The sequence below is a fragment of the Perna viridis genome, chromosome 10 (assembly GCF_037379345.1).
Source record: "Perna viridis isolate PV_CMFRI_1.1 ecotype Kerala chromosome 10, ASM3737934v1, whole genome shotgun sequence".
NCBI lineage: Eukaryota > Metazoa > Mollusca > Bivalvia > Mytilida > Mytilidae > Perna > Perna viridis.
Window position 1 is genome coordinate 25643086 of NC_142454.1, and position 137752 is coordinate 25780837.

Here is a 137752-nt window from a genome sequence, read left to right on the forward strand (position 1 = left end):
CGTTGTACAACTATGCATCTTTCTTTTGTGGAGTTATACAAAGATTATTCGGATCATTACCTATATATTTTCGACGTCAGGTCAAGGCATTACTTTTTGTCCGTTTGTGGAATACAAAATGATGAGGGGGTTGTTACCAGGAGAAAGGACTGGGTGTTAGACCTTTTGAGAAACATTAATCATTGGAGCATGTATAATAATTTAATAACTACTTGCGATGAACGAACGTTCGCTTTGTAATCATTCTAACATGCATCAAATAATCTAGTCTCCATTTTTATTACATTAAATGCGTTTTGTTTTCTTTTCTGAACGAGTCAATCTTTAATTAAAAATTGAGGAGATTCGGCCGGAAAGTCATATAGACTTATAAAATTCCACCCATTCAATGAATAATTGAGAAAAAAAGTCAGACAGGGTTATTTTCTCCATCGGTGTGATTTTCAGGGTTCTTCTTTCTGAACTTTTTATTTGTTATAGCAATTGCATCATTCAAATACTTCATACCTAGACCATTACACTTACAGAAATGATACAGGATGCTTGAAATCGAAACATTATGACATGTGATGATTTTGTGTTTCGTATTGAAAACTTCCCCTTTCGCGGAGGTAATATTAAGACCTCTTTTGCACACGGAGTATACATTTCATAACTGATTCGTTATTGCCGTGTATGTGATTTACTCATTGATTGCATTAGTAGAACGAGTAAACTATAACAGTGTAAGCCTCTGAGACATGAGTTTGTCTAGCTAGTGTTTAATTCATATAGATGGAACAAGGTACCGTCAGTTAGATTTACTTTTTTACCGGACAGGCAACCCATCAAAATTGACACCTACCTGAAACTACTCTTTCAAAGCACATGATGTCGCTCATGGTTTTTTATGCATAAGTGCATATCTTCAATATGCATAAAGCACTGATTTAAGTTTATTGTTCCAAACATTTTTTGAGTTACTGATTACAAAAACAAGAAAGTAAAAAGGTACTTTCCTTAAGTTGTCAGTGAAAAATGTTTCCATGCGTTCATTGTAGAACAATTCTATCGAAACAGAGAATCTATAAACATTTCTTACATTAGATACCAACGATTAAAATGTCTACAACTCTGTCACTTGCATCAATTTACCTTACTTAGGTACAGTATAAACTTTAAATTTATTATACGATTAGAATATTCTATTCAATTGAGCATGTTCAGAACTACTTTATGGTAACTGATAAAAAACAGTAAAAACAAACAAACCAAATGCACAAACACAAAAAAAAACGCAAATTTATTACTTCCTTGTTCTTAAAAACATACATGTATATACAATCACTTAAAATAAGATTCAATAAATAACTTAAATATAAAACAAATTTTATAACTATCAGATCTAACACAATTAAGTTACGGTTTCCCTGTAGTTGATAAAGAGTTGTGGCGCTATTATATTTATTGCGGCATCGCGAACCCTTTGTTCATCAGTGCACCCTTTTCATGTAGAAATACTGCTGGCCATACTGCAAGCTTTATCGTGGAGCCTTTACGACAATATTCCTTATAAATGTCTGGATCAAATCTATCGCCATATGTAGGCCATTTCAAGAACATGGGAGGATCCTGAATTCTCATCAGCCAAATCACCTCTATACATTTATCTACATAGGCATCAACGGCTGGTGTTTTCTTTGTTTTTAGCATGTTTTCTCTGAAGGCCTGTAAAACATACATTTCATTTTTTTTAAGTGAAGAGTTTTAATTTTTACTTTTGACCGGGAAATACTGTCGTACTCCTTCGATTCTCAATGTTTCAGATATTCTCGGGGTTTATTTATAAAATCAAATAAAGCAAGATCAGGAAAAAATCAACAATTTGCTTCTTTAATGAAGAGGTCATCACGGTTCAGTATAAAAAAAAATGTCGACTGTCCATTCGGGGTAAAGCGAATTTATTACCTCTCGATACCAACTATTACTCAGTAATTGTAGGTAACTCGGTCGGGTCGGAGTAATGCATTAGCTGTTCCCCTCGTGACCATTCAAGAAATGTATAATGTTTAATTTCAATGCAAAGCATTTGAATATCTGTTCCAATTCAAACCAAGTTAAACATGCTAACTAAATCAGTTATACACAAAAACTCTTTCAGCAGATTATTCAATCATCCACTGTTTATATTGTACATTATTTTACTTGAGTAACTGTCTTTGTAAGAATATGCAAAATCTGAAAAATGTGATACACCCCAAAAAAAGGCTATATATTTTTATTTTTGTAATTAAGTTGTTTTATGGGTCTATACTATGAAATGTGTAATTATTCATTCAAATCTACCTGCTCTTAGCAGATAATCAACATTGAAAATCCAATAGATTCTATTGTATTTGAGTGTCATTTACAGAGTTATCTCCCTTAATTTTGAAATCTACAGTGCATCCCGTATATTTTTTATCTCCTAAGAACACAGGTTATATGAAAAACTGAATGTTAATTTCTGTTTACTATGGCAATTCACACAAAATATAAAAAGACAAATATATGTAGGTTTTTTATCCATGAATTACATTTTGCATGATTCTTAGCTGGAGTGCTACTTTCATAGTCACCCAAATCTGGAATCAATGCAAAATTTGCCATGCAAATATATATTAATTCGAATATTCTTTTAAATAACTGTTCGATTTCTTGTATTTGTACCATGTTACATGTAATATTTGATACAACAATAAGAATACCCACTTTAACAACAGACTTAAGACATTCATTAGGTCGTGCTCTTCTCATTTCCTTGAAACTATCCACAACTGTTTGTGGAACTGAAGAAGGTTCAGACTGAGAGATTCCAACACTGTACGCCTGAGAGAAAAAAACATGAAAACTTCAAGTTAGTAAGAACACATGTAAAAATTATTTTCGACCGATTATTGCTCTATAAGCACTTATTATGTAGAAAATTTAATTTTCTATCGAATGATTCCAAATTTGATACGTTATGAATGAGCAATGACTTGTCAGTCGAATTAATGCAACTTTTTATGGGAAAATCGAAAATACCATTTTATTTTTGCATCTTTTGATAAATTCTGACCTCGAAAATCGCAACTAGTCACTAGTCATCAAATGAACCCCAGTAGTATCAATTGTGATAATACTAAACAGAAAATACCAAATAAGCCATTTCATACATTGACAAAAAAATGTCAATTTAAGCGATTTTCGGTTGAGTAGGGGTACATGTTTGTTTATTTTATTCTAAAACCCTGAGTGTTACTTTATGGTATGATTTGAAAACTGCGATATTGGGCTATATGATAATACCTATTTATATTCAGTTTCTTCAAATGTGATGTCCTAGGAAGACTTGGACGCTCGAACAATTAAGTCACAAATTAACTTTTTGTGTCATTGGGGTACAAATAGGCCTAATATACTGAAAAAGACTTTGCCTACGTATAGAGTTTATAACGTAGATACATCGATTTAGATAAATTACACAGATACACAATTCTACAGTCAAATGAATACTCACCGACCTAAAGGGGTCATCTACACATGAATGCCAAAGTTCTAACATATTTTTCCTCTGTTTATCAGCATAGTTTGAACAAAATGCGTATCCACTCTAAAATGTAATAACACAATGGTAGACATCTTTTGATGTATTTTTTTATCAAGGATCCTTGTTCAAATTAAGAAATTTGTAACCACAAGTTTTTGATTTTGTGAGGTTGGAAATTTGCCCGGGTTCTCCACCAGAATTTGTTAGGACTTTTTGTGCTCACGTTACTTTTGGACACGAGTGGACCAAACAAATCTTGCTTTCCAAAGCTTTGAGTGGGAAGGCTCTGTAAGAATTAGAAACAAAGGTTTCTAATATTTAATTTGCCGATACCAAGAATGTTTATATATTTAGTCATTATTTCATTATTGTAAATAAACATTCTTGGTATCGGCAAATTAAATATTAGAAACCTTCGTTTTAATGTTACGAGTTTCCTTTCATAACCGTCACGTAAACATCACAATACATGAATGCAGGCCTGATGGGCGAGTTGAAATACCTCAAAATGGACACATACTACATAGTGATGATAATATCATATTTCAGTTTACTAATAGATAATTAATTGGAAGAAGTGAATTACCAAAATATGATTACGACTACCGAACAACGCCTAGATTAAACGAGTGTGCGGAACTTGTGATCATAGTTTGGTTATTCATTCTTTCAAATCAACTTTTCCATAAGTAAACTCATTTTTTTGCAGATATGAAGAAAATAAAAAACATAAAGTTAACGTGGTTTTCACGTGAAAATCACTTAACACGAATTTCACGTGAACAGTTCAAATGGATTTCACATGAATGCTCGATACACCCGAATTTCACGTGAATTCTGTCACAAAGTTTATTTGCTCAATTCAGGTGAAAATCATGTGAAAATGATGTAAAATGATTTTGACTATGTACCTTAATAATTTCCATCAGAAACTGTATAGCATTTTCCTCTGTTTGTGAAGATGATCCTTTCTTTACATGCGTTAGTGCTTCTAGTGCCGTCGTCCATTCATCATCGTAAATAGTGTGGAAGAACTCGGCTATTTTCATAGGTCTGTTTTTGTCACTCAGATCGGTAAAATCAGGATTACCTTGAGTCAATTGTTTACTAGCTAAACCACTTAACCTGTCAGCAGCAACAATACAGAAAGATTATATATAGTAAAATCAGAAATTAAGATTTCATCTAGACAAAATTTATGTCCTACGTGTTATCTCAGTTCTTAAAATTGCCAGATTGTACGGTGCAGGACTCAGGAGTGACGATAATGCAAAATTATCTTACTTTCAAAACATGCTCAATCTAAAATCTTATTTCTATAAATACATGACTGTACATGTATGATGTCCATAAAAATACCCACCGATTTCGCAATTCATCTAGGTCTTTTGTTTTCTCTCTAATTTCCGTTTGCATCCTTTTAATGTCCTCCTCTTGTTGTTTTGTATGGTTTTCAAGCTGTTTGTACATTTGTTCCGGGTAATACATATGTCCATCAAGGTTGATTGGAGCTAACTGTTTGTCGTTTCGATGATGTCCAAGATGTCCAGGAGGCCCATGGATTGTATTGCTGTGTGGTTCTTTGGTGACACAAGTTTCTAGCGTTGTTTCATAAGTTGGATGGTATGTTTTATGTCCACCGGATTTTGTCGCCTTTATAAAAGGAGAGTTGTTAATTTAAACCCTTATCCCCTCAATACTTCTTTAAAGTCAAAAATGCTTAGCAGATATTGAAGGGGTACGATCATTACACAAGTTAAAAGGAACAACTTAATATTATCTTGTAAAGTAATTATTGTGTATGTATCATCATGCGTGTCAGACAGTTTCCAACTCGGCATGATTCTTGTACTTTTTCAACAAAGGATTTATCGCTTCCTTACATGTATACTTGTACAAGTAATCGTATTTCCATCGTTTTCAAAGGGCGATAATTCTGTTTATTCAATAAGCATTTAGTCATTCAATCGTTTAAAACTCCATGACAATGGTATATATTAAAGTTAGTCTAGATAATTATTTGCAAAAACATTTTCCACAAGTAAAGAACATATTATGTAACACATATTTCTTGATTATCCCTCTATGATTCAGATACACAAACGTACAAACCGAGAGGTATACATAATTAGGTTAAGGATTTTTTTAAAACTCGAATTGTTCTTTTTTAGCTCATCTCCAGCAAAAGCAGTTAAGATTTATTTTTAGAAATAAACTCTCGTTGTAAAAAGATTTTCTATACATACGTGAATTTGAATAGCCCAAATAAAACTTTACAAGGAACTGATATCGCACTAAGCACTTGAGCTTAATTTAAAAGCCTCGTCTTAATCGGAAAAAAATTGTTCAGTGTGCAAATATCTGTTCTCGATACATACATGTATGTATTTTAGCGCCACATGGAGATGGAAACGATCGCTATACATTTCCGAAAATTCTTCATCTGCACCCGAGGTTATTTTATATACAAGTGTAAATTGTTTGTAAGTCACATTTTGCGAAAAATAATGTTTTTTTAAATATTTAAATCGTTTAGATTATGTTGGCAGAATTCTAAACCAAATAATTCTGCCCGGCTCTCTCCGTGTCCAGTTCAGTACTCTCAAGGGAATAAACAACATAACACCAGCCCCATAGTTTGACAAGTGTTGGTGGAAATGTATTCGAACAGGCGTTAAGGAATGACTGGATGCAACGGGTAAACGCACAAGTCGCCATCCTTATTTCTTGAGCACAAACCCATTTTTATCAGTTAAATCGAACTAAATACACTATTGAATACAGAGTTTCGTGGAGTGCAGCATGCTACGACCACAGCATGACGAACTCTCGTTCGCTTTAGGTATGTGTGGACACAGTATTGGTTTTTGACACAATTAAGTATACATGTACAAACGTACAATTCATTAGGGACATAATCAATTTAATAGCACACAATTTGAAATTTAATTATAAAATTTTCAAAATAGGACGAAAATAAAAAAGTCGATTTTCTTTTTAGTGAGGCCCTACGACCCCTTGTAACAAGAAAACCGTAAGAGATATCAGAAATCTGATTGAAAATCGCAAGCTTGAATTTTGATAAGAAATCAAATAAAAATAAAATTTCCAAAATAGGACCAACAATAAATAAAAATTTGATTTTTTGAGGTGACCAAATTTTGTATCAATTTAACTTCAAAACGTTAAAAGATATACCCTGTAATTTTTTTTAAACAGAATTTCTATAAGAGCTTCACCAAGCGCAGCATTTGTCCCCTCTGCCACAAGAAAGTTATAGTGCAAAAGCCCCATAACACCGATAAAATAAAAAAAATTGTCGAAACAAAATTGCGGGCAATAAGACCAACTACAAATCGTGACTATCAATCGTACAAAATTTAAACGAAAAACCGTTGAGCCGATTTCTGAAGAGTTGTATCCACAAAGTACAAGTATTCCTATTGTGTACAATGTATGAATTCAACAGGCCTTTATGACTCATGTAAAATTTGATGAATCAATATGGCAGCGCAATATGATCAACTATATATGGTGACTAACAATCCTACAAAATTTGAACAAAATCTGCGAAGCGGCAGGGGACAAAAACCACAAGCAGGAAATTTCATGAGGAATCTAATAAAAAATTCAAAATCAGACCAGAAACAAAAAAGTTTATTTCTAAGGTGTGGTCTCACTTTGCCCCCCATAGAATTACAATGCTAAATGCTATTGAAACCCCGTTTTTACAATAGAATTTTATAAGAAACAAATTGAAAAAGAACTGTCAAAATTGAATGAGAAGTTATCCTTATACATCAATTTTAAGGAAACACCTCATTTATTTATTTTGGTCCTTTTTTGCTGAACAATACGGGCCAGTGAGCCACTTTAAAAAGCAAACTTCCTAAAACAACAAGTAACAATCTAATATCATAATGACATTTGATCCACTACAACTAAAGTTACAGCACGGAAACCAAAAACGCCGTCGCCGCCGACGACAACATTTTTGCGGTCGTGAAAAATGAATTCAACTGGAAATAAAGCAAATAATCCGGCATCCTTGTAAGACAATTTCTAAAATCTTACCATTTGATTAAAAGCTTTAAGCACATCCATAAGGTAGTCAAACTCAACCATCGCTGTCTGTTTATCCCTTGTTGGTTTAACTTTGTACTCGGCAAGAATAGCCTTCAATAAATAACTCTTTGGAAAAATTCTCAGCAAGTTTTTTCCATATTCAGAATAACTACCTTGAAGATGAAAATTTTTGAACTTCCTTTGAATTTCTAAAAGCTGAAAAAAACATTCTATTATTGTTAGATGAAAAATTATGGCTGACAATGGAACATGTCTAAATACTCTACTTAAAGTTTACAATGTCGATAACTTCACATTATAAGTTGTAAATGATATCATGCATTATTCAAGAATGTGTGCTTAAAAGTAAAAGTTCCCAAATCCAATTTCCCAAATGTTGAAAAGTGACCTAAATTTAGCAAGCTTAGACAACATTAACAAATTTCGTCGATCTGAAAGCGCTACCAGATTATACATGTACTTATGTCCCTTATTTTTGTACACTGTATACTGTTTTTGTTCATATACAGTACATGCGATACGTAGTTTATTTTATATGGCTATGCTTTGCGAATTTTACATGTAATTTTTCTCGTAACGATACATTGTACGCCGTAATATGTACAAAATGTAGTTTCCTGTCTACTATCTGCAGAATTCTGTGACAGACAAGTATCATACATGTACGTTAGCGCCCATCTAAAACCAAATCTACGAGCACAGCAAGTCGCTAATAAATTAAAAAAAAACTTAAAAACTAAAGCGGAAAACCTTATTAAAAAACAAAAGATAACAGCTTTTTAACTCAGAAATAATGTGTATACATTAGTATACCGGAATGTATGTCCAAGTTTCAGTAAATTTTTCACTGACATGAATGTTTACAAATTGATGTGTTGGACAGAAATAATCAATTTTACAAAAAAGCTTAATCTTCTTCATTCGAAATGAAAAAAGATTGTGTTTTACACATGCTTGACGATTCAGAAAGATATACTTTTTTATGAGCTACTCGGCGGATGTTTCAAGAAAAGCAGAGGACGCTTACCCTAACGGTGCACCTGATCCATGCTCCAGTTTTTTTTTTCTGGAGTTCGAGTTCCTCATTTATTTTTGTTACTTTGTATGTACTATTTCAGTTACTTTATGTTCTTTGTTGTGTATGCCTGTTTTCTATGTCTGGTCTTTGTCCCTGGATTACATTCTTTTGATTACCGCTAGAACCATGGTTCCCTTGATTACTCTATTAAATACATCTACAGCACAAACTGAAAGCCTTACTTAACTATACGACATTTTATACACATGTGAAAAGTATAAACTAAAAATAAAACAAAAAGCACCTTTTCTGGTTGTAATTTTTTAAATAAAAGTTCTGTTTGTAGTAAGTCGCCATACTCAAACATTGACGCATCAATCAATTTGCGGTCAGAACAATAAAGAAAACATTGCTCTATACAATCTCGTCTAACACATTCGTCTGGGAGATCTGCTACCCTTTTAATAACAATGAACGCCATCTCTCTAAAAAGAATAACAATCATGGAATAAAATGTTTCACAGGGCACAGCTTGATACAACCACAGAGGACGAACCCTGAACAGTCGGGACAAGTTTTGACAGACCATTGTAGCTTTAAACAGCTCTGAATTTTGATTGCAGTTAAATATTTGATACAGGAAAATAATTTAAACAAAATCGATGTAGCCTCTTTTTGGTCCTTTATTCCTCAAGTAGCACAACTCTAAAAAATTTTCAATTCCAGCCTTCTTGTTTGGAAGGTAAAGCACCTTGATGTGCAATTTCTAACAGATCCAATCATGTTTACTCATTTTATTATCTGTACATCAGCAAAATGCTTCTAATTAGTCCCCTTTTTTACCCCTCATCCTTTATAAGTTAGACACAACCCTTAAAATCAATACCAGTGATCATTTTTTGGTATCATAACGGCACTTTATAGTACAATTTCAAAGAGGTCACTTCACTTGTACTCAACTTATTGTCCTGACACCATGAAAATGCTTGTTGTACAACATTAAAGAGATTTAACTTTATCATAGTCAAGCAGTTTTTGTCCGGATATCAGGGAAATCCTTGTTTTGAGTCCTGCTTGACCACTTAAACCTACTATGTAAACGGTTCCAGTCACATTCCATTGAATTCAAGCTTTCCGTTCGAGGTATGACACTGAGGGACATTTCAAAGAGATTCATTCATATTTAATCAAGTCATTGTCCGGACATCATGAAAATGTTTATTTTTGGCCCTTTCTAGTCCCTAATACTTCAACAGTTCAAGTCCAAACTATCTACATTGTACATGTATATCAATCCCGGGCTTCCTTTTGTAGCATGACATTTTGTAGTGTTTATAAATGAATGTTTACGGACAACGACGACGACGATGACAACACAACACCTTCAGACCGACTGAGTTCACATGCTTCGTCTACAATTCCGTTCGATGACTGAAAATATCATGCACATTTATAAAATACATGTACAATTATATTTTTAAAAAATATATGCAAATAAGAAAGCAAAAAACGTAAGTTCTACATGCGACTGTTGGTATATTTCAAGAAGCCAGTGACTCAATGTTTTGCTAATGAAATCGATTACTTTTAAAATTAGAATTTTTTACTGTCTCATCCCAGGCATGCGAATAACAGGTGACTGCCTATGCCTAAATTCGGCCGAACAGGAATTACAGAACTACGTATGAAGTATTAGATTCCATAGCCATTATTTTTCTTTTAAAAAAGGATTTTTGCATAAGATTAAAGATATTAGACCTTGTGTGTGTTTTAGCTAGGAGTTGTTAGTTAGTCATGAATGACGAAGAGTGCGTAAGAATGTAAACGCAGAAATATCTTTTTACATTTATGAATTCTTTCCTTTCAAAGGCAATTCAAAGAAGAAGCCGTCCTTCATCTTCGACCCAACGAAGAGATTGTCGAAGTCTTCATACAGCAGGAGGAAGTTTGCCTTTACTTTACTTCTCGCTCACAGAATTTGAGATGTAACTTGAAATTAGTGGTTTAATCCCTGCTTTCTATAAATGACATAGCGGCGACGTTTGTTGTCTGATCAGTATAATCGACACAACAGTTAAAGCAAACACATTGAGGATAGTGCAGGCCATTCTGCTTATAATTAATGTTTCTGGGAGATAACTGAAAAAAAGTTTCCCAGGACGGACGACGAGATGATTGACGCCGGATACTGGACTTCAAGTGACGACAAAAGCTCACAAAGACCTTTGGTCCAGGTAAGCTAAAATACAAGTAAGAGGAATTGATCACCATGTAGTCAAGAAACAATGTGGTACATTTGCAGTACAGTAGTAAAGAAGACTTCTCTCAGAAATCCTTTAGAATATTTGGGAAACGGAGACGGCAATTTTTCTATGGGAAAATGGTATTGCACTGAAGCTACAGTCTGCACCAAAAAAACAAACAAACAAACAAACAAACAAAACAAATACATGTAGGTGATCTTACTTGTGAGTAAAAATCACAAGTAAGGTTTTATGTAGAATCACCATCTTAAATAGAATGTCATTATTTTAGATCAACACCTACCACATAAACATGAACGGCAAATCAATGACATGTGCAGACAAAAACTTTACTCTTTAGGTAAATTATAGAGCAAAGTAATACATAATGAATGCTTCATTGACTTTACATGCATTTTAGCCTTCACACAAATCGTTTAGCTTAGTCTAATGGAAAATTAGGCAATTTATGGTATATATGGACATTAGATCTTTTAAACCATTAAGGTGATTTACAATGACTTTTAAGCTCGTTTGGTATGAGACAAAACCCTCACAGGTAACTTTCATCTAAAGGACAGGAGTAAGTCAACTCATCTTTGTAACCAATTACATCTTTGATTAAGCTACCATAAAACTGCACTTGTCTGGTCGTGTATTTTAATCAGATTGCTTTATACTCTCCCATTGTTGTTGAAGTGGTGGTTTTTCTAAGCCATAACAAGTACTTTAGAAAAAAAGACCCAAGAGGATTGTTTTGTTCAAGTCATTAGAAAATCTTGGACATGCAGGGGATTAATAATTGATCTCCTTGTCCACACGAATTGAAAGATTGCAAGGGAAAATAAAGGACTAGGTAAAATCTAGAGTTAAGATTTGTCTCACATGTGAACATTGCACAAGATATTTAAGGAAAATAGTAAAGAAAAGGCTGAGTCAACAATGAAACCGACATTTTTTTTTATAGTTTGTTAAGTACCACATGGACCACTTAAATTGCGAGTTTAAAATAAGGAGAACTATTTTTTTTCTGCTCATTTTCCATGACAAAAACAATATTAAATAGATGTGTCAAAACATTGGATTAACAAGCATATGTAGTATGGTTATGAGGTGGACACGTTTACGCATCAATCCACAAGCTGTTAAAAAAATAGTGTTAATTAAAAAAGAGAATTACATGTAAAACCTTTATTAGTTTCCATAACAGAAAAAAAGAAAAAAAGATTTCGTGAAAAATAACAAATGCACCATCGTTTAATCTTTATAAATATAGTAAATACTGAAAATCCGTACTTCTATGGCAAGCCAAAGTGGACAAAATGCCTATTTATGAACATTTATAAATATGCATTTTTGTCCACTTTGGCTTGCCATATACTTCTTGACATATCAAATCAGTAGTTTTGTTAGGTGGTGGACATTTGCTACCATCTTTTTCCATGTTCGGGTGTTAAAAGTTTTAAAATTAGACGGCCATTAAGATATTTTTCAGTTTTTTTTTATATTAATATGTTTATAATATTATTGCTCTTTTCATTAAAATCTCCCTACTACCTAACATTTTGATTTTTTGTAAATCCGTACTTTGAATCAAATTTTGCCATTACATTAGGCATCTAATATATCAAATTTATGTACCCCATGTAATTACAAGTTAAAATTGGATACACATAAATTTGCGTCATATCAATTTAAACCGATTCAAACAAAACAAACAACGAAAGAAAACATCCTTTTGAACAGCGAATGTTTACCCTATGGATACCTCGTCTCAAAGGGCAGATAACTCTAACTTGAAAACGAAAGTAAATGATACATTTCGTATATTATATAAATAGTGAGCAAGTCTTTCGATCTCAAGTAAATCAATACCTCACTGTGCAAGCCTACATTAACATGTCAAATATATTAGAAATCAAGAGAAATCAAGCTTTATTATAGTATCTTTGTAATTAGGTCTGGTTGTGAACAGGTGAGTAATATGATGCGATTGAACATTTGTCATATTTGCGTTTACATTTTGACATGTTCTTGCAAAACATTCAGTTTTGAGGACTAAAATTATATAAATAAAAAGCAAATTACTCATACCTTCATTAAGTTATTTAAATTCCTACCAAGGCATGTAAAGTCTCTACCGTCGGCCCTATTGTAACTATCTGTTTACGTATAGATGGGAGGCTCTTTAAAGGAAGTCAAACTATTGATTTGATTATTTTAATACAGTTACGGAATCCATGGGTTGGAACCCCCATTTCGTTAATGTGTGTCAAATCTGGCCAAAAATTAACATAAATACCTCGAATCCCCACCTTAAATGCATTACAAATATACTAGATGCTCCCTTTTTGTAATAAATAATATATTTACACCCGCCCTTATAAAATACTAAGAGTGAGTCACTTGGAAATGTACATGCTCACTTAAACACTGGAAATGTTAACATATATGAGTAAGGCACAGCTCTCAACCGAGCATTACACTTTACATTTGGTACATTTTTCTTAAAATTGCAAATTTTTGGAAAAAGGGACGATAGCTGAAAAGGGGGCGAGATAGGATATGCAAACGGTTATTCATTTTTACTTTCACTTTGAATTCACTTCCCTGGCCCATTTCTGCGGGCCTGTCTGATACACGGAATAATTTAAAAGCTGCTGAAATACATGTATGTAGCAGCTAGTCAACATAGAAAGTTGCATATAAATACGTTGTACGTAAGGCCAACTGCTACGTCAGGGCATTTGATATCAGACAGACTTCATGACACAAGGAATAAAAGTATATATTAACCGATACTTTGTGAGAAAAAAAGTTTTTTTCAAATTCTATAAATGACTATACATGTACATGTATATACATAGTAGGTGTGGTATTTTTTATAGGATTAAACCGCTATTTTCGGTCGTTCATGCATGAAGTAACATTTATTAGTCACACTTCCATCAATGTTTCGGCGTTATTACAAAAAATAGTTCTTAGTATTGTCCAATGCTTTATGGGGATTTTTATATTTATTATTTTATTTCCCACCATTTCCGCATAATTTGTTTTATTTATACCATGATATTTTGATGAATTGCATGTCTTTGATACATCGCCCAAAGTGTGAATTGTTGGTGGGACCCCTCGTTACTTGTGTCGGGAAGGTGTATTATTGTTGCTAGACTATTACCGGAATTTGTAACACTCACTTTTAATATGACGGGTGCCGCTTACGGGACAGGAGATGCTTACACTTCCGGAGCACCTTATGTCCCTCCCGGTCTTTTATTGGAGTTCATATTGCTAATGGTTTATTTTTTGTGTCTGTTATTCAGGCTTTATATGTAATCTTTTTACTCTGTTCGCTACATTGTGTATACAGAACGTCTTTGACATTGGACAACAACAAATATAAATTACATGTATATAATACTTGCATAAATTTTATTGTATTTTCACCTTATTTTATATTAGCAGCACACAGGTTTTATTTGATACACATATAAGGAATTATGCATGAATCGAGTGAATATATAAAGCACTGCTTGTTTTTTTACGAAACTTGTAAAGATAGCCAAGGACGTTAATAAATTATGATTAACATCACCCAACGACTCCTGTATTACATGTAGTAATTTCGGATTTCGGTCGCTAGGAAGGTTGCTGATTAAATTTAAAATATTTATCTATGGAAGGATTTGTAGAGCCACACATACATGTAAATAGACGTTTGTCATTCGCCTTTTTTCGGAGGTCCATACCAGCAATCCATCATATTTTATAAAGACTGTGGTCAAAATCTTAGAGAATTACAGTCATTCATCCAAATCAAAAACTGTGGTATAAAATTGTTACTCAGTCAAAAGAAATCTTTGCAGAAAATAAATGGAAATCGTCAGTATATGGAGTAGCACGTGAGTACAAATAATGTTGGCATTTTTTCGTATAATATATAATGAGGTCATTGCCAGTGTTTTGAAAAACTAGCAAGTGTTAGATAATAATTCTCTTTTTTTTTCTTGGGAAGTCAATTTATACAGTGAATCCCTCTAAACTTTCACATAAACTTGTAAAGAATTATGTTTTGGTTAACTGATAAGATTTGTTTGTTCACATCACGTATTTCTCTTTTTTTATGAAATTGTTCAACTTTTTGTTTTGTATGCTTTGCAGGCTAGTTTATATTGAAGATAAACATAGTATACATGTAACTTATCCTGAAGATGCAATCCTTTAATACAATAAGTCCGTCTAACATGAATATACAGCACGAGCAATCAATGTTTTATTAACAAATCTATTAATTCACTGTATATAGTGGTACGTACATTATACATTATCGCCTTAAAACATGCATGGCTAATACCCTTTTGCAAAACCCTTAGATATAAGTGGTCCCTTTTCATGTAAGTAAACAGCCGGCCATACGGGTACTTTGATTTTCCTTCCTTTATCTTTCTGTTTGTAGAATATGTATTTACTGGTATCAAATTCTTCATTATACTCTGGCCAAGCTATATACATTGGTGGTTCATTAATTACCATGTACCACAACAACTCGGCGGCTTTGTGGATAAATTTAATCACCGCCGGTGCTAACCGGTGCATGTCCATTCCAAGTTCCTCTTTGATTACTTCTTCCTTGAACCGCTGAAAGAAAAAGATCCAAAATGGCGACGATTAGCACATACTGGTCACTTATAAGATTCCAGGTGCACCTGGTCCATGCTTCCAGTTTTTAGTGGAGTCCGAGTTGCTCATTTGCTTTTGTTACTTTGTTTGTATGGTTTAAGTTTATGTTCTTTGTTGTTTATATCTGTTTTCTATGTCAGGTCTTTGTCCCTGGATTACATTCTTTTGATAACCGCTAGAAGCTTGGTTCCCATGATTACTCTTAAATTTTAAGGCATATATGCAAAACTAATTTAGGAGATACATGTGCATTGTACATGTAGGATATAGCTATGAAAAAAAGCTCAAACGAGCTTGTTAAAAAATTATATTAATCTTATTATACATGTATAATATTATTTGCAATGTTTTATTGATTACCTGCTTAATGAACTATTATATTTAAACTATTTCAGGTATCGCATGGTGTATGGTGGGTGAAACCCGAAAAATAATCGTAGGAAAGTCGCTGTAAAACCCTAAACCACTGTTATGGTACATGCATAATTATGTACATGTAGGCGCGCTGGAAACTTGACAATTGAATGCCGGTTGCATTCGAACCAAATTTCCATTTGATAGACTAAAGCATCTCAATCAACCATAGCATTTTATTTCTAGTCAATATTAACATGAAACCAATGACAGAAGTGAGAGATAAACATAGATACGTAAGATAATTTTTTTTCTTTGTTTTTGCTTCAAGTTTTATGAACTACACGAATAACATAATACATTAGATTGATTATTTCAGCAAAATTACACTGTACTATGCCTTTTGTGAAGTTGCTTTGACTTAGCTAATATTAAAATAATTCCTTAAAAACTTGAAGTTTAACAAATATGACTTCGTGATTTGACTTCGTCCCTTATACTCAAAAATGTTCTGCAATATTGTTGGATATTTAATTACATGCACATGTACAAAAACATGTATGTATAAGGTGATCCAGATTGGTTTGTTTGTAAGCACTGGGCAACCACTGTCCACTTTCATTAATGCAAATTTGATACATTTACCTCTAATACAGCATCGAGTGATGTTGCAGCCATTTGTCTCCTGTAATCCCTGGCTTGTCGTGAAACAACATCTTGGGGAAGTCTAGTACTTCTTGGTGTTTGGAACATATTGCTCTAAATGAAAAGAAAAGAGAAAAAACATAAACCTTTGAAATACTGGGGCGTTCAGATTCCATATATTAAAGGTAAAACAGTGAATGTTTCATTATTGAAACATCTGCTAATCAGCATTCTAGGATTTATCGTGCAGTACTACATGTATAATTACACAAAATGTACGATAATCTTAAAGATTTCGAATATGAATGATAAATAAGGTCCATAAACAAGAATTAAATCCCAAATGACAAAATCAAAATGGGAATGGATCGCTCGACAGTTGAAAATATTATAATGATAGAATGTCATTTTTATGGCCTTGCATGTGTAAACATTACCAGTCTTGACGATGGTTTGGCACCAGGATCTGCCACCGGTTGTCCCATGGCCTGTACAAGTTCATTCAGCTGCTCGGCTGCTAACTTTTTGCACCATTGATACCCATACTATACAAACGGGAGAAAGAAATATTTCATACACTTTTTTATACCATATATTCGAATTAGAAGCCATGATTCTTCTTTATAATCGACAGCTCCTTTCTCTCGGCGTTATGCTCTCCCAACACAATGCCTTTCGTGTAATTGAACTATTGATTTACTAACCATTAGTTACCCATTGCTTGCTACATAGAACATTGTCAAGACTAGTCTGTGAGGTGGACAGTATGAGTTAAATATATCTTGTACCAATCGAAAACTATAGAATATTACATCATTACGATCAAAAATCAAAAAGCGCAGACTACATTGTATGTGCGCTGAAAGGGTAAGTATCATTAGTTATTTAGAAAACCATAGAATGTTACATTATTATGATTGAACCCTCAAGATCAAATAGCGTGCAGACTATGTGCGCTGGAAGGGTATCATTAGTTATTTAGAATCACTTAAATGATTGTAACTTTCAACCGTTGTCGACATTAAAACAGAAAATAAGGCATTGTGTTCAGTGTATTTAAACCTTTTTTTCGACTTACTCGGATAATTTTCAGCAGTTTGTATATTGCATAATCCTCCTCTTCCGTCGTCTGGTTTCTATTGGTTCCCTTCTTTGTTGCTACTACTCCAACAGCACCGTACCATTCAACCTCATACAGACTCTTAAACTTATCTGCTATCTTTGTAGCGCTCATATGTTCTGGGAGAGAATCTCTGGCTGTAAGACTACCTATCCTGCAATTTATATATTTATCACAAATTATCCTTCGCTAATCAAAGAAACTATGGTATGACTCATATGAAAATGGACCTTCTACTGAAATTTTCGATTTTACTTGATTTTTTTGTTGTAGTAATTACATTGTACCATCATTTACTGCTACGACAGTGTTCATAATTTTAAAGTACCTTCAGACAGGGAAACTGTTCAGTCCATAAGATATACCAAAGACCACAAAGCTGGTGTTGTAAATTAAATTGAAAACAAATAGCGAATTGAACGCACTATTTTAAAGATGTTACCAAGGAAAATGTAATTCTATCCTCGTGCATGAAGTATCTGTGCCGTTTTTGACAGTCTTTCAACTGAGATTTTTTTATAATATTTATACTTGTTTTTTAGTCAAATTTGTTTACATTTTGTACATTTGTGTACGGAAGATCCTACAATTCCTGGTCCACATTGCAGAGTTATGGGACTTCTGACACAAACAAATCACGAAGTACTGAACATACAATAAACAGAAGCCCGAAAACTTTTGTAATTACTTTTCATACCTGCTTCTCAGTTCGCTAATCTCCGCTCCTTTTCTGGCAATTTCTTCTTGCTGTTTACCCAGCTTCCTCTCCAGTTTCTCATAGGCTTCGACGGGAACGTATGATATGGACAGTGCCTTAGAGTCAGACCTAGGAGATTCGTAGCTCTGGCTCCTGGGACTGTACATATCTTTAGGCTGCTGGTCAGGCATTGAGGTATGGTAATTAGGTATTGGCTTATAGGTCCCACCATCTTTACCCTGGAATGGTACATGCATGTAGACTAAGTACATAATTACACGTGTTTTGTACTTGTACACATGTATATGTTTGACACATAAACAATGATAATTGTGGATTGGCATCAAGATATACATGTATTCATACATTTTAAATAAGAGTATATACTGAACTACTAGGGTAGGGTATCAGGCATTTTTATTAATATCAAAACAGCCAACATGTACATGTATATGTCACCAACACACACACATGTGTACAAGTATAGGTCAGAGAAAAGTAAATAGACGTATATTACTGTGCTTTACATTCTGTAAGTTTTTAATAAATTTTGAAGAACTTTATATTAAGCGAAACGCAGTAGTTTTGCTTACTGATTCTAACTGGTTTGTCTTCAAAAGCTGTATGTACATGTACGATTCATTTCCACATGTGGTATAACATGTAATTATTACAGGGTAAACATATATGTACATGTACATTTATTGACAATGTATATAGTCTTACGTATTGTTTCTCTAGATCGCTGTACATCTTTGTGTAGTTTTGAAGCTCTCTGAACTCTTCCATGGCTGCTTTGCCTTTTGGTCTCCAATTTTCACATGCCTTTTTAAGGACTACATAGAGATTACTAGCAGTTAGAAATTCTGGATCCGCTGCGATTTGTTTGTCTATTCGCTGAATATGCTGGACATAAGCATTATACTGCAAAGGGGAAATATACTATTCAATGTACTACATGTACAGATGTGTACCTTATGGGTAGAGACAGTAATGTATTTTTTTCGAAAGTAATGACTCACGAAATTTTGCCCTTTTAATGTGCACGTATTGTGTACTGATTTGACCCCTGATTGTAAACATTCTTCTCATATTAAATATATTTTTTTCATACATGCAGTAGCCAAGCTCTGTCATACGCAACAATGATTGGACTGTTTTAATGTCCCATATTTCTTAACCCTCATTTTTCACATGAAAACAGTGTATTGATAGCATACGAAACATACAAATATTCCTACCTTAAAAGTTACAGTAAAGTGTTCAAGTTTATGTTATTGTTTTCCGAGCCATTAACGCGAAATTAAGATTTAATTGAAGATAAGAATTGAATTAATTACAAATTTAAATTAAAACATCGATACCCATCTGACCTTATCACGATATTTTTTAATCAGGTGATATTCGTTATCCATAAGTGTGACGTATTCTCTGTCCGCCATATCTAATGTTCTTTTGTTGATATAAGACTCCATGTCTTGGAGGATAACCTCTATGTTTGCCCGTCGTCTGTATTCCCTGGGTATGAAGTAGTCACCCCGACCCACGGGCTGAATTACGGACATCATCCTGTCTGTACGGTATGAACGGGGTACTTGTACAATGTACCAAGATTTCTAAGGCTAGGGTTACTAAGTTTAACCTGAAATTTTAGCCAAACAATGATATAACTTAAAGGCTAAAAAAGACCATGGTGTGAAAAATGCAGATATGCATGTGTAGCCTATTTCCTGCTTGACCGTGCAATTTGTGTCTTTTTCACATTTTTCAATCTTGCTATTTCCCTTAAACGTTCATAATTCTGTCTTATGACATCAAATTACAATTACTTTATTCTGTGAAGCAGTATTTCATTGTTTTTCAACGTTTCGATGATTTTAAAAGTATTTTTTGGAGCACTATATTTCACTATTTGTTTTAGCAGAAACTTATTAGTCTTTCGACCCAGCAGATCAACAAAGTACAAGCAAACCTTTCTCCAAATTATCAATAATACTGACCGTTTCAGAAAATTGTTCAGTTACCTACTGGGAGTACTATCAATGTGTAAGTATATGTAAGAATCAGGCAAAATGGAGAAAAAAATCAGCAACGTGATTCAAAAACCGACCGATAAAGACCACTATTTGACCTCTGCATCACTAGATTTATTCAGAAATTTTTTAATAGAATGTTAGAGGTTGTTAAAAGAGTATTTCAACGAAATAATAACTCAATCTACCAAAACAGATATGGAAAATCTTGTCTTTTTCCCTTAATTCAAATTATGCAATTAGTCAAATTACACTTTTTACACAAAATGGTGGTTTTTTTTCATGCAAAATTTCTTCCAAATAAACATGCTAAAAAACTGCTTCTACGAGCATACATGTGCATGTAATATGCACCTTTTTGCTTTGCTTAAACTTCCAAAACTCTGCATGTACATAACTTGAAATCTACACAAAACAAAACAGAGCGTCTTCCATGAAGACAAACAATAAAACCACATTATAAAACACGTTCTTTGATATGTATTTTGTATTATTTTACATGAGCGATACGTAGACTGGCGAACGGATAGCGATATACAATAATATGCTTTCTAAAAGAGTTAAACGGGCTTATAACAAGGTTGAAAAGTCAAGTAGACTTCGTACCAATTGGTAGCAGTTGCTTCTACATGCAAAATATTCAATATTTTGTTTTGGACTTCAATAAATTATTATTACGAAGAAAATACATCATATCTGTTTTGAACATAAAGTTCTTTTAATTACATGTAGTTATACTGGTAAACTTCACCCTTGATTAATCTTTATCAAAATGTAAAATATCTTACCTCACGAAAATTGGCAATTCTTCATAGTGAAATTTTCGTTCGTTACAAGTCAATTTAACTTACAATCCCCTTAGCTGATACCAACTTTCTTTAAATGGAACTAATGTAACAAAATATCAAAAATATTGACTAATTTTGAACTTTAGCACATATAAAATAGTTTTTCAGTATATAATATAAGTCTGTATGAAGAAATCAATGAATACTTTCATTGTTAAAATTAATTGATCCATTGCGCAAACAACTATAAGCAATAAAACAGATAAAGGGCAAGTCAACAATGAAATGTTACATTGTTGTTATTCAAACTAATGGTGTTAAACAGTCGTGATATGAATTGAATGAATTTAAAATCAAAACATATGTTCATTAATCTTACCGATAAGAAATTGGAATAAATTATTATATTAGGATCTATTCGATTACGACCAAAGAGAGGTAACTCTAACCATACCTCGTCTAGACCAATGTGATTAAGGACAACTACGCAAATCGCGTGGGTCGAGGTTAATTGCTATTTGTTTTGTCGTTACATCTATACTTTTTGTTGTTAATTACATAGAGCTTGCTTCTTCCGCTTTCAGTTCATTAGTTCATTTTTCCAGAGGATTTTATTGACATCAACAAATGACCATGAATGCATTTTTATAATGTTGACAGTGACAATGTTTCGGGTGGTAACAATGACCGGTAAAATTGATTTGATTTAACACGATAAAAAAACAAAAAACAAAAAACAAAAAAACAAAAGAACAACATTGATTTGATTTAACACGATAAAAAAAAAAAAAAAACAAAAAAAACAACAAAAAAACAAAAAACAAAAACAAAAATTGAAACCATGGACAGGATAACACTGAACAGTATTTAATCTAAATAAACTATTTAAACATGTTGAAATACGACATACATTTTCTTCAAATCAAAGACGTAATTCGTACATGTAATAGACGTAGCGTGACGGAAAAAATAGAAATTAAGACAATGAATAAACTGTCACATTTATGTCAGTATTTGGAGTACTATAAATTTACATTGTTGGATTAAGGGGAGCAAATGTCCAACCCTTTTCGTCTATAAAACAATAAATTCAACGAAAAATAATAAAAAAAAAATATACATTGTATATAAGACCACGCTTCATCAGTCTTTATCCGTACTCTTTTCTTCCTCACACCCATGAATTTGTTTTTGAAATCCGAAGTACTAGACGCAATAAGATATAACTGACCATGAAGTTTGACATTCATGTGTAATAACTGGGACATCAGCATTTTAGTTTCTGAAACATGCAAAATATCTGTACACAGTAACCTTAAATGTCATTTATAAATCGAACAAGAAAGCCCTGAAGTTTCTATTAACATAATATTGCACTAAAGAAACATTTTGCCGTTATTTGATATGGCGTTTAGGGATAACATGTCCGTGTCTGATAACTGGTCCTCCGTTGAATAGAATCAGTGCAGGCCATATAGTATAGTCCGTTACTTTCCCCTTCACTTTGAAGTACATAAATTTACTCATGTCTATTGCTTCGTCTCTTCTTGCAAGAACGAATCTCATTGGTGGATCATGTACGCTCATTAACCACGTGATTTCTACACATTTATCCAAATAAATTCCCAACCGATCGACGTATTGGAATTCTGACCAATTCAAGTTTTCCTGGAGATATAACTTCTTGAATAGCTGAAAAAGACAAAAAACATAAAAAAGACTCAAATAAAACAAACGTGCATTCCAGTTTATGTGCATACATGTACATGTATTGAATACTTTCATGAAAACAAGAGCATAGTAAGACAAAAAATTATTAAGATTGGAAAGAATAAAATCTCACCAGATAACTTAAAAATCATTTCTACTGGAAAATTTTGTTCTTAAAGAACTGAATGCATCATTCTTAGTAAAGAATATTGATACCCACTGAATATAAAGCTGGGAGTGATTTAGATGCGGTTGCTTTTCTGATTTCCTTTGCATACATTTCATTTTGTTCAGCCACTTCAGGATCATCTTTGCTTCGTTTCCGATATTCCTGAATATATAAAATCATATTTGAAATTTTTTTAACCAGTCCAGCGAAAATTCTTAACCTTACAAGGAATGTAAAAACTGCACAAGCAGTAATAGAGATGGGTTACATGTATACATGTACTTATAGTTGATATATCACACTACTACTGTAACACTCATTCCTCCGTTTAAATACATTAAAAGTACTACAAAAAACCTTTTTTTTTGCTTTGAATTAAGTTTTCGAAATTAATAGATACAACATTCCTGCTCAAAGTGATAAATTATACGTTCTTGTTCTGCAGACACGTCTGCATGTACCTACCTGGCCTTCCATATAAAGAGTAGGTTCCAAAACTGTCTTGTTTAATTGTCCCACCAGTTTCTCTTGTTCATCTCTGGCAATTTCTGAACTGAAATCGTATGCTTTCTGAAAGAGAAACCCAGAATACAAGTAAATTCTTTAATAAGCAGTCTATCTATATTGTTTTATGAAGTTTTAAAAAGATATTTAGAATGAAATACGTTGTTGGATACATGTACGACATATGCAATTCAGGTAGCCTGAGACGCAAACCTTACAGTTTCATCTACAAATATCCCGTCTTCCCTGTTGATAGTCAAAGTCTAACCCTTATACATTGTAACTTATCCAACTTTCAATTTTATTCTTTCGTTTGGTTGCTTCGTTAGTGTACATTAATTTGCAAACTAGTTTGTATGCTTATTTTTCATCTTTATCTTGATTTTCAAGGCTTTGTGTGTTTTCTACGCATGTGCATTATAGACCCTTTTGGGCTAACTGTGGGGTAGTTGATAAGCATGCACAGAGCATGCTCAATATACATTTCCGCGAGGAAAATTCTTTTGTTCTACCCAAACCTTACCTCGCGGAAGTGTATAATGAGCAGGCACATCAACTTACCACAAAAGGGTCTGTTGTAACTGAACTTGCAATAAATATAACTCTTCACACGGCTCAAGCTTACCAATAATAGATCCCGTAAGAACAGGAAGGCTTCTGTTTCATCGTCATACAACTCTTTAGCTATAGGTAAAACATCGTGCCATTGTATGTCGAAGAGACCATCGTACATATCTCCTATCTTAGTAGGCCTGATGGGATCTCCGGAACCAAGGACAACGTAATGACCTTGGTGTTGTCTTCTACTGGATCTGAAGGGAAGAAATTATTATAATTGTTCGTTCGAAATCGTAGTTCGAGTTAAATAAACAAGTATCTTTTTAAATAGTATAAAGTCCTTTAAGGACAGAAGTGTGACGGATTAACAATTAATCGTATCTCGAATGGAAATTAATGATCGTTCCCAAACCATGTTTCAGAACTTACTCTGTTCCATCTGTTGTTTGTTACGGCATACATGTACTAGCACTCATAAACTGTGCCCATAAAAAATACAGTACTAATTAAATAACATTTAAAATAAATCAGGTCTTATACACTGTACATGTACCATTCACATGGTCCCAAAATAGACCGTTTTGTCAAACGATGGGAAATACCGAGTAAATGCCATTTAATTATACGGGGCTTACCAAAGACCCAACAAAATTCAAAGAAAAAAAAACAGAATAAAAAGAAGAGGGAACGTATATGAAAAATGTACATGTACCATATGTATGTTTGTAAAAAAAATAAATCCGAAGACATTAAACTCAATGCAAGGTAATGCACAATTTACAATTTGATCAATACATACATGTATAACTTCAATTTTGGACGAAACTTGAAAAGTTCTTTTGAACTGTCCTGAAGAGTGGAACTTTACGCTGAACCCGTATAAGGTATATGTAATAATTTGTTAAATGAATATCTTGATTTTCATTAAGAAGTATCAGTCATTATACTTGACAGTCAATTCATCAATCTCTTGTTTTTGCAGCCTCATTTTTCTTCTCATTTCTTCATAATCTTCTAGTGGAATTGTGACAGTGTCTGGAAGTTCACACAAACGAGACTTCTTTTTCTCGTCAAGCTAAAAAAAGGGAATCATAATTTAATACTGTATCAACTTTCAAATTATCAAAAAATGATACAGCAAACAAATACCTAGATGTCACAAAATTTGCTTAAAACCTGCAAAGATCGCTTTATATTTTTTGTGCTGCCTTGTTTTCCTTGTCTTCGCTTTTTTATAAATGCACTTTTATTTTATTATGTTGTCTACACAACATTTTGTATATAAATACTAATAGTAGTGTCCTTTTTGCACGTTTTGGATTTTGAGGTCTCTGGATTTTCCTTGTGATGCTTCGACAGATTCGTGCTGGTATCTGATATGTTCAAAGACCAGACATATTGACAGCCGTTAGGTAAAAGAGCGGCAACTCAAGTAAGTAGAGAAAAAAAACGCCTTAAATGCACCAGCATATCACCTAAATAAAACATAGTAAATACTTTCAGAAGTCCCCAAACGTCCTCAGTAACATTTGAAAGGCCTCACAATTAAACAGTAACATAACGATGACACTACTTCAAAATAAACTAAAACGTAGAATAACAACACAAGGACACATTTCTGATTGTGGACATGCATGTCTGCGATGGGATTAAGCTAGTTCTAGAAGGCTTTAACCATTTCCCTTTAATGTGAAGTAAAAAGATGAACTGAAACAACAAACACACAACAAAACCCACTCGATAGTACATAAAATCCTCTCCATGGAATACTTCTACACACACCAGAACCATATAGACAAAATGAGATATCCACTTAATTAAAGAATGCTCGCAGTTACTGAAAGCTGAACTAAGTAACATTACAATACCAAAGAATGATAATCACATCAAAACTGCCATCACTTGAACAAATTGGTCACCATAATTCTAGTGGATTGGATTTGGAGTAGTAGGTAGTGCAATACTAACAATGACTTAGTTTTAACGTAGAGATGTAATTATAGGTCGAATATCTCTATTTGTGAAAGCAAGATTCAGAGAATGAAAATCATATCCTTTACGGATAAGTCTGTTAAGGAAGTATGAAGCACAGCATCATACATGTACCTGTTTAGCCGTAAGCATATCGTATGCCTCTTTTGCAACAAGTAATCGAGAGAGCTCTTCCTGGGCTTCTTTTTGCATTGGGACGCCATTTCTATCAGTGGTAAGCATCTCATACAGCACACCCGCGTGTTTCTTTAACGGAGACAATGCTTCTATTCTTTCTACATCTTGCTTATCTACTGGTAAAATACCCTAGATATATATAGATAGATATATATATAAACATATAGAAGGATCTGAAAAATTCCCAACGATGATAGAACTGTCAAATGCGAAGCAAATTTTTGGTCGTTCCCTCCGCGGGACTCGAACTCGTACCGCTGTGACATTTATAGCAACACCGCCTGCACTAAGTCCAGCGCCCTAACTGGCCGAGTGGTCTAGGGCGCTGGACTTAGTGCAGGTGGTGTTGCCATAGATGTCACAGCGGTACGAGTTCGAGTCCTGCGGAGGGACAAATGAAATTGATATCAAATTGATACAGGGAAGATAACGTAAACTTATAGAAGGGTTTGAAAAATTCCCAACGATGTTAGAACTGTCAAAGTTGCGAAGCAAATTTTTGGTCGTTCCCTCCGCGGGACTCGAACTCGCACCGCTGTGACATCAAAAGCAACACCGCCTGCACTAAGTCCAGCGCCCTAGACCACTAAGCTAGGCTATAGCCTAGCTGGCCGAGTGGTCTAGGGCGCTGGACTTAGTACAGGCGGTGTTGCCATAGATGTAAGATGGTAGAGTTGCCTCAACCCATTAGACTTCTTATATGTATTATATACTTGGTGTGGCTGTATTTGTATGCTGTTACAGATCCTGTATTTTCTTACTCGATACCATCAGAGGTTGTCCTGCTCAGTTACATCATGTGCTAATGTTCGCGCTCTAGATTTACTTACGAGGAAGTAATCACTCGGTTAACGAAAGCTATATTTTATATAGCCAAGTTGGCCGAATGGTCTAGAGCCTTGGACTTGCAGGCGATGTTGCCATAGATGTCAGAGAAGAGAAGGGGTTCGAATCCCACTGAGGGCGCGACCAAATTTGCATCGCAAATTTGCAACCTCGCGGCATCGATTCTAGAGTTTGGGTGTAGTTTGTAAATGTTAAGAGTATGGTCATGTAGTTGAATAATAGGATATCGTTTTGAAGTGTGCTTAATGTACGAACGTAATACCCATTATTGTGGTATATTGCTCTGACCGATATTTTAACCATTCCAAGAATATGAAACATGCATAAATTTATATGAAAAATGACAAAACGATTCTCTTATTCGTTTTAATGCACGATAAACGCACGATAGAAGAGTTTGTTTAAACGCACACTGGGAGCGTTCGTTTAAGCGCACGATAAAAGCAGTTGTTTAATTTGATTGTTATTTTTTATATTTTTTGCTATTATAAATTTATTAAATATCATGAATTTAATTTTCTATTTTTTTTCTGTCTTCATTATATGTCAATAGTATTATTTTTAGTCGTTCGTCTTTCGTGCGTTTAAACGCTCGATAGGAGCGTTCCTTTAAACGCACGATGGAAGCATTCGTTTATCGTGCGTTTGGTAAGCATTTAGCGTGCGTTTGGGTATCGTGCTTGCGGGAAACCGTAACGTCTCAAGGAGTGTACACATGTGTCAAGAATCTACCATCATACATACAGCGTCAAATTAAACTCTTGACTGTACATACAGTATCCGTGTATACTATTAAGACATACCCTTCCAGGATAGGTTTGAAATCCTTGGTCAGCTGAGACTAATCTGTCATACTCCTCTTTAGCTTGTTTTATCTTGTCTATAGTGTAAGCATCCTTTATCTGCCTCAATAGTCTTATGATAGGACTTCTTTTAGATTTAACAGAGGCGCTACTACTAGCGCTTTTCTGAAAGAAGAATATTGAATTTTCGTATAAAGTAGAAATCTTTATTAAAGTCAGACAGAAGGTGGTTCATCAATGTCAAATACCCACCGAATTCACTTTTAGTTCTTATTCATATATTCAGCTACAGACCACATAACAAGTCATAGTTTTTCATTTTGGTGTTGCGCTTTTGAGATAAAATTTATGTAGATTGTACATGAAATTAGCACTTTGCAAAATTTATCGTTCCTGATTTTGTTCGATTTGGTTGATTTTAGTGGGAGATAAATGTATGATTTTCTCAAAAGTATAGATCTGAATATGAAAAGGACAACTAATACGTAAAATCATAGGATAAAGTATGTAGATTGAAAAAAAACATTGTTTTTTCGTTGGTTTTTGTTCACCCTGAATCACGTTAATATGGACGGTGTCTGTATTTTATATGGACTAGTACTTAATGATTCCATTTCCTTGTCTGCATTCTTAAATGCATATTTGGAGTTATCTGGACCAGTGTTCAATTTGTCGGTTATGTTCCCGTACTGCTTATGTACCAAAAAGTCATCATTTTCATTTTAAAAAATCGTAAATATTTCAGATTAAAATTAATTCATCATAAAGCTGAAAACAATTTGATCCCTTCCACTGCATTTCAAAGTTTCATCAAAGACAAAAAACTACCTAATCTGCATTTGTATAGAAAAAAATGTAAGATGAATAACATGAACATTAAAAACAACGACAGCCACTGGACTACAGGTTCCTGACAGGCACAAACAGTATGTGGCGGGGTTAAACATGTATTGTAAAGGAAAACTTTGCAATTAAGACTTGTTTACATTGTAAAAATTACTGAAATGATTGAAATAAAACAGACCTGATGCCGATGTGCCATACCTAAAATAAAGTCACCCGAATTTGGCAAAGATAACGACTATCAAATTGGAAATCAAGAACGATAACTCATGCGGAGCAAAGGCATCTCATTTAAATCAAGATAAAACGTCAATATTGAAATGTTATTTAAATGTTTTTGTGATTATCACTGTGTTGTTAATAAAATGCTACATTTAAACAAAGGGCAACAGACAATACTAACGTCTGATATTATACAACTTAAAGATGGTTATCTGCACCGTGGAATGCCGCAGTTGGTATTTCACACGTTAATAATTTACTTCGGTCACTGTCGAAAAAGCATAGCGTAAGTGAAGAGCTATACGCATAGAATTCTAGTGGTGCGATTGCACCACTAAAAACTGTCCACTTCCATATTTAATAAAAAGAATAATAACTAATTTTCAAAATAAAGAATACATATTCATTTTTTTTCCGGAACGCTCTTGTTTTAGTTAGGCACATTAAGTAAAACATTGCATAATGGGGGGTGTTTTAGAAAAGTAGACGATGCCTATAATATTTGTTGCTTTTGTTTTTGTTTCCTTTTCTTCATCTTATACGATTTTTGTCTGACCAAGAAACTGTGAAGGGAAAGGGGGATACAGTGATCCAATCATTTTCCACATAATCAACAAAAGTTACAAACAGATGGGAGCCCAGGTCATATATGTTTATCAATTATGGACTTTTAACGAAGTTAATACGTTATATATGGACTTGTTCATATTATATTGAGCGAGGACGGATGGACATAGACATGCAACTTTTGGGAGGGTATAAATGTATCACATTTTTGTGGCGAATTATAAAAAGTGCGGTATCTCTATTTCATTTTATTTTGATCAAAATTCAGATTATCTCAACCAACGTCTCATCTCTAGCTTTACTGAAAACCAGACAAATACCCTTTTTTCAAAATTTAAAGACGTTTTCCCTTAAACGGTTACGGTGTAACGAAGTGTAATATTAGACGGACTGGAAAATCCGTACTTTATTACATTTTTGAGACTATTTAACTTTACCGAGGGGATCTCATGAGAGACTTTTTGATAAATTACTTTTGCTTGGATGCGAAAGAGTAATCAAAGGAACCAAGGTTATAGCGGTAATCAAAAGAATGTAATCCAGGGACAAAGACCAGACATGGAAAACAGACATACACAACATAAAGTAACTAAAATTATACATAAAAAGTAACAAAAGTAAATGAGCAACTCGGACTCCACTAAAAACTGGGAGCAAGGACCAGATGCACCGGTAGGGTAAGCGTCCTTATGCAATGAACTGACCAACCTGACTGTCATGAAAAATGTTCTGCGCTTTGATATACATAACTTAGAATAGTCTGCACTCTAAAATGTTTCCTCTTTATGCTCAATATTTTGAATTGATTTACATAAAAAAATCGATTTCAACGTACATACGTACGTATTTGTGAACTGACCGTAGAACTTTATTATCATTATGGAAATACAAGTATAAGTATACTTTGTTAATTAAGAAATGAATCTCGGAAACTCCATTTCATTATTGTTCTACCACGGGCTGACCATTTATGCCGGTAGTTTACCCCTCGCTGTCGATCGGGGTAACATAATGCGGCATAAGTGGTCAGCCCGTGCTAAAACAATGGTAAAATGTAGTTTCCGTGATTTATTTCGATTTTATAAGGACATTTACGGTACTTTTTTTGACAAATTCGTGACCTATAACGGTAATCTAAGACCCGCCATATTTGTCCATATTAGGCTGTACACTTTACACCGTGTCAGTCGAAATGGTCGGTAGTAAAACAATTACTATTATTATTTATAATGAAAGAAAGAGCGAATTAAATAGAATTGTGTTAGATATGGCACAGTCGATTATTATAAGGTCACACATGGACAGGTACAACGCCTGGACTGAAACTTTTCATTCAATAAGTCGCTGCCCATTTAGCAATCCAGAATCAACCACAGTTGCGGTCTCAAAGCCTCTAAAGGACGTCATATTAGAATTAAAATAGTCAATAATTGTATTTACTGCAAAAGTTTAGGATGAAGAGTAAGTATATCACTTAAGTGTGTACTAATGCAGTGAAAAATAAGGTAGTGTTATCCTTCACTAGTATGTTAAAACAAAAATTTAAATGTTGTTGAGGGTGCTTTAAAATATTAACTGAATATAAATCCGATATGACTAACTATAAAAATAATGAATCACACACTGTGTAAACAATTTTTTATGTATATCTGGAGATAATATTTAGTTTATTTTATTATGTATTATTAGGGTAAACTGTATAATCATTATTTTACCGTTTTAACTACTTCTCCGTCTAAGATTCGGGCAAAATGTGCAAAAGGTTTGGCACGTGAAGGAAAAAAACGCAGAGATTTTATTGCATTAACCAAGTATTTACCCGATAACCTTCAGACATTGCCTTCAAAGTGTTCGTAAAATTTACCTTTTAAATATATTGATAGGTCAAATTTAGTTGAAATGCACTGTGGAAAAATGGCGTGAAACTTGTTAATACTTTGAAACAAATTGAGAACCCATTGCCTGATTCTTTCAATGAATGTTACATGTACTCAACTACAGATTGTCATTATATGACAAATATTATTTAGCCAGAAAAATTTATCTATATTCATATGTTTGTCTCGATAATGCCTTTTGTTAAATGAACTTTTCCTCTTGCGGATTTCGGATTGCCTAGAGTTTATCAAATCGGTAATTTTGTTATTACCCTTAATTATGAAAAAAAAACTGTCTTTCATTAAAGGTTGTTCATTAGTTAATTTCTAATTAAAGTCATTTAGTTCCAACCACTGAGTTCCCGGTTCTCCTTCGATAAAATTATTTTAAGATTTCTATAAGCTAGTATACTGATTAAAACTGTCTGGAGGGTCGCGTCTCTGAAATTAAAATCGTGTTCTGGAATACTGATTGAGTTCGAGAATGGCCTTTAACATGGGACTCCTGATTAAACCTTTTTAGAATGGCAAAACATAATTAACATCTATATTTAGTAACATAAACAAATGAAATTGATATTAAGATTTGGAATATATAAGTACAGCTTTGGCTTAAAAGAGTAATCAAGGGAACCAAGGTTCTAGTGGTAATCAAAAGAATGCAATCCAGGGACAAAGACCAGACATAGAAAACAGACATACACAACAAAGGACATAAAGTAACTAAAATTATACATACAAAGTAACAAAAGTAAATGAGCAACTCGGACTATTTTGGCAAGCTCTTACTAAAGTATGAGCTGTGATAGGAGTCCGCATACGCAGGTGCAGAAGGGATAATGCCACATATTTTAGGAAAGTTGACGATGCGAAACGAAAAGTCATTTAATGTACATCTACGTTAGGACATGACTTAGGATACATTTTAGGATAGCCTCGAGAACCCCACCCCAGTTTTGCTAGGTTATTATATGTACATGTATATGTGTATGTTGTAATAACACTTACTTAGGTGTTTCATTCGATCAGCAGTCATTGAATATTATATGTATGATTGAAGTAAATAATTGGATAAAAGTACATTTGATCCAAATACCTACGCTGAAAAAAGGCATAAGAAAAGAAATGTTTAGATAGTTTATTGAAAGAATTAGCATTTGTCACATGTATATGTCAAAGTTCAGGCATATGCAATACGCATTTGTGTAAAATAATATATTTGAATTATTAACCAAATTGCTTTTTAATAATTCGATATTTCAAATAAGGAAATAATCAGTTTGAAATGATTATCATACTAGACATTATTAATGTACGTGTGTACATGTTTTAATTTTACTTATACAGGATTTCAGCAGTAAAAATATATTGACAATACACTTGAATAACGTTTTAGATATAATATATCTTCTCTAAATTCATACAGATTTGTATAATATATAATAATTATTATTTGTCAATAACGCACTACCTACAAGGCAAAAAAAAAAAAAAAAAAAAAAAAAAAATGACGTTACTAGACAGCTGAAGTTCACACAGACTCAATTATCAATGATACTAATTAAGAAGATTATTCAATGACACTTCCAATTTTACAGGACTTGCCACATCCGTTTGAACAGCATTTTTCTGAACCAGGACATTGTTTATCGTCATTACAATAGTTAACACAGACACCGGGCGTAGCAGGTGGTATAACTTGACAAAATCCTACTTTTGGTCCAAGAGGTTCAAGACAAACACGCCCACATCCGTTGTCGCAACATTTTTTAGTTCCGTCGCAGTCTTTGTCAGCTTTGCATTTTTTGTCACAAGGCTTGTTCGGTCCTGGATTTGGGCAAACTCCAGGTTTACTGCTAGGTACAGCTAATGAGAAAATCAATGTAATTTTATCAGTAGGAAATGATATGGAATCGTTCAACGACATGATATACAAAATATGACTATTATACTGTGCCTTTGGTTTGTATTAACAATATATAAATTCAACTGAAAAAAATATTACGTTTTCTTATTTTTATATTAGTTCAACAACTCATGATTAATTGAGAAAAATATTTTCTATATTCGAAAACGAGAACTTTTTAAAGAAGAACTTAAATGAGTTCACCATTCGGGCAACATGCTGTGACTTTTGCATCGGGATGATTTTCACAGTAATGCTCTGGTGGGCAATCGCTTACCGCCGATCGATTGCATGTTTTTATTCGGTGTGGAATTCCATATTCACAGTCTGAAAAATATACACTTGATTAACCAATTTAATATTTACCAATTATGGACATTTAAGCAAGTCAATACGTTATATATGGACTTGTTCAGATTATATTGACCGAAGACGTCGATGTCGTCCGTTAACTTTCCTTTATCTACGACAACATGAGAAAACTTATCCGATGTTTTAGAAATTTCAACATACAGTTTCTACGACAAAGAAGAGTACCCTTTAGTTTTTGGAGGTTGTTTCCCTGACCCCTTTGAAAAATACAAATGTAAGGGTTAAATGTTAAATTTTTCACTCGATTTTGAATAAATTGTACATGTTATAAAAAACTTGTAACGCTTTTCGTTCGTTTATACGAATGATTAATATATGGTATTGAATTTTGAAAATTAGTAGATGGTAATATTTTAATGTTTTCACGGTTGAAAACGGAAAATCCACACGTTTAACTGCCGATCGTGTTATTTTCAGGTGAGCAACACGGCCATTTAGGTTAATATTTCCAAATAGACCGAAAAAAAAAAAAAGCCATAACTTATAATGTAAATTTAATATAAAAATTGAACGAGAAAAAAATAAAAAAAAAGGTTGATGACGTCACAATTACACAACCGCACTTTCAATAAGATTTTGGACAAAAAGTTTTATCCAATCAATTATCAAGTTACTTCTGAAATTAAATTATTGCCGTAACTAGTAAAATTGCCATGCTGTTGGATTCTTCTATTGCCTTATAAGGATTGGTACACACGTTCCGAATGCATCCCAGCAGTAAACGTGTTTAAGCAGATAATACTTACAATGACAACATAAACCATGTGGTCCACAAAAAAATCCAGGAGAACAAGGTGGACCTCCACCCGGTCCACTTCCACAGGGAGCAGGTCCACGAGGACTACATTCTACAGTTCAATGATAGTTATCATGACGTTTTCTTAAACTTATTAGAACCTTTGTAGTATACTTGAGGTTTTGAGAGTAATCAAGGGAACCAAGGTTATAGCGGTAATCAAAAGAATGTAATCCAGGGATAAAGACCAGACATGGAAAACAGATATACACAGAGAACATAAAGTAACTAAAATCATACATACAAAGTAACAAAAGTAAATGAGCAACTCGGACTCCACTGAAAACTGGGAGCATAGACCAGGTGCACCGGTAGGGTAAGTGTCTTCTGCTTTTCTAGAAACACCCGCCGATTTGCTCATAAAAAGTCCGGGGTAGACAAATGAGGAAAGGAAAACTATGACCCGTTGAATAAATCAGTTTTCATGGTGCAGATGGATACATCATAACGATCCACGAGTTCATGATGACGACCATAAAACTTCTGTAGTGATGACTTCAATCTTGTACCAAAACCCTGTTCCAGAAGCCTATTTGTTAGAGTTCTAGCGCAATAGAAAAAGGTCTGCGTAGTTTCGGCAAGCTCTGGCATAACGTATGAGTTGTGATATGAGTTATTTTTCGGTTGGTGCAGGGTAAAATAGGAACTCATCAGTCCTTCTAGTTACACAAAACTAGGAGGCACTAGGCGTAAGAATCAGTCCGGGATTTGACTTATCCAATTCTAAAATTATAGTTTTACGGGTAAAAATTGTTCGCGTTTTTTTTCATCAGCCAAAATTCTTGACAGCTTTATTGTTCTTTATTTCTAGTAATATTAAACGAAATTTTAGGGCCACCTGGTGGATATAACTACTTTGAGTCGCGTACGACAACAATGCTGGGAATTTTTTTCCAGAAAAAATTCTTCTCTCTGCATCCGAGATTATTTTTTCAGTGTAGAGAAAATGGCCGAGTAGTTCCGATTGATGCAGGGTGGTGCACCCAAATGCGCATTTGCATGCGTCACAACCGGTAGTCGGGGACCGGATACCTTTGGAGACCAGAATTACAATATCATTGACTGGATGTTGACTTATATAATGGGTCTTTTGACCTTTCACCTTCGAAGGGAACCACCAAAGCTGGGGATCCGAGACCGGAAATGACCCCATAGGAATCTAAGTGTCCCTAATTTGTGTCATCCAATGGAATGACGTTTATGACCTATCCCCAATACAAATATACGTATAAAAAGAGGCGCATGACAAGAGTTATCTTTCTTTGCACATAAACTTATTTCGTTTTGTCTCATTTGTGCTTTCATTATTTTGTTTTTAATTGTTTTTAATTATTTTTTTGTAATGAAGTTTATTTTCCTAATGTGATAATGTTTAATTGTTTGTGAAAATCATATTGATAATTTTAGTACTAGTCTGTCATCCATTCAACTACACGTATTTAACGGAATAATGACTTTTAATTTACAGCAGGTTTTCAAACCGATTTTTGGTCGCTTTGTATTGTACTTTATGAAAGTATTTAATTAAATACTTACGGTTATATTTTTGGTAGTGATAGATCTATATAACCGGGTCGTTAATTTGTATCATTCTATTGTTTTTAAATGTTTTCATACAATGCAGTTTACGTAATTTGTGTGTGATGATGTTTAATATTTTCTTTTACACTCCTTGAAACGTTCACTTTTCCCATTTTAGCGTTCGTGCATCGTTTACTGTGCGTTTACGCATTGTTTTGGGTTCGTTTAAACGCACGATGAACGCACGACAGAAGCGTTCATTTAAACGCACGATAGGAACGTTCGTTTAAACGCACGATACAAGCATTCGTTTAAACGCACGATAGAAGCATTTGTGTTTTTTTTGTACTTTGATTTACACTGGGAACGTTCGTTTATCGTGCTTTTAAAAGCACGATAGGAGTGTTCGTTTATCGTGCATTTGGTGAGCGTTTAGCGTGCGTTTGGGTATTGTGCGTGCGAGAAACCTAAACGTCTCAAGGAGTGTATTTATGGAATTAAGTTTGATATCCTAATTATATTGAACCTATATGCTGAGAGAACCATGAGAATGCGCATGCAGATCATGATGTCATTGCGTTAACAGGTTCTTGATTAGGTCACTACGGGAAATTTTTGCGAGGAAATTATGGTTTTTGTTTAGTAGGATACAATTCTTCACTGGAAATTTTGCTAATACTGTGCAGTGTAATATCGCTTACAAGTTTATGCTATTTTTGACAGTGAACTCTTTCTGGAAGTGCAAAAATTCTATCATTTAATTGTCACAAGCAAGTGGTTATGTAATAATGGATGAACACACGCAAACTTTGAGTTCTGGACACATTATTTCACCAGGGTATGACAATGTTTTGGCCTTTGTAGACTCTCGTCCAGAAAGGGGTGGAGTCAGTGTGCTAATAAGAGATGCGTCATGTGTAAATCATACAATTGTAAACAACGATTTACCGGAAGTTGCTTCCGATACCGTGTCTGAACGAGAAATGTTTGATATGTTTATGAAGAATCAAATGATATTACAGAGCCTCATGAATAGGAAAGCCAGTAGTGCAAGAAATCCAGAATATATCTCTAGGCATAATAAGGCCAGTAAAATGCCTCAGACCCTGAATAAGTTGTTCGGTGGAAGTGATAATTATTCAGATATCTCTAGTAGTGAGAATGACTATGAATCTGACAGTGATTCAGAGACAAAAAGTAACATTGATACTGATCCCACTCAGGAAGTTCCTCCAAGGATCAATATGTTAAACTCAATGATAGAGTTTAATGAAAAGACAGAGAAGTCAGGCCTCAAAATAGATGCAAATCTGGCTGACTTAGTCAACAAAGGTTTTAGACAGACGAACAGAAAGTGAAAGAGTTAAAACAGAAATATGAGGTACCTGCTAATGTTAACAGTTTAAAGGTGCCAAGAATCAATATAGGTGAGCTATTAAGATGTATAGAACGAGATGTTTATTCTTATGCCACATACATACTGTAACTATACATTGGTGACGGTGTGTACACGCATATTCTATAGTTTCACATGTTTCAGGAAAACTTTCCCATTATACATGTGAACTCATGTAGTATGTATTTCTATTATAAAGGTGCACATGTATATGTCTTGGCGCTCTTCTTGCTGTATATTTCTTGCAACAGATAACAGTTTATAGATTAATATAATGTGCATCTACATGTACATGTATGTTTGATATGTTCAAGTAATGTATACATTTCGGTACTATATACATTGTAGTACTATAATTCTCTCAACATACCCGTAATTGTATTGGTCTTGTTTTGTGTTACAGGAATGTGGGGCAAAATCTCAGAAAGAAATAGGGATAATGATAAAAAATTACAGAAAATCCAACAACAAATGACCAAAACAGCCTACCCATTATTGTACTTGACCGATTTGTTCGTCACAAAATCTGCAAAGAATGAAGGGCTGACAGCAGAAGTTCAAAACTTTGCCTTGACTTGCACAGGCCTTTGCCAATTGTTTTAGGCAGGGTTTACTGATATAACATTTAAAAGACGTTCATATCTGAAGAATGATATTCAGAGTAAGTATAAAGCTTTGTGTGAAGATTCTAATCCTGTGACTGATTGGCTATTTGGGGACAATATCAAAGACACTATCAAAGAGATAGATGCAGAACAAGAAGCCTTCAAGAAAGCAGGTAAAGAAAATCATGGACAAAAGAGAGGAAAACATTGATTTCATGGACACAAAAGTTAAGGAAATCATGGAAACAGGTTTCCAAGATACAAGAAAAGAAAAAAGGAAGGAATATGGTTCAACCTACAATAAGAGACATTTTAAACAGTTTGAAGAAGGAGATGATTTTTTTTTAGATTATGACAGAAGCCACAACAGGATGAAAAACAAAACTCAGTTACAGAAGTAACAACTGTAAGTAAACTTGTTCCATTGCTGGACACACATTTATATATATGTACTGTATCTGATTTACATGTGCAATTCAAAAATGTGCATGATAATTTTCGTGGGGGAAAATTTCACAGTTTCTTCCGAAATGAAAACAATTGACAAGTGACTGTTGGATTTTAAGTGTAGTTAATGGTTATCGATTAGAATGTGACAATTTTCTTCAACAAACATTTGAACCGAGACAAATTGTTTCACAAAACAAGAAAATCAGTATGTGCAACAAGAGATTGAAAAGTTACTTACTAAACAGATTATACAACCAGCACAACCATCACCTGATCATTATGTTTCAAACATATTCATTCGTCCTAAAAAAATAAGATGGTTCATACCGAGTAATATTGAACTTAAAACAATTAAATCTTGAAATGGAGCATGTACACTTCAAAATGGAGACTTTCAAAACAGCAATGACTAATGTAACAAAAAACTGTTGGTTTGCATCTGTAGATTTAAAAGATGCTTACTATTCTATTAATATTGTGAATGAACACCGCACGTATTTGCTTTTACTGGGAAGGAAAGTTGTATGAATTTACTTGTATGCCTAATGGTTTAACAACTGCACCTCGTATCTTCACAAAACTATTGAAAGTAGTGTTTTCATGCCTGAGAAGTAAAGGATTTTGTAATGTTCCATACATTGACGATATTCTATTCATTGTTTATACTTTTGATCAGTGTAACACTAATGTTCTTGAAACAATAATACTACACGACAATCTCGGATTCACAGTTCATCCAGAAAAATCTGTTTTTCTGCCTACTCAACGTATTGAGTTTCTTGGGTTTGAAATTGATTTATTTAAAATGACTATAAGTGTGGCCAACAAAAAATCTGGGGATATTATTATGTTCAGATCTGATTAGAAAATCTGAAATAACAATTCGAGATTTTGCCCGGTTAATTGGGAAGTTGGTGGCTGCAGAGCCTGGTGTCGAATATGCTCAACTTTATATCAAATCCTTAGAAAATACTAAAGATCAAATTTTAAAATAAAAATTTGGAAATTTTGACGCAAAATGAAATTATCTAACACCAATATTTTGGATTTACAATGGTGGATAGCCAATGATGAATCAAGTTATAAATCAATAGTAGGATCTAATCCAGATCATGTCCTAAAAAGTGACAGTTCCAACAATGGTTGGGGTGCCCTTGTTGAAGATACTGTTTTACGAACTAAGGGGTTCTGGTCCTATGAGGAAAAAACAAGAGCACATCAATTACTTCGAATTAAAAGATGTTTGGCTAGCTTTAAAATGGATTGCGACATCTAAAAGTGATATTAACATCAAAGTGTATCTTGATAACATGGTGGTTATAGATTATATTAACAAAATGGGAGGACGTATGTTAACATTGAATATTTTTAACTATGCAAATATGGCTTTGGTGTATACAAAGGAGTGTTTGGATAACTGCATGTCATTTGCCAGGTATTGCAAACATTGAAGCAGACAGGTTATCAATATCTTTGATATTGAATGGAAGGTATATGATCAGGTTTTCTAAACAATCAACAAACTATTTGGACCACATGATGTGGATTTATTTGCATCAAAATCTAATCACCAGTTGCCTCGTTGTTTTTCATATTTACAAGATATCTCAGCAGAGGCAATTGATGCTTCATTAACGGTTATTATGTCCTCCTTTCAGTTTAATAGGGAGAGTAATTCAGAAAGTCGACAAAGACAAGGCGGTGGGTTTCCACAAATTTTGAACAGAATAGTGACACAGTCCTATCTAATCCCCAAGAGGAAACATCTTCTGTATCAGCCACTAGACAGACAAAAAGTGCATCTTCTAGTGAAATTAAATTTAGCAGTTTTCAGGATTATCAGAAGATGCTACCAGCATCATTTCCAGTTTATAGAAACAATCCACAAAAACACAATGTTGGACATATCTTCAACGATTGATGTCATTTTGTTGTGAAAGACATATTGATTTTTTTAAAGCAACTGAAATAGATGTAGTAGAATTTTTAACTATGTTTTACAAAGCTGGGCTTCGCCACAATGCCATAAATATAGCCCGCAGTATGTTGTCTTCAGTCATATCAGTTGATCAGTTTAAAACTGTAGGAGAGTGGGCACTTGTAAAAAGATTTGTTAAAGAGGTCTTCAATAGGTTGATGATCATGTGACAAAGTTAAAAATGGAGTGTTACTCTGGTCGGTGTACAAATCTGGGATTTTGGATAGTTTGTGAACTATATTTGGACTCAGATTTTACAAAAAATATTGTCTATATATCATCACATATATTAGAGAAAATTGACTTTCAGAGGCCTTTCCCCATATTTTTCTTTGTGTTATATACAGTTCACCGAGACCTGTCCAGGTTATAGCCCAGGGCTGAAGTGTATATATAATTATGTTCACGACTGTATGAATGGAATTGGACTTTGGACCCTCTCGTAAAAATAGATGATAGTAGATAGACAAAAGGATTGTTGTAGAAATGTCATCACTAGTTGACACAACAAAGCTGATCGAAGAGAGCAGGGTAATTGTTGAAACTGGCGAAATAAATCAAAAAAACCCCAACGAGGTACTGAACTTAAATCTTCAGATAGTAACTGGCATTAACTCTAACATGCAACGTATGGAAACAGATTTTCATAAATGTTGTCAAACAATCGACGGAAAATGTTGAACATAAACTGCTCACGTTTTTGTTCGAACAATTAGGTATTAAACATAATATACAATTTGGGAATGTCCATAGCTTCCAGAAGAGAACCAAGGGTAGGCCTCGGCCAATCGTAGCCAGGTTTATTACAGAGTCCTAGATAACGTCAGAAACGAGCTGATTCGTCCGACACCAAAAATCCCTATTTATACAGACAAGGGGAACAAACTTGCATGAATAGTGACAATTTTATTAAATCAGAAAATCCTGATAATTTTGTGTATGATAGTAGTTTTAAAACTTTTTGTATATATTATATTGATTGCTCACTTACTAAATGTACTAATTGTATTTTTTAATTCTTGTGCGTGCTGTTGTCATGATACACATGAATACTTTTTAGCAATTGATTTTGAAAAAAAATATTATGAGGAAAATCTAGTACAATGCTATGATAAAATATCCCAGTCTAAATAAAACCAGTAATAACGGATACCTTTTATACTAAAAGCGCCAATTTTGATACGTCATTTTATGAAAATTGTACAAAAATAAAATTTGAAGTTGTATCTAATGATAGTTCACAAACAGATAAAGAAGATATACAATTTATTAATGAAACCATGTCGAATGAATCAAGAATTGAAAATTTAAATGGAAATTCAAACCGTATTGTAAATAATCCTATCAATACGAGGGTACAATACCCAGAGTTTACAAATTTTATACAGAATTATGAAATACTTTGTTTTGTTGAGACAAAAACTGACAAAATAGATATCATAAATTTTCCTGGTTACAAATTTCATATGAAAAATAGGGAAAAAAATTACAAACAGACGTTCAGGAGGTATGATTGTTGGGATTAGAGAGACCTTGGATAATTTTGTTGAAATTGTCAATATAGAAAGTCAATATATTCTATGGTTCAAATGTAGCGAATCCTTATTCAAAACGGATCAACCTGCGTTTTATTGGTGCGGTATATATACCGCCCGAAAATAAATTCAAAATATTCATCTGAGGAGAGATGAAAGAGAGTTTATATCCTTTTCAGGCAATTCTAAATTTACATGTCTATTGGGCGATTTTAATGCACAAACTGCAAATAAAAATGACTTTGTAAATTTTTACCAAAATGAGCATGATGAAAATGATATCACTGAATTTATAGAACATTGTAAAAGACATCTTGATGAAGACAAAATGTCTTTTTAAAGAAAGAGTAATTATAAAAGTAAAAACAGATATGGACGCTTTTTGCTCAATTTTTGAAAAGGTAAATAATATGTTTACTTTAAATGATAGAGCTCGGTACCACAAAATATTGGTATATTTACATGTAGAAATGCTAGCGTTGTAGATTATTGTATTTGTTCTCCTGATTTACAAAAATTGTGATGTGAATATGATATTTTAGAAACTAGAAAATTATTCTCTGATGTTCATTCACCACTAAATATTGTATTTACGGTAGATAATTTTATATCTGATGTTTACAATATAAATACCGCCCATGGATCGACTGAAATAAAGACTAAGCCATAGAACAATGAAAAAGTTGAGGTTTTAGGAAAAAAAATATTAATGAAGAGAAGTTACGGGAACTTGAGGAAAAGTTGTCAAATTATTGTAATATATTGACTCAGTTGATAATTTATCGGTTGACCTTTTGGTAAACGAGTTAGGTAAAATTTTTACAGATTCATCTTCAGAAACTTTTGGAACTTATCATGTAAACAATAATAGTGGTTAACCATAGAAATATCAAGTTGGATAAACCCTAATTTGATAGAGACCGTAAGATTTTCAGGCAAAATTTCTAAGTGCAAGAGACTTTATAAAGCCAAACAACAAAATTCTATACAGATCCAATATGATTATTGCAGAAAAGGAGTATAAGAAAATTATGTTTGAAAAATTTAAAAAAAATATATGCAGAAAATATCAAACGAAATAAAAGATTCCTCTAAGAAAGATCCAAACGAATTTGGAAGTCCCAAAATAGAAAACAAATAACAACCTAACATTGATATTGATTAATTGCATATTTTTTTTTCAAAAATCTTAACAGCGATGACCTGGAAGAAGAAAACATATTTATAACAGAAAATCAATTAGTAAACGGAAATGAAAAAAAAACAAAATGAATACATTTCCCAAGACGAGATCCTTTAATGTGTAAAAAATCTGAAAATTAATAAAGCCTGTTGTGAAGACAAAATTGTAAATGAGTATATAATACCAACCATTAATCGATTTATAGGAATATATGAACAACTTTTTAACTTGATCTTTGACACGGGAATAATGCCCCAAATCTGGTCGTCCGGTATCATTATTCCTTTTTATAAGAACGCAGGGGATCTCCATGATCCGAAAAAGTACAGACCAATAACTTAAGTTAGTTGTCTCGGCAAATTATTTACGGTTGTCTTAAATATACGACAGAATAATTTTTCCAATCTGTTTATGATACTAAAAGAAAATCAATGTGGTTTTCGTGAAAATTATTCTACTCTTGATAATATATTTTCATTTTTTTCACTGTTCCAATTATTGAGATTTACGAAAAAGTATACTGCGCTTTTATCGATTTTCAAAAAGCATTCGACAAGGTGTGGAGACATGGTCTCTTTCACAAACTACTGATTAATAATGTTAATGGAAAATGTTTAATGTTATATTCATTATGTATTCCAATATCAAATCATGTATTTCTTATAACAATTATTTATCAGATTACTTTAAATGTTAAGTTGGAGAAAGGCAAGGGGAAAACTTTTTTTCTGAATGATTTGGAAGATTCTCTTTTGACAAAAAACATTCTTGGATTACAAACTGTTTCTTGTGACGTGTAAAGAGAATTAGAAGTATATTTGAAAATATTTGTTCTTTTATATGCCGACGATACGGCTCTCTTGGCCGAATTACCAAAGGATCTTCAAGCTCAATTAAATGCATTTCATGAATATTGTGAAACATGGAAATTGACGGTAAATGCAGATAAAACAAAAGTAATTGTTTTTGGATTCGGCAGAACTGGCAAAGACTTAAAATTTTCTTATGGAACCGCTGGTATTGAAATTGTTAAAGAATTCAATTATCTTGGTATTGTCTGTAATTTTGGTATGGCCAAAAAGCATTTGGCCGACAAAGCTCTTAGAGTTATGTATGAGCTTCGTAAATTGGGAAGACCCTATAAACTTCCAATTAGTATTCAAGAGTAATCAAGGGAACCAAGGTTATAGCGGTAATCAAAAGAACGTAATCCAGGGACAAAGACCAGACTTGGAAAACAGACACACACACAAAGAACACAAAGCAACTAAAATCATACATACAAAGTAACAAAAGTAAATGAGCAACTCGGACTCCACTAAAAACTGGGAGCATGGACCAAATTGATTTATTTGATGGTAAATGGTAAAATCTATATTACTTTATGGCTGTGAGGTTACTGGATGTTGTAATAATGATGTATTGGAAAGAGTGCACTTGAATTATGTAAAATTCTTTTAAATTTGAAATCTTCCACTCCTAGCTATATGATATACCGTGAGGTGGGTAGATACCCACTAGAAATTGATATCAAGTTAAGGTGCATTGCATTTTGGGGAAGAATTGTATCTGGTAAACAAACAACATTCTCATGCATATTATATAAAATATGTAAAAAATTTAAAGAACACAACTTATCCTTATGCTTGGTGTCGTTTATACAGACAATTTTGAATGAATGTGGCTTTTCATACATATGGAATAACGAAAATTTCGAAAGTGTTAAGGTGTTGTGAGGCAAAGACTAATAGACCAATTCGTACAATCTTGGCATTCAACTATGTTTGACTCTCCAAAAACATTAAATTATAGAATCTTTAAGATTAGGTTTGAATTTGAAGAATATTTTAATACTTTACAGAAAACTGACGCAATGAAATTTTGTAGATTCAGAACTACAAACCATCAATTACCAATAGAAAAAGGCAGATGGCAAAACATAGATAGAGAAAACCGACATTGTCATCTCTGCTCATGTCAAAAATTAGGAGACGAATACCACCATACCTTTGAATGGATAAATTTAACCGAAAAACTCAAAAAACTTTTACCTAAATATTATCTGAAAGCTCATAACACCTTTAAGTTTTCTGAACTAATATCAAGTGAAAACAAAAAGTTATTGAACAATTTATGTAAATTTATTAAACATATTAACGATACTGTTTGATATCCTGACTTACTATCTGTCTGTACCGTCACTTTGTCACAGTTTTGTACATATTATAAATAGCTGTGTTTGTTCATTAATGTGTATGTAATGTACTTGTTGATTTTCTTGTAAAACAATGTAAATTGGCTGTTAGAGAATACAGATATAGAATACCAAACCATCTTTACTTAGGTATCAAAGAACTTGGGATGTAGATACTGTGTTAAAATACTTAAAAGCATTAACTCCTGTGAATCTATTGTCTTTAAAAATGTTGTCATATAAGCTAGTCATGTTATTATTACTGTTGATAGGTCAGTGTGTGCAAATGATTCATAGTTTATTGATAAGTGACATAACAATTACTGACAACAATATTTTGATCAATGTGGAGAGTTTTCGCAAATGTTCTAAACCAGGCTCACAATTAGAGCCTATAGAATTACCTGCTTTTGTTGATGTTAGTAGATTATGTGTAGTAAGGTACTTAAGGAATACATAGACAGAACAAGATATTTGCGTACCAATGATTATTTAATGATTAGTTGTGTAAAACCCTATCAACATGTTTCAAAGACCACATTGGGTCATTGGGTTAAGTCTGTGTTAAAGTTACCTGGGGTTGATATTTTTTTATTTAAACCACACAGTACTAGATCAGCTAGCACATCAGCAGCCTTCAGAAGTGACGCATCTATTGATGTGATTTTAACATCTGCTGGTTGGGCAAACGACTCTATGTTCAGAAAATACTACAAAAACCTATTTCCAAGGAATCATTTGATGACATTTATAGTTTTAAGGTATTGAGAAGTGGCACTTCTACCAAACCTATTGATAATGCTGTTGTACAGATTGATTCCTAGTATTATTGATCGCTTATATTTTTAAATATACTCAAACTTATGGTTGCATGTTCTAGGAATATTTTGTATACATGTATATATGTTTATCATTAGAATAGAGTAGACAAGATGAAACGTGACTTTTCTCCAATTGTGACTTTATTGGAATTAATTCGTCACTGATGACATATCTCTAAAATCTCATGGTTCTCTAAGCATATAGGTTCAATATAATTGGAATATTAAATGAGGCTTACTTTAAGCCGAACTTTGATAGAAATTATATTGAACCTATATATGCTGAGAGTTAACATGCCCACAAATAGGTTGCACCCACCCCTATTCTAGTGATTGGAAAGCCTTATTTTCTTTTGGAAGACTTGTCTACATGTAAGTATTTATTTGATCGATCCTAATACTCTAAAGAATGACCTCTTGACCTGCGTGCGCATTCTCATATTAACTCACAGCATATATAGGTTCAAAATGATTTCTATCAAATTTCGGCTTAAAAGTAAGCCTCATTTAATTTTCCAATTATATAAGTACGTGTTTTTCATCCACTTAACAGAGTAATGACCTTTCGATTGACAGTTGTTTAGGCGTGGGACCTTTCTATTGGAGTTTTGCCCCCATATGATGTGTAAATATTTAATGAATGATTTTATAAAAATGGTTGCAATTCTAATCATGTTTAGCTTGTGACTTGTAAGACAAATACGTCTTGTTTTAAGAAACCAGAGTTTATTTTACAATGAACTTACTTTCTTTGGGTGGTAACAGAGGTGGCAGAGGCGTAGATGCTTCCAAGACTAAAAAATATGAAAAACCAAACGCGTTTTCAACAAAAGCCATCTGTTCTATTAAAAAAGCGCATCCATGTAATTTCCATTGTCAAAGCATCATTAATTTACATGTTTATACAATGTATACTTTTTCGTAACCTCAAACTTAAAGATTATTTTTAGATAGCCAATTACGTGCATGTCAATGAAAACATACAGAAGTATAAAAACCTGTATAAAAGTAGAGGTGATTCAAGCATGTCAAAAACCTACCAACTTTACTTTTACTTCCTATTCAGAATCAGTTACAGACCACATAACCAGTCTTGATTTTTCATTTTGGTGTTGCGCTTTTGAGGTAAAATTTATAGACTGTACATGAATTAGCACTGTAAGAGTTATCGTTCTTGATTTGCTTGATTTTAGATGTGAGAATGTATGATTTTCTCAAAAGTGCAGATCTGAATACAGAAAAGACTTATGTTACCTAAAAATATAGCACCTTAAGACCGAAAAACATTGTTCGGTAGGTTTTTCTACAATATAAATCATTTTACCATAGGCAGTGTTTGAATTTTATATGGACTGGTGCTTAATTATCATATGCAGTCGTGTATGAGGAAAACAGTTTGTCCAATTTCATCAAAAAGTGTACAAAATTGTATGTGGGAACAGTGCATTTAAAGCAGTTAAATGTGTTATAAGAACGAAAATTGCTCTTTGACGTACATAATGATTCTAGGCGTTGTAATATGGTCTAAAATCCACTACATAAGGCGGCATTAAACACTTGAGGGAAATACTAAATTAAAAACAGCTCCCGGGAACACCGGAAATAACGTTAAACTAATTTAAAAGTGCACCGGACGTAATTATTTCTGAGGTAACACTTCTAAGATGTTATGAATGCATTTACACAATAAAAATAGACTTCGGTGAATCATTGTCACTTCAAAGCCTATCTAACTCTTACATTGAGTGTAATTATTTGTTTTCTTCATACGTACTTGATTTACATCCTTCCTTGCAATCACTCTTAGTTTCGAATCTGTTCTTGTTCCCCTTGCATCCGCCATAGATAAACTCCTCACACCTATGGGTGCGGTAGTTATAGAAGTACATTCGAATAGATGCTTTGCATGGCCCAGTCTTTTTCTCAAGTAAGCATGCTGACAAAATCAGAAATTGAAAACTTATGTCAAAGTTCCTCTTAATATGCTGAATACTCTTCAATGAAGAAAAAAATGGAACCGTCAAGTTTAATTATACACTGGATTACAAAAGAAAGAAATGAACTTGTTTAATCAATGCTTTGAAAATATTGTTGTATAAAAAAGTTATTTCTGAAACCCGGCAATTCCAATAAACACAGTGATTCACCGTGGTTCTTGTTTTAATTACGCTGTCAATGTTCTTCAAAAGTCAAAATCAGGGAGTAACACATTCACATATACTGATTAACGAAAACGTCGCATAGATGAATATGAAATATCTGTATTTTAAGCTGGTACTACTGTTTATAAAATTAGTTTCCCTTTAATGTAATTGAGTGCCTTTCAGTCCTTAGTTTATGAGCTACGTGATATTATAGGGGAGATAATCCATCAGATGTTTATCGAAAAATGAATAAAAGCCATCGCTCAATCATTGAATATAAAAAAAAAACCCCAACAAAATACGTACAGGTAAATTTACATATAAGAGATTACATCATATTACCACATTGTTTGGTTCCCTTTCTACATTCTTTTTCTGTTTTGTAATTGTTTGTGTTCCCATTACATCCACTATAGTTAAATCGTCGACATTTGCCTTCACTCAAATCGTAGTACCAGCGTTGGACTTTAGAGTTACATGCTCCAACAACTTTTGGAAGTGTGCATACATCTTTTAAAACATCCAAACAATAGATGATTTTATTTGTGAATATAAGGTATAGCGAGGTTATTAAAGATGTCACTGTAGAATATTTAATTACACATTTACTGAAATATTTAAAATTGATTAATGATGATATTTCATTTCCACGTAGCACAGCTAAAGAAGAAATCTCAAATTTATATACAATTCGTGCATAATTGCTAATGAACGTACCTTATCTGAGTATAATATTATAAAAAGGACCCTTTAAATCACAATGAATAGAAACTGACAAACAAACAAGAAACTATACATCAAATAAAAAGACAAATCCACAGAGACGATGCACACAATGTAAGCAACAAAACAAATACTTGAAACAAGATAACTAAAAGAAAACTTAAGTAAGTAAAAACAGTAATGGCTCACTTGGTTCTACACATGCCGTTCCGCACTGTACTCCGCAGCACATACGACCTAAAATATAGGCAAAGTATAATGTGTGTGTCAAATGTTGTACGTTTTTTTTTTATTTCGAATGAACCGATTAAAATAAAGTTCATCCTTGTATTTTCAGCCTTACACAAGACTGAATCGAATACTTACTCAAGGTGGAAATAGTCTTTACTGGGGAGAAGTGTACTATTTATTTTCCGACTTGCGTTGAATTTGTACTTAAAAATTATTTACACAGGATTAATTTCGAGACAACGCAACATAACAGCTTTTGAATGGGTTAAAAATTTCGAATTAACATCAAATACCACCCCATACGTCATTGCCTACTTCCGTATTCCCCACAAAAAATCTTTTTCCCAGAGAAAATAACCATTCCTTATAGAAAACTCCAATTCCCCATAAAAAAATCGATTCCCAATAATAACTCCAAATAGAATCCACACGATTATAGCTTTGATTATTATATAATTACATTATCAACTTATTTTTTAATTTTTTCAAATTTATTATCATTGACCATTCTTTTAAAAATCAAATAAGATTATACAAAATCCTCATCCCGTATTCTTATTTCCGATCCCCAACTACATCATATTTTTATCATAGCTTCGGCAGTTCACTCCTTATTGAAGTCTTGTACTGTAATAGTTTGTTTAGCCATGGCTGATTTGGCGTAGGATCATTTGCAACAATCGTTTATTTTGTACATCTCTTTCGCTGCTATAGTGCTATTACCTTTTGGTGGGATAAACCAATAAAATATAACAGACAAAAAGAAAATACATGTATGCAAAACCACTATCGTTATCAATGTTTAGTTTACATTTTTGCTTGTTCAATATATATAAAGAAATATGATAACATTCACTTTAAATATAAGTTAAAGGAGGTAGACCTAGGATAAGGAACATAACTCTTCAAAGAGTAATCAAAGGTTATAGCGGTAATCAAAAGAATGTAATCCAGGGACAAAGACCAGACATGGGAAATAGACATACACAACAAAGATCAAAAAGTAACTAAACTCATACATACAAAGTAACAAAAGCAAATGAGCAACTCGCACTCCACTAAAAACTGAGAGCATGGACCAAATCCATGATGTGTTTGTATCATATTCAATTGCATCAAAGCCTTTCAAGCTTTTCTTTGAAACAAAATGTAATCAGACCAGGTTACTTTGATGCTTACATGAGATGTGATGTAAAATGGTAAATACAAACGTTCCAGTGATTTGTAAGAGTTGTGTCCCTCACCCTTGGTCTACCTCTTTAATACGAGTAAATACTAATTATTTGTTTTCATTTTTGTTAATGATTTACACAAATCTTATGTTTTTATATACATGTATTTACCATACCTTCAGTACAATTTTCATCTTTGCCTTTACATCTATCGTTAAACCAAACACATTGAAATCGTCGTTCATCAGGGGTGCACCCCGGTCTCTTCAACAAATTAGGCAAAAGCAATTAATTTACGTTTTGTTGTCTTAGCGTTTTCATAAGGAGGTAGACCTAGGGTAAGGAACACAACTCTTACAAATCAATGGAACGTTTGTATTCAAATAAGTATCAAAGTAACCTGGACTGATTTCATTCTGTTTCAAAGGAAAGCTTGAAAGACTCTGGTGAAATTGAATATAATACAAGCATATCACTGATTTCAAGAGTCATATCCCTCACTCTAGGTCTACCTCCTTAAAAGAGTATTTAGATTAACCAAAATACTGTCATATTAATACAACAACATTAGCATGTATAATATATCCCATTTATAGATGCCTTGTTTATTTTCTTTAAACTCTTTTGATTTCATTTGTATCTATATTCGTTTTATTATTGGCTTTTCCACCTTGATTTCAGGAGGAAGTTGGTAGTTTAACCACCAACAAAGGTCATTCCAAAGATTTCATGATTGAAGGCTCTGCTTTTGTAACAAGATGTCAGCCTAAAATAAGTAAATAACTAGTCGGTTTGAATCTAGTGTGCGAGTGGATTCGCATATCTTTCTGTTGGTTATGACTTTATTGAGTATAAAATATGGTTGTGTCGCGAAATACAGAGAACAAATACCCGTATTAGAAGAGGGAAGTAAAGCGTGCTATAAAGCCTGGTTTTACCTACCGTCTACAATCAGGCGCTAGTTTTTAGGCTGTTCATGAATCGTTGCCTTAATTGCAATTAATCTATTTAACCTTTATCTAGCAGGTAAAATATTTGCTTCCTTTTTTATATTAAAACCTTTTCAGAAATATTGCGATATTTTGATAAGATTGGTTATTCATGCTATTTATCCAATTATTGGTAACCTTTTTTGAAATCTGTAATTTTTAGTTGAATTTTGTTTATCCTTGACAAAACATTTCATATATCTAGCATAAAGAATATAAAGATTACATTTATTGGATTTTATTTGCGTAAGCGACCTGGTTTGGCGACTTGTTAACCAGTCTAGAAAAATAACGATATAAAACGTCAAATTTAGGTCATCTAAAAGGTTGGTTTTTTTTAATAGATTTTGATAATGTTAAATAAACATTGCTTTTTAGCAATTTAATCGCTTTTTAATGTTCTTACTGTCTCAAAATTTCTATCTGAGGATACTGCCGTGATACTAAAACTACATGTATGAACAATTTGCTGTAACAACGTTACGCCAAATTGACTGTGACTTCGGCGATAAACAGAAAAACGCCAGTTTTGAATGTCTCGACAGAACAAATATCGTACTATTAAGCTGCATGTAATATTTTTCTGTCTCAACTTTGACCAATATTAATGAGAGGAATTAACCTTTAACCACTTGGTCGACTTACGTATTGTAGGAGGCCATGGTATGGTATAGCAACGTTAATTGCTTAAAATTTAACCATAAAACACCCAACTATCTATAGATCTAAAATAAACCATATCATTGCAAGACGATAAATACCATATTTACAATTAAAATTAAAAAATGTTTCCTTTTTTATTTCCTGGATATATGTACGGTAAGTATGGTAAAGTATTATATCAGGGGAAAAAAGTTCATTTTAGCGCACTCTACTTTTCGTTGCAATTCATGCAACCTAATTAGTCTTCATGCTACTACCCAAACCATTGTTTATGGTCTTTTGCTTACAACCAAAAGAGCAAAGGTGTTTAAGGAATGGGCAGCGCTGCCAAAGGTCCGAATGTATAGGTTCGTTCAATCAAAGCTTAACTCTCACAACATTTCATTTCTATCTTAATTTTATAACACCAAAGTTTTACAAAAGAGCAATAAAAAACAATAAAACACTACAAAAACAACAACAAAAAACACTACAAAACTGAACATATCACACAACTCAAGAAATGAAATGTTCAACACTGTGAACAAAATCAGTTTACCGAATCTCGGTAAGGATGAACATTATTAAACCTTTGGCAGCTTGAATAGTTATTGAAATCATATTTTAAATTTCCTACCACTTTTCCCATGACGGGTGGCAATTTTCCGTTCACTGATAAAACCGCCAACATCACCATCAATGATGCACCAATCATTGCCACAACTTTATGAAATTAAAATCGGCAGAATATGCATGTGCATGCATGGAGATTTTATATGCGCTTTACATCTGTTTCATATAACTGCACAATATAATTTATTACAACTAGTTGACATAAGAGGATTGCTAAACTATTGTTACCGAGAAGTTATGAACACATTTCAGAATAAAAAACCAATACAAAAAATATATATACAATCTTACTGAAATATGTTTTATTACGATATTCAGAATGTGTTTTTTTTATATAAATGTTCTTTTTTTTTATTGATAGTGATATTGTATTAAGCGGTTGACAATTTAAAAGAAAACAAAGACTAAATGAGTAACAAGGCGGAAAATTTAAACTGATTACAATGAAAACTAAAACAGTTATTCTGTTTGCATACAGAAACTTGTTTTCCAACTCAATATATATTTATTAAAAGTTCAATCCCACCGTTAAAAAAAATCAGCAACTTTTATATGAGTTAACCCTTTTCTTGACTTTACATTGATTCTAAAGCCATCTTTTCAAGTTAAAGTTCATAAAACGAAAACAGTAACTAAAGGAGGTAGATTGATTTATTGATTATTTGGGTTTAACGCCCGAGCAGCAATTTTTCAGCAATATTCAGGCGATGGACATGAAATGGATGATAAAATGAACATGAAATGATGAAATGAAAAAAAAAGATGGGACACAAGGATAATAGGGTAGACGAACTTCGATTGCCTACTCCTATCGAATACCACAGCAAGATTCTCTAACGTGTGAGGAACGTGGTATCTTTCCCAACATGGTGCACCACTATGGTTTGCGGTCAGGTGTTTCGTATTGTCGCCAGACAACCCCAGCATGTAACACGCCCGGGGTACCCCATTCCACCACCTGGGACACACAACCCAGTTTGTCTGTGTGTCCCAGGTGGTGGGCAGAGCACATTCACAACACATTTAAATAAAGAAGATACTACTGCGTTTCAGACTTATAAAAGTATTAGTGATTTATTCCTAATTTCCAGTTGGTTTTACAATTATCCTTATTAATTACAACCAGTTCGTAGTTTATAAAAAATGAAACATCTTGGTTCGTTAAATCAATGCTTAATAATCACAAAGTTTCATTTCTATCTTAATTTTATAACATAAAAGTTTTACACTCATTGACATAATTAACAAACACTCTGATATTTTCTAATTACGGAAAACTGTACATCTCGAGAATTCATTACGGATCAAGTTGGTATTCAGCTGACAGTTACTACAACATGTACAAATTAGTTTTACCGTAATGCCAGAAAAGATTAAGCTAATTTGTAGATTCTTTTACCCTATCCGAATGATTTATTTCATCCTTATTAGGTCTTTAGCTAATACTGTTTTCTTACTATTGATGAGCAAATACGTGCAGATGAAAAATATAATCATTATTTGACTTTGTGAATGAGTGATAAAGGGAACAAAGATTTTAGCGGTAAAACATCTAATTCAGGGGAAGAAACCGAACAGGGAAAACATAGATTCATAGAACAAAGAACATTAAATAACCAAAATGATACGTAAAAAGCAAAACAGTAAATGAGCAACTCAGACTCCACTAAAACAGACAGCATAGACCATGTACATCGGTACGGTAATCATCCTCTACCTTTCTAAAAACACCCACTGAGTTGGTAAAATTAGTCATATTCGGGATAGACGAAATAGGAAAGGAAATATATGATACGTTGCACAAATTGGTTCTTTTGATGAATGCACTGTAATGATTCACGAATATGATACGGCCTTTTAGGACGCTTACAATCTTTCTTCTCTTGATGAACTTTATGTAGAATGCATTTCATTGTATGTCCACACACACTTTAATGTACGATTAGTTAGGGCAATCAATGGAATAAATATACAAGCGGAAATCACACTATTGAAAATCTAAGAATAAAGACTAGACAGAAACAGATACACAACAAAGAACATTAATAACAAAAAAATGATAATAATAATAATAATAATAATAATAAAACCCTATAAAGAAATAGAAGTAAATGAGACTAAGAGTCCTGGTTTCTTGAGAAAAGGAGTCAAAAGGCTCGCTTTTGTTATATCCAATTGAGTGTTTCTGTTATGTGACTTCCAACACGAAAGAGGTGTTTCATAACTCAACACTTATCAAGTGTTCGATATTTGGTCAATAAAATGTGAAGTAAGAATTAACTCCTAAGACTAATATTAAGTATCTATAAGTTGGACCTTATAATTTTACTTTGGTCGAATTATCGTATGTTTTGACCTAAACTATTCAAACTTCTGTCTCTTCAACTTGAAATTGACAGGAGGGATATGCTAATAACTAACTCTATGACAAGTACGTTGATTTTTGTTTTCTAATTTATCAGAATATAATAGCATTAAAACCTATGATTTTTCAACTCTGTATACTTCTATTCTCCATACTCAGTTAAAATCCCGACTCAAAAGCATTATACATCGTTGTTTCTCCGAAAAAAAGATGGTACACCTATATACAAATGTATGGTTTTTGGTAGAGAATCCATATACTTTGTAAAAAATAATTCAAAATCATCTAATATACAGAAAAATATGTTTTCAAAATGCTGGAAGTTTTGATCGACAACGTATTTGTCCAGTGTGGTGGACATGTTTTTCAACAAACGGTCGGCATTCCAATGGGAACAAATTGTGCTCCTCTAATTGCTGACCTATTCTTTTACTCTTATGAGGCTGACTTTATAGCTGATCTGATCCGAAAGAACGAACATCGTTGATCTAGATCTCTTAATCTCAGTTTCCGAAGTTGATACATCGCATCTACCCCAAAGAACTTGCGATGAAGGATACTACAGACACTGTGAAGTCAGCCTCATATCTTGATCTACACTTAGAGATCGATGGTGATGGAAAATTATTGACCAAACTTTGCGACAAACGTGTAACTGTTCATTATGAATTGTCTACTTTCCTTTCATCTGTGGCAACATCCCTTCAGCACCTGCGTAAGGAGTTTTCATATCACAACTCATAAGTTATGCCAGCGCTTGCCGTAACTACGCGGATATTTTATAGCGCACTAGACTTCTTACAATTAGGCTTTTAGAACAGGGTTATGTTGCTACAAGTTTGTAGTCATCACTACAGAAGTTTTATGGTCGGCATCATGAACTTGTGGATCGTTACGATGTATCCATCTGCACCATGAAAACTGATTTGTTCAACCTGTCATAGTTTTTCTTTCCCATTTCGTCTACCACGGACTTGACTTTTTATGAGCCACTCGGTGGGTTTTTCTAGAAAAGCAGAGGACGCTTACCGATGCACTTGGACCATGCTTCGGAGTCCGAGTTGCTCATTTAATTTTGTTACTTTGTATGTATTATTTTAGTTACTTTATGTTCTTTGTCGTGTTTGTTTGTTTTGCATGTCTGGTCTTTGTCCCTGGATTCCATTCTTTTGATTTCCGCCAGAATCTTTGTTCCTTTGATTACTCTTTCAATTTTCATCCGTACATGTTAACATTCCGGTTGCACCACCGTATAGGTTTTTTATAGTTTAATTTGTCTCTTTTGAAGTTAAAAGTATTAGTCCTTTATTTATTTAATTCCCCTTGTTTAACGCTTTAAATATTTTCTTTATTGTTTTTCGAGATCCTGATGACTTTTGATCGTCGTTTAAATACATACATTCCCCGCATGTTAACATTAACTAAGCTGACCTTTGCAATAGCTATACGCCACGCTTAAGGATTCTATAAAGATCTGAGGTCATTAAATTAATATGCAATGCATCACATAAAACTTACGTCCTGTTATGAACGGTTTTCAACAAGAAACTTTATTCATTCCTTTGTGCATTAGGTTTGCTTCGTTGAAGTTTATTAAACCCGTCAATAATAGTTAGCAAACTACGTTACAGCCAACACTTGCATTAGTATGGATCATTTTTGCCTTAAAATGGTTTGTTCTTCCAATTTGTAACTACCGTTCACTTCAATTAGGTAGTTTACAAAAGGGTTTGCCATTGGAATGATTTTTATCTTCGAAATGTTTATGGGATCTTTTATATGATCAGACAGAACTCAATGGACAAGAAGTCATTATATTCACCTCTTGAATAACTGTTTATTTTACAGACATCATCCAGTCTTACATTTGATAAATAATAATTTTACAAGCTTAGCTCAAATGAATCTAGACAAACCGAAGTAATCAAGTTTTTGATATTTGTCCTCCATTTTAATTATACGGGGATATTTCACAAGGGTATGATTCTATTTGGATTACTATTCGTAAACTAGATACTGAATATATATTTAACCCTGGCCATAAGTTAGGGTCCAATTAACAAAAAAATATCGATAAATATTTAATTAATGGTGATTCTTTTTTTTTTATTTATGTACCTATCAAGATTGAAATACTTCACTATGGAAAGTCAGAAGAAATATTGTTAACAGACGAAAACAAAATGCGTCATTTAAAAATATTTCATTAATAATTTTGGAACTATGTCACACATTTTTTAAAATGACATATGATTTTTTTTTCTTTTTAGAGATCTTAGTTGAAAACATTTTTTTCTCTTTAAACTGATAATTCCAATGCATATAAATCAATTGAAATTTAAAAAAAGTGTTAAATATATATTTTTTTTAAAACATGGCACCAATCTATGGCAAAGAGTATCTAACAATAACAACAATACGAATGGTAATCTTAATAAATAATAATAATTTTTCCCCTTCCAATAATCTCTCCAAATACTCCATATCGAAATTGCATGGCCATGCCATACCGTTTTCAGTCCTTATGAATTAAAAAAAAAGCTATTTACGGTTAACAGCAAATCAGAAACTAAAGCTTAAAAGTATGGACAAACGTCACAATGAGCTGTCTGGACACAGTTCACGGAACAGTCAGCAACAATGTAGTAAAACATTCTTGATATCCACATTCAATATTTCCGTTGTAGTTTCATTTATTTTTATATTTGCCTCGCCTGTAAATTGCCTACTTTTAGGCTTTTATCAAACATATTACATATGTAATTGGATTAGCAGTTTGTTTTTTTTGTAACGGTGTAAAAATATTACTTTTCCCAGTTGCTTATTTTTGGAGTTTCTGTCAAGTGAACATATTGACAACTATCAATTTTCGCAATTAAAAAAGAATGATTAGCGTTATGTAGCGTTAAAAGTCAATTTTGCACGTTTATGTTCACTACGAAAAAGCGAAAATCAGTACAACGCAAAAATACTACTTCCAAAAGTTTTGTCCTTTAGAATAAAAGCAATCTCTAATTATAATTACAACGAGAATAAAATAAAGTTTATGGATACAGGCATTTGTGCACATTTTTACCATAAAAAATTATTATGATATAAGAATATTCCAGATGGGATGTGCCTCCTGTTCAAGTGTCAATGAATCAAAAAACCAATATTTAATCAAATACATTTTTTATATTTGCGAACATTCATTTTGTACTGTGTTCCAGGCCAAATTCAAATTTACTTATTAATTTTCGATTCATGTGATTTATTATCATTTGAAAAGTTAAAGTCGAAAGCTGTGCAGAAAATGTGATGTACATAGGCCCACCGTGGTCTAAGTATATTTGGGACTAAAATTAATCTCAATTCCCTTTCGCATTTGACAATGAATATTTTACAGATTAAATCCATTATAAGTAGTTAAGAAGAAACGGAATAAAGAAAAGTAGCTATTTTAATGAAATAATTATAATCTAATTAGCATATGCCTTTATCGTGCAACATGATCGGTTGTTCACTCATTACGTTCTCAGCGATGATAGTTTTTACAACAGTGTAAATTCCATGTACAAATCGGTAACAACATGGCTGCCGACGCTTCGACAGAGCCAGTTAGACGCTAAAAACAGTATTTTCTGCTTTATGTCATTTTTGTCAAAACAAAATATTCAAAACAACAATTTAGAAAAAAAAAACACTTATTCGTAGCCCGTAAAAAAATCAATGCAGCTAAATTGCGTTTCCAGTCCATCATTATTTTGCACGAAGACCAATTCGAATTTCCTGAAAAAAATTCAAAACGATTTATTGATAATTTAACTTAGTTCTTAAAGAACAGTCTCTGTAAAGTCAAGACAGGAATTGAGGAAAAACATAGATACCAAAACAACTTACAGACACGCGGAATGTTACTGATACATTACCAGTTAAAGGATAAAAGATAATTTGTGTCATGCATAATAATTAATTGTGATCAATCCAGTGTACATGAATATCTAAAGTAGTATAATTGCTTAAATAACATTTCAGTTAATTATAAACATGTTTGCCAGATTCTAACAATGGTTTTCCTTTAATTGCGTTGATGTTACCATATCATGTCAAGATGCCAAATATTGCAACACAATTAATTGTCTTTCTAATGCATTTAATGGCAATCTTGAACGGAAGCTATTTTACACAAAGGAAACGTTTATTAAGAATGGCAATATTGATCAAAAATTTGTTTTGTATCTGAGATGCCTTGCTGTAGATATCGCAGTATACATGTAATTATAATAACCATTTTTCTTTGATATTACATGAAGTGTAGAAAATTGCGTTACATTTACTGCATTACAGGATTGCCAAACAGTTTCAAAATATATTGTAATTTTATTCAGTTATTGTTAACACAAATTACAAATAATGTATAAAATTGCATTGATGGAATCGAGACTTTCATACTTTAAATTACTAACAGTGCGGCTCTTGAGTGTTGCAAACTTTCGGTTTATACCATATACACATGACAAAAAAAATGCACCCCCCCCCAAAAAAAAAACAAAACAAAACAAAACAAAACAAAAAAAAACGTTTTCGTATGTTTTAGGACCATTATGGAAAATATGTGTTTTTGTGCCTTTAAAAATACACGAAAAAACCATATTTAAACAAATAAATATCATGTAATTTTTGTTGAAATGTTTTTCATGAATTTATTCGTTAGTCAGAAACGAGTTGAAACAGATGTACTTGTAAAGGATTAATACATACGGGTATCTCTCACCATTTGTTTTACCGGGTAACTTTCTACACAAAGCACGGAAAGTTCAATACTCACCCAATAAATTAACTAAACCGTTGAATACATTCATTTGTAAAGGATATATTTATGATATTGTTGTTAAATCTTTGAGAATAGCAATTTTTTGGCATTAACATTGATTCGTTCATATGGTCTTTACAAAGAATTAAAACACTATATCTTTAAGAAGTTTTTGGCAGGAGAGGGATTGTGTCCTTATTGTATGACTTATGATATGACGTGATTCTCACACCCGCATGGGATTCTAAATACGATGGGAACAAAGCTTTTTGTATGTTTTAACTGCCGGTAGTTCTTGATTTCACATTTTTGTTATTTATATTCAGAATTGTTATTTCCGTTGTAACAGGGGACTTTTTGAACTGATTGTTAGGTGTGATTAATTGTATCCAGATTGACCACATTTTAAATGGGGAGGGTTTAAATCACACTAAAGTACTTTAACCCTTCCGCATTTTCTGCGCCTGTCCCAAGTAAAGAATGTCTGCCCTCTGCTTGTTTTGTTTCGTTATCACATTTTTCATGTTTGTCGAGTATATAGGAATAACTCATGTACCTGTGTTTATGGATGTTTTAGGGCCAGCTGCAGTCTGCCCTATGGTATGAGGATTATGAAAAACATATTATAAAATATATGTTGCAATTTTCCTGAGTATCATCCCCAATACTCTGTCCCTGTAATAGATAATTCTTTAGTCGTTTCCCGGAAAACCTGAATTCCTAAAAAAGGCATCGTTTTTGTCAATATTATTTTATTACATTATCAATAAATATTTTTTAATTATTTTAATTCTTCATCACTGTTTTATGTTAAGTCAAATGTAAATTAAACATAAAATAAACTACATTCAAAAGGGTTCTTCCATCTTTCCCTTATGAAAACCCCATCTTACAAAAATGGGAAATTTCTACCAAAATAGAAACTGTTACATGAAAACTGATTTATTCAACAGGTCATAGTTTTTCTTTCCTCGTTTGTCTATCCCGGACTTGGCTTTTAGTGAGCAACTCGGCGGGTGTTTCTAGAAAAAACAGAGGACGCTTACCCTACCTGTGCACCTAGTCCATGCTCCCAGTTTTGAGTGGAGTCCGAGTTGCTCATTTGCTTTTGTTACTTTGTATGTATGATTTTAGTTACTTTATGTTCTTTGTTGTGTATGTTTGTTTTCCGTGACTGGTCTTAGTTCTTTTGCTTACCGCTATAACGTTGGTACCCTTGATTACTCTCTTACTCATATCAACACCACTTGACATAAAATCAGCATTTAGCGCTTACAAGTGCAGCTCACCCTAGATTACATAATCAATAGAAAAATTCTTGTTTTATCCATTAAATTAAAATGATGACTTTAGTTACAATAATGATGCTCACTTTGCAGTAGTCGAATTTAAGTATTGATTTGACTGTTGACAATTTTCTTTGAATTGATATTCAGTTGAGTTGATTATAACGGTACATAACTATTTCGATGTTAACTTTCCTCTTTTATAATAGGAAAGGTTTATTTACTTTTACATGTACTCCAACTAATTTATTAAACATCCCAACCAATTATATATCTATCTGTTTACATTTAAAAGTTTCAGTTTAATAAATTTGATAATTTTAATAATTTTGCCCGCACACTTAAAAAATTAAATATCAATTTATTTAGTGATATAATCTTAATATTCAAACGCCTTTCTTTCGTTACGTTATATTTGAAGATCATTTTGTTTCGTCAAGATAATCACAAAAAAACATATGCAACATTAAAAACGTTTTTGTTTTTGCAAACACATTGTAATACTGGTTCTTTTACACAACAGATACTCTACCGAATGCTTCTTTAAGTATGCTAAGGTCCTAGAAGGCCGTGTTTTAGAAAAAGAAATGATAAAACTTATTTGAAAATATTGCACGCACGCTTGCATTACCTTAGTAAATTATATTGCAACGCAATAATGTTATTTTTTTTTTATTTTTTAGGCTGCCTTCATATCGAGTGTATACATCACCATACGAGTTGTTTTATTACAATCTTACGATGAAGTATAGTAATGAAAGTTTTATCCCTAAGGATATTTAAAGTTTGCCATTTCTATCGTGTCTTGAGCTAATCAAGTCGACTAGACCCTAAAATAACACCACTTAATAGCGACAACAGGTCAGGCTTGTTATTGGTTTTCCGCTTTAGTACTGAATCCAATCGTGGCTATAACTCACTCTAATAATTAAGTGCTAATCTAACATTTACCAATAAGTAGACGCTGTCAGAAGGAAACATTCATTCCTGTGAAATGCTCTAATGAAATCATGTTCCTATAGACAAGTACGGTATTTATGGAAATGAGATCATATATGTCATTTATGAACAAATTCTGATTTTCTGATGTGTTTTGTGTTACCAATAGTATAGACATGAACATTTTACCATTTTCAGAAATTCAAATTCAAATATTTGAACCATATGACTTTTGTAGAATGCAAGAAAGCCAAAATAAAAGTAAAATAACCCTCGTATGTTTATTATTATTACTACTATAAACTCTTTTCATTTTACCAAAAAGAATACCTTGTACACCTTTATGTACGTTTATAAATTTGACGAATTTGCTTTGTATTGAATTATTAATTTCTCATTATAATTTTTTATACAAAGGTGGGGGACATTAGGCCTATGAATAATGCAACACAAACATCACTCTTGCTGTTATTACATAAAAAAGTTGTTCAGAACATAGTAAAAACTACTAAAAGAAAAAAGAAACTGCAGACTATGCGAGTTTAATCATTTCAAAACGGACATATTTTCTGTCAATATTATAACAAATTTGTGCCTCATTATTATTTTTTAGAAATCCTAATTCAAGTTCTCTAATGATTGGGAACTAAAACTAAATTCTTGACAGAAAAGATAAGTGGTGAGAAAAATGAATTTATAGATCTGATCTTAAAAAAAATAGTGTACATTTTTAATTATCGGATTGTGATTACAATTGGTCATCATTTTTTTGTGAGTTTAAGTGCCATTTTTGCATTATACTGAGCGGCTGAATGTCAAAACATGGAGGGTACAAAATATAGTGCGTTTTCTTTTTGTCTCTTTACAAACTATTGTTTTAAAAAAATATAAACACTGACTTAAAAAATAGTGCAAACATAGCATTAAAATGTTCCTGTAGAAAGGTTAATTTAATTTGGTGAATGCAAAACGGAAGTGAAAGTAGAGAAAATGACTATTTATAGTTCAAGGCTACTTTTCTGTTCGATCTTCGTAGACTCACCCTACTTTTTTCGAGAAATTAATTTTTTACTTGTCCTTAGAAATGCTACATAAGTGAAAGTATTATTGAATCAATTTACATATTTTTTGGGGGAAAATCCTTAAAATATGCACTTCATTATAAAAGTTAATGGGAATATATGGGACCTTTACACAAAGAACTACCAATATCAAGGAAACATTCATTCTTGTTAAATGCTCTAATGCAATTACGTTCCATTAGACAAGTACGGTATTAATTTTACAATTATTAGTACCATTACTTTGTCATTGTGTAAAAAATACAAGCAAATACATGCAGTTTTTATGCACATTTGAATATTGCAACTTTTTAAATTTAAACGGTAGTGCACAGTTCTTTCCCATTGATTTATATATAAAAGAATATTTTTTGTCGTTAGTTAGTCGTCGTTAATGATGCCACAATTATACGTCATAATTATAACTTGCTGTTCAATTGAAATACTATTACTAAAGCTATAGCTAAATACTGAAAAAAACTCATTTGAATAAACTTTTCAAAAAATAAAACAAACACTAAAAACAAAAAAAAACAAAACAACAAAAAATAAAAACAAAAAACAAAATAAACAAACAAAAAAAAACATTACAAAAAAAACTTTAAGATACACAAAAAACAAAACAAAAACAAAAAACGAAAACGTATGTATTGTGTTGTGCTGATGAGAGGTTAGCCCCTTGTAACATGTACGATTTGTTTGGCTAAAGCTTTGTAATTGACCATTAAATCTTTCACTTAATAATTGATGTTCAGTTGTATTTCAGCCCATTCTCTAACTAAATATGCCCTTTCCGTGCTCTTTTTTTCAACTAAACAGTATAATATTGAAATTACTGTTTATTAATTTTGATCTTATCTACCTCCTTTTTGGTAGTATTTACAACAAAACAACCAAAACTATTTTTAAAGGATCAGGATCAGTCATTTTATATTTTACTTGACACCCATGCATTATCAGAGGCCATTTGTTGTAACGCATATGGTTATAACTTCCGCATAAGTACACGGATAACTGCACGGTCTTACTCCTTAGACTTTTTTTTATATAAATAAAGTGGCTAATATTTATAACTATATAAAAATCACTTAAGCAAATGCCTTTGAAAATAGTTATATTATTGAAAGGCCATACACACAAAACTTTATAAATTAAATTAATTCAAAATTTATGATTTACCGGTCGGCAGTTTTAATTAAGAAATGTCCAATCTTCCTCCTGCACGTGTACTTAAACAGACTTACTAAACTAAACTATTAAACGATATTGTAAATTACATTAGGCGGAATAAATGTAATCTATAAAGCTATCAGAGATTGCTAAGGGTTCATTTACGAACAGATTTTACGGAGAAATCAAATTTTCTCTCTGAAATGTCTTTTAAGTAAAATAATTCAAATGATAATGCTATCTTTATGTATCCCAAGAGAGCTTTATGCCATTTTATGGATAACTGTCATAATCATATGATGGTTTTACTCCAAAAGGTCAGATTAGAAGTTATGTAATTGAACTCAGTAGCTCTTTGATAATTGCATCTTAAAACTGGCGAGTAATGGCATTTTTATCTAGATGTTTTGATTGTAATTAAAGTAATATGCCGATAGCTTTGTTGTTAAATATCATAAACGTCGTAACATTTTATTGTTATATCTAAATGACTCTGACACCTTTGTTGTTCAAAAGAATGTAATCCAGGGAAGACTGTATATGAAATCGGCACTCATTGGACGTTCAAAAAGTATGCAGATTGAAGAAGCAACGTTTGGTCATTGCGATTTTCGGAATTTTGAATCATCCAATCGTTGGAAGTATCTTAACTTTATATCAAGTGGTACTAAGATATAACTTTTTTATTACTTTCAAAATAACATGAACAAAGTCACCGAATGTATCAATTACGTAATAGTGTTAGAACTCTGGTGAATGATAGCTATTTGGAAAACAACTAATGTTCTATAGTAGTCAATGCTATTATCCGTTCTCTGTTATTTAACCACAATTCTAATTACCTTTTCATGATAATATATATTGTTTGATAATGAAAGGTAATTACATAATTACCGAACTCATAAATTGATATCGGGAGATGATAGGTTAACGAACTGGTAAAATCAAAGTTAAAATGTAAAAAAATGAAATATGCTACAGTGCCCTGATTTGGTACAGGAATATATAAGTGTTCGTCTCTGTAAGAATCAGGCAGTGGGTGAAACATGAATTGAAAAAAACATCATTTTGAAAATGTAATTTGACTATTTGCACAATCAGAATCAAGAAAAAAAGACATTATTTTCCATATCATGTTGGTGAATTGAGTAATAATTTAATTAAAATGCACTAAAAATAAACATTCCAAGGGCAAAATCAGTGATGCAGAGTTTAAATAGTGTTATTTCAAATAGAAGAAAGTATCCTTGATTGATATTATATTGTCAGATCGGTGGGTTTTTTAAAATGCATGTTTCTGACTTTTCTCATTTTGCCTGATTCTTACAAACACTTACACTTAATTGAAACGAAAAGTAGTGGGAGTGTGGTTGGTTAACCAGGGTAAATGACAACTATTTTGGGCACCCAGGGTTCGATTATTTCTTCCCATAACTTTGATATTGATCGGAAAGCTATCGTTTTTAAAGGCCATATATTAAAGAGAGGCCTGTCTTAACCATGCGTTTAATAAACACATAACCAACCTCGCTATCAACAATTTTAAGCGGCCAAAACCAAAACCCAGTTCTTTCAGTCAACAATAATTATGTTAAGGTTAATTAAGAAAATACTTTCTTCATATATCATGAATACGTTTTACAACATTTGTAGTATTTTTTGCAACAAATAATGACACCACGGAATAAAGCCTGAACATCATAGATATGTTTGAAATTCATGCATTTTCAGTAAGTTTTTATTTATGTTTTTACTGTTTCAGACTACAAAATAAGAATTGTTAACAGAATGATTTTATTCCAATAATAAAAGCATTCACAAAGCTAGTTGTGAAATATGAAGTTAATTTTAGCAATTTAAGTTTGTTTAACTCATTCTCTGTTGCCCGTTTCTATGTTTTAATACAATATAGTCAATCAGTTAATCTACACGTCATAAAATAGTGTTATTGCTTTCCTGCGTGCCTGATATAATTCATAAAAATTAAACTTTTGCTTGTTTACACACTGAGTGATTTGAAACTTAAAGAAGTTGTATTTTTATCAAAAAAGAAAGATTTTTTTTTTGTATCAAATGAATTGGGAAAAAACATGTTTTTTGTCTATTGACACTATGATAACAAGTTTAGTATCAGCCTTTTTTAAGAATTAGACAGTGGATGAAACCTGGGTTATATGAAAACAACCACTTTCAGAGTATACCCGGTATATTTGTACCATGAGAATAAAGGAATAAAGACAAGATTGCCTTCCTAAGTTTGTGAAAAAGAGTTATAACAACAACGTTATGCTGCCCTGCAGAATGGATACATATAGATAACTTATGGCCAAATGTATCAAATAAATGAAGACTTTTTTGAATTATGGACATTGTCAAAGAGTAATCAAAGTAACCAAAGAGCAGACATCAAAAAATGAAGACCTCAGATTGAATACAGACACACACAATTAAGAACACGAAATAACCAAAATTACACGTTCATTGTACATAGAAACAAAATCGTTGGGTTTTGGCCATACACGTTTCAAATTTAACCTTTAGTGCAGAGTGGATTTTTAACAAATTATAATGAAGTAGGAATACATAGTACGACACACACACACACACACACACACACACACACACACACACACACACACACACACACACACACACACACACACACACACACACACACACACACACACAGAGGGTAACATTTAAGATTCATAATTGCATGAACACGACTAAAACATTGAAATAAATATACATGAATTATTTTGATAAAACAAACATTTACATGTATAACTTAACTTTATTTTCCGGTTCACAATTGTTATTTTGGTTTTCGATTACAAATATTTTGTTTCGCTTAAACTATGACATAACTACAGTGCAGATAGTTCACTTAGGAAAAACCTGAATTATTTCCAATTTTGCAATGCCTAATCACCACATGTATAAGATATGAACTAAACATTGTCTTATGAATACATGCATTACAGACAATTCTTGTTAATCTCTAATTGATGCGTTTTGTTTTCTGCAAACAAACCTAGAATTTGTGTAAAAGCTAAAAAGTCAATGGCGTCGTCAAACCTCCGAACAACTAAATATTTTGTAAGTTGTCAGAATCTAATGGACAAAGAAATAACACAAACAGTTCTAGAGTTACTTCTGTTTCCTTCTCGTAGAAGATTGATGTGATTTATTCTGCTTTACGTAACCATGGAGCGAATAATTGCATTCCCAGTTGGAATTTAGATCGTAGTAGTACTTTTTAGAAATACTTGCATTCATTTTCTATTCCATCTGAAAGATTGATTACTGGCAAGTTTTTTTTCGCCTCATTTTACATATGTTCGTGTACAAAAAAATTTAGTTGTCTATAAATAATCTTCTCTTAAAATTAGAAATTCCAGACACGATTTTGACATTTATTTACGGGTTTCTTTTCTTCGCTTGTATAAATTTCAATAAAACGAAAATTGACGTGGTTTTAGTTTAACAATCTTATCAAGGCACAAAATAACCAAAATTGTCACTCACCGTCAATATTGTAAATTAAGTGTAGTAAATAAGGTCTGATCTTCAATTCTCAATTGTCTTATTTTTTTAAACTGATGAAAGAATTTTGTTAAATTTCAGTATATAAGATTGAAAGTAGTTTGTAATATTTGTAATATGAAACGATTGAAAGTAAAAAATAAATTTCCACTTATGCCATTCTCATGCAGCTAGTCAATCTATAATTCTGTAGTTTGTCCCTACTCACTTAATTGTTTCTTGAATAAAATTAGCAAATATTTTGCTAGCTGATTAGCTGATTGTACTGATGCTCTTGGTGCATGCTCCTGGTATTCTGTAGAGTAAAGGATCGTTATGTATTCTCATTTTTGTTTTGGCATTGTTTTAGATTTTTTTGTTTTAATTACGTTGTTTTCGCTTTTTTATTGTTCTAGTTTTTGTTATATTGGGTAATTGATTCAAAGCATTGTGTCCTATCTTTCAATTATTATGTCGTATTACAAATAAATGAGGTACGATATGAATTATTGTTATAACAGCTCACTGTATGAGTTAAGTTTAAGATAATTTTGAAAGAGTAATCAAGACAACAAGTTGCTAGAGGAAATTAAAGGAATGTAATCGAGGGAGAAAGACCAGACATGGAAAACAGACAAACACAACAAAGAATATAAAATAACCAAATAAATACATACAAAGAAACACAAGTGAATGGACAACTCAGACTTCACTAAAAACTTGGGGCATGGAAAAGGTGCACTGGTAGGGTAAAAGATAGAAACACTGTCGAACAAAAGAACTGATTCAAGTCAGCTTTTTATTTGTATTGTTTTTATTCTTCAGAAAGGGTTACATATACACATGAAAAGGATTCATATCACAACTCATACGTTATACCAGAGCTTGCCGAAACTACGTAGACTTTTTGTATCGCGCTAGAACTCTAACAAATAGGCTTCTGGAACAGGGTTATGTTGCTACAAAATTGAAGTCATCATTACAGAAGTTTTATGGTCTTCATCATGAACTCGTGGTTCGTTATGGTGTATCCATCAGCACCAGGGTCATAGTTTTTCTTTCCTCGTTTGTCTACCCCGGACTTGACTTTTTATGAGCAACTCGGCTGGTGTTTCTAGAACAGCAGAGGACGGTCACCCTACCGGTGCACCTGGTCCATGCTCCGCTCCCAGGTTTTAGTGGAGTCCGAGTTGCTCATTTACTTTTGTTACTTTGTATGTATGATTTTAGTTACTTTATGTTCTTTGTTGTGTATGTCTGATTTCCATGTCTGGTGTTTGTCCTCGGAATACATTTTTTTGATTACCGCTATAACCTTGGTTCCCTTGATTATTCTTTCACAGCACCCATTGCAAGCAAAAGATTTATTCATTTCAACAGCCAGAAGTATAAACTATTTGATAAACAGAAGCAAAGTTATAAAACTCAATTGAAATTTGTGCCATATTGTCATTATTTATTTAAGCAATGTTCGAAAATAAATGAATTATGATTATCTGCCAGCGTCTTCACCATTAAGATTTGTCAGATTTTATACAAAGTCAAATAAACCTTCTTCAAAAATCAATATTTCAATCGTAATTTCTTTTGTCTATTCTTTAATTGAAGTTAAGCATATTTACAGATGGAAAGAACAAATCAATTAGAAGTCATTAGGTTCCATTTTCATCATCAAATAGCAATTGCTGAAGGATGTAATTAAATTTGACACAGAAAATGAAAATCATTGTAGAACAAAATAAAGTTTATTTCTAATGGAAGAGTTTTTTATATCCTATCAATGTATTGTTGCAAATCTGATAAGACCATGGTTTATAATCAAGCTATATTAAAAACCAGAGTTGATTTCAACTTATCGTACAACAGAAATATGCAAAATACAATACTGACCCGTTGTACATTTTCCATGATACATTATTTGGTATTAACGGCGTACACGAAATCTTAGGGATATGACTCTACAAAAATCAGCAAAACGTTTTGCTTTGTGATATTCTAATATCAAACTTAAAGCATCGTAGTAATCAAAATTCTATTTGTTCATTAAAACTAATCCCTTGAAAACATATGGTTAAAATATCTAAAAGTATATAAAGTATATATATATTTTGTTTCTTTTATCAATGTTAAACATTGAATAGAATTTGAAGAAATCAGAAACGACCCCGATAAATTTTGAAGATGTTATGTCCCCCTTTAGAAACTAAATAAGTAAATTTATCCCTTCGGAAGACAAGGTGAAAGTCAAATGCAAATTAACATTCAAAACAAGTGTCAGGTTTTATTGTATTATTTTCAATAAGGTTTGTAAGTCTCGTTCTAGTTTCGTTTTGATGTAGAACGTATTGAAATCCGAAGATCGTTCTGTATTTTAGTGTTTATCTCCCGGATCTCGAAATCCTGCATTATAATTTAAATCTTCTGTTTTATTTTTTTTATAAAAAAAAACATTTGTATCATGTAGAACTAGCTTTTTGTCATTTATATCGATATTTTTTCATAGAAAGATGTTTTGATTTTAATACTAAACACAACGTTGTGTAAATGACGAGTCTCCATTCATTTGAACCGTGCACAAAGACCCATTTTCATGACACAACAGAGTCACATGACGAGACTTAATTACCCTATTACTCAGAAGCATACATGTCATTCAAATTACGATTGTTCTATTTTTTGCTTGCTGAATGCTAATTTGATCGAAGTGAAATTCTAAAGAATGAGCAATAGAATCCCAAATGTGTGTTTCACCATATAAATATAGCATTACATTATCAACTGCAGTTTTATAATTTGAATGCTCCAACCCTTTAACCATTATTTTCAAACTAGATTCAGTGAAATTTAGAACTACTAAAAATTTAAACCGATCCCATATTCCTGCAACTAAAATTTTATTTAACGACATATTTATTTATCATCACTTTTCCCCATCCCCTGGAAAGTGTGGTGTAACTTTTTCAAGAAATGAAAGTGATTCTTTCAACTGGATATTGAGTTAAAGCAGAGATAAGTAACACTTGATACATTCAAACTCCTTTTCTAATCAACCTCTTATCAATCCGCTTCATCACTGGTAGACATGTATTATTTTCTCAGCTGGAATTTTATTCTGGAAGAATTATTCTATATTTCAAATTATTGTTAACGATCTTGTCTAGATTTCAAAGACTAATGAAGTCCTAATTCAACAGACAAATTGAAAATTTCAAACTTTATTGGATTTTTTTTTCGTTTAGTATCAACGTTTCAGGCGGAATGAAATTCACTCAAGGTATCTCATTAGAAACTATTCCTATAGTAGAGCAATGTACCGCTTAGCCATAAAAACTCAATTATTAATTTTTAAAATTTTTTTAATCCCTGATAATGTTGTTTGTACCGTTTTTTCGGACTTATTTTGAGTCATTAAAAGCTGCCTCACCATGGTCTATTGTTTAAAGCTACAGATGGTATCAATACATTAAGCCCTGATATTTTTCGTAGCTACTGAGAAATATGGCTGTTTTAGTTTGTACAGGTTATACGTTTTGAAATTAATTGGTTTATTGAAATATGTATAAATAGGATTACCATCTTTTGATCAGCCGTTGCTTTCTGACTTGATTTTTGATGCATGAACATATGCGACTATAAACATCACTTGTATCTATGTAGATATTTTTAAAAAGACATGTTATTAAAAAGTTTTACTTGTCCTCTGGTTAGCAACACTCAAAATCATTATTATTGATCGGTTTATTGGTGTTTTTATTACTCTTTATTACATTAACGTATTTTCCGTCTCAGCTCAGTAGGTGTCAATTGAGTTTTTATCCCAGGCTTGGAAATGATACTTTTACTTTGTATATGATATATAAAAAAGCACATTTTATCATCTAAGGAAATTAACAAAATCTTTCCTTTTTAATTTGAGTGAATAAACAACTTCTACATTCTGACCCGAACAGAGACAAACTTTACCTTTAACATCATGAAGCCGTGAACAGTCTATATCACTAGCTGTGCATATGCTATGAACAGCCTATATCAGTGGCTGTGTATATGCTGTGAACATATTTTGTTTTATCAAATATTTGATGGACTGACTGTATACTGAATTGATTTGAAAATAAACTTTTATTTTGAAGTATTCATATTTTGATTTACCCACTTCTCACCTATTTTCAAGTAGCAATCGAAATTTATCGACCATATTATCATTGTGTCCCATCCCATTTTTCATTCCATCACAATTTAAGGTTCATTATCTCATCCATTCGATATTCACCGCCTGGATATGGTTGAAATATTGCTGCTTGGGCATTAAACACCATCAATCAATCATATTTTGATTTATAACATCCCTGAAATGGCACCACGCATGTATTAGCACGTGTTTAGTATGAAACAACGGTATGTAGAAAATATGTGTCATCATTTATTACACATTCACCATTGTAATGTATCTTAAATAAAAAAAATGCGTTTAAAAGATAAAACTAGGCTATTTTTCAATGAACAAGTGCAAACTGACTTTTTTTAACAATATGTCTGCTAAATCAAACGTACCTATCGTGCCTTAAGAACAAAAATGATTATGTGATGATTAATGTAAACAGTTTATACTATAAAAGTATCGGCTTGTTTAACATTAACCGAACAATTTACTCTAATTCTACTTCCGGTTCGACTGGTTCGTCGTTTGAGACGAACTCTTTAGCATAAACCAATAGTTGAACACGAATCTGAGGTTCAAGTGGAAAGCACTCTTGGTGAGTCAAGTAAAAACAAATGACTGACGTTGAAAAAGAGAACATTTAAACCACAGCCATTTCAATGCATTTTATGTATATGCAGTCCCAAAGTTTCTGGTCAAAGCGAGCTTGGGTCAATTGTGCCGACAGGGTAAGCCTTTTCTATTTCATTTTTTGTATCATTTGAGGGAAGGGTGTAATTATACTTTCAACTGTCATAAAACACATTACAATAGACAGATAATTGAAGTAAATAAAAGTAAGCAAGTTCTTACAAAACGAACACTTACCTTACATTAAACGCGAAGAACTAGAAACAGCCTATACAGTCATTCACCTACTTTAGACATGTTTATGTAACTTCAAAGTTAAAGAATAATGCTTTCATATATGGAGAAAACAGTCTCAATTGAACTCCTTCTGACGTCGATTTCACAAAAAGTCGTAAGTGTAAAATTGATCGTAAATAATGACGTCACAATGCTATTTTAGGTTGTGACTTCATTACTTACGACAAACTTTACACCTACGACCTTTTGTGAAATTGACGCCAGAACTGTAGAATTTGTTCTGTTCAGACAGGTATTCTGTTCATTTAAGTTAAAATTAAATCTAAACAGACTAGAACGAATGAAAAAAAAGTGTCTGTTGTAGAAGTTTGTCTATTTGTTCAGGGTTTGGTTTAGATAGGTTTAACTTTTACATGCATAAGCTAGAGGACTTTATCTGGTTCATTTCTTTGTGCAGAGGTGCATTTGGTTTAAAAACATTAAAATAATGTACAAGAAAAAATGCATGAAAGAGTTCCTATATAGGATTTTTTCTTATAAACTTTAAGTTTTGATTATTCTTCATAGATTTTAAGAAACAGGCATTTATTTTAGCTAAATTCGTATTAATGTATAATATTGTTTAGAATCAGACAAACTCGAAGAACGCGCGTAATCTTTTAAGCGGATTACGCTACAGTAGATTTTCTAATAGTTCTACGTTGATGAAAAACAAGGTAATTTGAATCTTGATGAAGTACGGTCTGTTTTTTTTAATATAATTACCAAAGTTACAATATCCTTGGTAATTGTATTACAGTACAATTTACTCTCTTACCAAGAGCACTGATATCTTAATTAACTTCCGTTTACGTGTATGCTTGAAAATTGTTATATAAAATTGAGATTTTCCGGAAAGTTAAATTTAAAGTGAAAGTTAAGCCGGTTTTATCTTATTTCAGACGACAAAAGGAAAATGCAACGGGTAGAATTACATGTGTTTTCTGATTCTAATTCTAATTCTGTGGCGTATAGAAAGACTGAGTTGAAAAATCAATACGTTTACTCTGATCTCTTGATCCTTCTTGATTCGGGGTTTTCCCAATGTGAAAGCTAAAATGATATGATCACTTTTCAAACTTATCTCTGTTTTTCGTTTTAAGTACTTCTTGTATTTATGGAATCATATATTTTTATGTAAATTTTTCAAATGCTGCAAATACTGGTACTTCTTTAAAACAGAATATTAGAATTTACATTTTTATTATGAGCAATATTTATGTATTTAACAAAATATGAATATGCAATGTAAATGAATATGTCCGAATTTAAGAGATAAAAATTATCAATTCTAATTAAATATTTTTTTAACCTTAAAGAAAACCAAAACAAGATATGGAAAAAAAACTTGACGTATCACAGGATGTTTAACATAACAATTGGTAAAGGCTTTGACGTCATGCATATTACGTTATCCGCTATAAGTAAGTTAAAAAAAAAAAAAAAAAAGGTAATGTTGAATATAAAAGGAGGCCTTGTGCGCATACGTAATGGTTTTGGCATTATTTAAATTGTAAAATAGATGGATTTAAGTCCAAATTATTATACTTTTATAATTTTTTTCAAAAGTAGATATATAGCTGATTCGTTTGGCAAGTGAATATCTGTTGCCCAAAAACTAAAGATTCGATTTTTCCACTTTTCCACTTTTCTTAGCGCTTTCTTTGACTTTCTATGTACGGTGGGTTATCTGCAGTCGATTAGATTGTGGGTTTATTGTACCTAAGAGTGTAGGAAAAAATATTAAAAAAAGAAAAAAAAAGAAAAGAAAAAAGAAACAAAATATGTACTTATTATTTCCTGCGTTACAGCGTATAGAGCGAAATAATAGTATTTAGTATTCGGGTAGACTTAATAGTGTATTGGTCACGAGACAAGTACAGTTTGTTAGTTCCTAGCCAACTCTACATCAGCTAAGACGTATCAAAGTAAATTGTACATGTAATATATACATGTAGACTTGATCTACCATAATTTTAATGTTTTCATCTATTTTCCATTTTAAGTACTTCTCCGTCTAAGATCTAGAATCAGACAAAATGTGTATAAGGTGTGGCGCATGGAGAGAAAAAAAAACTCAGATATTTTATTGCATTAAGTAAGTATTTTACTCGATAACCGTCAGAAATAACCATCAAAGGTTTTGTAAAATTTGCCTTATTAAGATATTGATAGGTCAAATTTAGTTAAAATGCACAATGGAAAAATAACGGGAAAATTTTCCCACACTTCTTCCTAATATAAGCAGTCAAAACAAAAAATATCTACATCACAGATGCTTCAGAATAAATTTAAATAGCCTTTCAGTTGTTTTCTAGATGTGTTGAATATATTTGAGGCAAAAAAGACCAAATTGAGAAATATTATGTGCCATCCATTGCTTGATTTTTAAACAGAACTGTACTTAATTACTGTCAGATTAATTCTTTTGATACGGTTTTCGCTCTAGTTTTTGACTTGATTTCAACTCCTTTAAGGAGGTAGGCCTAGGGTAAAACTCTAACCAATCATTGGAACATTTGTATTCAGCATTTTACACCAATCTCATGTAAGCATCAAAGTAACTTGGACTGATTTCATTCTGTTTCAAAAAAAAATTTATATAATTTGGTGAAATTGTACAATGGGCGATTGGGAATGCTCGTTGGACTATTGACTATCTAAATAAATAAAAAAAGGAAAATAAAATTGAGAATTGAAAAACGAAACATTGTACCCACACATACGTAATGATTATGGCATTTAAATGATAAAGTGCTGTACCGATACCAAAAAAAGAATAGAAACACCAAATGACAAACAGCCAATAAACCGGAAGTGTACAGAACCCACAGTTACATATAATTAAACGTAACACTCTGAGCTGCTCGTTTTTGATCAAGTTCAATGATTGTTTCATTTTAGAGAATGACAACGAAGTAACTTACTGACTACACGTATGACAACAGAGCAACGTGTTCGATAGTTTCTTTCTGTGTTGAGTGTAAGCCATTTTAAAAATCAGGTAAATTGGGCAAAATCAGAAATTACAGATACTGTAGATTAGCTTAATATCTTGACCCACATTTACAGACCGATAGAAAAGGAAAACTATTGAACGTATGCGATGACTTTTCATTCCGTATTGTCAACATTTCTTTCAGCTGTGGCAACATCCCTTCAGCACTTTTGTGTCACAACTCACACGTTATGCTTTAGCTTGCCTTAGACATTTTGTACCGCGCTATACTTCTTACAATTAGACTACTGGAAAAGGGTTATGCTGCAAATTTTATAGAAGTAATCATGGGAACCAATATATAGCGGTAATCAAAAGAATGTAATCCAGGAACAAAGACCAGACATGGAAAACAGACATACATAAAGTAACTAAAACCATACATACAAAGTAATAAAAGCAAATGAGCAATTCGGGCTCCACTAAAAACTGGGAGCATAGACCAGGTGCACCGGTAGAGTAAGCGTTCTCTGCTTTTCTAGAAATACTCGCCGAGTTGCTCTTTAAAAGTCAAGTCCGGGGTAGTCGAAAGAGGAAAGGAAAACTATGCACGTTGAACACATCAGTTTTCATAGCGCAAATGGATACACCGTAACGATCCACGAGTTCATGATGACGACCATAACACATTTATAGTGATGACTTCAATCTTGTAGCCACATAACCCTGTTCTAGAAGCCTATTTGATAGAATTCTAGGGCGGTACAAAAGTCTGCGTAGTTTCGGCAAGCTCTGGCATAGCGTATGAGTTATGATATGAACACTCCATACGCAAATGCTGAAGGGATATTGGCACAGATGACAGGAATGTTGACAATTCTGAATGAAAAGTCATCACGTTTGTCGTGAAGTTTGGTCAATTGTTTTCCTTTACCATCGATTTCTAAGTGTAGGTCATGATAAGAGGCTGACTTCACAGTGTCTGTAGTATCCTTTATCTCAAGTTCTTTTGGGGTAGATGCGATGTATCAAATCTCCAAAAATTAGGATTGTTTAATGATAATACGTTATCTATATAGCGGGAACTGAGATTAAAGTGTCTACTTAAACGATATTCTTCCTTTCGGATCAGATCAGCTATAAAGTCAACCTCATATGAATGAAGGAAAAAATCAGCTGGTAGAGGAGCACAATTTGTTACCATTGGAATGCCGACCGTTTATGTTGTCGATTACAAATTCCAGCATTTTGTAAAAACCTTCTGTATATTTGGAAGATGACTTGGAATTATTTCTTTTAAAGTATGAAGAATCTTTTCCAAGAACTACATATATGTATCTAGGTTTACCATCTTTTTTTGGAAAAAACAACGATGTATAATGTTTTATAGTCGGGATTTTAAGGGAATATGGGGAATACAAGTATACTGTGTTGAAAAATCATAGGATTTAATTCTATTATATTCTGATAATAGTCTTGAACTGATTGACTCCAGAAGATCTTTTGAATTTTTCAGGATCAACATTGAAATAATACCACAACTGGAGTAACAAGTGTTGTGGTAGGACTGCAGACCATCTTTGACACCTGTGAGTAGAGAAGTTAAAAGCTTATGGTCGTCATCAATTATAACGCGTGAATAGTTAGGGTATATCAAAGTGCACCACGAGAACTCATTTGTTAAATGTGTTATAGTTTTCTTTTCCTCTATCATCTTCCCCGTACTTGACATTTTATGAGCAACTCGGTGGGTGTATCTAAAAAGTATGTCACACTTTTCCGAACGGTGCACCTGGTTAATGTCCCCATCGGAGATTTCTCCTAGTTGTAATTTAAGACGCAAACACTAAGTTCATATAGAATAAATATTTCTTCTTGGTGTCAGTTCTTCGTTAAATAATTTATTTTGCATATGGAAATACATTGTCCATCAACTTTTATTATTATTATTATTTTCTCACTTGATAAATTCGATAATTATGCACTTTTATGTCTATAATGTTTAAATTTGTTTAACACAAGTTTTGAAATTCGAAAATTCAAAAACCAGTTAATCTCATTATTTTTAAGAAAACACATTCATATACACTATCTAATTAATTTCAAACGTATAAAAACACTGAATGCTTACTATGATGATACGTAATAATAAACTGTTCTTCACTCTTTTAAAACATCTCCTAAAATACACCATGTCGATCACAGAGGAAAACAGATATCAATGAAAAGCCGAAAATACATATTAAATATTTACTTACACAAAATATTTCTTAATCTTTAATCATAACGTTGTAATCCTATAAGAAAAAATCCACCAAATCTAACTTGTCTTAACTAAACATCAGGAATAATGTCACATTAAAACACATGGTCTTTATTTAAGACTTTTTATGAGCAACTCGGCTGGTGTTTCTAGAAAAGCAGAGGACGCTTACCCTATCGGTGCACCTGGTCCATGCTCCCAGTTTTTAGTGGAGTCCGAGTTGCTCATTTGCTTTTGTTACTTTGTATGTATGATTTTAGTTACTTTATGTTCTTTATTGTGTATATCTGTTTTCCATGTCTGGTCTTTGTCCCTGGATTACATTCTTTTGATTACCGCTATAACCTTGGTTCCCTTGATTACTCTTTAACTGTTTCGGTACATGCAGAGGAGAAAATTTTCCATTTTTTTTTGTATATTGGCGGAAGGGGGATGAGAAATAAGAATGGTGTATATGGGTGATGTGGATTTTAAATGAGGATGATGGACACAATTTTTGAATTTTTTTTATAGATGTGTAAAATGTAAGTTTAATATAAAATCATAGATTAAATGTTGAAGAATCTTAAAATATATAATTTAATTTTATGATATTAATATAGTATGCAAAATATGAAGTGGGGATTTTATGGAGATAGAGAATGGCGATGGGGACAATGGGGAATGCGGAAATGTATATGGTATAAGTGGAGAGTTTATACCATTCAAGAGCTTAAATTGTTAATGTTTGCAGTATTAATGGATACAATAATCATAATCATAATTTTTAAGACATTTAAGGCTGATTATTAGAGGATATATTTTAACACAATAAAACGATACTAATAGTTTGATATGTAAGGATATCAACGTCTGCTAAAATATGTTTTAGGATTCGTATTCATATTTTATATTGATGTATCATATTTACTTTTTTTCTCTCAAGAAATAAAGCCATGTTATTGATAAAAAATATAGAGAAAACCAAATTCAACAAATATTTTTTTTAATATTTAGATTTATCTACTGTTCAATAATGTTTTATTTAAATTATGTGCCTAGACGTTAAACTTAGTCGCATACAGGACAAAAATGCACTTAGTGTTAAATGCTTTGTTGAAAAAAGTAAGTCGAAATATTAATTTGTATACAATTGAAATACATTTTCCTTTTAATTTGTTTACTCATCACTATATACCCAGTCATTTGTTTTTCTATTTTTCAAACCTATCATGAGCGTTTTAAAGTTAGTCTATACTTGGCTTAATATGTATAAATACTTTGACTTTGACGGAAGTTGAGAAAAATACACTTCTACCTTCCGCGTAATTTAACGTTAATCCATCGTTTGCTATTCTTACTATCAATTAAGAGGGCGTCCACGCAAAAACTATGCAGCGTGTGGTACATGACAAATTTTTTTTAAACAAATTATTAGTTTCATATCGCAAATGAATTCTTTCTCCAATTTTCATGTTGGTTGCAACGGTTAAAAATAAATGAATTAAACGGAAAGCATTGAAATTCATTGAATAATGATGATAACTATTTCATTTTGTGCAAAATTTGTTTTTCTTTTCTTAGGGAACTTTAAAATCATTTTTTGAACCATTCATTGTCGTTTGAAAAAGACTCTTTGTACCATTTAACATGCATATAAACATTGATTTGAACAAAAAATTCTTTGAAATAAACTTGTCCATGTGCCATCGAGATCATAGGAACTGCCTGGTTTCTACAAGGACGGTCTCTAAATAATTTCCTTTTCAGCGTATTCTCTGTAATGTCGTCAAGAGTTCTCGACCTCATCTAAAAGACAGAAATCTGTGAAAATACCACTTAATTTCCATAGCAGTTCAGGCTTGTCATTACATTTTCCGTTTCAGAACCTGATCCACTCTTTTTTTATACTGTAACCTGATGACAAAGTGCTAGTCTAACGGTATCTACTGATTTGATACTTTCAGATGGAAAACTAACTGAGTTGTGCTAATGAAGTCGTAATCATTTTAAAGAATTTTTTTCTTTTGATTTTTCAGATACAACTTTAATCGATTTTACGAAGATAGTAGTGCTGATTACTTATGTATTTTAGGTGTTTTAAAATGAACCTTTGCCAGAAAATAAGACGTGTTAAGAATAATCAACGGAACCAAGGATATAGCCGCAATCAAAAGAATGTAATCCAGGAACAAAGACCAGGCCTGGAAAACAGACATACACAACACAGAACATGAAGTAACTAAAATCATACATACAAAGTAATAAAAGCAAATGATCAACTCGGACTGCACTTTAAACTGGGAGCATGGACCAGTTCACCTGTAGGGTAAGCGTCCTCTGCTTTCCAAGAAAGTTATTGTTTAATATAAAATACAAAATAGACTCTTTATCCCTATATAACCAGTAAACAATCGCCTAACAAAAGCAAATTCGTATCACTCTGCCAGCAAATGAAGTTTGCTGGCCAGACTGTAATATATTTGCAAGGCATAAAATTACAAATTATTGACATGTTATGTACCCTGTGAACTGTAACATCACACATGAAGAAGCAGGGTTCACTTTAAAACTGAAGCTCGATGATGTGTCATATTGATTCATGAAACATCAAGTATAGATTAAACTCGATTCTTCAATGAGATCATCGTATTTTCATAATATGCACAATAAATGTAATTTTATCAAAATGAACTCAATGTAAGGTTGTCTACGCGTTCATACATTACATGTTATGCTGTTGTAATGCAAAAAAAACGAGATTGTATAAGTAGAAGATAATATGAAACTACCTTCAATACTATTTTAAAAAAAGTCGTTTGATGTTTCGTTAGTTTAAACGTATTTTTCTTCTGTTGTTGATTATTATTTATTTGTACCGTCAAAATAATAAGGAAAATGTATAATTACCACAAAAATAGACAAACTATTAGGCAGCAAGTTAATATCGAATATGCTGCCAGCAAGATCATAACATATTATCTGCAAAGGCGGAAGTATTACAGCCTGTTGATAAGATGACTAATTGGAAAGGTAACCTTTTGATGAAATATTTACTTCAAATCCTTGATGCAAAATGTCAAGCAAATAATATTATACATGTAACTTAAAACGTAATGCTGAATTTATCAAATGTTCTTCGGCAATGTATATGTCAGTTCAAACCATCAACCTTCAGTTTACCCAAAAACATAATTTTCAATTATTTTCGCATGCAATAAGAAGCACAAAAAATAATTTAATTAATTTGCCAAACGTTAAGCAGAAAAACAACAACACAATGATTCGTGAGGGTACATGTATTTGAAATCTAGTTTTGTCATATTATTAACAGTCGAAGATGCATGATTCTGTGATTGAGAAGAAATATCGTTATTACACCTGAAATTGCTTACAATTTAAGTATTGTAAATTTGTAGAAATATAGATTTTACTATACTTTATTTTGTAAACTCGAACACAAAGAATGATAGAATATTGCTTAGTTATTTATTAAAAACAGGTAAAATGGAGAAAATTTGAAATATGCATGTCAAAATCCACCTAACTGTATATGTAATTTTCCTCATATAAGTCTTTTGTATTTGAAGTAACCGTTACACAATGTATAAGATCTCTGTACCACTGTTGGCTTTGGGTACTTTTAATAAGAATGTAAGACAACTGAGACATCCGAATGCATTTATGAAATAAAAACACAATCAATTGATTAATTTAATGCCAACTTACAGAATCAGGTTAAAAGCTTAAATAAAAAGTTATTGACATTATTGAATCATTGAGGATAACAAAGATTGTTCTTGGCAATAGCCCTACTATTTATGTTTATGTTTACACCAGATTAATGAATATAGCTTCAAAGTATTTTGATTTTATTTTAAATTGGATTTCATCTGTATTTTATCTTATGAGTGATTTTTTCTTGATCAAACATTCCTTTTTGATTTTAAAAATGGAGAATATTGAAAACCTCATATATTTAATTCACATTTTTAACGAACATGTTTTTCTTTCAACTATAAAATGACATCAAACAGAATCTAAAAGAGCAGTGGTAGAAATGTGCGATATTTACTGAATTAACATATTTTTTTTTATTTAATTCTATGGACTATTACAAAAATTACATGTAGGTCAATTTTCATGGGCTCAACCCAACTTGAAAAATAAAACTTACAATGATAATAATAATAATAATAATAACAATAATAATAATAATAATAAATAGATAAATGAACTAAAATAAAAAAATGACATTGGTCATAAATTGTAAAAGTGTAAAACAAAAACGTGTGTGTTTTTAATGTAATGCTTTTTGACAAAAAAAAAAATAATCCCATTGGCTTAAATTAATTGCATGTTTCATGGAAGAGAGTAAATCAGTTTCCTCTAAAAGTAAAGCAAACTAGACAGGAACCAATTTAAAGAAATGTGAAGATTTAACATAGAAAATAATTATATCTTTTTTTTTCTCTTATCCTTGGTGCCATAGAACATCTTATGTTCGAACGACTATCTTCCCAAATAAAATAAGTTCATATAAGTGGCTTGTATGGTTCTTAGCTTTGCATTAATAACATTTTATAACGTTGTCTGTTTTTCGGTGTTGTTCGTATTCGTCAATGATTTATCAATCTACACCAGGACTGTTTGAAAGACATATCAATAATAATTTTGATTAATATGTCTATAGGCTAAAAACCACTAATTCCACTTCCCATAGGCTTCTATGCTAATTTCACAATATTCAATGGCTTCTCTGGACTTTACCTTAACTTTAACCTGCAGATGACTATATATCAGCATGATTCTACATATGTCAGCTCACAATCCTCAGAATGGCATGTGGGGTTAGCAGACTTGCAGTGCAGTACTGGTCACCGGAAGTGAAGGGTCTATAAATAGCATGGGAAATCCAAGTGTTTTCACAAGATAGGGGTATATTTAAAAATCATTATGGAGATTAGGCTTCACATCACAAGAAGCAAAATGCACCTATAAAATGTACAGAAATGTTTTTCCTTTCAGAAACTGTTTCAATTTTTTAAATAAGATGAGAACTTTTTTCGCAGCACTATGAGGAACAGGGGTAATTTCTGCGTAGGACTATTTTTGCGTACGTTCCAAATGCTCATTGGTTGAATTGGTGGTCTGTAACCTAAAGAGTCACTTTTTGTCTTAGAAAAAATAAATAACTATACAGGTATCTTCCTACACACATACTGAATGCATTTGCAAAGTTTCAGTGAAATGTGACAAGCACTTTTTTAAATATTTGATTTTTAAATATAGGGTAACCAAGTTGTGCGAGCAAAAAAGTGAAAATATTCTACCATACTGAAATGCATTAAATATTTGCAAAGAACTTTTTCTGACTTTTCAAATAAAAAATATCAATCACAACTTGTTTTTTAACAATATTAATGAAGAAATAGTTTTAAAAGTAATCATTTTCTGAGAAATTGGTCTATTTTTAAAAATTTATTTCTGACATGCCTCCCCCTTTTTCTTGATCACATGTCAAAAATCCTAAATCTTTAAATTTTCACAAAAGGTGATATATTTGGCTTTAAATTTGTAAATACAGTGTTTTCACATTAAAACATGACCAGTAAAGGGCACCTAAAGCAAAAAAAGTGCTCAATAATGGATTTTCCATGTTGCCATAGGGGAATGCTTATATGGCCTTAACCGCAGTAATGAAAGTGAGTTTTTCCTCATTTCTAACCTAATTTTTGCTCAAATCTACACAAAACTTGATTTCAAGTGCTTATTACTACCATATTTAGGTAAATATAGCCCTCAAAGTTTAATATTTGATATTTTTACTAAACTTTCTACACTTTTTACAAGATAGGACATAAAAATCAGCCAAAAAGACCAATTTTCCATAATTTGGACCTATAACTTAAAAAAATGCATATTTTGAAGGATTTTTGTAGTGTATTCCTCTCATGGCAAAGTTAACAAGATCTTCAAGTAGTTTAAAGCTATTTCAAGAAACTTTTCATTTTGCCATGGCTTCAGCTTAAGGCTAAAAACCACTAATTCCACTTCCCATAGGCTTCTATGCTAATTTCACAATATTCAATGGCTTCTCTGGACTTTACCTTAACTTTAACCTGCAGATGACTATATATCAGCATGATTCTACATATGTCAGCTCACAATCCTCAGAATGGCATGTGGGGTTAGCAGACTTGCAGTGCAGTACTGGTCACCGGAAGTGAAGGGTCTATAAATAGCATGGGAAATCCAAGTGTTTTCACAAGATAGGGGTATATTTAAAAATCATTATGGAGATTAGGCTTCACATCACAAGAAGCAAAATGCACCTATAAAATGTACAGAAATGTTTTTCCTTTCAGAAACTGTTTCAATTTTTTAAATAAGATGAGAACTTTTTTCACAGCACTATGAGGAACAGGGGTAATTTCTGCGTAGGACTATTTTTGCGTACGTTCCAAATGCTCATTGGTTGAATTGGTGGTCTGTAACCTATATTACAAATGCTTTGCATCTGAAGTAGTAAATTACCATCTAACCAAAAGGGTAAGAAATTTAATATCTCAAGTAATCATCACTGGCGCGGAAACTTTCAATAACAAAGATGGAATATTACAAAGAAGTATGGTAATGAATACACCAACTTGTAAACCCTGTAGATCTATTATAGTTATCATTTACTCTGACTGTATTCATTAAAACTGCACATTACAACCATGACAGCATTCCGTTAGCTGCTGAGCCAGACAAATTACATACAGGAAATTCCAATAACAAATAAGCTTAAAATCACTGACAAACTATTCTTGTTTTCAGATCTTTTAAAATCAATATTTATACGTGAATTTCTTATCGATCTACAAGATAACTAAGCGCTTAAATTTAAGGCTACATTTTGAATAAAATACAGTGACACAATCAAAACGTTAATGGTTTAAAAAAACCTTTTACTTTGTATATGAGAAACAGCATACTGTATACAGGTATTCTTCGGGGTCATAGTTTTCCTTTACTCGGCGGAAGTTTCTAGAAAAGCAAAGGACGCTTATCCTACCTGTGCACCTAGATCATGCCCCCAGTTTTTAGTGAAGTCCGAGTTGCTCATTTGCTTTAGTTACTTTGTATGTATGATTTTAGTTACTTTATGTCCTTTGTTTTGCATGTCTGGTCTTTGTCCCTTGATTACATTCTTTAGATTAACGCTATAAAATTGGTTTCTCTGTGTACAAATACCTGTATGATTTTTTTCGAGTTTCCTTCCGCTGGATAATTGCTTTGGGATTAGAAGTTGTATGTTTGAACTAGAATGAATCATCTATTCATGTTTAACATGCGTACAATTTTAGTCTAAAGAAAGGAAACAAAAATAACTATGAACTATGAAGGAAATATTTCATCGTAAGAAACATGCTATATTATGTAATAGAAAAAAATTTCACCACCATACAGAATCTTTCTACTACTATGCAAAGCAATATTTCTCCACAAAAAAATGCTATGCTATGAAATGCAATATTCAACCATACGAGGCTGGCAATATACTATGAAATTTGTGTCTCATAAAATCTACCAAAAAAATTTTAAATTGAGTGGGGGCACATGATAAATATAGAATTAAAAACTTTCCTGTTTTATACACTGACTTATGTTCAAACTGATGAAGTTTTAACATTTCGAAATAATTTCTTACTCAAATAAGGAGTTTCGCATCTCAATTTGCACAAGAACACCACGAAAAAGACATTTACTGCATTGCAAAAGAGGCGTCTACAAAATCTAGCTCCGAAACAGCGTCTGCATTTTAAAGTCAATTTAGACGCTGCAGCCAGCCCTCCAAGAAAGTGCAAAAATCTTTCAAAGTTTGGAAAAAGTGAATGATTTTACGCGATTTGAACCGATTGTCAAACGACGTTTAATTTGAAAAATGTCCTGGAGTTTCAAATGCCTGTATGCAGCAATTAGCAAGAGGAATAAACATCTCGCTGCGTTGAGCGTGCTACAAAATGCGTCTGTGGCCGTTTCGGATATAGATTTATTTTTGTTTCTGAAAAAATAAATCTAGTATAAAAGAAGCTTTTAGTAATAGAACATATGCCACTACTATTAGTTACATCTATCTGTTTCATACTTGCAAACGTTGCATTGTTGATATTATTAATTTACATTGTGCATTCATCAGAATATAACGACCATGTATTGCCCTACAGAACAGTATATGTTTACCACCTGAAAAGCAACCAACGTTAAAGGATAAATTCAATGTTATTAAAACTTTTGTAAGATTTAAAACTAGAAGTCTTCTCACTAAGGTCGTAAGTGGAGGAGATTGACTAAGGGTAAGGTACATCACTTTTGAAATCAGTAATATGTTTGTATCATATTCAATTCACCAAAGCCTTTCAAACTTTCACTTGAAACAGAATGAAATTTGATGAGGTTGATATTTACTGCTGAATACAAACGTTCCAATGATTTGTAAGAGATGAGCCCTCACCTTAGGTCTATCTCCTTTAGACAACGAATATAATCAGTCAATACATAAACAACTAAATTAAAAAAAAAAACCTACTATGTGTTTTTCTATCATACATGTAGAAATTAGTACAGGAAACATGTGATGAAGACCTTAGTAGAATGTACAACAGAATGTAATCTCTTACTAATTTACTTTAACAAATGTTACCGTTTTGTAGTATTGAAGTTTGATTAATATCACCGTTTTTTTTTGTTCTCGGCTGTTGTTGTTTGTGTACTCCCTAAACAGACTGGTATCGTGTTTTCTTTTTTAATTACTACTGGAACATTTTCAGATGCTAAACTAAAACATCATATAGGCTTAAAGAGTCATATGGATGAGAAATGCTTTAGTCAAACAATTATAACATCTAGCTTGATTAATTTGAGTATTTTCTGAACCACAACATCACGAAATATCGTATTTGCTACAGTCAAAAGGTTAGGTTATTAACAACATTGGTAATCATCTATGGTGCCAGAATATCCAATAACAAGGATCGTCTATTGTCGTAATAAATATACTAATTTGTAAATCTTGTTCATCGATAAAATTAATCATGTATAGCATCAGAGAAACCATAAGTCAAATTTACCCGTTACTCACATAGATGTACCGCGCTTGAGCAAAGATGGGTTGTCAATTAACGCTATAAATCATATTTTGTATGTTTGGACTTGCCGAAAGTATGTTCGCTGCTTTGTATAAGAATAAGCGATTATCAAGGGTTGTAAATTAAGATCTTTCATGGTAGAACAATATACGGAAAGAAATGATTGGTTTGTTAACTCATTTGTTTAGATTAAAGCATTTTAAATTTAAACGGGAAAAGGATTTTGGTGTAGCATTGGTTTTGTCTTATTTGGTTTTGTCCGTGAAAAAACCTGGAGGAAATAATAAGGATTTCATGAATTTTTTTTAAATAACATTTTAAAGAGTATTGAATGCAATTATAGAAGGAAAAGTAGGGGACTGGACAAAAGATAACAATAATTCTATGTAATGAATAAAACCAGAACAGTCCGAAAATCTGACAGAAAATGGCTAAAACATGGAAAGAGAACATCTTTAAACTAATTTACCTTATAAAAGAATTGTTTGTTCGTTAAGGATTAAGTAATTAAGGTCTTAGCACATTCAAATTCAATTTTTGCATAAAAAACCTGATTAAATTGAAAATAAATAGCTGAAACTACATTTTTTTTCTATTACGTCTTTTTAAAACAAATTTATAAATTTGACATTTCTGCCATCCTCACATATATCATACATTATTTCCATTACTAGCACAAACATGTGATAATTGGAGTAAATATAAAAATCACTTGTCATAAGGCTGGTTACGATCTTAATATTACATCATACATTAACACATACTAGTTTAAAATTCAAATACACAGAACATAATGAATCTTGTCGGGTTTACCCAATCGCAACTTATCGGCCAATCTCGTTTATTCCGAGCATGATCGGCCGAGGATGTACCGATTAAAATTTACCGAGCGACAAAATATTTTTTTTGAAAACGTTATTAACGTTAACCCCAATTTGCTCAATTGCTTACTCCTTTAAAGTTCGTTACCTTTTGCTTATCATTTACATGTTTTACATCGCCCATACGTAGAAATGGTATATTTAATTCAAAACGAATTGAAATTATATATACTTTAATAACACTGGTAACTCTATGAAACATACAGGAAATTAAGTATCCATATTTTGTCAACTTTTTAATAGTGCATGTCAAATAAGTAAATGAAAGAAGTTTGGGTGAGGACAATTAAGTGAACAGTTTATGTTGTTATGTGTTTAAACGCAAATATATAAATATATGATAAAATAATTTTACAATTGCATTAAAATATCTCTACGCTTTGGCATTCTCATTGAATACAAAAGTCAAGATCGTGAAACCTCATTATGTTCTTCGGGTCATAAATAAATTTGCTTACCACCATCAAATGATCATTATGTGCAAGTTAAATTAATTTGTTGGCGTATCAACTTCCCGAAAGGAGAATTTATTTGACATTAAGAGATGGTATCAGGATGAAGTTTAACTCAAATGGGCAACATTGTTGCTATAACTGAGTTACTAGAGATTATTCAATTTACCTTCATGTGATTTTTGCACTTTTATCTGGAGTTTTAGTATAAATTAATCATAATAATTGCCTCCTCGTTTGATCCTTTTGCTATTCATTAGTTGCAAATGAGCCGATAAAATTGATAACTGTTGCGTTTTATCTTCTTTAAATGTATAGGTTTCGCACTAATCATACCAGATCCCACTCTATCTAGTGGACCAGGTATGAATGCTAGTCTTGTAACTAGACATGGGGCTAAAATAAAGTAGCCCATTTGACATATTCTGATAGAACTTATCGATACTAGAATCTAAAAAATCTTAAATTCTACCTTTTAACAGGTTGTTGTATAAGCCAAGTTTTTTTTACTATACTTCGCATATTGTAGTGTGGGTCGTTTTCAAAAAAAGATAATTTCTATAAGTCGAAATTTAAGACTTTATGTGCTTATAACGAAAGCCCATTGAGCTCATATACTTAGGCTAAAAATATTATTTTCGTAATAACTCGAAATTTTTCTCGAAATAACCCGATACTGTCGCATAATAACGCGAAACTTTTGCGAAATAACGCAAATATATATATATAGGTCTGAAAAATTCCCAACAATGTTAGAAATATCAAATTTGCGATGCAAAGTTTTGGTTGTTCCCTCCGCGGGACTCGAACTCGTACCGCTGTGTCATCTATGGCAACACCGCCTGCACAAAATCCAGCGCCCTAGACCACTCGGCCAGCTAGGCTTTATAAAAATATAGCTTTCGCTGGCCGGCTCATTCCTCCTCGTAGGATTAATCTAAGGCTGTAACTTAGTACACGGTGTATGGTTGTACGGTATTCATCTAGGTGTTATTATGTAGGATAGAGGATCAGATTAATGATGCATGTCACAACAAATCAATATTATACAAACGTCTTAGAATGTGACGACTCTATTCGCTACGATGGAGCAGTGAATTTCGTTTTGATGTGTTGGATTATTCAGGCGGGCTAATCGATGATAACGCGATAGTTGGTCAGGTGTACACACCAAAATACCAGTTTTTTTTTATTATCTAGCTTCAATTGAAGCCGGAGAAGAAAAAGTAAGACAACATGTATCTGGCACTAAATCGGATACACTCCCTTATCTTCACCGTCCAGTTAAATAGACCGCACCTTCAAGAAGACTAGAAATATAATCTTCTGATGAAATACTATCAGACGGTATACAATCAAGCAATCGAGAGAAAAACTTAAATCAATTATACACATTTGAAAATACTGATAACAATACAAACGTAGTGACAAACGACACAGCCAATCACGACACAACAGAACATCTTTTGAAATTGGTCGTTGTCAAGTATTGAAAGAAAAGATGGAAGCTTTCAAGACAGAAGGATCCGCCAGGAACAGCTAAATCAAACCACAAATGGTAATGCCAAACGTTGAAATGGAGGTGGCTGAAGATTCTGATGGAAGCTTTCAAGACAGAAGGATCCGCCAGGAACAGCTAAATCAAACCACAAATGGTAATGCCAAACGGTGAAATGGGGGTGGCTGCAGATTCTGGTGGAGTAGAAAGTGATGTGTAATCTGAAATTTGGAGTTCCTTTTATACAGAATGTACACTTTGAAACATTTGAAAAAGTACCATACTTGAGGCATGATTTCGAGGAGGAAGAATGGAAGTCTGTTGCAAGAAATATTGTGTTCGGTTGGAAAACTGTCTATTATTTTCCAATTCAAATATCCTCTGTTTTAATTTCATGCAGTATTATATGTTTGGAATATTTTAGGATGATTAATTAGATACATTTTTGCAGTATATGACACAGAAACTCTCAAAGCCGCATTAAAAGTCGACTCAGTAGACCAAACAGACCTTGATGATATTTTTACTCAACATGAGCTGAAACGAATACCAAGGCAGGCAAACATGGAACGTTTTTTAATGGAAATTGCTCAGAAGGAATTACTACAAGCTACACTATTTGTAATTGACTGCTGGAACCCTATCTTGAATGAGATGAATTTGCCGCTAGACAAGTACTAACAAGTGATAAGTCTTCTTAAATTTTCCGAAAACATGTGTCAGGATTCCACAACTACATCCCATCATCTAAAACGGTTTATCAGAGAGATGGAATGGAGCTCCGATCTTGTGACACGCTTTTTGAGATACTGCACCGGTGCTGATCTATTGACTGAAAAATGCATTGTAATTTATTTTGTTAATTTTCAAGGCCTTACATGTCGTCCTCTATAGCTCACACCTATGCATCGTTATTCGCTATACTAAAGCAATATATTAATTTTCAAATAGTATTAGTGAAAGCGACATGGTTTTGGATCCTTGGTCCGAATCCTTATCTATAAAATTCTACCAACATAGCAATTGGGTTTACAATCCACAGCAACGCACACTTCCTTATGCGATCAGTGTTTTATACTCAGCGTTTATTAAATAATACTTTAATGATTTGCCCTTTTCTTTGAAATAGAAGAGAACTCAAACCTGAAGTGAAGGAATCAATTAGTTGTCAAATATTTTATGACTAAAAGGTAGAAGTAAAACCAAGGAGACCGTGATCACATCAAGGAACAGGAAATAAATAGGCCTGGGGGTAAAAGGAAGTCATGATAACGGACAAAACACTACAAATACTACACCTTAATTAAACTAGAGGCTCTCGGTAGCCTAATTTGCTCACCTGGTATATGTAAATGGACAAAAATGTCATTATCAAACATGTCTCCAATATAAACCAAATATCGTTGAAGTAAACATATAAATTGGCTAGGAGAAGGCAGCCCCGAAAAAAGTCATTTTGCCATTAAACTCATAACATCATATATTTATATTTAATATATTTCTCGTCTTCATGGTCCTTCTATAGTTAAGGAAAAATAGCAATGGCGGTCTTGTTTTTACACGGAACATGACACCTAACATTCATTTTGTGCAAAATAGCAAAAGAAATAATCATGTCAAGTTTGATTCCAATCGGTCTGTAATTTCAGAGGATAATATTTTTGAAAATGTCCTACGGACGGACGACGAGGTCAGCGACGGACGCCAAGTAATGGCATTTGCTCACATGGTCTTCGGTGAGTTCAAACAGAAACAAAATCAAACAAGCAATCAGGACTCCGCTAACAAGTGGGACTATGGACCAGGTGTACCAATAGGGTAAGCGTATTCTGCTTTTTATAGAAACGTCGCCGTGTTACTTACATGTCACTTGAAGGTTAAGACTAGGACAAATTGTGAAACAAACCTACAGGTCACACTATAACGATCAATTAGTTCATAATATCCACCGTAAAACGTTTGAAGCGACGAATTTTATAAACTTAATTACAACAAGTTTATTTGTTAAGAACAAAACCAAAACAAAAAATAATGAACTAAATAAATAAATTAATACATGTAAATCAAAAGTAAAATAAAAATGCGTAGCTTCTAGTACGTGGGCTGAGATAACCCCCGTGCACACACCCCTCTCATCAACCAAAATATGATTTTCAGGTATCCTTATACATCCCGTTTACAAATCTTGTCGCCAAAAAATAAACTGAAGCATTTTTATATTTTTTTGGCTACTTTTTATACCTCTACGAAAAACAAAACAAAGTAAACTGACATATGTATTTATCATCATATAGCCCAATATCTAAGGTTTAAGATGGTTCCAAGAAAAGTGCGGTAACATTTCGGGTTTTGCGGGAAAATGGGAAAAATATACCTCTATCCCGCCAAAAAAAATTAAATTGACATTTTTTTTTAATGTCATAACCCCTAGAGTATTAATGCTTCAGTAAGAAATGGCTTATGTGGTATCTTCTAATAAATATTATCACAATGTATACTTCTGGGGTTCTTTTGACGAATTTTGGCGAATTTCGTAGAATTTATTTTAAAAAAAATGGATTGCATATTTTTCTGTCATAAGTCACACAAATTCGACTCTACAAGTTATTTCTGGACTAAAACGTCTCAAATTTGGTATCATTCCATAGATAATTCAATTTTCCACATACATTAACCACGAAAAACTAATTTTCAAGAATTTTTTTCCAAAAAACGTTAAAAATATTACCCCTTCCCCTAGAAAACTGGTCTCAGTACCAAACAGAATTCTCATTCACAGCATACTGACAGGTATGAATTATATTTTAGGCATTCCTAATTAGGATAATGATGTGTCCAACACATCTGATCAATTTAGGCGCTTACATTTTCCTTTTGGTGTGACAGTTACTATAAAATCGGAAAAATGGGATTTTTTTAGAATTTCAGAATTTTCTTCTATATTACCTAATATTGTCTTTTTTCCAGAATACCGTAGTTTAAATAAGGTTTTGTCTGTTACGATACATTAATATATTGGCCCCGTGCATTTACGGGTGTTAAAAGAATAGGCCTGCAGCAGCGCAAAGCTTGTCGTAAAAGGCGACTAAATTGTGCTCAGAACCTTAGCCAGGGGCTAGAGCGCTCTGCCCACAGAGCAACTGGGATGTGTGCCCCAGGTGGTGGAATGGGGTACCCCTGGCGTGTTACATGCTGGGGTTGTCAGGCAATAATACGGAAAACCTGACTGCCAGCCATAGTGGTGCACCGTGTTGGGAAAAATGCCACGTTCCTCGCACGTTAAAGAACCCTACTGTGTTATTCTCCCGGAGTAGGAACCATAGGGCTCCGCCGCAGGAGGATAAATTGCCCGACCCTACCCACCTCTCCCCATTTCCAGTGGCAATCAAAATTTGTCGACCCTATTGTCCTTGTGTCCCATCCCTTTTTCATTTCATCATCGTTTCATGTTCATTTTATCATCAATTTCATGTTCATCGTCTGAATATACCTAAAATATTGTTGCTCGGACGTTAAACCCAAACAAACAAACAAACAAACATTAATATATTGTCTTAGCTTCAAAATGAGCCCAAGTAATACATATTTAAACTTTTTCGAGTCAAGTTGGGTGGAAAATTGCCACCCATACTAATGATAGAAAATGCCTCAACATGAACTAAAATGTCAATTTTTGGCATATAAACGGTGTGCAATAGTCATGTTGGGTACTTTTGTTTTAATTATCGATGTATCCAACATATCTTCTCATTTCAGGCGCGTATTTTTTAGTTTCAATATGACAATAATGCGTTATTCATAAAAAGTGGGACTTTCGGACATTCATTTTTTCCTTCCATTTCACCTATAATTGGCATTTTGTTTCAAAAACCGTACTTCAAATAAGCTTTTTTATGTTCAACTTCAATTTTATAGTGTCTTAGCTTTGCGATGAGCCAAAGTAATAAATATTTGAAAGTCCAACCCCCACCCATTTTAATTATCAATGTATTCAACATATTTTCTTATTTCAGGCGAGTTATTTTCAGTTTCAATATAACAATAATGAGTTTTTCATAAAATAGGGAATTTTCGGATTTTCATATTTTCTTCCATTTCAACGCTAATTGGCACTTTTTTTCATTTTTTTTCATTTTACCGCAAAACCCTATGTGTTACTGCAACTTCGTGGTATCATTGTAAAGCTAAGGCATTGGGCTATACGATGATATCTTAAAGCTTAGACGCTCAAACAACCGAGTCATAAAAATCTTGGCTTTTTGACCCAGTGGATGTACAAATATAGGCTTTTGCTGAAAAAGAATCCGATAATATTCTTTGGCCACAAATTGATTCGGCAAAGGGAGGTATAAAGGTACCTACAATCACCATGAAGTTAATAAGAGGGGGGTGCACAGTTGACCTTCCCAGTCCATGGACTATTTGTGTTTACTACATATCACTCCACTAACTGAAATGCCTACAGACGACTACGACAGCATGCTTTTATTTTATACAACCGCAATTGTCTTGTCGCAATACGGCAGCATTAAAATAGATGTCTGCCAAAATGACCAGGAAACATTTCTTTTATTTTTGTTGACAAATACATTTGAAAAGATTTATTGTTTATTGTTGATATTATATGTGTACTAACGTGTCCAAATGTAAAGGGTGAAGATTTGCACATGCAGTTTAAAAATACAGATTTAAGGAGCAAAACTATATATATTTTAAATATGGTATCAGTAATTTTTTTTGACAGACAAATATGTTTGCGTATTTAATGATATTATTGAAAAAGCCTCAGAATTGTCCATCAACCTTATTATCCTCCTTAAAGTTATAAAGCTTTTCAAGGTCATTTGTTCTGGCTTGACAGAATGACAAAAGTATAGTAATTTGTTGTCGTCCTACATAAGATATAGAGTTTTAGTAGTAATAGGGTATGTAAGTCTCGTTATTTGACTCCGTGGTTTCACGAGCTACAATTCAAATGCATGGAAATTGTCCATTCACAGAGAGTTAAGTTTGGTATTAAAAGCAAAACATATTTTTGTGTTACAATACAGATGTGATAAACATAAAATAGAATATTTTACATTGTAAAACGGCGTTTCGAGATCCCAGGAGTAAACAATAAAATGCCGATCGGTCTTCGGCTTTAAAAGCGTTCTACATTGGAAATTTCGGTACAGAAAATTTAAGTAGAACGATACTAGATACTCTATAGGCATATGTCTTCATATTAGGAACATAATAAAATGTTTAATCTTTTTTCTTCAGACACCTACATGTATATTTTATTTGTCCAAGAATATAATAATACAGGTCTATGGAACAATTTAGCTAGTTCTGTATATCTAACTTGAAATTATTTGGAAAAGATGTATTTTGATTGTAAAACAAAAGATACTGCAATTTTATTGATTAAAGCAACATTAAGATTGTTTCTCTAATATATTTATTCAGCTTTCTTGTATCCTCTAATTCTTCGGAAAATACATATCTACTTTCCCTATCAGCATTAAACAACCGTCTCATTACAACATAATTCCGCTTTTGGGATTGTTTCTTCCACGCATGCATTGATATCAGATTCACCAGCGTTGCAAAGGCAGTGCTGCTTGTATTTGTATTGTAGTGCTGCGTGTTTCCACCACGCGTTTCTTTTCCGCAACTGATAGGATGTGTGTTCCAAATTTCCACAAAAAATTACCCAAGTCTCTCTATTTAATACAAATTTGTTAGTTACAATTTATATCTTTTTAAAAAAAAAATGTTCGTATACTACACGTCTGGTTACGTTAATTGATTTATTTTAACAGACATACAGAGGGACAATCAGAAACATGAATGTATATAATGTTGTTATAACTTGAGTCAACCCCAAACACGTAATTTTGAGCAAATAAATATGATTAAACTAAACGCTTAGTTGAATCGTTGGGTTTTTTAAGGATTTTCCGAAATGAATACAATAAAACGAAAATCTTTGTTTGATATTTTTATGCAGTACGTTAAACTATTTGCACGATATAATCTATGAAAGCATAGTCACGTTTGCATGTAACTTATCTGAATAATGTCAATAAACAAAACTGCAATATATTTGTGTCCAGGAAAGTTCCACGGGAGACAGTTTCTCCAGCGCAGCTAGCAATTTCTGCAAATAGATCCATCCGTAACTGCCCAACTTCCTTTTTTAAAATTCTTGAAAGCCATTCTATTGATTGTGGGTGCATATAAAAGCTCTTTTCACCGAAATGAATGTCATGATTGCTACATTGATGTAAATGTAAGTTTTCTGTCCCCATGTCAGCCTTCACTCTTTTAAGTCATTATATGCGATGTTGCACAGCTTTAACATAATAGTCAGCAATAAGTTTTGAATCACTTTTGGTTGATTGCTTCCAACCAAATTATACCATGAAAACCATCGATGCAACCATTTATGGCTTTACCATACGGCTATAGTTTATCATAAAAGTCAATATGCTAGACATAATTGGGACCATTGCTGACACACTGCCGTCTTTGTAGCTTTATTTTTCTTCCACGTAAGTACCCCATATGGGTCTAGAATTTTAAGAAGATGATATGCTGTAACTCGGGCAACTGTTAGCCCGGACAAATTACACTTGTTCTGAATCCTACTTAAGTTATGCTGTTGCCCCGATTTCGATAGTTCATTCAAAATAAACAGAACAACGTCACAGACAATTGCAATGTTTTCAACGTTCTTTTCAGAAGTTGTTGACTTATTTGTGATTACTTTGTACACAATTGCAAGAAAACTCAAACTGTCAAAGTGTGATAGTCCAATATGAAATAAAGTCTTTTTCCTTCTTCATTTTAATGAACAAACAAAATACACATTTCCCTTTTAAAAAGTATTCGCATGTCATTGGGAGAATGTTTCGAAATGTTTATCGAAAGTATCGTGTAAATACGCGAATGCTTCGCATGATTTCGCGAAAGTTTCGCGTTAATTTTTTTTGCGCAAGTTTCGTATTTTTGCGTTATTATGCCAATGTTTCAAAGTATTTCGTTTTTTGGCACTAATACGCGAATGTTTTTGGGTTTTTCTGTGAAAGTTCCGCGTTACTCCGCGTGTTTCTCACAGTTTTACGTTATTACGCTTAAGTTTTGAGTTACTTCGCGTAAGTTCGTTATTTTTCAAAGGTTTTGCGTTATAACACTACAATTTTTTCTTTTAGCCTACGAAAATGAGCTCAGTTGGCTTCCTTAATTTTTGGGTATTATATTTAATTTTTATTTTCATAATTTGAATCCAAGGTTTTTTTTTCCTTTACTCCTTTTGATCTTCACAGGCTTTTCCGTGTTTCCTCAGCTTTCCATTTATAGAATCATTATTCCTTTCTGATGCCTACATGAACGCCTTTGGTTACAAAACAATTGCCTCTTACAAACCATTGTAATCTGTGAGATCAATTTCTTTTGCCAAACATTTAACATTTAACAACCTTTTGAACGTCTTTATAGGCGAAAAGCTCTTGAGTATAAAAATATTTCAAATATGCAAACAACTATACGTATAGCATATGTAACTTTTTTTGATTTTAAGTTTTTATCAACATTTGCATATTGTTGTGCCAACATTTTTCTTTTTGCGACAATGTCTTAATTTTGTTCTGTAATAATAGTGGCACTTTTTAAAATATAAACCAAGAAATGAGACTTCGTAGCCAATAGTTCATTTTCATAAGTACCCAAATTTAAAAGTTGAAATTCTCTCTAGTAATGCATTTTTTACATTTCTAACATATTGTTTCTAAAGACAATATCGATGTATTTACGATTCCAAAACTATACATATGTCAAATGTCGAAAATGCATTAAACAATGACAGTTTTGACATGACAAAGATGTACATTAAACCATCGTCTGTATAAACACAAACTACTAAGACGCCTGTTAACAGAACTTGTAAGTCATATATTTACTCTCTCACTTGTCATAGTTTAATGGACAAGGGATCTATAAAAGGTAATTTCAAACAGTGGAAAAATTGATGGCCTTTTGTCTGCATTATGAATCAATGGGGCAAATCATTAGATAACTGTTTGAGATTAGCTTTTGTCCTTAAGAACACTTTTTGTTCATAATGTGTCCGAAAGCTTATAATTGATTTCTTTGTTCTTTTCATATCTCCATACGGTTTCTGTATTCAATATTCCGATGAAAGAGTAATCAAAGGATCCAAAGTTTTAGCGGCAATCAAAAGAATGCAATCCAGGGACAAAGACCTGACATTGAAAATGGACATACACAAGAAAGAACATAAAGGAACTAAAATCATACATACAAAGTAACAAAAGCAAATGAGCCAGTCGGACTCCACTAAAAATTGGGAGCATAGACCATGTGCACCGGCAGTGTAAGCGTCCTCTGCTTTTCTAGAACAAACCGCCGAAATCCAAACATCAATGTTTTGTTTTGATTACTGATTATATCAATTGTGATTGATGGCAAGCAATTTCATGCTGTCCATTTGTGTTAAAATACACTAGCAATAAAGGACCATAATGGAAGCGGGAGGTCTAGTGCGTTATAAAAATTATAAAAGCTAGTATAACACATCTTTCATTTTTGAATACCTGTACAAAGTCAGGACCATGCCATATTTTTAAACCTTTCTGTTTCAGCCCTAACGTTGTCTTCTTTTGTGCGGACTTTTCTTTAAGACTATTCCTTTAGACTAATAGATTATATCAGTTCGATAATTTTGGTATAAACCTTTATTGTTCTTCAATCTACCTCCGATTTTTGATTCAGCTGATGTTAGTTTAAATGTACAATATATCAAATATAGACAATTTGACCTTAAATCTAATATTTAAAAGAACACTTTTTTATTATCTGAATATAACTATTTCTCGGAATTAGATTTGTTTTTGATTACTAAATGTATCTCTGTAGAATACAACTGAATAGAAAATAAATTGGTGTGACGTTAGCTTGACTATCGTTTCAAAAAATTAATCATAGTATACATCCCAATTGCATTGCTGCTATACAATTTTACAATAACCATGCCTAGTGCAGTAATTACTAAATGCAAAATTACAAACATCTATATTATGAAAGAAGACATATTTTAGTAGCTAAAAAACAAAGTCTCATAAATTCTTGAAAGGGAGGGGTCAGTCTTTCTTTATGTGACCCATGCGCATCATTTTCAAATTCTATATAAAGATATATGCAAAATTTAAACAAAATAAAGAAGAAAAACGGGCGGAGCTTCGTTTTGCAAGGCAAAAAAAGATACACAGGACATGGAACTATAAAAGAGGTATTTCTTTCTGATATACGAGTTTTCTTAGAATTGGTCTTCCTCATTTCATATGTTGTTCTTGTTGCCAAAATTATTGAAAAAATTATTATAACTTACCCTCCTATAATATTGTAAAATGTTTCTTAAACCGCAATAATAACTCATTCAATCATTTTCACAGTAAGAAAGTTCAAAACTCGGTATTGATCTAGGAATTTCCATAAACGTCTTGGTCTAGTTTGAGAAATTAAAAGCATGTTCTGGAATACTAATTTTTCACGGTTGTAACCTGAGAAGGAGGGCTATGATTAAATTGTATCAATATACAGATCTTTAGTATAAAAACGTATTTATTTGTTGATTGATTGTCACATTGTCACATTGTCAGGTTGGTAAAGAATATATTAGAACATGTGAACACCCATGCAAACCCGGGGCATACGGAAAAGAACTGCTTTGTAACCTTTCATTTTTGATCGTTAGTTTGTATGTTTTTATTAATATTTTAATTAGTAGATTATGTTTTGTATATTTTAACTTGCAAATCTAAGTTAATTTTAAATTAATAAATTCTAAAATCTCCATGAATCCAAAACTTTCCAAAATAACTATTATGCAATCATATGAATATGATACAACACCTAATATAGTGACATACTCGTCACAATCCCAAGAAAAAAAACCATTAAACATTAATAAGTAAATAGACACAACAAACCAAACCGGCGTCAACGAAACAAAACAAAGCACAGCAGAACATAAAAAAATGAAAACAAACAAACAAAAAAAAAAACAAACAAACAAACACAAAAAACGTACATTTTGTAAGACAAAAACAACTAATTACTGTCTAATTGTATTTTTGAGGACAACTACAGGAATAAATGAAGTATGAACAAATCAATTCTTACTCTTTATGCAAACTTAACTTCATGGGGACATACGGCATGGGGACATACGACATGGGGACATACGGCATGGGGACATACGGATTAATGATGGTGGCAAAGTGTACATTTTGTTGCTTGCAAATGGGAGATTTAAACCATTCATGAGCTGAATATATAATGTGACACAAATCGATTGAAGTCTATTTGTTTGTCTCAGAAATCTCTAATGTTGGGCCAGTTTTGATACTTTAGATTTATTGGAATTCACTTGTTCGTTGTTCAAGTTTAACATATGGAGTAGAATGTGTCAATGAATGGCAATATTCATAGTGTCGCTCGAACTGGACACATGGCTAGATTGTGTTAATGAAATGCTTTGTATTGATTTTCACATTTTTTACATATATTTATGTCACTGCAATCATGGTAGCTCGTAATATTTGACATTTCTCACGGTGATCCAATATTCAAGTATTTCATCATGCGGAAATATTAGTTATAGCTGACATTCGCTACTGCATCATGGGTAATCGTTGTATTTGAAAATGACGTCATAAACGTTGTACGCTTATGTGTCCCATATTTCCATTGAAAACCATGTCGCACCATGTTGTTTCATGTAGAATGCAGTGTCGTAGTTCGCTTTTGAAAGTTATACTGAATGTGTAACAAATGATCTAAATTTGTTTATTTTCATTAATAATTTTTAACATTTTTTTTATTTTTCGGAATATGTCGAGTTTTCAGTACTCTTCTAGCACAGAAGACTTGAAAGACGCATTACTATATCAGTTCAATGTAAAACAAGGATTTTTACATGATTTTACTTTATCACAGTCTCGTACAAGAATTTTCAATAGACATTTCATTCTTTAATAGTAGTATTTGAATCGAGATTTGAATATACTGACAAGCATTTCATTATAATTTTGTAATGCATCTAATATTTAACTGCTTCACGTTCATCACATGCGTTAATCATTTTTATCATTTCAATTGTTTGATGTACTATGACATAACTTAATATTTCGTCAACACCAGAGTCATCCCTATAAATACGATACCATGATTCTCCTGTGATATACTTTTGAATTTAGAGGAATATCGTATTTTATCAAAGAGTAATCAAGGGAACCAAGGCTATAGCGGTAATCAAAAGAATGTATTTCAGGGACAAAGACCAGACATGGAAAACAGACATACACAACAAAGAACATGAAGTAACTAAAATCATACATACAAAGTAACAAAAGTAAATGAGCAACTCGGACTCCACTAAAAAATAGGAGCATGGACCAGGTGCACCGGTAGGGTAAGCGTCCTCATAGTTAATCATAAATCATTGTTGCCTTTGTTATTGTAAATTTATATCTGAATATCCCCGTGGGCCTTTGGCACGAGGTTTAAATACAATAAATTATTATACTTTAGCACTCTCTCACTTTTCTTTAGTTTCTCACAGTTTTCTTTAGATAGGACGAGCTACATCATGTACATTGAAGAGTGAAATTTAAAATTCTTAATTTACCTAATTATATGATTTCAACATTACTTTTATACCAATGCCATCGACGTAAAATAACTATGTATTATATCACAGTCTTAGCTTACAAGTGATACCCATAAAAAATATACATGTTGTTTAAAATACATGATATTAGTATTTTTCCCATATTCAAGCATGTTAAAAACATTTCGCAAGTTATTATGACCAGTAGTGATACATGTTAATCTCAGCAAATGGAATCGAGAAGTTTTTGAATAAATATGTCTCTCTTAAACAATTAATTGGTGATTTCGACGAATAAAATATCCAGAGTGGTAAAGTGTTAAAATTAAAATTACTTTTGATAAGCTTCCTATCACTTATTGTAATTGGCAAACAACTATTTACCATTATTTCAAATAGCAGTCTTTGTAAGAATCAAGCAAAATCTGAAAATGTGATATACCAAAACAGATGCTACATATTTTTATTTTTGTAATTAATTTGTTTTATGGGTCTATATTGTGAAATTTGCCTGCTCTAAGGAAAAATCAACATTGAAAATCCAATAGACTCTATTGTATTTGAGTGTCACGAACAAATTAATCTCTCTTAATTATATCTACAGTGTATTCTACATAATTTCTCTCTCCTAAGAACACGCATTATATGAAAAACAGAATGTTTATTTCTTTTACTACGGCAATTCAAACAAAATATCGAAAATAAAAGTTTGTAGGCTTTTCACCCATGAATCACATTTTGCATGATTCTTATCTTGATTCCTACCTATCTATAAAGACACATTGTCTATATTTATTGCGCAATTTTGCGCCTCCTGAATAAAAATGCAAGCCCATGGATATAAATTAAGTAAATTTAAAGTATCGTGTTAAAATTTTCATCTTTTGAAAATAATTGAAAACACCTACTTTTTACAAATGTTTTAAGAAGTATGGTGACAAACATCTGAAATATTGACCTAATTTCTTCTATCATACTTCAATACAATTACATTAGAAGTCGGGGCAAAATTTATAAGCAATTATGTATTCAATTCATTATTATTGAAAGTCTTGTAAACGAAATTTAATTCAAAGTCAGTGAAATATGTAAATAATAAATGAGATATACAAATCAAATGAAATAACAAAAGGGGTATTCGGTGAAGGTTACACGCTACCAATTCAGCCAATAAGCATTTGGAACGCAAAAAAAAAAAGTTATCTCCTGTTCATCACGGTGCTGTGGAAAAAAAAGTTCTTATTTTATTTCAAAGGTTTAAAATGTTCCTGAAAGGAAAAGCACTTGCTCACTTGATAAGAATATTTTTCGTCTTGTGGTATAAAGGTTATCTCCATTATGATTTCTAAATATACGCATGAGTTAGCAATGCCTTTTTAAGGGCCCTTCACTTTCGGTGACTAGTGTTGCACTTCAAGTCTGTTAACCCAATGAATATCATTCTGAAGATTGTGTTCTGACACATGTAGAATCATGCTAATATATAGTATCCTGTATGTCAATGTTAAGGTATAGTCTAGGAAAGCCATTGAATATTGTGAAATTAGTTTTAAGCCTGTGGGAGGTTGAATTGGTGGATTTTAGCTATAACTACGAATTCGGCCCTAAAATAAACTCATTTACATATAATGGATTTTGCATAATATATGATAAAATTTGTCTCACTTCGAACAAACTTCCGGTTCATCCGTTCTTAACATGATAGCCATATTGGAAAATGAGACAAAAATTATTTAATTTTACCAAAATAAAAAAAAAACAAACAAACAAACACTTAATTTTTATTACATTTTCCCTTGCATTTGTCTGTGGCTACACTCGCCGAAAATGTATATATATTAACACCATAAAACCTTTGTGTCATTACAAATTTAACAGACATTTTTTTTAGTTAGTTGAAGCATGTGGCACTTATGCAATATAAAACATTTTAGTGTGTCATCAAAATTTCCAGTACAAAACAGGGCCGGAAGTTGGTTATAATTGAAGACAAAAAATAGGATTTTTTTTAACTCGTTCATTTTTAAGAATTGTCATTTTTAATGTTAATATCTATGCACAATTAAAATACCGATAAAAAAAATTGAACTAAGCAAAACAAAACAAAATAATCGAACGTGTTTATAAAAGGACAAACTAGATCCATCAAAGTCTAAGCACTTTGTCCAAACGCTAAAACAGGAAACAAAAACGGCACACAAGACGTAACGCACAAGCACTTGGAAATCAAACAAAAATCTGGGATGAGTGACAGAAACGTACAGCATGAACTAAAACGCCAGCGGCATCCGTCTATTGCAAATTCGTCAGAGTTAAGTAGCAATATAAAAACACAAATATATCAAACTTACATTGCTTTACCATGTAAAAGTAATAAAACGTGATTTCCTTTTTCTGATAAACAATGAAATATAAACTGTAAACAATCAAGCGAAAACAAACCAAAAAAAAAAAAAAAAACGCAAACGCCATACCAATTCAACCCTATTATAAAAAGATAGATATACTAGTGTTCTACTCTCTGGTTAATTAAGTATCACTAGGTTATATGTTCTGCTATACAGAATGGTAGGAAATTCACAACGCATGTCCACTACCCATATTTATCTGCGAAGCTACTGTACTCTACAGAGTGTGGCAGAGGTGTAAAGTTTTGAATAGCGAATAAACCTTCTGTGCCGGAGATCGCAATTCACTTTATACGCTAAAATGAAAAGTATACATTATCCAATTACGGTATTTCAAACTGCTTTCATTTTTCACGTATGTGCTGTTTTTTTTTTTAATTTGACTTATCTTATCGACAATATTTCAACCTAAAAACATCATTTATTGAGAAAACATGTGGGTTCCGGAAAACAAATTTCTCTTACAGTACTTCAACCATCGCTTTTTAACTGATGACCAACAGGTAGTCTAGACGTTCAACTAATTAGAAGGTGACATAGAACAAAACCACATTTTGATCTGTGTTGGTCAATCGTAGAAAATTAATATTTCTTGCGATGTTTCCTTTTACTCTACATTAATTTGGAACAAATTTGACTTCAGAAAAATAAATCTCTTAAAACGGCGATTTCAATCAAAGGAAAACGTCGTTATTCGAACTGATTGAAACCAAACGCTAGACTTTAATGTATCTAAATTGGCTGTTATACTATCCATAATTCGCGAACGAACTGTAAGATTATTAGGCGTTTAGGTGTCGTTTAGTACGCATAAATTCGTTTGGACTTTCGATATCCTGATTATACGTTGTTACACATGTACACGGTAGAGAACTTGGAGATTTACGAACGTCCTTTTTTGACAATCATTCTAATTTGAACGACTTGACGAGATAATTCGGAATGCTTAATGCGATCTGTTGTTATTGATATTATTAAGTTAAATTTGTTTACTTGACAGATCAGTCATTACACCTCGACCTTTTGTTTTTGAAATTTATGGTAATATCTTGTACATGTTCGTAATCAAGAGTGCAATAAGACGTCACTTTCGCAAATTGTCTAGTTTCGATTTTAATCGAAAGTTATTTTCAATTTAAATTCAGTGATTCCTATAATTTAAGTGTGGTCATGTACTACCAGTTATGGCTGTATACTTTTATTGCTAGATGTTGTATTCCCGCACGTATATTAAATTTTGAAGTGGCAACCGTGTAGTATAGTTTTGTTTCCCTAACATTAAAATACACTAAAAAAGTATGTATCTTAACATACATTTACCCTAAAATAAATATCTTGTTTCTATAACAACTTGATACGATTAATGATGACCCACAACGGAAGTACAGAATTGACATATTAAAAACTTAGGTGCTGGACATCGAATCTGTAAGAATCAGGCCAAATTTGACAAATAAAAAATCATGAATCGAAAAACACGAGTATGTCAATGTGGGCATATAGAGTTTTGAAAATGAATTGAAAGTTCGTTCATCTCAGAAGTGCCAAAAGGTAGAATAATAGGGGAAAGTGAGTTATTAGCATTTCATATAATTCCTACATCGAATTACTGACACTTACAAAATGAATGCCATTTTTGCACTCCAGACAACATTTTGAATACGATTTCATGACAAAACGTGTTTTTCAGCCATGATACAACCACAGCTTGATTCTAACAAAGAATAGATATATAAAATAATAAGACAAAATACATTTTTGTACTTCTTTGACGTTTTTAATAATATAAAAACAATATACAGAAATGATGGAAGAAAAACGATGACAATTACTTAATATCATAAGGGATTTATTGCAAATTTGCCTGATCTTTTCTGAGGTTCCTATTTCAACAATTTTCATTGCCGCATCTTTGTCTAGGAAAGGGATAAATAAAATCATCATTTTTTTCTATATCCTCTAGTCATAAACATAGTTAGACCATTCTTGATTTTACGATCAAAGGAGAATACAAAATGATTATCACCATAGGCAACATTAGACCTTTAACCGACAAGATGATATGGCAAATGTTGCCAGCAAAATAGTAAAATAAGATCAGTTCAAGCGGAAGAATTAATGCCTATGGCAAAAATCTTAAATTGAAAACATAATCTTATACATTGAAATAGATTGCTGATATTAAATCCTTAATGAAAAACATCAATCACCCTATCTTATAACTTAAAACACAATGATGAATTTCATCCAACAATGTATCTGCTCAAACCTCTGTATCCTGCAACTATGCCTTTTACTACATTATGTTGTACTAACCATTGCTGTATTTGTAAGGTAGTACAATTTTGTCCCCTGTTTACTTATTTCGTTTTGACGCATCCGTAATGCAGAAATCAAGTACTCGTAACCAGTTACGGATCACCATCTCTTCCATATGTATATTTGATTAAGCTGACATTCATGTAAACAAGCTTTTACTTAAACTGTAAATCTTAAGTATTGCATTAATAATGTATTTTCATGGTATACGTTATCCTTGTTTGCTACAAATGGGAAAAAAGTCAATGCCTTTCCAGGAAATTATCAAATTCATTTGTACTCACGGTGAAACAGCAGGAATCGCTCCGGGATCCTCGGCATCTTACCCGTTTCTAAATTTTATCTGATAGATTAGGAATTTTCCGGCATTGTTCATGTATTGTATATGTATAAGTGTTTTGCTACTGACTGAACTTAAACTCCGTTTATTACTTTGTGGGTTTTATCATGAATAAGGATTCTATGAGGGTTTTTCTATGAAAAATGGGAATGGGGACGATGGGGAATTGAAAATGAGAGTTGGTACATTAGGTACATGTACATTATACCATTCAAGAACTGTAACAAAATCTTCAGACAAGATCGAAACTAGCTATCAAATGAACAATCCGATTTTCTTCTGTGATTACAATGTGCTCTTGTATTGAAAAAAAAAAACAAAAACAAAATAAACAGGATATATAGGGTCATATCGCTGAGGAATGACTAGCTGAAAAGTTGAGATTTAGAGAACCGTATTGAATTATGTGACCTATACTCTTAACAAAGGGGTTACTTTATTGTGGCTGGAAGATGTAAGGCTCGGTGGGTAGTCAATCCATCAAGACAGCATAGACAGCACTATCAATTTAACCATTCTAAGCTTAAAATCCTGAAATAACTTAAAAAGTGTTACATGTATTAATTATAATTTATAAAACTATTCAAAAATTATTGTATAAACTCGGCGGGTGTTTCTAGAACATCAGGGGACGCTTACCCTACCGGTGCACCTGGTCCATGCGCACAGTTTTTAGTGGAGTCCAAATTGCTCATTTACTTTTGTTACTTTGTATGTATGATTTTAGTAACTCTATGTTCTTTGTTGTGTATGTCTGTTTTCCGTGTCTGGTCTTTGTCCCTGGATTACATTCTTTTGATTGCCGCTATAACCTTGGTTCCCTTGACTACTCTTACTCACTCACTCACAAAGTACTCAACCATTTGATACATTTGATTCATTTCATTCATCGAACTCTGCAGTATTTTAAATCATAAAACGTCAATGCTTCATTTCTTGTATTGCACATGGTAGAACTTTTTGATGCTTTATTTAGCATTCTATGTCGATAATTTTGGTATTGAGTACTTTTTGTATACAGTTTTTATCTAGAGCGACCTTTGTATTTGATTTTAATGCCGCTGATGAGAGGTTAGTCCTTTTCTCAAGACCAAAAGGGATGTATTAAAACTGAAGTCTGTCCCAACCGCTGATTAACTGACTTTTCATGAAGTGTATTTTATTCTTTAAAGAACCTTTGTGAGGCTCGTGCTTCCCTAGACCCCTAGTCGTGGTAGCGTTTCGTCAATAGGTGCCCTTTATTTGACATTTTGTTATGCCTACATTCTCTCTTGACCATAATTATTCATCAAAGTGTTAGATTCCTTCCCAGATATTGTGTATTTAACGTCTTTAGTTACATTTTCATTTGATTTGTGGGTGCAGGGACATACTTTGATATTTTTCAAGGCGAAGAAATTCCACCATTGTTGATAAAAATATTGAAAATATAAATGTCCCTGGCCTGTCATTATATTCAATTTCGTGAAAACGTATGACTTTTATTACTAGATAATGTCGTTTTACGGACTTTTTTCCCTTATTATTCTTTAAGTGCAAGAGTTAAATGATTCTTCAGAAAAACACATACATTTTATTACCCTTTTCTTATATAAGACAGCAAAAGCATATTTCACCTGAATTTTATGAGAGTTTCAAACGTCTTAGTGCTACATTTGTCAACATTGCATTTGTTTGTAGTACAATCTATATTGTTCTCGTGTGTAACATCAAGCAATAAGCCCTTCGTATTTATGCAACCTGAGTTGGGTTCCCTCAATTTATTTTTTTCTTTAGGGGACAACCTTTATAAGGAATAAAACATTGCCTTATTCTTAATAGAAATGTAAAACAAGTTCCTTAATAAATTACACTGTAATTTCCCTTATAGATAAAAACTTTTGGCTTACTAACAAAACAGGGTAAAACAGCATTAACAATGGATTCATTTTAAAATTGTGAAGTCTGAATGTGGTACCCTAAAGTAAAGTAAGCCAGCCATACTTCTTTCTTCTACATAGGACTGTCTCTAAACAAGGTTTACGCATATATCTTTGATATGTCTTTCGTGATGTGATTCATGGTGTAGAAAGGCCACCGAAATAACGAAGTTATTCGAAAAACATAATATACTTTTTATATAACTATAGACTTTTGCACATAGATCTGTTTTTTTTTCTTATTAATTATGCAATCCCCTCCGCTACAATCAACCAATACTAGGTACAAAAAAAGTCTGGCAAAACAGTATTTTCATAGTCAATATATATACAGTTTTACTCAAAAATGCAACTATAAAACGACAAATTAAGACCGATTTTATGGTCAGTGAGTGTTTCTGAATAAGAAATAAAATTACTTTGGTGGTTTTTTTTTACATGCATGAACCTTCTCCTGATCATATTTTATATAAAAAAAGGCATCTTACGATCATTATTTAACGTTATTAAACTTTATGTAACGTCTCATGTACATTTAAAATGTTACATTTTTTTCCAAATATGTAAAGAATTTTTTTCTTAAATGCTTAAGTTTCATACGATGCATTTCAAACTTCTCCTATCAATGACATTATGACATTATGTCCTCCTTATGCTTTATAGAAATATGAAGATCCATTTAGTACCGACTAATGTTCAAACTTTTTACAGCTTAACTTAATATTTTGGTGTGACAACTTCCCTTGATAGGAATATATTTGACATTATAATTTTAATCGGAAAAATAACTTGGACTCATATGAGGACAACTGTTGCTATAATGGAATTACATAAGATTATTCAATTCAACTTCATGTGGTTTTAATATTACGATCAAGACTTAGTAGCTTTAATTAATAATTAATTAATAACACAACGACATTACTGTTTTGGCATGTAAAAGGTAATGAGTGACAAATAAGTGTATTTTGGAAATGTTTGTAGCTATGAAACTATTCTATGAGACCAAAACACACAATCTAGTACATGTTATAGCAATATATTATGCTTCATACAAAAATAAAAAAAATATCTACTGGATGCGCATTGTGTGTTATTTTGGTTCTTTCCTTTCTAGTTGTGCAATATAAAATGATTTATCACGATATATCACAACTCTTACAAATCATTGAAACGTTTGTTTTCAGCATTTTACATCAATCTCATCTAAGCATCAAAGTAACATGGACTTATTTCATTCTGTTTCAAATGAAAACTTGATAGGCTTTGGTGAAATTGAATATGAAACAAACATATCACTGATTTCAAGAGTTGTGTCCCTTACACTAGATCTACCTCCTTAAATGTTAAAATACTTGTTCATTACATTCAAGTTTGACATTTACTATATATGAGCTATTGCAACAATTACACTTGAGTTTCTTAAAGGTAATGCACATGCGCATAAAATTGTGATGTATTGAGAAAGGGTATTCATTATAGTATAACACATATTGCCGGCTGGAATAGGCCGAGTAACACACCTAGAAAATAGATCTTCCTAGACTACGTCTTTGGTGACGTCTGAAATCAAATCCCACGATACAGCTCACTTATTACAGCTGACAAAAAAAAACATCAACTGGCTGTTGTAGTAGCCACAGAGATTCATGTTACGAACAATTTGTAAATAGCCAAATGGCTAAAAAGATATATTATAAACCTCCTGAATGAACTATTGAGCAACGACTATTCTTTTAAAGTTTATGTAAATGCTTGAATCATACTGTCTTGCCATAGGCTTAACATGACTTCAATTATTTCAACTTAAGGTCTAAACACAAAATTTACCTAACCAAACAAAAAAGACAATTATTACGAGTTGATATTTTGAAGTGCCCAAATGCTGACTTGAAGAAGTTGGGTCAATTCTCTTTAGTGACTATCGGATAACATTTAGAGCCTATCATTGAAATCGTATTCGAAACGTTTTAACAGCCAAAATGATTCTTTTGCAAATGTCGAATGACGTCATGAAAGATTACTTAATCTGACGTCTACACATTTATTTCTTAATGATTCATTTACAAATAAAACAATATACAATTTGGATATCACAATGTTATGTTCATTGAATATACAAGAGGTAATTCAATACAAATGTATAACCGTATGTTTTCCAACGCATGGAAGATTGATGATCTCATGCATAATAACTGAATGGAAAATTAGCTTCTCTGTTGGATCTAGGAGTGGAAGTTCAGTATGGAAATAAAGTCATATTTGAAATAACTAAGTCTAAGGGAAAACTAGCACTTACTTTTTGATTTACATTTACATATATGAAACAAAATAACCTGGGTTTTTTTTATAATTAGTGATTCAAAACAGGACATTGACAATAATATTAAAATTAAAATTAGTAAGAAAGATTGAATAACTAAAATTTGAGAAAGCCTTGTTCCGCACGGGAGTTAAATCTTAATGCATTCTTGGCACTAGTGATTATTTGTTTTTGTTATTCACGATAACCAACTGGTTATCCTATCTATAATATTGATTTTCTATCTAATTTTTTGATATTTTCATCATGAAATTCAATTTTGTGAACGGCGGATTGATATACATGTTGTGACGTTTTGGCGGGAGAAATGCAAAATGTAAAACAGATCACCGTGTCAATGCCAATTCAAAATCATTACCACAATATTAAAGTTCCTTTATCACCTTTTAATTCTCATGCTTTACCACTTTCAATGTTCTAATATATATATAAACTTGTATTGTTGCTGCATCAAATTTCAAATTCGTTCCATTTTACGCCTGTTGTTATACTAATGTCTCAATTCAACCTGTCATTTAACTTTTTCTTTAGAATCAGACACGTATTATTTTCTCAGTTGGTAAGGCAACTTTATTCCGGAACGACAATTCTATCCTTAATATAATCGCTAACGATCTTGTCTGGATTTTGAAGCCTAATAAAGTCAAAATTGAAGAAGCAAATTGAAAAATTCAAAAGTCAAAGATTTTATGGGGTTATTTGAAGATTTGAAGTTGAAATTCACTCAAATAAATCGATTAAACACATACATTCACTGATTTTAATTACTTAAGTTATTTTCCAAATGCAAGTACTTAAAAAGACAAGCTAACCTTTCGGCCTTGTACATGTCATACGCAACTACGATACTTGTTTGTGAAAAAAAATCAAATTCGATTGGGCAATCAGGTTTCGGGGTTCAATATCAATACCTTTATAGTATCTTATTTTGTTTTTGTTTGTTTTTGTTTTTGTGTCTTTGTTTTTTTTTTGTGTTTGTTGTCTTATTCCTCACGACAAAATTTCGATCACAAGGGTAATAATTATTTTTTTTGTCCAGTTACTTTTCATAAAATCTCAGTATTGCATGCGATATGTTTGAATATCTGATTGCAGAAACTTAAGTCGGTTTACAACATACAGATTTCATAAAAGGAATACGAACATTAATACTTGCATTGCATCGATTTACAATCCGATAATATATTGACATATTTATTTGCAAGAAGTCACATTGACAAGTAGGTCAAGGGGAAAACTCATAAATCGTCGGCAAAGAAGGACTGATATCAATTTAAAACATGAATAGAATGTCTGAGTGTCACCAGTATTTAGTACTTAAGGGGCTTGGAAACGTTGTTCCAAATAACGTTGAACGACAAAATAAAAGTGTTTTTTTTATTGACCATATATGTACACAAAATGCGGACTGCCCAGGTTTAGTGATATGGGCAATGAAAATTGATATCATCCGAATCATAAGTGAGGTACAATACCAGTTTTTCTGGTTTATATCGCAACCAGAAAGTATTCTTATTTTGTGTTTTGCCATCATTTTCTATTCTGTACATTGAATCGGGAAGCTGTACACTGATAATTAGAATATTTTATGGTAAGTTTGGCCTTAGTCTTTATTTAATTGCAATTTTTGTATTATACATGCTGCGTACTTGGATGGACATTGTGACGTTTTGTACACGCTCAATTCAAATTATCACGCAGTAAAGGTCCCTGGCGCTATAAATTCATTTTTTTTTACAAAAACAAATACCATTTCATAAAAAGAAATTTTAAACATCTTTATGATAAAGTTTTTTTTAGTTCGTATACTAAATGAACTTCGTTTTATAGACTATGACCTAAAACTAAAGTGCATCCTCGATTCTGATGAAAAAGACTAGGGAGAATAAAACAGCTATTTTCCCCATAAATCACTATCATATCAAATGATGAGAAGGTTTCCATTTCAACCTTTTGTTTAGCGTTATGTGTTATTTTGATTCACCTGTAGTTTGTAGTTTGGTTTTGGTTTTGTTATGTTTACCCGATAGGTACTGTATTTTAAACTTTTTTTCTACTCGTTATCTTTCAAGTTCATCAACATTAGATTTCCAAGAAAGAACCAAAAGGTAATTGTTAAATAATATTAAGAAACGTTTGAGTCAAAATTTTAATATGTTAATTTCAATTTTGTAATGGCAGTTCTGTTATTTGCGAGATTGTAATATTAATGTACTTGGAACTGAAATCTTTTTACAATGAAACATTTCAAATGTTTATAATTTGGTAAAACAAACTCGTTCATAAAAAAAATACTTACTACGAAAATCCATTATAAACGGTATAATATACTAAGTGATTGTTTAATGAAAACGTGCCAAAGTTAAAAAAAAATAATTACAAAAAAAAAAAATCTAAATAAAACAACAAATCTACACAGCCAAATGTGCCACATATGATAATCATATGGTAATCATATGACAATTATATGATATTGAGCAGATGATAGTCATATGATTATCATAAAATTCTCATATGGTAATTTTGCCTTAAAAACATATGACAATTTTTGTGAAAAACATATGACAATTTTTGTGACGATAGGTACTGTATTTTAAACTTTTTTTCTACTCGTTATCTTTCAAGTTCATCAACATTAGATTTCCAAGAAAGAACCAAAAGGTAATTGTTAAATAATATTAAGAAACGTTTGAGTCAAAATTTTAATATGTTAATTTCAATTTTGTAATGGCAGTTCTGTTATTTGCGAGATTGTAATATTAATGTACTTGGAACTGAAATCTTTTTACAATGAAACATTTCAAATGTTTATAATTTGGTAAAACAAACTCGTTCATAAAAAAAATACTTACTACGAAAATCCATTATAAACGGTATAATATACTAAGTGATTGTTTAATGAAAACGTGCCAAAGTTAAAAAAAAATAATTACAAAAAAAAAAAATCTAAATAAAACAACAAATCTACACAGCCAAATGTGCCACATATGATAATCATATGGTAATCATATGACAATTATATGATATTGAGCAGATGATAGTCATATGATTATCATAAAATTCTCATATGGTAATTTTGCCTTAAAAACATATGACAATTTTTGTGAAAAACATATGACAATTTTTGTGAAAAACATATGATTATCATATGATAATCATGCAATAATCATATGTATACCAAAGCATATTATTATCATATGGTGCTCGATTTATATGATAATCATATGATGCAAACCATATGATTCTTATGTGTGGCACTTTTGCTTGTGTAACGACTTAATGTTATCGTTTAAATGTTTGCAATAAAGATATAGAGCTTTATAAGTTTAACAGGGGAATTCAATGCTGTTTAATATTGTCATGAATAGACAGAATGTCTTGTTTACTACTCAGAAGTCTATCTAGATCACGGGGAATCAGTTCACGTTGGACAATGGGGCGATGGGGATAGTAGATTTGGAATTGATATGTGAAAATCCAAATCTGGCGAGAAAAATGTTTCCTTTTAACAGAAAATCTTGAATGAAAATCTTTTACGCTTTACAAACGTTTAATGTTTTCATAACTCATGAAGCACAAAACAAAAACAATGTCAATCTTTTCCGTAGCAAAGGACTTTTCATTGTACTTTTTTTCTTCTATTCCTATTTTAAATTAGGTTATTCATTACAACAAATGCAAGTGCTTTGTCCACATCGTCGACAAAATAATTATCTAATTGAAATACAGAATTTTAATGAACCCATACACTTTACACCTGTTACAATCTAGAACATAAAGGCTCTTATATACATACCATCTATCCGACTCAAGAGAAAAAAGCATTCACCCAAATAAGGTATTGCGAATCGTTTTCGTAATCTTAATTAAGTTTTAAGTTCACATTACAGCGTATCTTCTTTCTTCCTAGGGCGTTTTACTAATTTAGTTGACAGGACTCCAACAGAATTTTAATTAGACACCTGGTCAGTTTTGTGTTTGAAGATTCCGCCGGATTAGTTTATCTAATAATGGTTAAACTTTGACCATGTGATCTAATCAAGTTATTTGGCAGTACGTTATAGTATTGAATGACAAACAACCATCTAAAGGCGCTAATGAACTATTTTCTTTTAAATCAACCATTGATTTTGATCGATACTTGAACATGAACAAAACAACAAAAAAGCAAAATACAAAATAACAACAACAAAAACAAAACAATAAAACAAGAATTAAGAAAACAAAAGCAACAAAAGCAACAAAACAAAAACTAAACAAAAAAGGCGAGGAACAAAACTCAAACTACACAAAAAGGCAGTGAGCAAATCGTAAAACGCTTAAAGTACGTTAAGAAAAAGCCAATTGCGTGAACCCGAAGAAAAACTGATATTGAATTAAGGTGACAAATCTGTGGATTTGTGCTCAATTCCAAATTATTTGTCACCAAATAAGTTTGTGTCCGACCGAAACAAAGGGCAATTACTTGCGTGTTTCGTCTTTTGGAAAAGAAGCAATGTTGAATTAAATTTTTGAACCATTTTTAGCTGGGATAGTAGTAACAAGAGTTACAAATGTTAATAAATCAGATGGTCCAAATAGAATACACGTACGATTGACAACACTCAAAGTTAAGCTGTTGTTTGTAAATTTGAAAATGTTTTTTATAACATCTTCCTTTTTATTATCAATAAGCAAATAATAATAATATCAGAATGTTTCAATTTTTTCACAAATATGTGTATCATTGCATTTACATTTCGATTATAAAGATAGAGTGGAAAATAAGCGGTATTTTCGCCCAATATTTTGCCATATATGAAGATATTTGACTGCGATTTTACCTATGTATACTTGTGTTTTTTTTTATTGTGTTTAGTGGGATTATTTTTATTGTATTTAGTTTTTTTTTCAATGTAATGTTTTGTTTCCTTATGGTATATCCATTTTCGTCGTGTCCAAGCGTTTTAAATCGTTTGATATCAAAAGAAAGAATGAAAACAAAAACAAAGGGAACCTAAACAAATACCCCAAAAAATGTAATCGAAGAAATTTGGATGACATCAAAAATAATAACAATGTGAAGTTGATGTTTTTCTATTGCCTAATTTTATGAGAGAGTTCATTATGTACACTGTTTATACATAAAGGTAAATAGAGGACCAAACTATTCAAACGGTGATAATGGCGTCGGTGATGGATTTGGTATCTTTTTTTTCGATAGTTTTGGTTTTGAATATTTCTTGCACACAATTAATGTTTAAGTTTGAATGTTCCTTTGTATTTGGTTCGTATGCTGCTGATGCGATTTTATTCCTTGTATACAGCACATCGACATTTACAATATTATATGTTTGGTATCTTAGTATTTTGTAAACATGTATTCATTTCCGTTATTTGCATATCAATATCAAAGCTAACAGGTGTTATATTTGATTTCACGGTCAAACGAGTGGTAAAAAAAATTTAAAAAATGATCACAAAAAAACTTCAGTATTATGTATGACCGACTATATAATGCTGTAATATAGTGTTAGTTCAAGCAAAAAATAACAGCCTATAGCGGGGATAATTAATTGGAAATAAAATACGATAATAGATTTGTGTCATAAAATCATTAATGAAAAATGCCACTGAAGAAATCTTAGAACCTTGATTTTAACGATGAATTTCATGGAAGGATTAAAAATGACGAACATTTATATAAAACCTTGCGCATTTTTTGTTTGTTTGATTGTTATATGTGGTGGTACTCAAATAAACATAAAGAATGTTTCTGTTCGACTTTTTATGCGTACATCAAATAAATTAATGCATTAGTATCATAGTATAAATATCTAATTACAAAATGATTTTTTTTTTTTTTGGCTCCTTTTACACATTTTTTTTAATTTTACTTACAAAATTCGGATGACGGAGACCTTATATTACGTAAAAGGCAAATTCGACAAAGCATCTATCAAGTACTTGTAGTACATCTATTCCACGTGTATATCGGTTTCCCCAACATATATCCACTATATATCTATTTGTTGCCAAAATTGAACAAAAATAGATAATTTGGTAATCATTTGTAAGGTGTAAAGGTAAGGTATAATGAAAGTTGGAAAAACAATTACTTTAAAAACTGGAATGCAAAACATGAAAATTATTTTAACAGCATGTTGGATTCTTACTCCATATTATCGCATCGATGTACCTATAAGACCTTTACCAACGCTCATTTATTGTTGGAATTTATAAACTAATTTGAAAATCTTGTTCCCCGATAAAACTAATCATATCCTCGAACTAAAGAAGCATTTGTCATTTTTGCTGATAGCTTACATAGATTGGAGTCTATTAGCCGGTAATGTTTTATCAGCATGTATTATCAATTGTCCTATTTGATTTTAGTTATTGTTTTCTTCATCTGTAGGCAATACTAATATCTGAGGATTGGCATTATCTCAGCGAAGTGTACAATGGTGCGTATTTAAACCATGAATTTGTGTTTTCAATAATGTGTGTTTCCATTATAAAGAAAAGTATTTGATTTTTTATTGTCATCGTTTACCCTACCGGTGTACTTGGTCCATGCTCCCAGTTTTTAGTTGATTCCGGGTTGCTCATTTACTTTAATTTCTTTGTATGTGTTATTTTGGTTAATGCATGTTCTTTATTGAATGTCTTTTCCTGGTCTAGTTTTTGTTTATTGGAGTACTCTTTAGTAGGGTCATTGAAACCTATTATTATTCTTCGTATGTGTTTCATTTGTGCTATTGTCTAAATTAAGTTTGACTTGTATTTTTGTTTTGTTTTGGTGGAAAGGGGTGATTCGATTCTTTTGTAATATGTTTGCGTTGACAGTTTTAGTACATTGAATTTCGTATTCTAAAATTCTAAATTAACGGATACATTTTTGGTTTGTTTTTGCAGTTGTTTTTACATAGAGTTTGAAGTTGAGTTTTTTTTTTTCATGCTTTTAGTGTCAGCTTTTTTAAATGATGTAAAATAAACTTACAATTATATATTAGATAATGAGACTCTTTTTGTCACATCATAAATGCTTAAGTAAGAACTACAGATAAAACTCACTCTCCAAATGTAATATTCTAGAATTATACGGACAAAAGACGCCACAGACAGAAGCCATTATGTTTTCAACTATAAATGTGCAGAAGTTACGTTTTAACTGCACTCGAGTGAGAATTGTTTATTTCACATTTAATTAATATGCTTAAGTAGCACTCCATGCAAAGAATCGTTCAAAATTTGTTTCATTGCTGAAAAGCCTATATAATTTTTTATGATATTTTGTTAAAAATTTCATAATAAACATAAATTAACATTTGGCTTTCATATAATCTGTGTTCTTAGGAGATAAAACAATTTAAGGAATGAGCTCTAGAATTCAAAATTAATGGAGAAAACTCTGTAAATGACACTAAAAGACAATAGAAATTGTTTTGCAATGCGGCTAATCTCCTATAAACAGTAACATTGGAATGAATAAGTATACATTTCATTATATAGACCAATAAAGCAAGTTAATAACAACAAAATGTGTAGTTTATTAGGGTGTAACATAATTTACAGAATTTGCTTGATTCTTACAAAGACTTAAAAAATAAACATTTTATACACAAAACTTGACAATTAAGGTGAAAGCAGAATGTAAATAAAATTTTCGTCCTTACTTAATTATAATATTTAAAAAAAAATTCAGTTTTGTCTCTCGACGTAATCAGTTTGCTTTACATTACGACAATTACACTGAATGTGGAGAGAAAAAATGCCATCTTATTCAATAGTTATACGTAAATATATATGTTGCTGATAGATTATGTCTTTCTTTCCCAATTTACTATGGTTGTTCCTGAAACGTTACTGCACAAAGGCGGGTCAAATATTTTTTTTCCATTTTCGTCGGATTTTTCATTTATCGCGAAGCAAGGTGGAAGTCTTCCAAAAATCAAGAATTGTTCAATCTTCTGTATCCCCTATACAATTCTTCCCGGTCCATGCTCCCAGTTTTTAGTGGAGTCCGAGTGACTCATTTACTTTCGTAACTTTATATCTATTATATTGGTTTTTTTTTTATTCTTTGGTGTGTGTGTCTGTTTTCCATGTCTGGTCTTTGTCCCTGAATTACACTCTTTGATTTCCGCTAGAATCTTGGGTCCCTTGATTACTCTTCCAGGATGTTTAATTGATCTCTGTATGTGTTTAAGTTTTTGACCGTTTGAGTTTAACGAAATTTTCACCGTTTGTTGCCCTAATGGTGTTACTGGTGTTTGTTTTTTAAGCTAAAAAGAGAGTAAAGGGGTAAATTTACTAACTAGCTGAAAGAATTACAGTCGTTTTTAGCATATCCAACACCTGACTTCCACTTCCACGATACTATAGACCAGCCTTAATACGTATACGTGAATTTTCACTTTTTTCTTACTTATCTGTTTCATCCCGTAATACATATCGGTTGTCGACATTTGCGCTTGTTGAAAATTTTTTTCAAGTTATACTACGTATTTCCTTAATGTCGAATACGGAAAACTGCTAACTTTCTTTGTTGTTTACAATCACCATAGAAAAGTAAGATACAATCAGATAAACAGAGGGTTTAGCAAATATCTTGAAAAACGTTTGGAGAATCCTCATGAAAATGGTGTAATAAAAACGGGAAATAATCCGATGTATACGCTTTTTACGCATGGATTTTTTGTTGACCTGTACGTCATGTCATGCTCCAGTAAATGGGTTGAAAATTATACGCTCCGTTTCGGTTTATCCTCTAGATAGTTTTGTTTTGACGGTTTTCACCACACATATCCTCTCGTTTGTATCACTGGTATAAAAACTTCTTTCGAGTGGAATGTTTTGTTTATTACATTTTTAAGCTTCAAACGTTGATAAAGAAGTTCTTCGCGAATCATGCATGATACGTTAACTGATATATTTATGATTTTATTCCTAAAAATTTTTTTTCTTGCCAACATATATGATAAGTGCACCGGAAGAGTTTGCGTCCTCGGCTTTTCTTGAAAACCTAACGAGTTGATCATAAAATACGCTAAAAGCGTTGATTACCAACACATAAAACAAAATTTAATTACTGAAATTATCTTGTCTTTGTCCATGGATTACATTCTTTCGATTACCGCTATAACCTTGGTTCCCCTGTTTATTCATCTGCACCTTGTGCTAGTTCCTACACATTATATGGGTATTTTGTTCACCTATTTTCTGCCGCAGGAACAAGTACGCGAAAAAGAGGTTTTCTATCAATGAATTTTACTGTGAATATTTTCATTATAAAAGATTCTTTTTAACGAAATAAATCAAAAATAGCAGTTGAAATGTTTAAAAAATAAGAACAATATAAAATTCATTTTGATTTTAAAAAAAATGCAATAGGGATTCTAGGGTTATGGGGAGCTTTCTATAGAAAATTGTACAATATCAACGTGATTTGGTGTATGGCGTCAATGGGAAGTTTCTACCATCTAAGGGCTGTATCATCTGGCCGGAACAATTGTTTTGATATTTTCTAAAATACAAAACTTATTTGGTTATTTATTCACTTCATTCAATGAAGATGAATATTTGATTATTATCGTTTATCGATGATATGACTTACCAATATATTACATTAATGCAATTTTATGATTTTAAAACCTTTGAACTATTAATGAATTATATATAAAATTGGATTTATCCATCAAATGCACATCATTTGCAGCTTCCATTAGTTTGTTGGTGTATTAATTTCCCTCTTGAGGAATACTACTTGACATTAAAGGATCGTATGTAGAAGACATTTGAATAATAAATCAACAATATGGTTATTAATGAATTACCTGTGATGACTTTATTTAACTTGGTTGCATGTTCGTGACTTTGCGATTTTTTTTGTTATTTTGCAAATAACAAATAAGTTTATAATAACGATACCTTTATCTGCCTTTTCCGTATATACTAATTCTGGAGTCAATAAAACCATGTTTAATCTTCAATAACAATTGATTAATATGCAGAATATGTGTGTGATAACTATAGCATATCATGTTTTTTTATAATGGAAATAAAACATGCAAAAAAGCTAGATATATTTGACAGCCTATTTTCTTCTAAGCTAAGTACTTGTATCAGGTACACGAAGAAGGAAATTTAATAGAAGTTCAATTAATCTAATACTTATTCTGCAGTTGACCTCAAATTTCGACAAGCCATTACAATATTTACATCATTCATATGTTACGTCAATTTCAGCGTTCATAAATGGACAACGGTTTCTAAAAAACCCTCCCTACCGACGCACCTGGTCAATGCTCCCAGTTTTTAATGGAGTCCGAGTTGCTCATTTGCTTTTGTTACTTTGAATGTATGATTTTGGTTACTTTATGTTCCTTGTTGTGTATGTCTGTTTTCCATGTCTGGTCTTTGTCCCTGGATTACATTATTTTGATCACCGCGATAACCTTGATTCCCTTGATTACTCTTTCAATCACTTTCAACTTCCAAAGATAATTTTTTACTTTTGTTTTGATATTTTCAGCACAATAACTACAGATTAGCATAACAAATATTCCAGCAGATATTTAGTCGCCAGAAGGATGGATGCCTACAAGCGAAACATCATACATACAGAAACATTCAGTAAGGGAGTGCAGCTTTAATGTGCATTGCGATAGTTATTTTGCCTGTATAAGTTAAATTAGAAGTGTGTTCTTTGTATGATGCACGATGAGGCATTCAAAGTGCCAACATTTACATAATTGAAAATCGCAAATTATTACTTTATGATGCTGAATTTGTCACCATAACGCAAATATTCACAAGGTGGAATATTATCTTTAATTTTGATACAGGGTCTGTAATTCAAATTGCGGATACTTACGGACAAGCAAGATTCCGTATAATTGTTTCTGTTGTTAAATCATTTTAAGACTCGCAAGGTGTAATATTATAATTTTCTTGCGAGTTTGGATTTATCATTCAAAACGCCAAAGTTAAGGACTACTAAAGCCAAACGTTAATTTTCAATATAGCAGATGATACAGACTTAAGCGATACAGTTTATATAAAATTCATAAGACAGGGGAGATAGAGGGATTTGAAGGACTCATTGACATATTAAGTCACCAATTTCAACTGAGTATTGATGATTATATACATGTAACTGTTTCTCGACTTTTTTTCTCTCTTTGAGCCATTTTTCGCACAATTCTAAACTATATCCTTCAACATTCTATGTGCTGCTTCCAGCTAAAATGCTTGGACGCACGATATTTTGGACCTTTTGTAATAATATCTTGCAGAGAAGTATTTACACCAAAACTCATTTCATGTGATGACATACATGATTCATTCTTTTAAATGCAATGCTCTGAATGTAAGTCCTTTTACGGTATTTGGTAAAACATTTACAACACAAAAGTTTCAATGTAGATACATTTTAGTTAATCTTTTTTTATTTAAGTCTAAAGAGTTGTTTTCTTGACTTTTAACATACTTATTGAAGTTTGTTCACTTATGGTATATAAGACTCGGTTTCGTACATGTAGTCGTCTTGACTCGATATGGCGTCAAAGATAGATATTATAAAACGAGTCTTAAAATGTATGTAAAGTATTTAAACTCCTTAAAAATTACTTTTTTTTATTCCCAGTGTTAGTACGTCCGTAACACTCCGAGTGTATTTGAGAAACGTGAATTTTAATTAAAGCCTTCTTTTTGAACATGTGTTAGAACCTATTAATCTTTACAAAACACCTAAAACTGGTAGGATGCTATAATTGCTCTGTGCATTAGAGAGTTATTATGGCTTTCTTTCCATTCAGCCCATCGACATAAACCAACATTTAAAAGTGCAAGACACCTACGCTGCAAAGTTTGATTCAAAGATAATGCTTCTCATTTTCCTGACATTAAAGTGACGTCTATACATTTATTCATTGGAAACTTTAATGATTAGTAATTAAAGTCATTACTTGTTACAGAGTTTGTATTATTATTTTGAAAGTTAAGTGTACGATGAATGAACACATTTTGCATATTTCAGTATGATTGTTTTGCCCATGGTTTGAACAAAAACTTTTATGGTATTTTGAGTTTTCGCCGTTCTCAAGGGTTTCACTCATTTTCTCAACTTTAAATATGATGCCGTACGCTTTCAACTTGATCATTGAATATATATATATACATATTCTGTGTTCACTTTTGACTAAAATCATTATTTATCTGGAAAAATAATGCACGAGGATAAGTATAAGCAAATGTGTACTATAAAGTCATTTTTCTAACAGCACAATTACAGTATTGTGATATTAATCATCCGAGTAAAACATTGTTGTCTCTTTAATGTATTGTTATCGGCCATGAAACAATATATATTTACATTACATCATGATACACCTCTCAGATTAAAACTGTTCCAAAAAGGGCAAGATCGTGATACAATAAATCGTAGGCAAGAACTACTATAAATAGAGTCTTTTATCTGATAATTGTTGGACTATGCAACTGAACTAAATATATTAATAATCGTTAGGGGAAGCAAAATATGCGATGTCATAGGGTTATAGCATGCCTATCAAAGAGTTGTTTCTGAGAGAGTTCTTTCATTTTCAAATTGAGCTTGCAAGTGCATTGTTTTAAGTAGGATCATACAACGGTATATTTTAGTTACTTTATGTTCTTTGTTGTGTATATCTGTTTTCCATGTCTGGTCTTTCTCCCTCGATTGCATTCTTTGATTACCGCTATAACCTTGGTTCCCTCGATTACTCTTTTAAATATGCGAAGTGTAGCATGGTGTATCCATCTGCACCATGACAATCGAATTATTCAACGGGTCATAGTTTTCCTTGCCTCGTTTGTCTACCCCGGACTTGACTTTTTATGAGCTACTCGGTGGGTGTTCCTAGAAACGCTGAGGACGCTTATCCTACCGGTGCACCTGGTCCATGCTCCCAGTTTTTAGTGGAGTCCGAGTTGCTCATTTGTTTTTTTTACTTTCTATGTATGGTTTTAGTTACTTTTTGTTCTTTGTTGTGTATGTCTGTTTTCCATGTCTGGTCTTTTTCCCTGGATTACATTCTTTTGATTACCGCTATTACCTAGGTTCTCTTGATTAATCATTCAATGATGGCATAACATGAACGTTTGTTTGCCCCTGTAAACATATGTCAAAGATAACGTCCTTTATACGTTCCGCTATTTTCCACGAATACATGATGATTTTATTTTAAAAAAAAACAATAAAACAAATATTATTCAATCATTCAAAGCATCTTTCAAAGATATTAATAATGTTCTATGTGACAGTTCAATAACATATTTATGTATTTTAATCAAGCAAAGCACCATCTATGATACAGCACAGTCAAGTACAGCACAGTACATCCATAAGATATATTTACTTTTATATCGATAGTGTATATTCAATCTTTCGATATGATTGTCAGTCTTAGTATATTGTCAAAGAAGATCATTAATCCATTCTTGCTTATATGCATCATTGCTTGTTGATCTGTCTTAGTTTAATCGACATTCTAACGGTTTCTAACTGGCTGCTACTAGACACGAAAGACCAACATGTATTTTGCTAGCTTAGTCAAACTCCTGTATGGTCGAGTAATAGAATATAACAAATCAGCTGTGGAAGACGGAATTTACTGAAATAAAAGTATGAAGAGCATAACACATCATCTTGTAAAAAATCTTGTTAATACTATTTTGATAGGCACTCATACAATCATGCATTACTGATTAAGTATCTATGAAAATGTTCACTATTCAAAGTATAATCAAATGTCAATACCTTAGTCTTTCTTAACGAATATGAAAGATCATCGGTTCAGCAATTTAATGACCTTAAACAAATAATGTACATTAAGAAGTATAAGTTGAAAAAGTGAGTGCTAGTATTAAAATTGTTGTGAATGCGAAAAAATGTTGTCTTATTCTTGATATTTACCTTTGTATTGCACTTTCCTTTCCATTGAGCAAAATTTAGACTGCAAAAGTAAAAGAAAAAAAGCTTACAACATATTTTGTTCTTGTGGGTGAAGCTTTTCAAACAGACATGATGGCTAGTACGACAACATAATGAAATATCAGGCTTTTTGACAAATGAAAACTGTTTCACGAAGGTTTATCATTTTTGTTTATGAAATGAGATAACAAGTGTATTGTAATAATATATTTTACCTAATGAAACATGTTGTTATTGGCAATTAATTATTTTTTTCTAATGGATTTTGCTTCCTGTTTCGATAGTTTTCGTTTAGAGTACTTCGTGTATACAATTATTTTTCGTTTAAATCAACGTATTCATTTGATTATAATGTTGTTGATGAGATGTTACTCGTTGAAATAAGTGTACAACAAATCGAATGGTGCAGAGGCATAAGGCCATGGATATTTCCTATAAATATAAACTTAATTTTAATATAATAAAAGTTGTTCATAACATAGTCCAATAAATAAATATAAGAAAGAATAACATTTTGTGGAATTAGTTCATTGCCATGACTGATAATGGTGTCGTAATTTTACTTCAATTAACAAAAAACCGCTACGAATTGTAAATTCTGGGTTTTATTTTTTTAACAAATTAACACCCAGAAAGCAACCCTAGAATCAACTTTATATTTTCACATATGATAAACTATGAACTAATGAATTTCTTTACTAAATATGAAGTTGTTTCTTTGTTTCTTGAGTAAGGACATAATTTGACAAAATATGCAAAAAGTAACCAAAAATTACAAAATTTGGTAGAATTTCTTAATATTAGTAAAATTCAAGCAATTAATCTGTTCTTTTAATGATAGAATTATCAGAAGTCTTTATGTTTTAAAACATGTGATGAATTCAACCCTGCAAATTCGCAACTAAATCATTCAAAACTTCATGAATATTTTTTAGTTGTATTATATGTCAATAAGACCCTTTATCGCTCCTTCTCCTTTGTAATATTTATGATTCACTAAGAAATAGTCGACGATAAAATTCAGAAACTGTTGTCGTATCTCTTACATCCCTCATAGTTTTGCTTCATTTACGATTATTTTATGAACTACTTCCGTACCTTATTATCAAAGTTTATATTCGTACGAACAACTCTCTGGTTAATCTGCTGTACTGGTCTCGTATTTCTGTAGTTCCAGTCCCCTTTCCCATGTTTTCTCAGCGAATCTAGCTGCATAAGTAATGACATCGATGAGCAAACTTCTAATACACGTGTTAACTAGCAGTTAAAATTGACTCCCTGTTAATTATGTATAGTTCTTTTCGATCAATGAAAACATATTAAGAAAAAAAACATGTTTTTTTACTCCAACTCCCCTGACTATTTGAACAGCATATAACTAAATTTTATAGTAAAATATCAAATTAAAAACTAATAAAGAAAACTATGAACTGTTAACACTAATGAGATACAAAACACAGGACAAAGCACCTGCTCCTCTGTCACATATATTGGTCTGTTAAACAGGATCCACGTGACCGTTTCCTGACATCCCGGTTGTGTAAATGATCCTTCGTATGTGATGAATTGGTCTGTGTTTGGGAGCAGCTGTGACGGATCCCAAGAAGTCATATATTTCTCTTAAAAAATAAGTTAAAACTCCTTTTGATTATAGAATTTGAACCTTTTGCTTGTTAACACCATATACATTTACATTTGTTGAAAATATTGAAGATGATAATTGTTCATTTCTAACATCAGTCATCAATAATTCAAAATGCTATCTAGATTTAAGTAACTGTCTTTGTAAGAATAATGCAAAATCTGAAAAATGTGATACACCCCAAAAAAGGCTGCATATTTTTATTTTTTGTAATTAAGTTGTTTCATTTTTCATTGGTCTATACTATGAAATGTGTAATTGTTCATTCAAATCTGCTTGCTCTTAGGAAATAATCGACATTGAAAATTCAATAGATTCTATGGTATTTGGTTGTCATTTACAGAATTATCTCCCTTAATTTTGAAATCTAGAGTGCATCCTGTATATATTTTTTATCTCCTAAGAACACAGGTTATATAAAAAACTGAATGTTAATTTCTGTTTACTATGGCAATTCAAACAAAACATCAAAAATAAAAATATGTAGGCTTTTCACCCATGAATCACATTTTGCATGATTCTTAGCTGGAGTGCAACTTAAACAGAAAAACAAAGCAATTAGAATATATCGAAAAAGGAAAAAAAACTCTGCATGTTTAATTCATTTAACGGGGTTTAACTGAATAATCATCATACCATAAACAGCACTTGTGTCTTTAAATTCTGAAAATAAGAACAAATTGATAATCAAATGATATAAGATGAAACAAAACGAACAAAACAAGTTAGAAGCTTGTGTGATAAAAGAGAAACGAAATGAACAGCGGACAGAATTGTCGTTGATTAATTCAAAAATTTAAATTTCGATAACATACTGGCCAATTTCAAATACACATGTTTTGAAAGCCAAACCAAACATACCAGATTTCCTCATTCCAGATAAATTGTTTGCAAGTTCGTCTATTGCATAGTTTTGCTTCTTTCCAGTCTGCGAAAAATAATACAGTTTACATTAGAATATACATGTATATACATGAATACAATATTTACTTTGTCATTGTCATAGTTTTCCTTTCCTCTTTCGTCTACCCTGGACTTGATTTTTTATGAGCAACACGGCGGGTGTTTCTAGAAAAGCAGAGGACGCTTACCCTACCGATGCACTGGTCCATGCTCCCAGCTTTTAGTGGAGTCCGAGTTGCTCATTTGCTTTTGTAACTTTGTTTATATGATTAAAGTTACTTAATGTTCTTTGTTGTGTATGTCTGTTTTCCGCTATAACCTTAGTTCCCTTAATTACTCTTACTACGAAGAGAGGAAAATTTTGTGAAAATGAATAAGAAAAATTATATGAGTTTTCTTTTCTACCTACTCTTGCGTTCCTTTTTTTATTGTACATGTAACTTCCGAATAGATTAATTCCGTAAATTTGAACTGTTGGATGGCTGTTTTCGTCTTCTGTAGACACATTACTATTTTAGTCATTCCCCAACGTAAAAACTCGTTAGCCCAAACTTTTCCTTTAAGATGGAACGGGCAACGTTCGTGTCATTGTGTATCTTTAATTTTTCTCTCTATTTTACCATTTTAATGTTTTTCACTTTTTAATTATTCACACGTCAATGCAACTAATCCACTCCACAACTTGTAGTATTGTAGTATCTCAGCAATCGTTCTGAAATACCTTCTTAATACATTTCCCTAACGTTACATTATGTTCTGAAACATTAATAATATACTACAATGAGAATAGATATGATTTATATGTCAAAGAGACAACAACCCCACCGGGATGAAAATGTCAGCTTAAGGCCATCCAATGGTCTCCAGTGAACGACGAGGAAATCCTCACACCACAGGGCAGGCTATAGCTGCCTCCAAAACATTGTCCATAGGTACAGCGAAAGAGTTGATACTTTTTACTCAAGTAGCATAAAGATAAACTAAAGGTGAAAACGAAACAAGACATACAGAAATTCCTGGCTTGGAACAGGCGGAAAATCCTGGCTTGGAACAGGCGGAAATTCCTGGCTTGGAACAGGCAGAAATTCCTGGCTTGGAACAGGCGCAAATAATGCGGCGGGGTTAAAACATTTGTCTGTTTTAGTCTAATAAAATACATAACTTTTTTACATTCCTTAATTTCAATTAAAGGAGGTAGACCTATGGTAAGGGACATAACACTTGAAATCAATGATATGTTTGTATCATATTCAATTCCACCAAAGCTTCTCAAGCTTTAATTTGAAGCAAAATAAAATCAACCCTAGTTATTTAGATGCTTACATGAGATTGGTGTAAATTGCTGAATACAAACGTTCCAGTGTTGTATTTAAAGTTGTGTCCCTTACCCAAGGTCTACCTCCTAAATGCAAATCATTCATACCTGTAGGAACACAGCTAATATGACCACTCCTTTAGCACCAAATCCAGCATCATTTTTATCTTTATATACATCAATATTATAACCAATAAGATGAACCTGAAATCAGTAATAGGATACAATTATTGAACTTTATGTGAACAACCTACTTTTTAAAAACAATTTTATCATGTTATTTGTGCAATTATGTATCTAATTATTAGCTTAATTACTCATTACAACAAATAACTAAGTAAATATTGTTTTTTTTTCTTAAATATTTATTCTTTGTACTTCAATTTCTGAACAAATTAGTCGAACTAATTGAGTTGCCAATAATGACTTATATATAGAGTATATATTACATTTTATTATTTTTCACAAAGATTTTCTTTATGTATGCGTACTAAAACATTTAATAAGATAAAACGCCTTCCTTGACAAGTATTTCTCTTCAATAGAATATGCATTTGCTTAAATTTCTAAAATATCGACTTGCTAAAGGTAAAAGGAATCTGAAAGAGTAATCAAGGGAACCAGGGTTATAGCGGTAATCAAAAGAATGCAATCCAGGGACATACATAACAAAGAACATAAAGTAACTAAAATCATACATACAAAGTAACAAAAGCAAATGAGCAACTCGGACCACTAAAAACTGGGAGCATGGACCAGGTGCACCGGTATGGTAAGCGTCCTCTGTTTTTCTGGAAACGCTCGCCGAGTTGCTCATAAAAAGTCAAGTCTGGGGTAGACAAACGAGGAGAAGAGAACTATGACACTTTGAATAAACTGCGATTAAAACTAGAAAAATAGCTTACAATCGTATATGGTGTCGCGTATCTTCATGACAATAGCTCAGTATAAGGAACCATTAGACGAAAGCTTCTAGAGTACATTTCAGTGTATTAAACTAAATTCAAGCTCAGGAATGATATAAATGACTACTTTGTCCTACTATAATTTTAACAATTTTCTTGTATTCCAACAATTTTGTAGAAATCAATGACATATTACAGCAATGTCATAAAGAAGGGCGGCGGGTTATGATTTAATAGTGTCACTAATTTTACCTTTTTCAAATTGATCAGTCAGATACATTTTGTAACAATTACGTTTTCTTAAATAAAAAAAAAACGATCGATTTTAAAATTGATCATTCTGATAAACTAACACACGTCTGATAGTTTTAAGCACAATATATTTATTCAGAAGGTTTGATTACCGTATAAGCTTCACTGTAATTTGTAATTAGTAACAATATTATCATTTTATCAAATGCATTAAATAATTAGTCACTGTATAGTGGGAAACTGAACCGAAGTTTGTGCAGGTCGATTTAAGTAATTCACTGAAAAAACCCAATGTTATAATAGTGCAAACTGCAAATTAATCTATAACATGCCAGCTTTACAAATGGATCCTGTAAAGTTTACTTTGGATAAAAAGGAAATTTTCCGGAACGGCCGAGTTTTGGTCCGCTTCTGATCAATTATACTATTGCAATGATAGAAATGAATCCTTGAGCATCTCTTTATCTCTTTGTTATGTTAATAATTGTATCATTGTATACACAAAAAAGACCCTGCATTAAATTACAACAGGCATGGGAAATTTAGATATGTAGAATTGTTTTTGGTCATGTGACAAACGAGGTTTTTTGGCCAACTGACAAAGGAGAAAGACCTTTCACCACGTGAAAGGCATATTTTTTTTTCGGCAGTACCAGGTAAACTTTATTTGACACAACTATTTACTTTTATGGAATATTACGTGTTCTTATGCAAGTAGATTGGCATATCTAAATAAATATTAAATGGCTGAAAAGATTACTTTTACATGCAAATGGTATGGTAAAAAGTTAATAGGTGATTTATTATGTACCTCTGCAGGGAAAGACTTGTTCCCAATTTTGTGTTCTGATCCGGCGTATCCTTTTATTCCATAGTGAAATTTAATGTCAATGATTTTATATGTATACGAAAGTGGTCCACCAGTAATGTTAAACATTTGCTGATTCTCTTCATCGACACTAAACGTTACATCTAAACCATTGGTTTTTAGTCTCCCACTTAACTGAAAATATTAAAAATTCATTCCAGTGAAAAGTAAAGGCATTTCAATTATATACATGTATCAGACAAATAAAACTTCATACATGCAAGGTTACTCTCCTTTGTGATTTCGATCTGGAATTACAACTGGAAAAATATGTGAAGCTAGTGAATATGTGTCCCTATGTAAAAATAGCAGTCGAAAGTAGAGAAGGGGGTGAATATGCTTCACTTTCAACCAATACAAATGTGTTTTTCTTTCATACATGCTCTTTTTTTTCCTTCATAGGAAACAACATATTGGATATGTTCTTTTAAAGATACAGATATTTTAAGAAAAAATACTAGACCGTTTTAATATGACAATGTCAGGAGCGTTCAGAGACATCAAAGTCCAAGTTTATTGTCTAAACGAGACAACAGGAGACAAAAGCGATCCAAATAAAAAGCAAATAGCGAATTATATAAAATTTAATTACATATACAGAATGGAGATAAGGAAAATAAAATAATAGATGAGTAAAATCTGGAAAGTGTCAACTACAATAATGTATGTCCTCCCTGGCATGTCAAGTTACAAGGGAGTCCAATCCAGTTAGAATGGTCATAGGTGTTAATTAGTGTTTAATTGTTGACTGTAACTTGTTCTTCTATCTTTCATATGTAATTTCAGAAGGTTGTTTCTGTAAATCTAGTTATTTATGCAGAGAAAAGAATTTAACACAGTAAGCAGACTTAATCTAAGAGGCGATAATCTTAACCTACAGGAGCTGTGTTGATTCTCAGGTTTGTCAGGTTAGGGTCGAACAATAATGTATCGGGGTGGATTTCAATCGGTGATTGCTGTTTGCCACTTTTGCATAAATCCCATGCTTTGCCATGTAACTTTCCCCAGTATTCCGGTGCTGAAATTTAAACAAAAATAAAGAAAGGGTTAGTAATGCAACTCAAATGACGCTTACTTACCCTAACAATGCACCTGGTCCATGCTCCCAGTTTTTAGTGGAGTCAGACTTGCTCATTTAATTTTGTTTCTTTGTATGTATGATGTTTTAGTTACTCTATGATCTTTGTTGTATATGCCTGTTTTCCATGTCTGGTCTTTGTCTCTATATTACATTCTTTTGATTACCGCAATAACCTTGGTTTCCTTGATTACTCGTTCTTGCTTATTTATATGGCAAGTGTAATGTAACTCAAACTAATGATATCATTATTTTAGAATTTAAACTAAAATGAATATTTTACAAATAATTGCATCAACTATTCCACGAGTAAAAAGAACTTATTTCTGTATGTGTTTTATCGCTATTAATATTTTATTTATAAATCGAGATAGAAATCACATGCTATACATGTATTACATTAAATAACAGCTTACCAAGGTGTGAATCATATCCCCAAACTTTACCAATTTCATTTGCTAAAATAAAATAATACATGATTTAATATTGCAATTCCGACAAAGAGGGTCGCAGTGATTTTCATTGCAATACAATATATACTACCCCATAGTAATGGGTCAATAACATGTAATGATGAGTTTGTTCTGATTTCTTATCGAAGAGAAAAATTCATGTCGTTCTTTTGCCAAGCTAAACCAAACAAGCAATGCTACATGTACACATTACTTTTTGAAAACATGGGTATGAAATAGCCTTAAATTAGCCCTGCAAAGTATAGTGTATGGTAAGCAGCTTTGTTGAAGCTTACCTTGAAAATATTAAAGAAATATGTAGTGGTCTTAAAATCATTTCTTAGTACTTAATGGATATATAATGGGTTTCAGATGATATTGCAAAAATGCGACTGATTAAACTCACATTAATTTAACATCACATTTCGAAAATATAATATAATGAATGCGGCATTTTTTAAATATTTTTTTATTCAGAATTGAGAAATTTGCCAATAATGATCATACAAAATAATTCCAGTATCGACAGTTACTGCATCATATTTGCTCTTATTGCAGAAACTATATTTTTATAAGGTAACAATCCTATTTCATGACTAAATTCAATTGTTTGCATGTATTACGATCGCTTTACTTCTAAGCAGAGGTAATTAAAATCATTTACATTGATATCCCACACATTACAAAGGACATAAAATTATATCTTTTTGGATTCATTACCGTTTTGTTTACTTTACACAAATACCATGTAATTCATTTCTTTCTGAGAACGTGATCAAAGACAAGGGAACTTTTGTTACACGTATACTAATTGATTTAAGCAACGTACGGTAGTTTTTGTCACACGCATTTTTTCAACTTATGACTATAAAAGCTCAAGATATTAAATAAATGAAAAAAAATGTGTAGTTTTGAATATATATCTATTACAATTCTCAAGGGCTTAGAATATGGTTATCTAATGAATGGAAGTATAATATTGCAAAATATAAACTCAAGTTATTTAATTGCAACATCATACCAAACAAAACAAACCTCATTAAGACTGTTATGATGTTAAGAATTGAATAAAGCGAGTTGATGTTTTGCCCAATTATAAAATCATTTTCACTATGATTACTTGGGATATTTCGCCGCTTGACATCATTCGGCGTCTTTCATGGCTGAAATCACAACGATGGTCCGTATCGAAATTAGTCCAGTTGTGACAACGTGAGAAACATCACAACGTTCTCGTCAACCGTTCAGATTTTAAAGACAACACCACAAAATCACAGCAACAATATGGAAGAACGATTTTTTATTATTCCTGTTTCGTATTACATCGTACATGGTATGATAACGCAATTACCTAGCCGCTAAAATGTAGATAAAACGACCAAATCATGCCGTTTTTGTATATTTTTGTTTCTTGCACCCACAATATGCAAATTAGGAAAATTATTATATTATCCAACTTATATGCTTTCCCTTTGCACATTCATAAGTCAAGAATTTTATTTGTGTATTTATAACGAAAAGCCTAGAGCAGAAATAAGATGTAAGATAAGGTGAATGCTGTTTCACGAATTTTTGGTAAACAATTGAGCTTTTAGTAAGACCTTGATGTTGACTGGAAGCATGAGTTGATATTAAAAGGCAAGCAATTTATTTAATACCTGTTAAAATGATCGCGTACAATTAACGATAATTGGCTGTTAGACTTATGTGCACTTCCGCACATTTTACTTAACTAGTGATGTGGTAAACAAAGATAGAATACACACAGCATTTTTATTGGTAAAAATAACAATTAAAATTTACAATGTTCACATGAGATTCAAGACAATAAACACGAAGAGTCATTTTAAAAAAAAATCAATATAACTTGCAATGCTTCTTGGTTTAAATACACAAACGTTATTGTTAATAGTTTCCTGGTGCACAACAAAGAAAATTAAACGTATCTTTATTAGTCCATTAAACCAATAATATGTCACGTAACAGTCTCCAGGCTAAGCGATCAAAGTAACTTCTTTATATTCACCAATGACATCTTTACGTTACGTTGATTCCATGTCATCATTGATTCGTTCATTTAAAACTGTTGTTATGTCATAATAAAAGATCAAGAAAGCACAGGATGACATTAATTTTGTTGCCTAAATGCAGCTTTGTGTAACTCATTATTGTTTACGTAATCGATTATTTTATGTGATAGTATTTAAAACAAAGTATCGATTTGAATCAGGCGATGTTTTAATTGTTGGATATAAAAGTGTAATTTGAAGTTACTTTTGCTACTCCAAGGAAGAAATGACTAGTTCTCCCTTGAATATAGATATTATCTCGATGTAGTACAACACTTGTACCATATATCAAAGCGCATTGTGGAATAAACATCACTTATCAACAATTTTTGGCACGGCAAGTGATTGATACAAATGAACAACATTTGAGGAACTTGCCGAAACTTCTAAGTTCTTAGTTACATTTACGGCAGTAATGAATCGGACCAGTCATTCATCTCTGGTATTGGTCTGAACATAAGTGCTAGCAGCCATCCTTCGTAGGAATGTTCTTAAAGAATCACCCTTTTCAATTTTCTTTGTAAGAAGGTTACAACATTGACTTAAGTCTTTTGCAACTATATTTGCGATCTGACGGGTTTTCACGACCCACCACTTCAGATACAGTTTCAATATCATAATAGTGTGTATTCGAAATTTTAACTAAAGTATATTTGTACTGTCATTGCAATAAGCAAATACAGTTTTTAATCTTTCTTTTAACAATTTCAGTTCATTTTCTTAAAATATTTATTGCTAGTGACTTTTAAAGTAAATATTTAAAAGTATCTGTCGGTAGAAGAATTAAATATTATATGTTTTCAAATGCTATAAGCAAGAAAAAAATGTCATACCAGAAAAAAATTTAAGATCCTAATTAACCTTCAGGAAAGAAACAATAGTCAATCATTCACCTGCGTATTTTGTATTTACTGCTAAAAAGTGGCATACATGTTATTGTGCATTAAACAGAAATATCAAATACAGTCTTATTGTTTTCACTGTCTTAATGATCTGTGTTTTGTTAGTTGCTTATTAAAAACAGAGTTTTCCTATGCAGTTTAAACGAGATTGCATGCTATATTTGTTGTTCTTAAAACAACAAATGTATTATGGCATCTCTTTTTGCGTATAATCGTATAATTAAACTAATTCCTTACCAAACGAATCCTCGACTAAGAATAACCATGAAATGTAAATTTCCAAAAACATTATCAGTATCCCAAAAATTAAAATATGTACATCCGATCATCTGTGAAGCTATTAGAATCTGAAATCACAAAACAAGATTTCCTCACATTTTCCCTTGCTTTATCATGCATTAAAAATCATATTTGATAGATATATTTGCCGGTGTATTAAAGAATAACCAGCCATAATCACAAGTAAAAGTTGCTCCTTAGATCATTGAATATCATCTTTAAATCTAGGCGGAGTTGAACACGGAGATTGACACATAAGACTTCCTTAAATGGCACCGATAAATCTCAATCATACGGTAGCGTGAAATAAGCTGCTTAGTTAATTGGACTTTCAAGTACTGCCACTTGACAAATTATGTACAATTTATGGTTGCTCACGCTGATAATGCAACGTTCATTGGTCCGCTAAGTTTGATTGTGATATGGATCAAATGCAAAGTAAATGATTCTGAATGGATCTCGTTTTACAAGACAAACGTAGCATTTTATAGAACTGTTTCATCTGTTAGATTTACTTTATTGGATTTCATACACAAAACGATTTCTTTGGTTATTGAAGCATAATTGAGTTCTATAGAACCGAGCAGTGGAAAGAGGAATGGTAGCCATCAATCAGGGAACTTTTGTAAATGTTGGTGTATTTGTTTTCTTTTTAAGTACTATTTTTTTCTTAAAATTTTTGTGCAAATTATTTGTTTAGAATTTGCGTTTGTAGTTGTTGCAGTTTCTAACTTAACCTATTACAGTTGAATTGGTTTGTCTTGCCTTTAAAATTTCTTTATAAAAAGCGTTGAATTGTTTTTTGAGATTTTCATATCAATTAATTTTTAATTAAGAATCGATTATTTTTTCTACTTTTGTACGTTAATAGGAGCACTTATCCACATATTGGCACTGGAGAATACCAATTAGTCCGGATTGTTTAAACGTTTACCTTCAATTGATTTTAGATTTCTTCCTCAAAGTATATACAATAAAATAAATATACCCTTTTTTGCGATGTTTTTCCAGGTAACGTCTTGTTTTTTTTAAGAATAATCAAGGAAAAACTAAATTAATGTTATCCAGAGACAAAGGCCAGAAATGGAAACAGACAAACACAAAAAAAAACAAAAAACAAAAAAAGACATAAAATGACCAAAATAACACATACAAAGTAACATTACCTTCTGAAATACAGTGTAAATATCATATCACTGTAGTACCACCTAATACATTTCATGCTTTTTTTCTCGAAAGTCTTTGGTAATTTTTAGACGTTTGAACATGAAATAGAAGGGTCACACAAAGACCTAATAACCTAATATCAAATGATATTCGGTTTGCAAAGATAGCTTAACTTCCAACTGCATTATATGTTTTACAAATGTTGTAAGCGATGGAATTATTTCGAAAAAACGAGAATATCTGAATAAAACAATAAATACATGCATGTATTGATAATTATTCGAATCATTCTGCTTGAGTGAAATGTCAAGAACTCATCATATTTCAGATGTCATTACTTACCAATAGTGTGCCTTCAGTATACATGATGGGCACAGGTAAATGACCAAATATTGACCAAAAAGTCCAAGGCATGTATAATGGGATAATTCAAATACGTCAAAAATTCAAATACATGGACATAAATTGAAAACAGGACACAAAAAAGAAAGACGACCTACATCCACAATGTAACAACTTTAAGAACTAGATTACATGTAATAGCTGGCGATAAGGAAAAAAGTAACACAAAAAATAAAGCACTACGGATATGAAATCTCACCAAAAACAAAACATAAAAAACAAAAACACAGCAAAACAAAACAAACAAACAAAACCAACCAAACAAAATGATCTTAAAATTACTGAATAAAATCAATTTACGAAAATAATATAGCATATACTTTATCACATGGATGTTTTAATTTAAAACACAATTGCTAAGAAATATGCGTAAATTTTGTCCGGTAACAGTGAAGATAGTTTTTAACCGTGAAGTGCATGTGTAAGAGCATAGAGTATGTAAGTCTCATCA

At 32.2% G+C, this 137752-nt stretch overlaps 5 protein-coding genes, 1 long non-coding RNA gene and 2 pseudogenes across 11 annotated transcripts; 3 read left to right on the forward strand and 5 right to left on the reverse strand.

Annotated features, from left to right (window-relative positions):
* Positions 1 to 1263: 1263 nt before the first annotated feature.
* LOC148605134 (uncharacterized) lies at positions 1264 to 13082 on the reverse strand. 2 transcript variants are annotated; one of them, XM_088550865.1, is made up of 8 exons: positions 12992 to 13082; positions 8959 to 9139; positions 7625 to 7831; positions 4914 to 5203; positions 4462 to 4675; positions 3521 to 3613; positions 2731 to 2847; positions 1264 to 1707 (listed from the first exon to the last, which is right to left on the reverse strand). In XM_088550865.1, exons 2-8 carry the CDS (start codon positions 9133 to 9135, stop codon positions 1444 to 1446), a joined length of 1362 nt encoding a protein of 453 aa, XP_088406991.1. In that variant the 5' UTR covers positions 9136 to 9139; positions 12992 to 13082; the 3' UTR covers positions 1264 to 1443. The 2 variants fall into 2 exon arrangements, with proteins under 2 accessions (XP_088406991.1, XP_088406992.1); XM_088550866.1 differs by lacking the exon at positions 8959 to 9139 and having other exon boundaries at positions 12992 to 13062.
* A 121-nt stretch (positions 13083 to 13203) lies between these two features.
* Positions 13204 to 16156, forward strand: LOC148605135 (uncharacterized). 2 transcript variants are annotated; one of them, XR_015916201.1, is made up of 3 exons: positions 13204 to 13681; positions 14581 to 15205; positions 15973 to 16156. It is a non-coding gene; the product is annotated as an uncharacterized LOC148605135 (long non-coding RNA). The 2 variants fall into 2 exon arrangements; XR_015916202.1 differs by having other exon boundaries at positions 14639 to 15205.
* Positions 15104 to 21358, reverse strand: LOC148605136 (uncharacterized). Of its 2 annotated transcripts, XM_088550867.1 has the most exons (8): positions 21215 to 21358; positions 19767 to 20035; positions 19120 to 19317; positions 18394 to 18632; positions 17655 to 17850; positions 17014 to 17121; positions 16577 to 16690; positions 15104 to 15535 (listed from the first exon to the last, which is right to left on the reverse strand). In XM_088550867.1, exons 2-8 carry the CDS (start codon positions 19959 to 19961, stop codon positions 15245 to 15247), a joined length of 1341 nt encoding a protein of 446 aa, XP_088406993.1. In that variant the 5' UTR covers positions 19962 to 20035; positions 21215 to 21358; the 3' UTR covers positions 15104 to 15244. The 2 variants fall into 2 exon arrangements, with proteins under 2 accessions (XP_088406993.1, XP_088406994.1); XM_088550868.1 differs by lacking the exon at positions 21215 to 21358 and having other exon boundaries at positions 19635 to 19767.
* Positions 21359 to 22131: 773 nt separating this feature from the next.
* On the reverse strand, positions 22132 to 29070 carry LOC148605137 (uncharacterized). The gene is made up of 8 exons (XM_088550874.1): positions 28998 to 29070; positions 27974 to 28138; positions 26262 to 26453; positions 25103 to 25230; positions 24223 to 24409; positions 23559 to 23663; positions 23145 to 23255; positions 22132 to 22906 (listed from the first exon to the last, which is right to left on the reverse strand). Exons 1-8 carry the CDS (start codon positions 29013 to 29015, stop codon positions 22610 to 22612), a joined length of 1203 nt encoding a protein of 400 aa, XP_088407000.1. The 5' UTR covers positions 29016 to 29070; the 3' UTR covers positions 22132 to 22609.
* A 3545-nt stretch (positions 29071 to 32615) lies between these two features.
* On the reverse strand, positions 32616 to 52930 carry LOC148605138 (papilin-like). 2 transcript variants are annotated; one of them, XM_088550119.1, is made up of 9 exons: positions 52778 to 52930; positions 50686 to 50773; positions 49296 to 49343; positions 48726 to 48893; positions 48014 to 48175; positions 46986 to 47033; positions 34507 to 34608; positions 33593 to 33715; positions 32616 to 33348 (listed from the first exon to the last, which is right to left on the reverse strand). In XM_088550119.1, exons 1-9 carry the CDS (start codon positions 52853 to 52855, stop codon positions 33053 to 33055), a joined length of 1113 nt encoding a protein of 370 aa, XP_088406245.1. In that variant the 5' UTR covers positions 52856 to 52930; the 3' UTR covers positions 32616 to 33052. The 2 variants fall into 2 exon arrangements, with proteins under 2 accessions (XP_088406245.1, XP_088406246.1); XM_088550120.1 differs by lacking the exon at positions 34507 to 34608.
* On the forward strand, positions 37209 to 38289 carry LOC148605139 (uncharacterized; annotated as a pseudogene).
* Positions 39668 to 46284, forward strand: LOC148605140 (uncharacterized; annotated as a pseudogene).
* A 71109-nt stretch (positions 52931 to 124039) lies between the features above and the next one.
* On the reverse strand, positions 124040 to 136057 carry LOC148605141 (carbonic anhydrase-related protein 10-like). Of its 2 annotated transcripts, XM_088550559.1 has the most exons (11): positions 135691 to 136055; positions 132447 to 132488; positions 131831 to 131970; positions 130896 to 131087; positions 129036 to 129131; positions 127571 to 127637; positions 127346 to 127372; positions 126538 to 126686; positions 126166 to 126276; positions 125050 to 125089; positions 124043 to 124747 (listed from the first exon to the last, which is right to left on the reverse strand). In XM_088550559.1, exons 1-11 carry the CDS (start codon positions 135740 to 135742, stop codon positions 124725 to 124727), a joined length of 939 nt encoding a protein of 312 aa, XP_088406685.1. In that variant the 5' UTR covers positions 135743 to 136055; the 3' UTR covers positions 124043 to 124724. The 2 variants fall into 2 exon arrangements, with proteins under 2 accessions (XP_088406686.1, XP_088406685.1); XM_088550560.1 differs by lacking the exon at positions 127346 to 127372 and having other exon boundaries at positions 124040 to 124747; positions 135691 to 136057.
* Positions 136058 to 137752: the final 1695 nt, after the last annotated feature.

Coding starts and splice junctions, on each gene's coding strand:
- LOC148605134 (XM_088550865.1), bottom strand. CDS start 9,135: ATGGCGTTCATTGTTATTAAAAGGGTAGCAGATCTCCCAGACGAATGT. Junction 3,614..4,461: donor TTCTGATGGAAATTATTAAG/GTACATAGTCAA, acceptor ATTACATTTTAG/AGTGGATACGCATTTTGTTC. Junction 2,848..3,520: donor TAGATGACCCCTTTAGGTCG/GTGAGTATTCAT, acceptor TTTTTCTCTCAG/GCGTACAGTGTTGGAATCTC.
- LOC148605136 (XM_088550867.1), bottom strand. CDS start 19,961: ATGATGTCCGTAATTCAGCCCGTGGGTCGGGGTGACTACTTCATACCC. Junction 18,633..19,119: donor GCGATCTAGAGAAACAATAC/GTAAGACTATAT, acceptor GTACCATTCCAG/GGTAAAGATGGTGGGACCTA. Junction 16,691..17,013: donor CCAAACCATCGTCAAGACTG/GTAATGTTTACA, acceptor CTTTTCATTTAG/AGCAATATGTTCCAAACACC.
- LOC148605137 (XM_088550874.1), bottom strand. Junction 25,231..26,261: donor ATATGCTTACGGCTAAACAG/GTACATGTATGA, acceptor CCCTTTTTTTAG/CTTGACGAGAAAAAGAAGTC. Junction 22,907..23,144: donor CACTCCCAGCTTTATATTCA/GTGGGTATCAAT, acceptor TGTCTTTTTCAG/CTATTCAAGAAGTTATATCT.
- LOC148605138 (XM_088550119.1), bottom strand. CDS start 52,855: ATGATTGGTGCATCATTGATGGTGATGTTGGCGGTTTTATCAGTGAAC. Junction 49,344..50,685: donor AGATGAAAATTGTACTGAAG/GTATGGTAAATA, acceptor CCTATATTTTAG/GTCGTATGTGCTGCGGAGTA. Junction 48,894..49,295: donor AACGGCATGTGTAGAACCAA/GTGAGCCATTAC, acceptor ATGTTTTAAAAG/ATGTATGCACACTTCCAAAA.
- LOC148605141 (XM_088550559.1), bottom strand. CDS start 135,742: ATGTTTTTGGAAATTTACATTTCATGGTTATTCTTAGTCGAGGATTCG. Junction 131,971..132,446: donor GGGATATGATTCACACCTTG/GTAAGCTGTTAT, acceptor TTTAAATTTCAG/CACCGGAATACTGGGGAAAG. Junction 125,090..126,165: donor ATATAAACTTTGATAATAAG/GTACGGAAGTAG, acceptor TTACTTTTGCAG/TCTAAATTTTGCTCAATGGA.